General features: G+C 38.8%; 5 protein-coding genes and 2 pseudogenes across 10 annotated transcripts; 5 read left to right on the forward strand and 2 right to left on the reverse strand.

Moving 5' to 3' along the window:
* Positions 1–39,940: 39,940 nt before the first annotated feature.
* On the forward strand, positions 39,941–42,017 carry LOC104228319 (uncharacterized; annotated as a pseudogene).
* Positions 42,018–43,081: 1,064 nt separating this feature from the next.
* On the forward strand, positions 43,082–49,199 carry LOC104228350 (U-box domain-containing protein 35-like). Its single transcript, XM_070146127.1, has 10 exons — positions 43,082–43,496; positions 45,229–45,389; positions 45,420–45,541; positions 45,630–45,847; positions 45,912–45,999; positions 46,128–46,455; positions 46,831–46,932; positions 47,074–47,502; positions 47,887–48,642; positions 48,864–49,199. Exons 1-10 carry the CDS (start codon positions 43,307–43,309, stop codon positions 48,936–48,938), a joined length of 2,469 nt encoding a protein of 822 aa, XP_070002228.1. The 5' UTR covers positions 43,082–43,306; the 3' UTR covers positions 48,939–49,199.
* LOC104228324 (pentatricopeptide repeat-containing protein At3g42630) lies at positions 44,812–53,017 on the reverse strand. 6 transcript variants are annotated; one of them, XM_070174364.1, is made up of 6 exons: positions 52,872–53,017; positions 51,200–52,417; positions 46,106–46,488; positions 45,612–45,879; positions 45,298–45,513; positions 44,812–45,205 (listed from the first exon to the last, which is right to left on the reverse strand). In XM_070174364.1, exons 1-2 carry the CDS (start codon positions 52,956–52,958, stop codon positions 51,260–51,262), a joined length of 1,245 nt encoding a protein of 414 aa, XP_070030465.1. In that variant the 5' UTR covers positions 52,959–53,017; the 3' UTR covers positions 44,812–45,205; positions 45,298–45,513; positions 45,612–45,879; positions 46,106–46,488; positions 51,200–51,259. The 6 variants fall into 6 exon arrangements, with proteins under 6 accessions (XP_070030465.1, XP_070030464.1, XP_009779075.1 ...); XM_070174363.1 differs by having other exon boundaries at positions 45,966–46,488; XM_009780773.2 differs by adding an exon at positions 50,619–50,688 and having other exon boundaries at positions 45,612–46,488.
* Positions 53,018–56,408: 3,391 nt separating this feature from the next.
* Positions 56,409–58,251, forward strand: LOC104228366 (cytochrome P450 CYP73A100-like). The gene is made up of 2 exons (XM_009780821.2): positions 56,409–57,316; positions 57,412–58,251. Exons 1-2 carry the CDS (start codon positions 56,442–56,444, stop codon positions 58,148–58,150), a joined length of 1,614 nt encoding a protein of 537 aa, XP_009779123.1. The 5' UTR covers positions 56,409–56,441; the 3' UTR covers positions 58,151–58,251.
* Positions 58,252–58,336: 85 nt separating this feature from the next.
* On the reverse strand, positions 58,337–66,521 carry LOC104228357 (DExH-box ATP-dependent RNA helicase DExH10-like). Its single transcript, XM_009780814.2, has 16 exons — positions 65,442–66,521; positions 64,638–64,952; positions 64,427–64,531; positions 64,249–64,317; positions 63,893–64,060; positions 63,742–63,813; positions 63,546–63,662; positions 63,209–63,433; positions 62,963–63,121; positions 62,044–62,133; positions 61,813–61,905; positions 60,901–61,054; positions 60,264–60,412; positions 60,094–60,189; positions 58,944–59,036; positions 58,337–58,704 (listed from the first exon to the last, which is right to left on the reverse strand). Exons 1-16 carry the CDS (start codon positions 66,423–66,425, stop codon positions 58,594–58,596), a joined length of 3,000 nt encoding a protein of 999 aa, XP_009779116.1. The 5' UTR covers positions 66,426–66,521; the 3' UTR covers positions 58,337–58,593.
* A 1,329-nt stretch (positions 66,522–67,850) lies between these two features.
* LOC138868570 (L10-interacting MYB domain-containing protein-like) lies at positions 67,851–68,807 on the forward strand. Its single transcript, XM_070146128.1, has 2 exons — positions 67,851–68,174; positions 68,265–68,807. The coding sequence occupies exons 1-2, from the start codon at positions 67,851–67,853 to the stop codon at positions 68,805–68,807; spliced, it is 867 nt and encodes a 288-aa protein (XP_070002229.1).
* A 342-nt stretch (positions 68,808–69,149) lies between these two features.
* On the forward strand, positions 69,150–70,469 carry LOC104228372 (uncharacterized; annotated as a pseudogene).
* Positions 70,470–144,179: the final 73,710 nt, after the last annotated feature.

Consider the following 144,179-nt stretch of genomic DNA (forward strand, 5'->3'; position numbering starts at 1 on the left):
ACCTTATATGTGGTTTTTTGATTGTCTGGTCATCCCCTGCTATGTATGTTCATGCCGTCATATTTTATTGCTGGTTGTCCATGATCTAGGTCTACCATTTATATTGATCTCTTTAGCCTTAAAAGATAATAATGAAGGTTAGATGAAATGTACGTTGGTGCTCGGCAAGTGTGGTCGGGTGCTAGTCATGGCCCTTCAGTTTGGGTCGTGACAAACTTGGTATCAGAGCAAGTTTGTCCTAGGGGTTGTCTATGAGCCGTGTCTAGTAGAGTCTTGATTGAATTTTATCGAATTCCGAGATGTGGACCCGGTGGTCGGGTTTTGGTAATTTCATGATTTATGTCGTAAATTGAGTATTTTCGCATGGGCTTCATTCCGTTAGCATATATTGACATCGTGATTCTGATTTTTGATAGATTTGACACGAGTTGAGGCCGATTCGAGGGGCAAAGGCATCGCGGGCTAGAGTTTGGACCAGATTAAAGTGACTAATGATTGTAAATGTTTTCCTGAGGTTATGAAACCCTGGCTTGCACATCCTGGTGTTATATTGAGGTGACGCACATGCTTGATGACGACCGTGGGGTCGTGCACCATTGGTATCGTGACTTAGTCCATCCCGAGTGACTGTTTTACCGCGTATTTGACTGAAAACTATTTGCTATCATCATGTTTTGGGCTGAATGCCATATTTGGGCCTCGTGCCAACTATTTGGACCCTTAGGGAATTTTACTGATATTTCCTCACTGTTTTGACTTTATACTTGTACTCAGTCATGCTATATTCTACTAGTTTCATAACTCATCCATGTCTACTCTGCTTTAATACTTAAAATGATATTTTAAATGATATTTTGGGTTGAGCCTCATGTTTTACTATTGCCTGAGTGGCTTGTGAGAATTTTGACTGAGTAAGGCCGAGGGCCTATGTTGTGAGGAAACACCTGATTATGATTGTGAGGATGAGGGCCTGAGATTTGTACGCCACTGTTGATATGAGGTCGAGAGCCTATGTGATCATGCCACGAGATAGCTTGATATTGCGCTTGGGCCGTAAGGGGCCCCTCTAGGAGTCTACACACCCCCAGTGAGTGCGGGTACCCATTGTGATGTGAGATATAGCCCGAGGGGCTGGTTCTGTTGGTATTGTGCCTGAGGGGCAGTTTTTTATGTGTTTATCTTTCCTAAGTGCCTGTCACTTACTTTCTTAACTATTAAAAGGCATTCCAAAGATGTTTTAACTGAACTAAAAGTGACTTTACCTATTTTTCACTGTTTCATTGCTTTTACTGGCTTTTACTACTTCTTTATAGCTTGTTGAAGTGCCTTTACGTGCTTTCTTATTACTTAGTCTGCATTTATTATTATTACTCACTGAGTTGGAGTACTCACTTTACTCCCTACATCCCGTGTGCAGATTCAGGTGCTTCAGGTCCTGCTGATGAGGGTTGAGAGCTTCCAGCAGATTCCGGAGTTCACGAGGTAGCTGCTCGACGTTCGCAGCCTCATGTTTCTCCCCCTATCTAATTTCTTTTCTCTTATTAGTGTTCTGTAATAATTTGAGTAGACTCTTCAGACTTATAGTATATTGATAGATGCTCATGATTGGTGATACCCCGATATCGGGCTGTGTTGGTTTTATTTCCGCAAATTGTACTGTTTAATGCTTATTTTGCAATTTTATCATGTTAAAGACATAATACATATTATTTTAATTGCTTAAATATGAAGTGGAATTGTTTCGGCTGGCCTTGTCTTCATGAGAGGCGCCATGTGTTAGCTTGCACCGTCGCTCGTTCTTCATTATTGGAGCTTATTCGAGATCGGCAGTATGATGATCCTCATTTGTGTGTCCTTAGAGACATGGTGCAGCATGGAGGATCCAAGCAGGTTACCTTAGGAGATGATGGAGTTTTGAAGCTACAGGGTCGAGTTTGTGTGCCTAATGTGTATAGGCTCCGAGAGTTGATTTTAGAGGAGGCCCATAGTTCCCGATACTCTATTCACCCGGGCGCCGCTAAGATGTATCAAGACTTGGGACAACATTATTGGTGGAGGAGAATGAAGAAGGACATTGTTGCATATGTGGCTCGGTGTTTGAATTTTCAGCAGGTTAAGTACGGGCATCAAAGGCCTGGTGGTTTGTTCCAGAAGATTGAGATTCCTGAGTGGAAGTGGGAGCGTATCACTACGGACTTCGTTGTTGGACTCCCACGGACTCAGAGGAAGTTCGATGCAGTATGGGTTATTGTTGATAGGCTGACCAAGTCAGCACATTTCATTCCGGTAGCAGTCTCTTATTCTTCCGAGATGTTAGCTGAGATTTACATTTGGGAGATTGTTTGTCTTCATGGTGTGCCCGTGTCTATCATTTTGGACCGAGGTATGCAGTTTACCTCACATTTCTGGAGAGCAGTTCAGCAGGAGTTGGGTACACGAGTTGAGTTAAGCACAGCATTCCATCCTCAGACGGATAGGCAGTCCGAGCGGACTATTCAGATTTTGGAGGATATGCTACGAGCTTATGTCATTGACTTTGGAGGCCCGTGGGATCGGTTTTTGCCGCTAGAAGAATTTTCCTACAACAACAGCTACCAGTCGAGTATCCAGATGGCTCCTTATGAGGCTTTATGTGGTAGGCGGTGTCGGTCGCCGGTTGGATGGTTTGAGCCGGGAGAGGCTCGATTGTTGGGTATGGATCTAGTACAGGATGCCTTAGACAAGGTCAGGATCATTCAGAATAGGCTTCGTACAGCTCAGTCCAGGCAAAAGATTTATGCCGACCGTAAGGTTCGTGATTTGGCATTCATGGTCGGTGAACGGGTGTTGCTTCGGGTGTCGCCTATGAAGGGCATGATGAGATTTGGGAAGAGGGGCAAGCTTAGCCCTAGATTCATTGGCCCGTTTGAGATTCTTAATCGAGTGGGAGAGGTGGCTTATAGACTTGTGTTGTTGTTGAGCTTATCAGCCGTGCATCCAGTATTTTATATGTCCATGCTTCGGAAGTATCACGGTGATCCATCCCACGTGTTAGATTTCAGCACTGTCCAGTTGGAAAAGGACTTGTCCTATGAGGAGGAGCCGGTAGCTATTCTAGGCCGGCAGGTTCGCCAATTGAGATCGAAGAGTTTCCCTTCTGTTCGTGTTTAGTGGAGAGGTCAACTTGTTGAGGCATCAACCTGGGAGTCCGAGTCCAATATGCGGAGCCGTTATCCCCATATTTTCCCCGACTCAGGTACTTCCTTGTTATGTCTGCTCCAGGACGACCGGTTGTTTTAGAGGTGGAGAATGTGACGACCCTTTGGGTCATCACTTGTTTTAGAGACAAATCCTGTGTTCCGAGGCCTTAAAACCTCCTTTTTACCCCGCCTCGATTTGAATGCATGGTCCGTACCTATATCCGAAAAACTTTTATGTGAAAATACGAGAAATATAAATTTCTAGAGTTAAAATTTGATTATGGTTGACTTTGGTTAATATTTTGAGCAAACGGACCCGTATCTGTATTTCGACGATCCCGGAAGTTCCGCAGTAAAATATGGGACTTGGACGTATGCCCGGAAATGAATTCCGAGGCCTCAAGCCTTAGAACTCAATTTTTGAAAGAAATTGTTTTCCTGAGTTATTCATGAAATAAAGAAAAGAATTAATGTTTAAAACCATTGGTATCGAGCCTATATTTTGGTTCCGAAGCCCGGTACAAACTTGTTAAAGTATCTAAATGATAACTTTTAAATTTGGTGAAAATAGAGTTTATTTGACGTGATTTGGACCTCCGGTCGAAGAGTAATGAACTTTAAAGTGTTCTTGATGAAAATGATAAGTTTTGAGGTTTAATGCATAGTTTTACATGTTATTTTCATGATTTGGTTGCACGAGGAAGTCCATATGATGTTCTTAGGTTGGTCTGCATGTTTGGTTCGGAGCCCCGACGGCTCGGGTGAGTTTTGGATAGGCCACGGAGTGGAATTTAACTTAGGATGTTGCAGGTTTTTAGCTGGTATGTTGCAGGTCTGCAGGCAAATGCGAAGCCTAGCTCGCAAATGCAATTAGACCATCGGAAATGTGAGAGAAGGCCTGGGCAGGCCTGATCACAAATGCGATCACTTCTTCGCAAATGCGAAGAGGCCCAGAAATTCCCCTCGTCTCAAATGCGACAATCCAATCGCAAAAGCATCTTCGCAATTGTGATCATTAGTCGCAAATGCGACAATAGGAGACATCTGAAGGGTTCGCAATTGCGAACCCTGGTCGCAATTGCGAACCCTGGTCGCAATTGCGACATCTGTGACCTGCAAATTCATAACTTAGCCGAAAATCTTTCATTTTTCAAACCCTTTCAAAACCAAAATACTCTTGGGCGATTTTTCAAAGAGAAGTACTCTTCCAAATCGATTGTAAGTCATTTCAAACTTGTTTTATTAATTTTTAACATCGTTTCTCATGATTTCAACTCTAAATCAAAGGTTTTCATGGGGTAAATTGGGTGTTTTGGGTAGGACCTAGGTTTTTAAAATTTTGGGGATTTGGACCTCGATTTGAGGTCTGATTTCAAAACAAATTATATATTTGCGTTCGTGGGGGAATGGTTAATCGGTTTTTGGTTCAAACCTCGAGTTTTGACCATGTGGGCCCGGGGTGATTTTTGACTTTTTGGGAAAAAATTCAGAAAAGCCTATTTTCATGCATTGGAATTGATTCATTTAGCATTTATTGATATAGTTAAGTAACTTGTGGCTAGATACGAGTGAATTGGTGGTGTAATCAAGAGGTAAAGCGATAGTTGAGACTTGAATTGTGTTCGTGGCATCAAGGTAAGTGTTTGGTCTAACCTTAGCTTGAGAGATTAGGAGTTGTGTCCTATTTGCTATGTGTTATTTATTGAGTACGACGTATATGCATAGTGACGAGAATCTATACGTTGGTGTCAAGCATGCTCGTGAGTCTTATATTATGATTATTATGACTTTGTTTGTATTGTTCATGCCTTTTGTGATGGTTTCTATTGTTGAGTAAAGTTTGTGGAAGTAATAGTGGTATTTGAGTATTGAAGAGCGCTGGCTCAAGTTGTATAATGAATTGTGGAAGTATAATTGGCAATTGAATCTTATAGAGCATTGGATCAAGTTGTGAAGTGAGTTGTGAAGTAAGTGTGAAAAAGAGAAGACTATTATTAATATTATTATATTGTCTCCTTTGCCGGGATGTTGTTGCTTTCAATGCTATCTCCCTTGCCGGGATGTTGATGATTTTGATATTGTTCCCCTGCCGGGATTTGATTGTTGTACAATTGTTCCCTTGCCGGAATTTTATTGTGATTTCACTTGTTTCCTTGCCCTATTGTTTGTGATTGTTGTTTGGGTGAGGAAGAGTGCTAAAGCACGAAGGGTGATGTCGTGCATTGTTTTGGTGAGAGAGTGTTAAAGCACGAAGGGTGATGCAGTGCCGCACGATGTACAATTCTGTGCCGATTATATTGATTTTATGGTGAGGACGAGAGTAAAAGCACGAAGGGTGATGTCGTGCAGTTTATATTGATTCTTATGGTGAGGACGAGAGTAAAAGCACGAAGGGTGATGTCATGCACTTGTTTGATTTCTGATTCTTGTTGATAATTGAGACATGGTGTTCCTCATATTTACTTGTTATCTTTCTATTTTTAATTGATGCTTCCCCGCAGCATATTTCCCCCTCTCATTCCTAACTGTACATTCCTGCTTTTACTTCCTGCCGTATATGATTTAACTGCATAAGTTTATTTGGTAGTCTGGTCCTAGCCTCATCACTACTTCGTCGAGGTTAGGCTAGGCACTTACCAGCGCATGGGGTCGGTTGTACTGATACTACACTCTGCACTGTGTGCAGATCCCGGCGCAACAGCTTTTGGACCTTAGCTTGAGGTGGCTGCCTTCAGTCCATACGGAGATCCAAGGTAGTCCTGCAGGCGTCCGCAGGCCCTGGCGTCTCCCTCTATCCTTTCTTCATGTTTCCTTTATGTAATTCAGAAACAGTGTTGCATTTAGTTTTCAGACCTTGTTTGTAGTATTCCTATACCGTCTGTGAAGTTATGATACCAGTTATGGGTAGTCTTTGTTTAAGAAATTGTATTAGAATTATTTAAATAGTTTTATTTGTTTCTTCTGCTTGTTTAAATTCCGTTGTTTATAAACTGTTGATTCACAACTGCTAAAGGATTAAAAATGGGAAAAAGATAACGGAAAAGGGCCAAATACCCCCCTGGATTTTACGATAAGGTCTATATATAACCCTCGTTAAAAGTTTTGCCCATCCCCAACCTTGCCGTTACACTTTTGGCTCAAATACCCCCTTAATTTTAAACGGTTTCCACAGTAGATAAGTTATCTAATCAAAATATTACATGTGGAAATTAATATACACACAAACATTTTATTCTAATGCCCATCCCTACCCATTAACCCTACCTGTTACCCGACCCGTAAACATAACCCGTCTCTTAATTAACCCTACTCATTTCATCCGCTTGGGTAAAAACAATTAACAGCTTTTACATAACCCGTTAACCCTACCTGTTACCCGACCCGTAAACATAACCCGTCTCTTAATTATATATATAAACATACATATATAATGCTTTTAAACAAAAAAAAATTAACTCGACTAAATCACATGTTAAAACAATTTTAATCCTAAAACCTAGACCTAACAGTAAAATGTAACAAAAAAGAAGCTAAAGAAACTTACCTTGACAAGAAGATCATCTTTAATATGGGGGTATGGAGTTTCAGCAGCACCCACCTTCGATTGGATTCGCATTAGCAGAAAGATGGTGGAATTTTGGGCGGAGTCGACGATAATGGGGGTATGGAGTTTGGTAATTGTTTTTACCCAAGCGGACGAAATGATTAGGGTTAATTAAGAGACGGGTTATGTTTACGGGTCGGGTAACATGTAGGGTTAATGGGTAGGGATGGGCATTAAAATAAAATGTTTGTGTGTATATTAATTTCCACATGTAATATTTTGAGTGGATAACTTATCCACTGTGGCAACCGTTTAAAATTAAGGGTGTATTTCAGCCAAAAGTCTAACGGCAAGGTTGGGGATGGGCCAAACTTTTAACGAGAGTTATATATAGATCTTATCGTAAAGTCCAGGGGGGTATTTGGCCCTTTTCCGAAAAGATAATTTGTTCAAACGGTTGGCTTTCCTAGCTTTCACTAGTAGGCGCCATCACGATTCCCGAGGGCAGGAAATCCGGGTCGTGACAAAATTATAATTGAAATCTAACTAAACTAAATTCAACACTAATTAAACTAATTAGTTAATAAAATTAATTAACAAAACTAATTAAAACAAGACCGAAACCCTAATCCTCAATAAAATACAATGTTCAAAGAATTAAAACACTAATTAAAATAATAAACTACAATATTGAAATAATTGAAACAAAAACTAGAAATAACAAAGATTCAAGGTTATAATTCAAACCTAGGTTTTTTTAGGTGGAGAAGGAGAGAGAGGGGGGGCAGTACACTGGTGGGCGGCGGCAGTCCGGCGGTTGTCAGCGACGGCAGTGGTGGCACGGGGTGGGGGAATGGGATTTGTGTGAGGGAAATAGAAAAGGGGAGGGGAAGGTGTTGAGAGAGATTTGGAAAAACTTTGGGGAAGAAAATAAGAGAAATGGGGAGAGAACCCGTTTTTGACTCTGTTATTAGAAAAAGCGACCAACGTTGGTCGCTATTTTTGGTCGGTAATTAAGTTTTGACCGTTTGACCAAAATAGCGACCAACGTTGGTCGCTATTTCTAAAAAGAATTAAATAATTTTTTTTTTGTTTTTAAATATTATAAGCTATAAAAACTTATTATTAGCAATAAATATTTATTTTATTTAACTAAAATTATTATAAATAATTATAAACTATAAGCATAATCTTTAAACAAATTATATTAACTAGGTAATTACTTTTAATATATTATAATAGCATCTATGTAAAGGAATTTTTTAAGTTATATTTAAGTATATGAGTAATTTCATACACGCGTATAAACTATATTGTAATTGATGATCAATCTTATACGTTACTACGTACGAATAATTAATGAATTGATAAACCAATATAATATTATTCTATTAATTGATATAATAGTATTCATTATTTGTATAATAACAGAGTTAATGAATTACATTCATTCATCACTAGGTTATAAGTCGATGAATCAATTATAACAGATTAATTGATATAAAGCGAGACGTTTTGTTTTTAATATTCAACGATGCATCTGAGTAGGTTATAAGTTGATGAATCAATTTACAAGTGTATCAATCCCTAAAAGAACCCAGCCTTGTGTTCCTAGTGCTTCATGTTCTTATATATATACATATACGGCTATCAAAGAGTGTGTGTGTGTGTGTGTACATATATACACACACACACACAGAGACGCTTCACTGTAATACTATAACGTATATATAACTTGTTATAGTATATGTTAGTGTGTGTATATATATACCACACACTTCGTGCTACTTTAACTACATATATAGCATGTTATAGTATATGCTACTCTATTCATTATTTCTATTATAACAGAGTTAATGAATTACATTCATTCATCACTAGATTATAAGTCGATGAATAAATTATAACAGATTAATTGATATAAGTCGATACGTTTTGTTTTTACAATTCAACGATGCATCTGAGTAGGTTATAAGTCGATGAATCAATTTACACACAGATATATTTGATGAAAAATTATATATACTAATTAGCATCTTGACAAGTCTATCAATCCCTAAAAGAACCCGAGGTCGGATCAGGGCAGCACCTGTAGATCCACCAACGGCCCGCACAGCAGCTAGGTCAGCACTTGTAGATCCACCAGCAGCCCGCACAGCAGCTAGGGAAGCACCTGTAGATCCACTAGCCGCCCTAGTTCAGGATCAGGTCCTAGTTGTGGACGCTCCAGCAGCACCAACTCAGGCACCAGTTGTGCCCATTGTGATTCCGGGTCTTCAGGAGGCCTTGGCTCAAATTTTATCGGTATGCACTGGCCTAGTTCAGGCGGTCTCAGTTACTACAGAAGCAACCACTTCTCAGACCAGGTGAGGCACTCAGACTCCCGCCGCTCGGACACCTGAGCAGCTCGTGCAGGGACTTCAGACACCGGGGGCTCATCCAGCACAGCCGATTGCAGCTGCGCAGGACTATGTGGTTTCTGTCATGCCAGAGGACGAGCAGCATAGGTTGGAGAGGTTTGGTAGATGATCACACCCAACACTAGTCCTAAAAAGGATAAGCGGTCGCTTCAAATATAATCCGGTCTAAAAGTCCGGAGTCGAATCCCACAGAGAACTAAGGCTTAGCTATATCTGTTTAATATCACTAAAAAGACATGTTTGAACAATTTTCTAAATTATAAAGATTGAGATTTATATTTCCAACTAATTAACTAGCAAATACTAGAAAACGGTAAAATTATCAACTAACGAGACAAAGGGTTGGAGACTAAATTAAAGAGGTCTAGAGTTATGATTTCCCCAATTGTCGGAATCCTTCTAGCTATATTCCCTACAATTTCGCCAATGTATTATCTACTGATCGTGAGCACTTTAGGTGCTGTAATTCTCTCTCGAGCAACTACAACAATTTACTAGACATATTCTCTCGAACTATGCTAGTTGTCTTTATCTAACCGCTCATTATGACCACATCAAGGCTTTGTTATTTCTAAACCTACCTTTAAACCCGTTGTATTGATTTCTCACATACGTTAGGAGTGATGTTGTTCAACAATCACCTAAATATGTATCCTTTCTCAAGCAACACATAATAAATAGACACAGTCAATCGATGGACATTCAATCATTAACAATAAACACGTAGTTGAACAAGTAGAGAAATCCAACAGCTCAATTATAAAAACATAACAAGAATTGATCCTACAAAAGGTTCTATCAAAACCCTAGATAAAAATTTAGCTATTCATAATAGTATGTAAAACTACAATACTAAAAATCATAACCAACAATGAAAAATAGGAATAGGAAGGAAAAACTCGTTGAAGAATTCCCCGCCTTGCTCCTATTGTGTTCTTGACTCTTTAGATCGAATCCTTGGTCTCCTTAGCCTCCTTATGTCTAATTGTTATGTCAAAAGTGTGTCCCACCCTTAAAAATACCGTTTTTCCATGTATATATACCAAGTAGGGTCGGGCCCAAACAATTATACCTTCTCCTACACGAAAAAGGACAATATTTCACGTCTGGACTGTCGCGGCCGCGGTCAACTGCGGTATATGGCAGGTATACTGCCTCAGCCCGCCTCAGCTCCGTGGTTGCGGTTTCTACCTCGCTTTTCACCCTGTTCCGTTTGGAATTTGAAAAAACATAAAACATGAAAGTTGTATCCCTTTGAGTTAGCTTTCCAACAATATATTTTGAACACCAAATTGAGTTCTGATCAAAAAGTTATGTGTATTTAACTAGACAGTACGCAATATGCTTGCTCGAGTCTTCGTTTTGTTGCTTTATCATCCATTGATCCCCGAATACGATCTCGATTAATTCCTTGGGCTTTTACTCAGACTTCAAAGCTCTAAATCACTTGAATTCATTCCATAACATCTATATAGCTCGGAATCACTCCTACAAGGCATAAAACACATCATTAGTGCAAAACACTAGCGATTAAAGCGCAAACTCAACTAAAGTGAAGTAAATTAGAGTGTAATAATCGACTAAAATACGCAATTATAGCCTATCATCAACACCCCACACTTAAACCATTGCTCGTCCTCGAGCAATTAAACTACACTTTATATAGACACGACCTTTTTAAACAATTTTCCTAACTCATCACACCAAGAATATTTAAAATAGACTAAGCACAAAAGCGTAACATCTTCACCTCAAGATTTGACTCACAAGTACCACGCATTATTCGCAACTCACCTACTTACTCTAACATAGAGGTCACTGACATTGCCTTTCCTTCATGAATCAAGTGCCCTCACACAACAAAAGAGAGTAGTTCCACACAATAAAATTTAAGAACACTTAGGAACTCAAGATAGAAAGAATTCACTCACTCTCAGAAATAATATTCATATTCCACAAAAGATGCACCATAAGTTTGCCCGTAACATATTACTCCACTAATAAAGTTCATTCAATCTATGATCAATTAGGACTTTATTTGGTTTTTATGTAGGCTACGGGACGGGTAGGATACATTTATATATAAGAGTGACTACACCTCCCTAAGCACTTTAATACATATACTTTAACATTAAAACACAATACTTATGTCAAACCAAAACTCCACATTCACATCAATGTATATTACCCCATTCTTTTTTAAGCACACTTACATCAAGAGCCACCACTTATCAAGGAATTTTTTTTCCACAACAATCCAACTACTTTTTTTTAAATTCAAGTGGCTCTTACTTTTTCAAAACAGTGCACATTTCTCCTTATTTAATTTGTTCCACTCAAAAGCCAAACCAACCACCCCACACTTTAACCTTTACAAAGTTCATTAACAATTCAAGTGCTCATGAGAGGTTACAATGGTTCAAATAGATGGTTAATTCGAACAAATGGGTAAGGCTTGTAATGTGGTTGCCAAAGAAACAAGATTACAGGCTCAAAGGGGTTAACTACGATACATAACAATTAGGCGGATAAAATATACATATCTGGCTCAACAAAGAAACGCCTATATTACTTCCAAGACTGAACAAAACTACTATTTCGCTTTGCAAACACACGAGGCAAGTTCTAGGCATCAAATGCAATGCACAGAATGACACAAAACCTTGCACACACATGGCACATAACTCACTCAGGATTGGATTCATAGACACTCTAGTCAAAGTAGTTAAGCAAAGTTAAGATCATACAATTTAAGGTACTTATACAAAAGTCAAAAACTGAGCCTAAGCGTCACAACCAAAGTACTCACTATTCTCAAGGCATAACAAAGTCAAGAGATATTGCTTCAATTCAAAACACAACACAATGGCTCCTACTCCAAAAAAAATAACTACACCCGGTTCAAACAAAACCCTTGGAAAAGAACCGTAGTTTAAAGAAAAACCAAGGGGTAATTGATACACTACCTAACAAAAGAAAATCTTTTTGTTTTTTTTTTCTTTAGACTTAAATCCCTCAAGAAAATTGTCTAATAGATCCATCATCGGGAAAAGTCCAATCTTTTCTATTTAAAAAAAATTATTCAATTAAACTAACACAACTAAAATAGCATAGAAAGTCACCCAGACAATCTCCTCACCCCACACTTAAAATTGTGCATTGTCCCCAATGCACACCATAACTAATAAAAGGATAAAAGAGACTCTCTGGTAGGCCAAAGGCCGAAGCACTAACAGCTCATGGGGTACTCAGACTTCTCCCAAGGTTAGTCCTTCGTACGGGTACCTCACACTTAGTTCCAACCATTTGGTTTGTTGTTGCATCTTTCCAATACTTTTTCTTTCCATGCTCCTAGAAAATAAAAAATTGCCACTACAAAAATAATTCAATTAAAAAATAAAAAAAAAATCAATAAAGTTGGGTTGCCTCCCAACAAACGCTTGATTTAACGTCGCGGTACGACTCGAATCACTTTTTGCCTCCACCTTGAGCTTATAAATTGAACCCCCAATTTGGTATCAAGTTTTGGGCTATGATATAGGGGTGGAGGAACAAATCTAATTGGCCCAAGCAACCATTGTACTATTCTACATTTCTTGGCTTTTAGATGAGGTATGTTGTCCTGTCTTTCTGGCAAGAAAAATTCCAGACTGTAGGCACCCTGTTCCTCATTCCTTGACTCCTCAATTAGCTCGGATGACTCTATTTCCATATCATCATCCAAGCCCAATGTGGAAAAATGTTTGGAGTGAGGACCAATGCGCTTAAACACATGAACTTCAGGACTTTCAGCATCCTCAACATCAATGATACTAGAGTCAACAAAATTTGTATCCTCAATATCCTTGGCTGACTCTAGCACCACTTCTTCAACATTGACATCCTCAAATTGTAGTTGGCTAGGTTGTTGATGTTCTACTTTGGCCTCCCCAATTAACACCTCAAATTCATGTTCTTCTTGGCTACTATCCCCAATATTGGCTTGTTGAGCATTAACAGCTCCAACCACTTGACTCAATTGAGCCTCCAAGTTGTGAATAGTTGCCTATTGCCTCTCTATCTGCAGTTGTTTCTCATTATATTGTTCCAGAAGGCACTTTAACATATCATTGATCTCCTTTAGGTCTGCATCCTCAGGCTCTTTGTTCCTGTTAACTTCACAAGAAAAAGTAGAACCATCATAATAAGGGGTTGGGGGAAGATAAGAAATATAAGCACAACCATAAAAGTGACCATTTTTACCACCACACACATCACACACATTCCATAAATAAGATTGAGTTGGTGCACATAACTCTCTCTTAGGAACGTTTTGAAAATTTTGCCATGGGTGGTTTCCTTCACAATATGTATGGAGATTAATAGTAGAATTATCTACACCTAAATTCCCATAATTCCAAGATGTCATGTTTCTCAAATCAAGAGCTATAAAAAAATACAAAAAAACAAAACAAAAGAAAACAAAATAAAAGTTCAAACTCGAAACCTAGCAATATATACAGTTACAACTATACCGTTAGTTCTCCGGCAATGACGCCAAAATTTGATCACGCCCAAATCTAGTCCTAAAAAGGATAAGCGGTCGCTGCAAATATAATTCGGTCTAAAAGTTCGGAGTCGAATCCCACAGAGAACTAAGGCTTAGCTATATATGTTTAATATCACTAAAAAGACATGTTTGAACAATTTTCTAAATTATAAAGATTGAGATATATATTTCTAACTAATTAACTAGCAAATACTAGAAAACGGTAAAATTATCAACTAACGAGACAAAGGGTTGGACACTAAATTAAAGAGGTCTAGAGTTATAATTTCCCCAATTGTCGGAATCCTTCTAGCTATATTCCCTACAATTTTGCCAATGTATTATCTACTGATCGTGAGTACTTTAAGTGCCGTAATTCTCTCTCGAGCAACTACAACAATTTACTAGACATATTCTCTCGAACTACGTTAGTTGGCTTTATCTAACCGCTCATTATGACCACGTCAAGGCTTTGTTATTTCTAAACCTACCTTTAAACCCGCTGTATTGATTTCTCACATACGTTAGGAGTGATGTTGTTCAACAATCACTTAAATATGTATCCTTTCTCAAGCAACACATAATAAATAGGCACAGTCAATCGATGGTCATTCAATCAATAACAATAAACACGTAGTTGAACAAGTAGAGAAATCCAACAGCTCAATTATATAAAAACATAACAAGAATTTATCCTACAAAAGGTTCTATCAAAACCCTAGATAACAATTTAGCTATTCATAATAGTATGTAAAACTACAATACTAAAAATCATAACCAACAATGAAAAATAGGAATATGAAGGAAAAACTCGTTGAAGAATTCTCCGTCTTGCTCCTATTGTGTTCTTGACTCCTTAGGTCGAATCCCCAATCTCCTTAGCCTCCTTAGGTCTAATTTTTATGTCAAAAGTGTGTCCCACCCTTAAGAATACCATTTTTTCATGTATATATACCAAGTAGGGTCGGACCCAAACAATTATACCTTCTCCTACGCGAAAAAGGACAATATTTCATGTCTGGACTTCCGGGCCGCGGTCAACCACGGTATATGGCAGGTATACTGCCTCAGTCCGCCTCAGCTCCGCGGTCGTGGTTTCGACCGCATTTGACCGCACTTTTCACCCTGTTCCGTTTGGAATTTGAAAAACCGTAAAACATGAAAGTTGTAACTCTTTGAGTAGCTTTCCAACCATATATTGTGGATCCCAAATGGAGTTCTGAGAAAAACGTTATGTGCAATTTACTAGACAGTATGCAATATGCCTACTCGAGTCTTCGTTTTGTTGCTTTATCATCTGTTGATCCCCGAATACGATCCCATCTTAGTTCCTTGGTCTTTTACTCATATTTCAAAGCTCCAAATCACTTGAATTCATTCCATAACATCTATATAGCTCGGAATCACTACTACAAGACATTAAACACACTATTAGTGCAAAACACTAGCGATTAAAGCGCAAAACTCAATAAAAGTGCAGTAAATTAGAGTGTAATAATCGACTAAAATATGCAATTATAGTCTATCATCAGTAGACTTCAGCCTCCGACTTTCAGTAGTGCAGAGGGCGAGGATGCTCAGGGTTTCTTGGATAAGTGTCATAGGATGCTTCGTACAGCGGGTATTGTGGAGACCAGTGGGGTCGTTGTCCCTACTTATCAGTTTTCTGGAGCTGCCTTTACTTGGTGGGAGGCTTTTGATAGACGTAGGCCAATTGGTGCAGCACCCCTTAACTAGCAGCAGTTCTCCTTTCTCTTTCTGGAGAAGTATGTGCCCTAGTCTCGTAAAGAGGAGCTGCGCAGGCAGTTTGAGTGGTTGCATCAAGGAAAGATGACTGTGACGCAGTATGAGATGAGGTTCTCTAAGTTAGCTCGCCATGCGATTTGGTTGGTTCCGACAGATAGAGAGAGGATTAGGAGGTTTGTTAATGGTCTCACTTATCAGCTTCATATTCTAATGACCAGAAAGAGGGTGACTAGTGCTACTTTTGAGGAGGTTGTGGACATTACTCGTGGGATTGAGTCAGTTTGTCGCCAGGAACGAGAGGAGAGGGAGGCCAAGAGGCCTCGAGGATATAGTAGTTATAGTGGTTCTCCTTCGAGAGGTCAGTTTCAGCACGGCAGAGGCCGTCCATTCAGGCATGCTCAGCTAGCTCGCCCAGGTTATTGTGGGGCGTCATCAGGTCATGGTTCTCACAGTTCTCATCAGGGCCAATCATCACTTAGTGCCCTTCCAGCTTAGAGTTCGCCCCATGCTCCACCAGGTTAGGGCTCTTCAATGCCAGGTGCATCTACTAGTCATTCCGGTACTAGGGGTTCCCTTCAGTCCCCGTCTCCAGCACTCGAGAGTTGCTATGAGTGTGGAGAGATGGGTCATATGTGGAGGCAGTGTCCATGTCGTTTTGTAGGTTCATCTTAGCAAAGGAGTCAGCCATCGGCTTCAGCGCCAGTTACTTCACCATCACCCACCCAGACAGCTAGGGTGGAGGTCAGTCAGCTAGAGGTCGCCCTAGAGGGGGAGGTCGATCAGGTGGCAGTCAGGCCCGTTTCTATGCACTTCTAGCTAGACCTGATGCTATTGCTTCTAATGTTGTTATTATAGGTATTGTTTCAGTCTGCCACAGAGATGCCTCTGTATTATTTGATCCCGGTTCCACCTTTTCTTATGTGTCATCATACTTTGCTCATTATTTGGATATGCCCCGTGAGTCTCTTGTTTCACCTGTTCATGTATCTACTCCAGCAGGCGATACTGTTGTTGTAGACCATGTATACCAGTCATATGTGGTGACTATTAGGGGTTTGGAGACCCGAGTGGATCTTTTATCATTATGTATAGTGAATTTCGATGTCATTTTGGGCATGGATTGGCTATATCCGTGTTGTGCTATTCTGGACTGTCATGCTAAGACAGTGATATTGGCTATACCAGGTGTGCCACGGATTGAGTGGAGAGGTTTGACTGATTATGTTCCCAGTAGGGTAATCTCACTTTTGAAGGACCAGCGTATGGTTAGGAAGGGTTGTCTTTCGTATCTAGCCTTTGTGAGGGATGTCGGTGTAAATACTCCTAGTATTGATTCTGTTCCCGATGTGTTTCCTGCAGACCTGCCGAGCATGCCACCGGACAAGGATATTGATTTTGGTATTGACCTTGTGCCGGGCACTCAGCCCTTCTGTATTCCGCCGTATCGTATGGCACCAGCGGAGTTGAAGGAGTTAAAGGAGCAGCTTCAGGAACTCCTTGAGAAGGGGTTTATTCGGCCTAGTGTGTCACCTTGGGGTGCGTCGGTTCTATTTGTGAAGAAGAAGGATGGCACTATGAGGATGGGCATTGATTATAGGCAATTGAACAAAGTAATAGTCAAGAACAAGTATCCTTTGCCTCGCATTGATGATTTATTCGACCAGCTTCAGGGAGCGAGAGTGTTCTCCAAGATTGATCTCCATTCAGGTTATCACCAGTTGAAGATCAGGGACTCGGATATTCTTAAGACGGCTTTCAAGACCCAATATGGTCATTATGAGTTCTTGGTAATGTATTTTGGGCTGACCAATTCCCCAGCAGTGTTCATGCATTTGATGAACAGTGTGTTCCAGCCTTATCTCAACTCGTTTGTCATAGTCTTCATTGATGATATTCTGGTGTATTTGCATAGTCAGGGGGAGCATGCGGAGCATTTGAAAGTTGAGTTGCAGAGAATGAGGGAGGAGAAGCTTTATGAAAATTTCTCCAAGCGTGAGTTTTGGCTCAGTTCAGTGACTTTCTTGGGGCACGGGGTGTCCAGCGAGGGTATTTAGGCTGATCCGAAGAAGATAGAGGCGGTTCAGAGTTGGCCCAGGCCGTCCTCAGCCACAGAGATTCGCAGCTTTCTTGGTTTGGCGGGTTATTACCGCCAGTTTGTTTAGGGTTTCTCAGCTATCGCATCGCCCTTGACCAAGTTGACTTAGAAGGGTGCTTCATTTGTATGGTCGGATGAGTGTGAGGAGAGCTTTCAGAAGCTCAAGACAGCCTTGACCACAGCTCTAGTATTAGTTTTGCCATCAGCTTCAGGTTCATATACCGTGTATTGTGATGCTTCGAGAGTTGGTATTGGGTATGTATTGATGTATGAGGGTAGAGTTATTGCTTATGCTTCTCGTCAGTTAAAGCCTATGAGAAGAACTACCCCGTTCATGATTTGGAGTTGGCTGCCATTGTGCATGTGTTGAAGATTTGGAGGCATTATTTGTATGGTGTGTCTTGTGAGGTGTTTATTGATCATTGTAGCCTCCAGCACTTGTTCAATCAGAAGGATCTCAATTTGAGGCAACAGAGATGTTTAGAGTTGCTAAAGGATTATGATATCACTATATTGTACCATCCGGGAAAGGATGCTTTGAGGTAAAAGACGGTGAGTATGGGGAGTTTGGCATATATTCCAGTTGGGGAGAGACCTGTTGCAGTTGATATTCATACCTTGTCCAATCGGTTCGTGAGGTTAGATATTTCAGAGCCCAGTCGGGTATTGGCTTGTGTGATTTCTCGGTCTTCCTTATATGATCGCATCAGAGAGCACCAGTATGATGATCCACATTTGCTTGTCCTTAAGGACAGGGTTCAGCACGATGATGCTAGAGATGTGACTATTGGTGATGATGGGGTGTTGAGGATGTAGGGCCGAATTTGTGTGCCCAATGTGGATGGTCTTCGGGAGTTGATTCTGGAGGAGGCTCATAGCTCGCGGTATTCTATTCATCCGAGTACCGCGAAGATGTATCAAGATTTGAGACAGCATTATTGGTGGAGGAGAATGAAGAAAGACATTGTGGGATTTTTGGCTCGGTGTCTCAATTGTTAATAGGTGAAATATGAGCATCAGAGACTGGGTGGCTTCCTTCAGTAGATAGATATTCCAGAGTAGAAGTGGGAGCAGATCACTATGGACTTTGTAGTTGGACTTCCACGGACTTTGAAGAAGTTCGATGCTATTTGGGTGATTGTGGATCGGCTGACCAAGTTCGCTCTTCAGAGCGGTTGGCAGAGATCTATATCCGGGATATTGTTCATTTGCATGGTGTCCCAGTTTCCATCATTTCAGATAGGGGCACTCAGTTTACTTTGTAGTTTTAGAGTTTTGTGCAACGAGAGTTGGGTACTCAGGTTGAGTTGAGCACAACTTTTCATCCTCAGACTGACGGGCAGTACGAGTGCACTATTCAGATATTGGAGGACATGTTGCGTGCTTGTGTCATTGATTTCGGAGGGTCATGGGATCAGTTTCTACCGCTTGCAGAGTTTGCTTATAACAACAGCTATCGGTCGAGTATTCAGATGGCTCCATATGAGGCTTTGTATGGGAGGCGGTGTAGATCTCCAGTTGGTTGGTTTGAGCCGGGTGAGGCTAGGCTATTGGGGACAGACTTGGTCCAGGATACTTTAGAAAAGGTGAAGCTAATTCAGGAGAGGTTTCGTACAACGCAGTCGAGACAAAAGAGTTATGCGGACAGAAAGGTCGAGATGAGTCCTACATGGTGAGTGAAAAGGTTCTGTATTAGGTTTCGCCTATGAAGGGTGTTATGAGATTTGGGAAGAAGGGTAAATTGAGTCATCGGTTCATTGGGCCTTTTGAGGTGCTTTGGGGATTGGGGAAGTGGCTTATGAGCTTGCTTTGCCACCCAGCTTGTCGAGTGTGCATCCGGTATTTCATGTTTCTATGCTCCGGAAGTATATCGGGGATCCGTCTCATGTTCTGGATTTCAGCACGGTTCAGTTGGATGGTGATTTGACTTATGATGTGGAGCCAGTAGCTATTTTGGGTCGCTAGGTTCGAAAGTTGAGATCAAAGGATATAGCTTCAGTGAAAGTACAGTGAAGAGGTCGGCCCATGGAGGAGGCTACCTGGGATACCAAGCGGGAGATGCAGAGCAGATATCCTCACATGTTTGTAGGCTTCAAATATGTTTCTTGACTCATTCGACGACGAACGTTTATTTAAGAGGGGGAGGATATGATGACCCGGCAATTTGTCTCATGAGTTACCGCTTCTTTTCCTCCCAATTCTACTTCTTATTGCTTGGTTTATCGGTTTTATATGTGATCGGGTTGGTTGGCTCGAGCTCGGAAAGGTTTTGGTAAGGTTTGAGACACTTAGTCTCTTTTGAGAAAGTTTAAGTTGGAAAAGTCAATCGAATGTTGACTTATGTGTTAGAGGGCTCGGATGTGAGTTCCGAGGGTTTGGATAGCTTCGAGAGGTTATTTAAGACTTGGGAGCATGATCGGAATGTGTTTTAGAGGTCCGGAGTAGATTTAGGCTTGAATTGGCAAAATTTGAATTTTGACATTTTCCGGTTGATAGGTGAGATTTGGATGTAGGGGTCGGAATGGAATTTCAAGAGTTGCAGTAGTTCCGTTGAGTCATTTGGGATGAGTATGCAAAATTTCAGGTCATTCGGACGCGGTTTGGTATACTTTTTGACCAAAAGCGGAATTCGGAAGATTTTGAAAACTTAGGCTTGAATCCGATGTGTTTGGTTGATTCGATGTTTTTTGAAGTGTTTTGAAGATGGGTAAAAGTGTGAATGGTGGTATGTGACTTGTTTGTGCTTTTGGTTGAGATCTCGGGGGCCTCGGGGTGATTTCAGATGGTTGGCGGAAAGTTTGGGAGTTGGTTTTGGCAGCTGATGATGTGCCATTTGTTGTCATAACCGCACCTGCGGCTAGGGGACCGCAGGTGCGGTATCGCAGAAGCGTGTTTGGAGCCGCAGATGCAACCAAAGGCTGTGTAGAGTGGAACCGCAGATGCGGTATGTGGACCACACCTGCATGACCGCAGGTGCAGGAAGTCGCTTAAGTGAAAAACGCAGAAACAGTTCGTGGACCGCAAAAGCGGTTAAAGGGCCGCAGGTGCGGAATCCCTGGGCCAGAAGGTATAAAATGTTTCCTTCGCGAATTTTTGGCTAAGTTCTCCATTTTTGAAGACAGGAAACGAGCTAGGGCAGTGAATTCAAGGGTAAATCGATGAGAATCAGTTGGGTAAGTTCCCTAAGCTTCATTACTTGAGTTTATGATCATTTTTCCATTGGTTAATCATGGTATTAGTGGATATTAAGGGTTAAAATTGGAAAAACTAGGGCTTGGTATTAGAGACCTAGACTTGAGGATTTGAGGGGCCATTTGTGGTCGGATTTTGGTACTTTTGATATGTATGAACTCGTGGGGATATAAGGAATCTATTGATGTGAATTTTATCGAATTCCGAAACGTGGGCCCGGGGTCGAGTTTTGGTAATTTCGAGATTTGTTAGTTGTAAATTGATTATTTTCGTGTGGGTTTCGTTCTTTAGCGTATTTAGATGTAATGATTCTGATTTTGGATAGATTTGACGCAAGTTGAGGCCGATTCGAGGGGCAAAGGCGTCGTGGGCTAGAGTTTGGACCGGATTGAGGTGAGTAATGATTTTAAATGTTGTCTTAAGGGTATGAAACCCCGGATTTGCACATCGTGGTGCTATATCGAGGTGACGCACACGCTAGATGATGAGCGTAGGGTCGGGCACCATTGGGGATTGTGACTTAGTCCATCCCGAATGATTGTTTTACTGCATATTTGATTGAAAACTGTTTGATATCATCATATTTTTGGGTTGAATGCCATATTTGGACCTCGTGCCAACTATTTGAACCCTTAGGGGATTTTTTATTGATATTTCCTCACTATCTTGACTTTATACTTGTACTCAGTCATGTTATATTCTACTGTTTTCATAACTCAGCCATGTCTACTCTATTTTAACACTTAAAATGATATATTAAATGATATTTTAGGCTGAGCATCATGTTTTACTGTTGCCCAAGTGGCTTATGAGATTCTGACTGAGTAAGGCCGAGGGCCTATGTTGTGAGAAAACACTGATTATGATTGTGGGGCCGAGAGCTTGAGATTTGTACGCCACGATGTGGCTTGTTGATATGAGACCGAAAGCCTATGTGATTATGCCACGAGATGGATTGATATTGCGCTTGGGTCATAAGGGACCTCTTCAGGAGTCTGCACACCCCAGTGAGTGCGGGTACCCATTGTGATATGAGATAGAGCCCGAGAGGCTGGTATTATTCCATGTGTTACCCGAGGGGCTGATTCTATTGGTATTATGCCCGAGGGCCGGTACTCTATGTGTTTACCTTTTCTAGTTGTCTGTCTTTTACTTGCTTAACTGTTTAAAAAGGCAAATTTTAAGGATTAAACTGAACTTAAGTGACTTTACATATTTTCACTATTTTATTGTTTTTACTGGCTTTTACTGCTTCTTTATAGCATGCTGATGTGACTTTATATGATTTCTTATTGCTCAGTCTGCATTTATTATTATTACTCACTGAGTTGGAGTACTCACTTTACTCTCTGCACCCCGTGTGCAGATTCAGGCGCTTCAGGTCCTGCTTGCGAGGGTTGAGAGCTTCCAGCAGATTCCAGAGTTCATGAGGTAACTGCTCGGCGTTCGCAGCCCAGTGCTTCTCCCCTTATCTCATTTATTTTCCCTTGCAAGTGTTCTATAATAATTTGTGTAGTCTCTTTCAGATTTGTAGTTTCTATGATAGATGCTCATGACTGGTGACACCCCGATGTCTGACTGTGTTGGTTTTGTTTTCGCAAATTGTATTGTTTCACTGCTTAACTAACAATTTAATCGTGTTAAATACTTAAATTATGTATTTTTAATTGTTAAACAGAATTGGGTGTTGTGTCGGCTGGCCTTGTCTTCATGAGAAGCGCCATCACGACCGGGTTCGGGTTTAGGGTCGTGACATTTAAGGCTAGGAAGAACTAGGTGATTGGTTTTTGACTTGGAGGACCTTCAGCATATCTTGAAGAATGCCATCATTCTTATCTTTTTCTCTTGTCAGCTCAGTTCTGAGACCATCTCTCTCAATCTCCACCTCAACCAACCTCTTCTTCAGCTTTTCAATCCCAGCATCCTTAGCCCCACTTTCTTGCACCAAGGCTTTGACCTTGTTATTCACTAGTACCTTTTGGATGAACCAAGTTCTTTACGAGTGGCATTGACATCATAATGTCAATCAAGCAGAGTATTATCCCCAAAATGATCCTTGCTTGTACTAACCTCCCACTTCTTCATAGGTACTTTGAAATGTGCAAGCACAGTTGTGAGAATAAAGCCATAGGGAATGGTATGAGTCTTGAAGCCATTTATAACCCTATCAGTAGGTCCACGAGGGTTTCCTGTTCAGATGGAACAGGTTCATCTATATTTTTCCCAAATTGAACCAACCTCTCAGCAGCTTCGCCAGACCCACTTCCCCCTGTTTTTCTCACATTCTCTTCTATTTCAGTAAATTCCTCTCCCCAAACAACCATTGCACCAGTTTCTTTTGTTAGACCAACAGGAGTGGGTGAAGAATCAACCACTCTTTTATCATTTCCCCTCACAGCACTCCTAGCACCCTTACTTTATTTTTCTTTTTCTTTTCCCTTTTTATTTTTACCACCAACTTTTCTAGATTCCGTAGTCTCAACACCTGCTATAGATCCTATCAGTACAACTATATTCTCCAATTTTGCAACAACTTCAAAAATTGTCTCAGGAGCAACTTTAGAATCAAAAGATACATGTTCAATTATGGAAGAACTACTTTCTTCCCCTTTAGTAGCAGACTTAAATGAATCTTCAGATTTTTGGGATTCTTCTTCCCTACCTGCTTTCAATTGCTTATTTATTTTCTTGATCTGCTCTCCTTCAGCGACAATCTTACGAGCCATCATCTTTACTCTGCTTTTCTTAGAGATTTGTGTGGTTGAATGAGTGGTAGAAGGTGTGGAAGTGGTTTCCTGTGGTGGTGATGAAGGATTTTCAGAGGTGTTCGACATATCTGGGCTAGGGTATGGAAGAGAAGAGAATTAGATTGTGTTTGGAAGATGAAAGAAGAATGAGAGTTTTTGACGGCTTCAGAGAGATAACGTAAGGAATACACTAAAGCTGATCTATATATAGAAGAATAATTAATGGGGTATTGATAGCTTTTCAGACTCTTAGAATTCTAATCAAACTGAATTTCAGTTTTGAAGAGACGTTGGAGTGTATCCCTAGAATCTAGGTACTTCCATTCGGTTGGGACTCTTTTGAACGGAACTGGTTCACTTGTAATGGATAAGTCCAAAAGGAGTTTGGAATTAGATAGAACTTTAATCATGATCCAAATATAATTATTTTAAATTATGCAGAGTGTAGAAAACATACCTATTTATCTTGATGAACTAGGTTCTTCGCTGAAAATTCTCTTGTATAAGTCTAAATTTTCCAAAACAGAGAAAATATCATTAGAGATTAATGAGTCATGTTAGCACATAGCACAAGAGTATACTGTTGAAAGTATGAGACTAAGCAAGATTTAATTTAATTATATACAAAATTTACAGACTTTCTAACCAATAATTGTTTTTTATTTTTTTCGTTTAACTTTGAACTGGTCCTTTTAGGTGATCTTAATCATCCCTAATTCCAACATGTTCCTCTCAAAGTGATCTCTACTTAAGGTTTTTTTTCTGAAGACCCATTTTGTGCCAATTACTGATATGTCCTTGGGTCTTGGTACTAGATGCCAAACTCGACTCCTTTTGAATTGGTTGAAATCATCTTGCATTGCATTTACCCAGTCTGCATCCTGCAAAGCCTTAGTAGCATTTTTAGGTTAAATAAGAGATAAGACAGCATCAAAAGCACAAAGATTCTTTAATAAAGATCTGGTTTTGATTCCAGAGGAATGATTATATTCTCAATGGGATGAGAACTTTGATACTTGAAAGTTTTCACAACCAACTAGTTTCCCCTTGATGTCTTTTCAATGCTTTGTTACTGTGGAACAGGTTCATGGACAGGTTCCATAGAGGTTTGAGATTCAGTTCCTCTTTGTTCAGTTCCCCCTGTCAGGTTGCCCTGAGTAGAAGAACATGTTCTATCACTTGTTCCTTCTACTGGTGCAGCTTTAGTCTGGGCTATGATTTCATTTAAATTTCTTACCAGCCCAATTTCTTCATCTTCATGTTCCTGTCCCTCAGAAAGAATGTTAGTTTCATCAAAAATCACATGTACACTTTCTTCTACACACATAGTTCTTCTGTTATAGATCTTATAAGCTTTACTATGTGAAGAATATCCCAATAATATTCCCTCATCACTTTTAGGATCAAACTTTCTTAGGGAATCTTTTTATCATTGCGAACAAAGTACTTGCATCTAAATGCCCTAAGATGAGATATATTTGGCTTTCTCCCTTTAAGTGACTCATAGGGAATCTTCTTAACAAGAGGTCTAGTCATGCAACTATTTATGATGTAGCATGCAATGTTCATAGCTTCTGTCGAGAAGCTATGAGGCAATTTACTAGTAAGTAGCATAGTCCCAGTCATTTCCTCTATTGTCCTATACTTTCTTTCAACTACTCCATTTTATTGTGGAGTCCTAGGAGCAGAAAAATTATGATCTATGCCATGCTCATCACAAAATTCAGCAAACTTAGCATTTTCAAATTCAGTTCCATGATCAGACCTAATTGATGCAAGTTGATTACCTAGTTGTTTCTGAGTATTTCTAACAAAAGAAGTAAACATGTCAAATACTTCATCTTTAGATGTTAAGAATAATATCCAAGTAAACCTAGAGTAATCATCAACAAGCACCATCACATATCTTTTACCACATCTACTTAATGTTCTTATTGGACCACAAAGATCCATATGGACTAGTTCCATCGTTCTGGTGGTGCTTACCACTTTCTTGCATTTAAAAGAGGATCTTACATGCTTCCCCCTTGCACAAGCCTCACAAACTTTGTCTTCCTTGAACTTGATGTTAGGCAGCCCTATCACCAGGTCCTTAGAGACTAATTTGTTGAGTTGACTCAGACTTGCATATCCAAGTCTCTTATGCCAAAGGAGGGGATCATTGTCCAACACACTTAAGCAAGTGAGTTCACTTTCTGAAAGTGTCGACAAATCTATAATGCATATATTGTTTACTCTTTTTTCCTGCAAAACAATCTTGTCAGTGGTAAGATTAATCACAAAATATTTGGTAGAGGTGAATGCTACCAAGTTACCTCTATCACATAATTGTGATACACTGATTAGACTGTACTTTAGGCCATCTATCAAGTAGACATTCTCAATAGAGTGAGAATCAATCTTACCTACCTTTCCAACCCCAACGATCTCACCTTTCTTCCCATTTCCAAAGGAGACATTACCTCATTTGAAGTCCTCAAGTGAAAGGAACTGGTTCTTGCTTCCTGTCATATGCTTTGAGCAGCCACTATCCATGTATCATATTTGGCTTCTCCCTTTCACTTGGACTCGCAAAAGGAAATCAAGGGTTAGTCTTAGGAACCCAAACTAGTTTGGGTCCCTTTCTATAGGCAAAAGGGTGAATCAAATTCTTTTTAGCCCAACTTGGCAGCCTATTTTTCCCTTGAACAAATTCTTTATTCTTTTGACTAGCCTTTTCTTTTGCAATACATTCACTTTTATAGTGACCAGTTCTACCACAGTGTGTGCAAATTATATTCTCAGGAAGTGTTAGGTACTTGCTTTTGAGATCCCACTTAGGTGCAGGGGTCCCGTAGCCAAGTCCTCTCTTATTGCTACTATGGTGTTCATGTAGCCATGAAAGTGCATCAGAGGACCTATTCCATTTACAGGTTCTGTTAGCTCGTGCTTAACCTTGTTTAGATCCTTCTTAAGGACTCTTATCTGCTCATCTCTTTTGTACAACTTGTCTTTCATTTTTCCTAGTTTTTCTTTTAATGTGAGTTGTGTGTGATCAGCTTTCTTTTTACCTGTTCCTAATTTTAGTTTTAGATTTTCAGATCTTAGCTCTAGGACAGTGGTGTCAAGTTCATGAACTTGGTTCTTTAACTCAGGATTTTTACTATCACTTTCACTAGCCCTAAGTTCCAGATTTTTGCACTTAGCTTTCAAAATCACGCACTCCTTAAACAACTGTTCTTTTTCATTGTTTAGATCCTCATATTCATCAATGAAATCCAGGAGTAACTCAGATAGCCTTTCTATAGACAAAAATTTAATCTTGTCTTTGAGATGAATTATACTTACCTCAAATTCCTCATTGGATTCTCCAATTGCCATAAGTGTTGGTTCATCTCCATCTTCATCCTCTGAGTCCTCATCTGAGCTTTCTCCCCAAGCAGCAACCATAGCCTTTGTTGATCCTTTGTTCTTCTTAGGTTAAACCTGTTCCTTCGTTCAGCTCTTTCTTTCTTCCATTCAATGTCCCATTGAGGGCAGTTTTTGATGTAGTGATTAGTCTTCCCACACTTGTAACACCCCTCATTGATTTGTTTTTCAGGAACCCTTGGTTTGTTGTAGCTTCCACTTCTTGAAGGACCCTTTCCTCTCATTAGGTACTTCTTGAAGTCCTTTGTGATCATGGTCATTTCATCCTCCTCTACATCAGCACCTTCCTCTAGATCAGCACCTTCAGTGATTCTGAGTGTCAGCCTCCTTTCCTTCTTAGATGCATCCATCTTCATGGTTTGCCTTCTAAGTTCATAGGCAGTGAGATTTCCAATTAGCTCGTCCAACTTAAGAGTGGCAATGTTCTTTGATTCCTGAATTGCAATGATTTTTCTTTCCCAAGTGACTGGTAGAACCCTTGACAAAATTTTCTCAATTTTGTCTTCTTCAAGAATAATCCTTCTAAGAGACTTAAGTTCATTTGTTAGTGTAGTGAACCTTGTATACATCTCTTGGATGGTTTCGCCTTCCTTTATGGTGAAATTCTCATATTGAGAATACAGTAGTGTTCCTCTGGACCTCTTCACTTGAGGTGTTCCTTCGTGGGCCACTTGTAAAGTGTCCCAAATTTCCTTAGCACTTGCACAACTTTGAATTCTACTGCACTCGTCTGGACCAAGTCCACACACAAGCCATTTCTTGGCCTTAGCATTCTTTTCCCATTTCTTCAAGTCCTCAACATTGCAGTCAGCTCTTGTTTTTGGCACATCTACTCCTTCAGAATTCTTCTTTATAGTAGCCAGGGGACCATCAGTGACAATGTCCTATAGCTCATAGTCTTCTCCGATGATGTGATCTCTCATTATGTTTTTCCACCAAGAGTAGTACTGGCCATTAAAGAGTGGAGGCCTATCAGTGGATTGCCCTTCCCAGTTTCCAGGTGGTGCACTCATCTTGATTTGTTCCTAAGGTGTTAGCCTCTTCAAGGATAACCTGCTCTGATACCAATTAATATTTTATACTTCACTACCATACAAGAGGGGGGGTGATTTGTATGGTGACCAATTTTTCGTTTAAACTGATTATGGAAGGAATTGGTTCTTCTATGTATTCCTTATACTACTGTTGTGGAATAATAAAATGCAAAAATTAAAGAACACAAGGATTTTTACGTGGAAAATACCTGGCTCAAAAAGTGAAAAAAATCACGATCTACTTCCCAGTAGGATTTTTCCAAACTCTCCGCTAAATCACTGAGCCAAAAACTGTATTTACAAAACACTTTTGTAAACCTAGGATTAACTCTAAACCCATTGTGGCAAACAGCCTCTAACTGATGCGACAACTTCAAGTTAACTCTAACTTGAATACTCTGAATACCTATTACAATTGCCTCTAAATAAAGCTGAAAGGTACAATATGAAAACACCAACTACAATTGAATTAGAATAAAATACAGACACTTGGAATTGGTTCTTCTATCTGATTCATGTAGCTTCAGGTTTGCACACTTGAATCACACACGAATTGCTTGCAAAATGCCTTGCTATTTTGCTCTCAATTCACGTTTAACTTCTGCTTTTTGTACGTTTGTGCAACACTTGTAAAGTAAGAACATCCTGCAATTTATATAGTTAGTAGATGAAGAGAATAACTAGAGTTCTAATGCTACTCTTCCTTGGTGGAAGAGTTCTAGTTGATCTCAACTCTAAACTCCTTCCTTATCTTGGATAATGTTCTTTTTTAGTAAGGAGTCGTTCTCCTTATCAACTATGCAACCTTTTCGATCAGGAGAAATTAAATATACCAAGTTAAGCTTATCTCCTTTACGTGCATCCCACATGCTCGAATCTGCCTGTTTGTATGCACACGCAGGATGGACCTGGAGGGATGGATCTGGTTCATGCCTGAGCTTCATTTATCAATCTTCAAAACTAACCTTTACTTGGGCCAACGGTAAGGAATTTCACTAAGGATATTTAAACTTTGATAAAGTCAATAAATCTTTTTAATAAATTGATAAAACGAAAAAATTTAAATCAATATGTACATATTTAGATAAATTATAAAAATACTTATACTAGATAGAACTAACAATTGTATAGATCAAAACTAACATAAATAAGTCAAAAAAAAACACTCTACTAATGAAAGCATAATTCAAATATATTTTTAGGCACTTTACTAGAAGAAAAATCACACGATACAAAATCATAACCCAAAGATATTTATAAGCAAATAAATAAAAGTTAAATATATTTTATATAGAGGTGGGAAAAAGATAAGAAATTTATAATGTTGTTATTTAGAGTTGGAACAAAAATATTCTATAGTTATTAGTGGTTTGGGTTGCCTTCCAAGTTTCAATTACCTTAATTTAATTATGGTTAGTTATTATATTTGGTTTGTGCTAGATTTTTCTTTTCAGTTTATTAAAAGTAAAAGTCAAAATTGTCTACTTTAGAGCTAATTTGAAGCCAAATCAGTACTACTCCGAAGAGGAGAAACAGAAGTAGAAGATAAGTATCCCAAATGTGTTTATATATTATTTTCAGCAACGAATTTGGGAAGAAGAGTATTCTGCCCGTTGATTTCAGCGTATTGTGAAGAGTAGACTGACAGTGTACCAACTCTATTTTCTAGGGACAGCACTTGCTTCCCCTAAATAAATATGCGGGAATATCATCTCTTTTTCTCCGCGGAATATGTGGGCAGTGATAGTACTTGAAAAAAAAGTTAGTACTTAATAAAATAAAGAAACGAATCGCATTTCCGAAAATCACGTTTGATCCAGTGATAGTACTTTCTTGAGTCCAAAACTTTTTTGATGTTATTTTGGACAAAAAACATTTTTCTATTGCTTAAAAAAGAAATTACATAAATGAGTAAAATGCAGTATTATACTGCGAATTACTTTAACGGAAATTAGTCCGTTAAAGTAAAACGCAGTACCATACTGTGTTTTACTTTAAAAAAAAATTGTAATTCGCAGTACCATATTGCGTTTTATTTTAATTTTTTTTTTTGTAATTCGCAGTATAATACTGCGTTTTACTTAAACGTATTATTATGCTGCGTTTTACTCTGGTTTTTGGCCCACCAATAATGAACTGACATAACAATAATTCAATACATAAAACGTAGTATTGTACTGCGTTTTACATTCGGACTTGCCTTATTTAAAGGCGTTTCAATTTTATGAAAATTCATTCAATCTTCAAACTTACGTTCATACTTCTCTCTTCTTCTTATCAATCATTTTTTTACAATGTCTGAAGTGGCAAAAATAAGGGTTTCACTATATTGGGGGGTGAGGTTGTGTTGGAGAATAACTCTGTGAGGTATAGCTCACCTCCACAATGTCATGTTAAATTGCCGCTTACTATGGAGTACGATAAATTGGTATTGTTGTTACGTAAAAAATGAATGAGAGGTGGCGTTCGGTTAACCTTAAAATAACCGGTAGATTTCTGTATTCAATGACACCGCAGGGGTTTGCTTATTATTCTGAGTTTAACATCGAGGATGATGAAACTCTTAGAGATTTTTTGCGGATTCCGGATGAATACAGGGAATTTATTGTAATAAAATTATTGGAAATGTACGTCAAGGTGGAAGACGTTCCCAATAATGAGGGCGTGCATAGTAGGGATAACCCCCAATCATCGGGTGGTTATTCTGGAGCAGTTTTTGCCGGACAGATTGCTGATGAAAGAGCTTGCCTTGATTTAAACTTGTCACCACCAGCGAATGAGCAGCCGCAAAATAATTTTCGACTTTATATAATCAACAAGACGACTAGTAAACTTCAATTCCGTGGGTGCTTTAGCGATGTTTATTTTATGTTTTTATTGGATTTGTATTAACACTCATATTTTTCATAGGGGGTACCGTCCGGATACGAATTTTACAAGTTATGACCCCGCCCCTAGTTGGAATATGTGTAGTTCTGGAGTATTGGACCACGGTGGTCCATCCGGGGGTCATCAAAAACAAGCAAATATCCATCATGAAACGTCAAGACAGTACGACTTGTAAGTAAAGTGATATAGCTATATCTAAAGTATTTATCTAGTTGGGTATATTATTATTTTGTTATTTTTATGCAGTGAAAACGGGATTCTTGAAGCTCCTAACCTCACACATTTGCCCATAGACGACGTATTTACTCGTGATTTGGCAGATGCGCAGAGTCAGGAAGATGATAGTAATAATGACAACAATGCGGATGAGTCTGGGGATGACACACCCTTCCATGATGAGGGTGATGATGAGGAGGAAGTGAATGTTGAACCTGAGCTGACAAGGGAGCATGTTCCTCCACCTCCCGCTAGACCAAGAGTGTATGAGTCCCACGTGCCATTTCATGAGCGGAATATCCCCTACCTTGATAATTTGCCAAGCATGCCGAACGTGGATGCCCTCACAAGGGATGATGATGAATTTCGGTCAGCGATGTGGGATGAGTCTAGACCAGTGGTTCTGACAAAAGGAATGTATTTCCCTAATAAAACTCGCTTAATTAGGGCTGTAAAAATCTATAGTATAAGAGAGTGCTGTGAGATGACGGTAATTGAGTCAACTACGGAGAAATACAAGGTTGTATGTCGTAGAGACTTTATGGGTTGTCACTGGATATTGCGTGCCATCAAGAAGAAATCAGGTTTGTGGAAAGTGGGTAAATTTATTAGCGAGCACAGATGTGAAATGGACACATACAATGAGAATCACTTCAACTTGGATGTGGACTTGATTTCTCTTGTCTTGATTCCATATTTGGAAGTGTCCATTAGGTTCAAGATTAAAGAGTGTATTACAGTCGTCCACCAGGAGTATGGTTGTACTATAACCAAAAGAAAGGCATATCTCGGTCGCAAACGTGTCTTTGAACTTATTTATGGCGACTGGGAAAGTCTTTTTCAAATCTGCCCAGGTACATGGCCGCACTGCAACACTTTAACCCCGGGACTGTTGTTGAATGGAGGCATGAGCGGAGTCCGGACAGACCCGAATATATTTTCAACTATGTGTACTGGTCATTTAAACCAGCAATTGATGGTTTTGTGCATTGTCGTCCTGTTATTTCCATAGACGGTACTCATGTCTATGGAAAGTATGATATTAAGCTTTTGATTGCAGTTGTAGTAGATGCCAACGGGCAAATATTTCCACTAGCTTTTGCCATATGTGTCAATGAAAGTGAAGAGACATGGACGCTTTTTTTGAACCACTTGAAGCAGCACGTTGTCAAACAACGTTCAGGTATTTGTCTAATATCATATCGGCATGGTGGTATTTTAAGTTCTGTACGTCACTTGCCTGAATGGCAAGAACCATATGCATACCACCGTTATTGTGTGCGTCACCTGAAGGCCAATTTCCAGAATAAATATCCTGACAAGGCATTGCATGACTTAATGTGGATGGCTGCAACTGAGCACCAGCAGTGCAAATTCACGAGGCGCATGGAAGCGATCCGGCAATTAGAACCACGAGCCTATACTTGGTTGATGGGGCATGAGCTTCACATGTGGACATTGCATGCTGATGGCGGAAGATGATGGGGATCCCTCACTACAAACGTGTCGGAGTCATTCAACGGCTTGTTGAAGTCTGCCCGTGGACTTCTTGTCACTGCCATGGTCCGCATGACATTCAAATAGAGTGCGGAGAGGTTTGTTGAAAGGCATGCAGCTGCATCAGCATTGATGGACAGGGGTGTTCAATTTATGCCAATACCCATGAGAAGATTTGAAAGGTCCAGGAGGTGAGCACAGTGGCATTCATTTATTCAGTATGATCATGAACGGGGTGTTTTTGAAGTTAAGACCGCTATCCGTGGACACCGTGGGAATAATCTACAGACGGTGAATGAAAATAGAAGGTTATGCTCATGTGGGAAATGGACCATCTACCACATGCTGTGCGCACATGCGTTGAAGTGCTTTCAACAAGTTGGATATGGGGCACCAAACTATATTGATAGGCAATACAGTGTTGCTGCATACGTAGACACGTATAGTGGGAAGTTGCAACCATTAGGTGCTGAGCATTATTGGCCGCGGGAATCTTTTAAGATGGTATGTAACAAGGACTATTTGCGCAAGCTGCAAGTGCAAAAGAGAACGCGTATACGGAACCAAATGGATGTTGGTGACACCGTTTATGCGCGTAAATGTGGCATATGCTCGCAAACAGGACACGACCGTCGTAAATGTCCTTCAGGTGGTGTGCGTGGCGGTGGTAATCCGGCTCCTGGTGCAAGTTCGTCGAATGTACCCAACTATCAAGGATACCCCTAGTCTTTTATTTTGGTATTGTTTTTTGTAATATGTGTTTGTACTTATGTATGTTGCAATATATATCAAATAAAATTATGTTCCACAATTTGGAATGAGTGAAGAAAAAGTTGTTTAATTGTAGGAAAATGTAAATAAAACATTACTACAGCAAAAACACAAACATAACATGCCAACATAATAAAAATACATGAAATATGAAAAATACACTAAACACATACATGTCAATGTTTAGTCCTGGTTGCCATTTATTCTCCGCTCCAACCACTTAAATCGTTCTTCCATTCGTTCTTTTTCTTCTTCTACCTATTTTAGTTTCGCCTTCACCTCCGCAAGTTCCTGTTTATATTTTTCTTTTCGTTCCTTTTGTGTTTCACAATTCCATTGTGCTTTCCATTTTTCTTCTCCCACCCCCTTCAGTTTCGCCCTCATTTCTACAATAATTCTATCACTTTCTCTTTGTGTTTCCCGTTGGCATAAACACATATTATGAAGAAACTGCAGTTGTTCTCTGTAGCATTCCTGATAATATGGTTCATCAACCCATTCCTCAAAATCACAAATAGGTTCGCCGGGAACCTTGTATAACTGGTTCATACAGCACCAGTAGCGGCGTCCAACTTCACCACCGTCCCAACAATTTTGCATCGAGCATTCTTTTCCACAGTTGCACTTTGGTGGACGAAGAGGTTGAGCCATTTAATGAAATATTTGCTTTTAGTAAAAAAAACCTTACTTTTAATGAAATATTTGCTTTTACTAATTTTTGAGCACACAAAATAACTACAATGATGCCGTTATTTATAGGCGAGACAAAATACATAAAGCGTGGTATAGTACTGCGTTTTATGGAGTTGTCTTGTCGTTCTGAAAAAGATGAAAACCATGTGAAAAAAAGCTGGTTTATTGCAGAAAAATATAATACATAAAGCGTGGTATAGTACTGTGTTTTATGGAGTTGTCTTGTCGTTCTGAAAAAGATGAAAACCATGTCAAAAAAGCTGATTTATTGCAGAAAAATTTAATACATAAAGCGTGGTATAGTACTGCGTTTTATGGAGTTGTCTTGTCGTTCTGAAAAAAGATGAAAACCATGTCAAAAAAGCTGGTTTATTGTAAAAAAATTTAATACATAAAGCGTGGTATAGTACTACGTTTTATGGAGTTGTCTTGTCGTTCTGAAAAAGATGAAAACCATGTGAAAAAAGCTGGTTTATTGCAGAAAAATTTAATACATAAAGCGTGGTATAGTACTGCGTTTTATGGAGTTGTCTTGTCGTTCTGAAAAAGATGAAACCATGTCAAAAAAGCTGATTTTTAGTTATCCTTTTTGCAGTAATGGTTTTAGTTCTACTGTTTGTTTTTGTGTTACGTTTGCAATGTTTGTGTTACTTGTGTACTGTTTAAGTAAAACTGATGTTCAAACGCAATTAAAATAAAAATATTGTTAAAAGATAATTGTTATCATTATTTACATAATGCACTATTTACACAAACTAAAAACCTAAGTAAGAGTGAGTCCTGCAGCCTGTGTGCTTCAGTGCTGCTGCTGGCCTGAGTCGCATCCCCTGTCGCTCGAGTACACTATCTGGATCATCATCATCAAACCTCCTCTTTATGTGAGGATGTGCAGCAGCATCGACACCACAGCTAGCAGGATCGGAAGAATAGGCCGTCGGGCCGTCAACAACCTACAAAATAAGTACTAAACTTAGCAGGTGACAAAGTATATTTGTATTGTACGTGTTAAGTCAAAACATATATTCCCACCGTGGTCTCGTCGACCTCCTGAATATATGCATCTGTGGTGTCCTCATCAAAGCATGTAGTGGCCTCAAAGATGGGCTGGGACGAAGCCTTCATAAAAACCTTAAAAATTAATTAATGGCAGCTCATTAAGGAAAAGAAAACAAATTGAAATTTTAAAGTAATACAAACATACCTGCGCCTGTGGTAGATCCGCATCAACCGTCGGGGATGAGGCATAACTCAACCGGCGCCCGCCATCTACGTCCCGGGTGGGCCGATCCTCAACTGCGGTAGATGGGCATGCAAAGTACTGGTATACATCCCCATCGAATGTACCCGTGATCGACAATGCTCCTGACAGGGTGACCTGCGATGCTGGCAGAGATAGCTGAAGGCTGTACAAAGGCATGCTGCTAGAAGGCTCATCTTCCCGAGGTATATAACCCGGCTAATCATCTCCAAGCACCAAAACTCCAAAGTCCTCATCATGTCCCTCAATAGGTGGGTCGATAGGTGCCTCAACGCCCTCTTGATGGGGACCACCTCCTCACCGTCCCCCGCGACCCCGTGGGGTACCCCTACCTCGTGGGGCACCCCTCCCTCGTGACCTACCCCTGCCTCGTGGGACACCCCTACCCCAATGGTAGTCCTCTGGCACCGCATACTGAGCCTCGTGGTCCAACCTCGCGGCATCTCTCGCCTGAAACAGGGTCCGACGAGCCAACTGTGCCACCCGCCGGCCATAGTCAACGACTGCAGGGATGTCGGTATGCTGCTGTATCTCCTGTCCCAACTGGTAGAGGTGATGATGGCCAATAACCTGTGAAATATTTAAAACATTAATTAAATAACGCTATATCACAATTATACGATATTAATAAGCCAAAAAGCATACCAGTGCCTCGTGTCTCCCGGCGTATGGTCTGTAGCGCTCGCCAAGTACTTGAATGGGGTTCCCGATAATCAGTCAGGTGTGACGGCGGTACCATGACGCATACATATGAATAGTGGCCTCCTAGGTAAATGTAGGTGCTGGCGGAATACGGTCAACTCGGTGCTCCTCCCAAATAAGGACCTGCAGCTCTAGCCATTCCATATATATATCGTCCATCCTGGCACGGTCATCCCGCTGATAGTGTATAGCCACCCATCCAGGATCCCTAGGTATAGGCTGGGGACGGTTAAATTGGCGAAGCACACGCTCTGTGGCATGATACTCAACCATATCGAAGAAGATCATCGGGACGGAGGTGCTCCAAAGCATTCGATCGACTGAGCAATAAAAGGGCAGTTGAGCTACCAACTCGTCGCTGTATGGCGTCCAGATGAACTGCCAAATAATAACATAAAAGTGAGTATGCGCAACACAACTCAATTTAAAACAAGTAAGTGTAGGTACATATCTACCTGTCCATCCACCAGTATATCTAGCACATCCCTGATAAGGGGGAGATTATGATGAGCATCGGTCCCTCGGTAGTTCCCAATCCGGAGAATCCACCTAGAAGCTAGAGGGAGAAACGGATAAGCCTCACCAGGCGCAAGTGCTGGTAGAGGTGGCTGCAACGGCATGATCCGCTGCCAAGCCCAAACCTAAGATAAAAGGTTGATGTAAAATTTATGAGTCATTTCGACCATATAGAATTCGGAGAAATGAACAGAGTATTCGAAAATATTGTCACCTGTAGGAGGGGCAGAAAACCACATATGTCCACCGCTAGGCCCATGCTCGCCCGGCACATGCTCTTATACAGGTATGCGAGAACAGCAGCACCCCAACTGTACTGGGGTAAACCATCCAACTCCTGAAGATGATGGAGAAAGCGCATACTCACTTTACTCCCCGAAGTGTTCGGGAACAAGACACACCCGAAAAGCAGGAGCAGCGCCAACCGCGTGTACCTCTCAATATGGAGATCCCCCGTCTCGCCGGTAATGTCTGGGTGCAAAAATGCCATATGATCTCTGATGGCTGACAAAGCAACGCGACTGCCCCCAGCGTCACCCTGAGGTCTATAACCAGTAAAATGCATCATCATATCCAAAAATTGTGCACGCGTCATGGATCTAATGTACTGGGGCAGTGCTACGGCCCGTCCATCTACGCGCAGCCCGTACAAAACCTGAACATCCTCCAGCGTGATGGTGGCCTCTCCAGTGGGCAAGTGAAAAGTGTGCATCTTCGGTCGCCACCGCTCTACCAAGGCCGTGATGAGAGACCAATCAAGTTGCATCCGTCCAAGCTCAAAAATCGTATAGAAGCACGTAGCCTGTAGGCGCGCGACTACGCGGGCATGGAAAGGATGCTCCCCGATGAACTCCCACAAATCGTCAGGTCTCCTGGGGCGGAGAGGCTGCATCAATAGTTGTCCCTCCCATACAAAGGAGGACCTACGGTTGCCCTGCAACACTAGTAGTTGATCTTCGGCAGGTCCGGGATGTGCAGGCGGAGGAAAGTCCATGTCGTCTACTATAATTTCAATATTTTTAGAATTGTGTGTGTTAGCTTAATAAATTAAATAATTAATTATGTTTAAAATTGGACTGATTAATTATGTATGGGTTCCAGGCTCGATATTTGAGGCCCGGTAGCATCGAGTTATCCTTAATTATTATGCGTGTTAATTTCAACATTTTTAGAATTGTGTGTGTTAGCTTAATAAATTAAATAATTAATTATGTTTAAAATTGGACTGATTAATTATGTATGGGTTCCAGTCTCGATATTTGAGGCCCGGTAGCACCGAGTTATCCTTAATTATTATGCGTGTTAATTTCAACATTTTTAGAATTGTGTGTGTTAGCTTAATAAATTAAATAATTAATTATGTTTAAAATTGGACTGAATAATTATGTATGGGTTCCAGGCTCGATATTTGAGGCCCGGTAGCACTGAGTTATCCTTAATTATTATGCGTGTTAATTTCAACATTTTTAGAATTGTGTGTGTTAGCTTAATAAATTAAATAATTAAATATGTTTAAAATTGGACTGAATAATTATGTATGGGTTCCAGGCTCGATATTTGAGGCCCGGTAGCACCGAGTTATCCTTAAATATTATGCGTGTTAATTTCAACATTTTTAGAATGGTGTGTATTAGCTTAATAAATTAAGTAATTAATTATGTTTAAAATTGGACTGAATAATTATGTATGGGTTTCAGGCTTGATATTTGAGGCCCGGTAGCACCGAGTTATCCTTAATTATTATGCGTGTTAATTTCAACATTTTTAGAATTGTGTGTGTTAGCTTAATAAATTAAATAATTAATTATGTTTAAAATTGGACTGAATAATTATGTATGGGTTCCAGGCTCGATATTTGAGGCCCGGTAGCACCGAGTTATCCTTAATTATTATGCGTGTTAATTTCAACATTTTTAGAATTGTGTGTGTTAGCTTAATAAATTAAATAATTACTACATACTTAAACTACATAGACTCTACGCTAAAAGGCTCTACATTTTACTACGTAAAAGGCTCTATATTTTACAACACTAAAAGACTCTATATTTTACTATGCTAAAAGGTTATTTATTTTACTACGTTAAAAGGTTAATATTACATATAAAAACAACTAACATAAAATACAAATATGAACAACAAACAAAATAAATAATATTAATTTTTTAACAATACAAATAATTTATCAAATTTTAACAATTTTTTGTACCAAAGCTAATAAATCAATCCGGGTATAAATAAGATACAAATTTAAACACAAACATAACACAAATTAACATGGAAACACATTAAACAATACAAATATGCATGTACTATACGAGTTTCGACATAAACAAAATCGAAATACCTTGATTTAAGTTTTTTGAATTTGATTGAAATCGAATTTTTGCACCCGAAAGAAGGAATCCAAAGTTTGTCTTGTATGTGGGACCTACACTCCTTGCTCTTTAGGTGACGGGTGGGCCGAAATTTTATTTTTTTTTAAGTTTGTCGCGGGGTGGGGGAGGGGGGACCAGCAGAATCGGAATTTTTAAAAGAGGGGGCGTCGGTTCAGTGGTCCAAGGAAGAAGAAGGGGGTTTATTTTATTAAAGTTGTTCGCAGTATTATACTGTGTTTTAAGTAAAACGCAGTATAATACTGCGAACAACTTTAATAAAATAGTTGGGCCCAGATTTTCGTATAAAACGCAATGTTATACTGCGAATTACAAAAAAAAAATTAAAGTAAAACGCAGTATGGTACTGCGTTTTACTTTAACGGACTAATTTCCGTTAAAGTAGTTCGCAGTATAGTACTGCGTTTTACTCATTTATGTAACTTTTTTTTAAGCAGTAGAAAAGTATTTTTTGTCCAAAAAAAAATATCAAAAAAGTTTTGGACCCGTACTTTCTTCTTGCTTCTTTTAATAATGATATACTACATCGTTCGACGAATATGAATTTATTCCTATCGCATTTGTTTAATTTATTCAAGTAGTTTTTGCCTTGTAGTTGATAAGAAGGATAAATAAAACTAAATTGCAAATATGCTAAACAAAATAATATTCTCGATATCCATTTTATATAGCACACTTTTTTTTCTCTCAAAACTAATGACACATTTTCATATTTAAAAACACTTTTAACTTTAAATTTTTCATTTACCTCTCAATAAGATGGTGTATAGCCATACGAATGTTTGATTAAGACTTGTTTTAAATTACAAGCTCTAAATAAAACTTCTCCTTAATTTGTCGGATCAAATATTGTCATATAAAATAAATACGTAGAGAGTAAAAACTAAAAAGAAAAAGACAAACTAACAAAAAGTGAGTAGAGAAATTTTTGTGCCTTTTTTTTTTTTTTTATCTTTTGTCTTTCAATTTTCTTAGCAAAACCACCTAACCCAAATTCTAAGAGCATAATGCATATAGTATTTTATCAAAGAGAAGAAACATTACACATTGAGGAATGCACACCTCCCTATATATATGGAGAAATCTGCGGAGGTCAAAATCCATTAATCAATATGGTCAACTTAAATAGAGTATTTCTAGATATCTGCGAGTATTAATTTAGTACACATTTTGAACTAACTCATAATCATGTGCAACTCCGTGTTAGATCTAAAACAAAGATATATAAACTTAATAAAAAAATAATTCTCATTTCGGAAATCATGCTTGATCTATAGAAGGTACTTTAATTTCTTCTTGCTTTCTACTATACACCAAGATTATATATCCTTTAGTACTCCATCTTCTTCTTCTTGATATTAAACTGTCAATGGGAAACCATCAAACCACTTTTTCGAGCAGTTTCCGATCTTCTAGCTGCATTCTTGTTTTTCTCTCTGCCGTATCATCCATTCCTCCCCTCTACTGGTCTTATTTCATTGGCTATGGCTATTGTCATCATGTCCAGAAGACAGTACATAACCATGTCCAAATGAACCAACAAAACGTACCAATTAATCTCCTTAACTACCCAAATGCTTGGAACAATCTTGTCTACTCATCAAAACCACCTCAAAGACTCCTTAAAGTTGCTCTCTTTGTCAAGAAATGGCCAGAAAAAAATCAGGCAGGAGGAATGGAACGACATGCACTAACACTCTATCTCGCCTTAGCCAAACGTGGCCACGAGATTCATATCTTCACAATATCGTCTTCATCTTCCACCAGCTCATCATCATCCTTTAATATGAGCAATCTCCATTTTCACTTCTCGAGACCTATGGCTTCTGGATCTATGGACCAAATTGTTGCTTGGAAGCAATTTCTAAGAGAGAGCGCAACTGCATCAAGGCCGTTTGATGTGATTCATACGGAGAGTGTATGGCTCAGGCTTACTAGACCAAATAACTTGAAAAATCTTGCAGTTAGCTGGCATGGAATTGCTTATGAGACCATACATTCTGATATCATACAGGAACTCGTACGAAATCCTGAAGATTCACAATCATCCGCATTTGTTGGTAAAATGATGAAGGTTGTTGAAGAGGTAAAGTTTTTTCAATATTATGCTCACCATGTTGCCACAAGTGATCATGTAGGAGATGTACTTAAGAGGATCTATATGATCCCAGAAGAACGCGTGCTTATCATTCTAAATGGTGTCAACGAAGAGATATTCAAGCCTGACATTTCAATGGGCAATGATTTTAGGTTAAAACTTGGTATCAGAGCAGATAAATCGAGGTCGTCCATAATCCTAGGGTTAGCTGGGAGGTTGGTTAAAGATAAAGGACACCCTTTAATGTTTGAAGCCTTGAAACAAATTTTCAAGGAGAACTCAACGTTCAGAGACAGTGTCATTGTTCTAATTGCTGGAAATGGTCCATGGGGTGATCGAAACAAAGAGCTGGGATCAAATTTGATGGTTTTGGGACCATTAGAAAGAGAACGACTGGCAGGCTTCTATAATGCAATAGATGTATTTGTCCACCCGACTTTAAGAGCTCAAGGTTTGGATCAGGTCCCGTTGGAAGCAAACCTAGTTGGTAAGCCCGTGATGGCGACAAAACTGGCAAGCTTTACTGGTTCTATCATTGTTAGCAAAGAGATGGGGTATACATTTGCACCAACAGTTGGGGAACTAAAGAAAGCGTTGTATGAGGTTTGGGAGGACGGAAAAGAAATTCTGCAGCAGAAAGGGAGAGTTGCTAGGGAGAGGTTTGAAGTTATTTACTGCTACAAAAATGGCTGCCGCTTATGAAAGGCTATTTCTTTGTATCGCAAGTAGTGATGATGGAAAACAAGCAGCGAACCATGACCAAGACTATTGTATCTACCAACCGACCTCGTGATCGATCGGATACATCAAACCATACTAATTTATTAAAGCTAGGTCATATATAAATTAAGGTGAGAATGCGTATGAAGTATGATTTAGTGCTAAGAGTGATATATAATTGAAGACATGTGTCATGTATTCATTGAATTGATGCATTTTGATTAACTAGGCAAGTTAAAAGGAAACTGAATTGCTTGTATTGAACTTCCGCAGCATTATCTATACCCAGAGCAAGATTTTTTATCGTCCGGCAAAAACACATTGGTACAATTCTTTTCCTGTCAGATGAAACCCATAATACATATATTTGTACAGAATATTCCAACTAAAGTTGCAATACAAAAAGGTAAGTCTCCCTTTTCTCAATGAGTAAACCAATTTTCCTCCATGCTAAATGCACTCTACCATATTCACGGCAATAATACTTCGGTAATCAGAAACTCCTTTTTTCTTTTTCTTTTTTTTCTTGGTTAAATTTTTAAAAAAGGAAAGAAAAATTCAACAGTAAATTAAAATACTATCTTCCTTTGGAGTAGTAATTTATAATAATTGTTTCACAGCACAATCTTTAAATCCTTATCTTCCCCGTACAAACACCGCCCTTACCTGCCCTCCTAAGCTAGCCTTGGTTTTTCCAAATTAATTTATTATCCTTTTGTCACATATTATGCAGACACAATATTTAGGAGAGTTTAAAATTTTACACTTCGAGAGTCTATAATAAATACTTTACTCTTTCCAAGTAATCGGCACATGTTAGCATTAATATTGAAGAAACTCAAATTGCAAATGGATGGTCATGCCAATTGGCTTGAAGATTTTACCAAGACTATTAGCAAACTGCAAAGGTGTGATGATATAATTTTTATGTGTGATCTCATGAGTCAGTGGATAGTAATAAAATTAGTATATAAATAAATAAATACGTAAATAAATAAAAGAGATATAGGAATGATTTGTAATTTAACCTTAAATTCTTTAGTGAACTATATGACATATAATAGTAACACTTCTGGTCTTGTAAATTCTCACGTATTTTATGTTCTATGCTATTGAACCTTTTAACTTGGAAAACAAAATCCCATCTATAAACTTATCGACGAATACCGCAAACTAATTCTCATTCTTTTTCTTTAGAAGAAAAAAAAAACCCATTCCCTCTCAATAGATTTTTTACCACGTTTTCTCAAGTCAATCTTTAAAGATAACCCCAGAACTCAGAATCTAAAATAAATATATATAGTTAACAACAGATGAAACAAATTTCTGGTCGAGCTTGATAAATGGGTAAATCTGCTAGAGCCTCCAAAAGAAATAGATATATACATTTAGATGTTTATGTGTGTATATATTGCATTTATATAAAAAGTAAATAGAGAGAGAGAGACAAAGATTTCAACAACAAATTTTAAAAGATATTGATTCTCTCAAAGAAGAGAAAAGGAGGAGAAAGAAAAAAACTAAACAAAGGAAAATCATAAAGGAACGTGGGACCTCAAAAGGGGCCCCCCTATATATATCTTGAAGAAAGGAAAGGGAAAAAAAGAGAGAAACAACAAGAATTGATTTTTTTGAATTAATTAGTTGAAGAGATTATATTATGATGATGAGCCAAAAGAGCAGTAGTGGAGAGAAAAAGGGGGAAGAAAAGGCAACAGTTGTAGCAATAGACAAAGATAAAGGAAGCCAACATGCGTTAAAATGGGCAGTTGATAATCTTCTTGGCAAAGGCAAAACTGTTACTCTTCTCCATGTTAGACTCAGACCTTCTAATTCCCTTCCTAATGCAGGTTTCTTTTTTATTTTCTTCTGCCTCTTTTTTACCTTTATGAAAATCTTATTTATTTTCAGGAGATAATGTTGTTTTTCTAAAGCTTTTCTCCTTAATTTTGTGGGGTTGAGGAGAAGATTAATTGCGTTCTTTTTGGTTGATGCATAATTGATGCTATCCAAAAGTATGCACAGAATATTTGTTAGTTTAATAAGGTTAATTCCATTTCCTGTGCTAGCTATAGTTTGAAGGGGATGTAGGGTTCTTCTATGTTTGCACGTACTCACATGCAAACCATGCACAGCTAATTGCATATTGTTTCTCTTCAAATGTCGAGCAATTTTAATCATATTGTTAATTTTGTGCTTTTGTTCTCCTCCTTTCTGAGTTTAATCATATTCACATTGTTCTTGAAAGCCAAATAGTTAATGAGGTTATAATTCTAGCTCCAATTTGGCATTTATTTATCGGGGCAATCCATTCAGATCTTTTCTCGTCCATTTTAAATTTTTCATGAATTCTCTCTTCTGTTAAATGGTACTCCCTCTATCTTAATTTATGTAGTGTAATTGACGGGCAAATAACAAAAGAATGAAAAACCTTTGGAACTAGTCATTCTAAATATAGCAAGCAGTGCCGACTTAACCCCCAAAAGCATAAGCTTTAGGCCCCAACAAATTGATCCTATCATTAATCACATAGTTGAATATTTTATGGTTGAGGTAATTATGATGAAAAAATAGATAATTAAATTAGTAGTTACTTGCTTCTTCTCCAATTACTTGAATCAATTTTGTTTCAACTCTTTCTACAATATTTTTATCCTATAAGAGCCTCTATAGATACGCTTAGCTAATTAAAATTAAACATGAAATGTATATAAAAATTTTATTTAATAAAATTTTTGATTGGTTAAATGAATTGGTTACATTGTCTAATGAAAAAGAAATATCCTAAGAAATTGATTATAAAAATATTGACAACTTTTTATCTTAAAAATCTAAAAGAATAAACTTCAAACAAAAATGCATACAAAATGTTTTATTAAATAAGCTTAATCCTCTTATTAAAACTTAGCTTTAGGCCACCGACTCCATTGAGCCGCCCCTGATGCTAAGAGATGTATGTGACAAAAGCACAACATTAAAAGTAAAATAAGAAGTTTAAAGTTAAAGTGTTTTCAAATACATATAAAGTATCATTCATTTATAGAACGAACTAACAAGGAAATATTGTTATATATAAAGGAACGGGAATGGAAGGAGTATCCTATTTCTGTTTTTGGATGAAATCTTTCATTATATCCTTGTCTACAGAACAACCCAATGAGTGAGTTGCCATGAAATGTAACCCAGATTCAATTCTTCCCAAATATTGGAACAGCAACTTCAAAATGGAAGTACATTTCTCCATAGAAAATGCCATGAAGTATTTTTAGTTGATAAGAGGTCTCTGTCTTGGCTTAAAAAATGACGGATCCGAGATTTAAACTTGATAGTTTCAATTTTTAAAGTTCTAAGCACAGAACTTATTGAACTCATAATCTAATATTTGTTAAAACTTCACTGATTTTTTACATATATATCTATGTTGTATATCGAAATACTGGGTTTAGTTGAACCTTGCTCAAAACCTACATCCGCCACAGGCTTCAACCGTGCATTCCATTCTATCCACTACCTCCAAAGAAAAGAAAATATGGATACGTTCAAAGCATTTTTTATGTACCTGGAACAACGTTTATTTTTCAGATGTTAATGACGGAACTCCCAGAGTATATAGGAGTGATCCTGATAGTCAAGCAAAGGAATTGTTCTTACCCTTTCGTTGCTTCTGCAACCGCAAGAATGTAAGTGTCTGCTATTTCTTACTCATTCTTCATCGCATTCTTGCAAACGTACTTCCATTTTCTGAATCAGTGTTTCTCCCTTTGTCGTAGATCCACGTCAATGAAGTTGTAATTGAAGGCATAGACATAGCAAACTCCATAAGTGACTATGTAGCAGCCAATATCACAGAGAATCTGGTGATGGGAGCTGCATCAAGGAATGGTTTCGTTAGCAGGTACTTTTTATTGTTCCCAATAAGCTGTAGTATTCACAAATATTGCACTATTCCATATCTGGCTACTTACAACACTTAGACTCAGAAGATTCAAGACGATGGACGTTCCAAGCTCTGTCTCCAAAACTGCACCTGGCTTTTGTACAGTTTATGTGATCGCCAAAGGCAAAGTTCTATCAATACGTAATGCATCTGCTCCTGTCCCCAATCCACCCCCTTCCCTGCTGCAGAATCAGACCAGCTCCTCTCTTGGTGCTAAGCTTGGCTTCATTGAGGCACGTTATGCACCAAGCAACGACTCAAGAGGTCTGCTTTCCCCTAGTGTATTGCATTAATTTCTGTCAATAAAACAATAATATTGTTAAAAGAGGTTTAACCTGTCCTATTTCAACAGGAAGTATGGCTGATAGGTCACCGTACGCACCACGAAGTTCAACTGAAGATTCAGATTTCATCAAGTAAGTTTTTCAGACAATCAAGAAAGGGACAATACTTTATGCAGTATATAAGAGGAACTGCAAAATTTACTACTCGAAAGGGTTGATTAGCATAGAACAACTCAACTTTTATGTCTCTCTTTCAACAGGTCCCCATTCAACAGAGGTAAACCTGTAAACAGATCATATGGAGACCTCTCAGTGGCAGAATCTGACATATCATTTGTGAGCTCTAATCGTCCAAGCTCAGATCGTACATTTCCAATCTCCTCTGATAGTTACGATTTGGGTCTTCCCCCTCGGCTTTCAAACAGCTCAGACACAGATAATAGATTTTCTGCTCCTCGACTTTCAAACAGCTCAGAAACAGATAGCAGATTAAGCTTTGGATCATCATTCTCAGCAACCAGGTTATCTGAAGTTAATGCCTTTTCATCAAATTCTTTCGACAGTGCCAATGGATCAACCAACAACCTGGTATGTCCCAAGTTACAGTAATATCTGCAAAATCTGTGAAGACACACTAGATACAATTATCACACAAGCAATCTAAGTTTAACAAAATAACGCCAAGAAAAATATAGGAAAATAAATATGGTGCAACAAACTTTAAAAATTTTAACCAAGCACAAAATCAGTTTTATAACTTTAACTCATCTTGGTCAAAAGTCTTTTGCTGGAAGTTATCCTCCTCATGCTACTAGAAAATGCATTTCATCACTTTCTTTTCTTATGGTGGTTTTGTTATTTAAGCTTTCCTATGTTTCACTAAAGCTGTGAGAGCGAAAGGTTTCTTTTACAACTATAACCACCAAATACAGAAGATTCATGATAAACATTTCTCTAATGTAGGAAGACATTGAAGCAGAGATGAGAAGACTCAAGCAGGAGCTCAAGCAGACCATGGACATGTACAGCACAGCATGCAAGGAAGCACTTTCAGCAAAGCATAAGGTATTAATTTGAGGTGGTGAAAAATTCTGATGTCACACCAAAATGGTACTTTGTATCAAAGTATAGTACATTAGTGTACCAGAATATGTTGGAAAGTACCTCTCTTGCATACTGGAATCTAGCCTAAGTTTATTCATGCAGGCATTGGAACTTCACCGCTGGAAAGTAGAAGAAGAACAAAGATTAGAAGAGGCACGATTAGCCGAGGAAGCAGCACTGGCTATTGCAGAGAAAGAAAAAGCTAAGTGCAAGGCAGCCCTTGAAGCTGCAGAAGAGGCACAGAGGATAGCCGAACGGGAGGCACAGAGAAGAATCACTGCAGAAAGGAGGGCACTAAAAGAAGCTGAAGAGAAGAAGAAGGTATTAGATGCCCTTGCACAAAGTGATTGCCGCTACCGTAAGTATACAATAGAGGAGATTGAAGCAGCAACGGAAAACTTTGCAGCATCTCGTAAAATTGGGGAAGGTGGATACGGGCCGGTATATAAGTGTTACTTGGATCACACGCAGGTTGCAATTAAGGTTCTTCGTCCTGACGCAGCTCAAGGAAGGTCACAGTTTCAGCAAGAGGTATGTGAATAGAAGAATCCTTCCTTTGGTAAAAGAAAGTAACTGTGTGAACACAATTAGGGAACATATGTGAGCTGTTTATCTTGCAGAAAATAGGATATAAATGTCGTGCTGTAGAATTCTAGCATCATGGTTCACGACCACTAAGCATCTTATTAAATGTGTGTCTTTCTTCGACCAAACTACTCAGAGCTCAACAAACAAAATGTGAGAATTAGGAACTACAGAGTCTCTCTACTTGCATATAATACAATATTGACCACGCCACACCACCACCACCACCCTCCCCCCAAGAAAAGCAATACCAACAAAATCCAATCAGTCATACTGTAGTCCCAAAAAGGTTAGATTTTCTCATGCTCCTTTTCATTTGCTCTGATGCAGGTTGAAGTTCTAAGCTGCATAAGGCATCCAAATATGGTTCTTCTACTTGGAGCCTGCCCTGAATTTGGCTGCCTAGTTTATGAGTACATGGCCAATGGGAGCTTAGATGATCGCCTCTTCCGAAGAGGAAACACTCCAGTTCTTCCTTGGCAACTAAGATTCCGTATAGCTGCAGAGGTAGGTACTAGCCTCCTTTTTCTTCACCAGACCAAGCCAGAACCTCTAGTGCACCGGGATCTGAAACCTGGCAACATTTTGCTTGACCGCAATTATGTAAGCAAGATCAGTGATGTTGGTTTAGCTAGGCTTGTACCCCCTTCTGTAGCTGACTCCGTGACACAGTATCGAATGACATCAACAGCGGGAACATTTTGTTACATAGACCCTGAATATCAACAAACTGGGATGTTGGGAACAAAATCTGATATATACTCATTTGGAATAATGCTTCTGCAAATAATTACAGCCAGACCTCCAATGGGTTTGACCCACCATGTTGAGAGGGCAATTGAGAAAGGCACTTTTGCTGAGATGCTTGATCCGGTAGTTCCTGACTGGCCTGTTGAAGAGGCTTTGACGTTTGCCAAGTTAGCACTCAAGTGTGCCGAACTCAGGCGTAAAGATCGACCAGACCTTGGCACTGTTGTGTTGCCTGAACTTAACAGGTTACGTTTACTCGCTGAAGAAGCAATGCCACAAATGCCTTTTGGAAGCAGCCCAAAAACTCCATCTAGTGAAAGTCGATCTAGCTCTCAAGTAAGTGAACTAGAAGGCTAAGAGTAATAAGAACATCTTTTTTAATATAAGAACATCTTTTTTGATAAAGTTATCAAATCTTTTAACAAATTAAAAACAGTTTCAACTTCAAGAAAATAGCATGAAAATGCTACAGGCGGAAGAATGTTAGCGATGTTGATTGGCATACCCACCCTGAAGAAGAAACCTTCAAACACATAACAAGTCATGATTTTTTGCAGGTAATTTCAGGATATGATAGCAGTAAAAGCCGCTCAACCAATCCCTTTTCATCAGATGCAACATCAAGTGGATAACAAGAATATTCAAAATTCAAAGAGGCTGGAAGAAGCAAGATATTGGCAAGATGATGTTGACACCAAAGATGCCACAAGTGATTTCTTTAATTTAGTTCATCTTCTAGGATATAGCTAAAGACGGCTGGTTTCATCCAGCTTCCAGTTGTTATTTATTTCTGCAAAAAGAAAATGATGCTTTAACTAAACTATGTTCATAAATATTGACAGACTTCTGACACCATGTTTCCGTTAGCTTTAGTTAAAGTTCTTTTCCGTTAAGATCCAATATAAGAAAGGTCATGTGGTATGAGAAGCACTATAAAAATTAAGGAATAGGGATTTCCTGTCCTCATTAGCTCGGACCAAGTAAATTTGGCAGGTTAACAAGTTGGTGACAATTGATAAAATCCAAGAATTCCTCCATTACCATAAAGAATGTCTGACATCTCACTTTGCTTCGCAAACCTTATCATATTGAAATTCCACCTATAACTCATGGTACATACCCTTCTGACAACTCAGATATTTTCTTCTCTAAACTCTATTTTGACCACTCATTCATTGGCCCATAGACTCCCACAAAGCCTCTCGAATATGCTGCCTATACTTATAAAGACTACTGTAGTGGAGAAATTCCTCTTTTTCCTATCCCCCTATTCCAGCTTCCCCCCGTCCCATAACACCAAAATTTAGCCAGCTCTCAGTTGGAATCATTTCTTTTCTCACGTATCTCCTTCTCCACATGCACCTGATATCTTATGCGGGTAACTTCTCCCGTTTTATTTCTTGTATACATTACTGCCCTGTTGCCTATCCCCTCAATTCCACCTAGGTGATGGCCCCACTGCTCAGGTCATTTACCCCTCTCACATTGCATGAAATTATCTTAAAGTTCATAAGACTCTCTACACTCTCCTCAAGTATCTCTTGCCTCCTCCCACTCTAAATATTTCCTAAGTGAATCATAATTGATAGAGCATTCCAAATTCATTAACTCCCTCATCTTTTATGGTTTCAACCTCAAAATGTCTTCCACTGCTAGCTTCACACCATCTTTGTTGCATCTCATAAGAGAGTTATATTGTCCTCTCCTCGAAACTTCCGAAGGACACCCAAGAATTCTTCGGAAATCCAAGATTTGTTTATCCACCAACTCTGATATTTTACTCTCCTCCACCCCCCCCCCCAAACACGCACACACACACACATACACAACCCGCCCTTCCCAAAAATTCTTTTTACCCTCTTTTCAAATACTAGATTGATATCAGTTTAAATTGAGCACGATATAGATAGTGAAGAATAATATTGCTGACCCCAACTAGATTAGTATTGACGCATAATTGTTGTTGGTATATCAAGGTATAATATCTTTCTTTTGCAGAGAGAATTACTCTTTTTCTCCAAGGATAATGAATGCACTTAAAGACACTTCATTGAAAGAAGTATTCTTTACTTCCATATTGTTGATGCATACCGCATCTTTTGTAAAATTCCAGGACAGAAATGGACATGACCGTTCTTAAAATAAGACTTAAGACATCATATCTCCTTTTGATAATGCTTAAAGCACCATATCTCCTTCTTCCATGTATTCACTTTTTAGGTGTTACTAATACTCAGGTGTAAGTCCACCTAATACACTAAGGCAGATTTTGTGTCCATATATATATGTCACAGAACTGCCCTTCCACATACCTGCTGGAGTTTGTCTTCTTTCAGGTTACTAATCTTTAGTGTCCATTTGATTTTCTGTTAGCTTCGGTATCTGCTGCACCACGGGCAAAACGCAACAGCAAGAACAAAGAGTTTAAGCAAACATTAGAACAGAGAACAGTAACCAAGCAACTAAACTGTGCCACTCAGGTGAACTAACTGAAATGAGCTGGACAAGAATGTGGCAAAGAAAAAGCACAAATGACGATCTAAAGAAAAAGAGAAAAAAGAAAAAGAAAGAATTGTAAACAGCAGCTTTCAGTTATATCCTTTCTGATAAAATCAGTGAACGGGGAGCTGCAGCCAGTGGCCGATAAAACACTTGTACCAGAGTATCTGAAGAACTAGAGAGAGAGAGAGAGAGAGAGAGACAGATATATAGAATAAAATATTCCAATCTTGTTAGGATCAAATCATGTTTAATAAACTGTATCTGTTTCACATATTATGGCATACTTCGCAACATGTCTGAGGTGGATATTAATGTCTCACATATCAGAAGTTACTTATTCACATTCGTGAAGTTAAATTAGCATTCGGTAAGCAAGGATGAGCATGCTTACTTGTTCAAATAACTGTGCACAATGTAATTGCGCAGAACTTCCAGATCATGCTATTCATCATCAGTAGTTCCAAAATATTTGATTACGGCGAACGCATTTCTTGAGATAGATTGTGATAAGCTCCTCATATGTCCAATTCTTTTTCTTACTGAACTCCAAACGTGCCTCTGAGCTCAAGTGGAAATCCCCTTTCCCCATGGCCTCAAACACAAGGGGTTCTGTTGCTATTGTAACACAATCATATGTATTCAATTTCTGTAAAGCAAAATCCAAATTTCGTCCCAGACTCCTATCCAAGTATGCATCAACAACAGAACCGTAAGTCACAAGATCGGGAACTACCTTCTCATGCTTCATATGTTCAAGTGTTACATGCAGATCCCAAAACAATGACATTTTTGAAAACGCCAAAGCTCTAATATTGAAAGTAGTAAGATCAGGAAAAAATCCACTTTCTACCATTCTCACAAATTCTCTCTGCAAACTTTTCATTTTGAAGTTGGCAGCATAAGAAAGAAGTAACAGGTTCCATAGGAGATTTCCCACATTTCTCCGACAAAGGCCCACATCTCTTACAAACTGACCTAAACTATAAAACTTCTCTTTCTTGAGATAAGCCAAGGAGATCGACCTGATCGCTTCTTCCTCTATAAGAATACTTGACATCTTAAGACGGCCATATGCAACTTCCATTTCACTCAGCGTACCAAAATTGCTGTAGTATATAACATAAGCATTTCCGGTAGCAGAATCAACAGGGAATCCCATGGAAACCATCTGTTTCAACATAATTTCCATCAATTCAAGCTGTCCTTTCATTCCAAAACGAGAGATAACCCGAGCATAAATATCAGGAAGCAGGTCGGAATTTTTCAACTTAATTTGATGCAATATTCTAACAGCGACATCTATATATCCATTGCAGCCACAGATATCAATCAGTTTTACAATTACACGAACATCTGGCAGAAATGAACTGATTAAAATTTCATCCCAAACAGCTAATGCTTTGACAAATAAACCATTACTGGCATAGCATAGCATCAGTGCTGACAAGGTAGAGTTATCAGGTATAAAACCTTCAGATTTCATATCAAGGAAAAGCCTTTCAGCCGGAAAAGGCAATTTTTTCCTAGTTAAGCCCAGTATCTGTGAAGCACAATCTGCAAAAGTACCATGTTGATTAATATTTCCTCCCTGTTTCTTGCGCCACGGTCTCTGCAATCAGCACAGCATACAACTTCCGTGTAAGGGCAACATTATGAAACTATTGATCATATCTAAGGGGTTATTAGAGTCAGGGACGGATGCAACATAGACTCAGTATTTCTTACACGAACATAGAATTTGTGGAAAAAAAACATTACAATTTTAACAAATAAGTCCTAGACGTGTGGCTATAAATATCTCTAAAATTGTTTCTAAGTTTAAAGTTAAATTGTTTCTAAATATAAAAAACACAAAAAAAGTAAAGTATGTCACGTAAATTGGGATAACATAAAGGTTCAAAATTAGATCATGAATACGCTGATTCGGATGGGTAAACTACAAAATTAAAACTTTCCTTGTTTACTTAAACCAAAGGTGTCTAGACTATTTTGCTTCTATAAAGTGAAGGGTATCTCATTTTCTAGAATTTTCTAGCCAAGATGGATAGTAGTGAAAATTGTACCTTTTCTGCAGAAGACTGATACCAAAAGGTACTTGGTTTTGGAGTTGCCGATGCGAAGGCTGTGGACACAACTAACCCAACTGCCATAGCTGACTATCAAGGGCGGCTCTAGGGCAAGGCAACCCAAATAATTAAGGCCCCCAAAATAAAAAGTTCTATTATATTATTATATAATATATATATACTCCATAATTTTATATTTATATAATTATTAATAAAAGATTTCAAATTTTAATAATTTTTAATATTTGGTAGACGTAAGATTGAGTGAGTTAATTGGAAAAAAAATTCCCACTAAATTAAATAATATATTTACCTTCTCATCAATTTTATTTTTCTTTCTTTATGTATAGTTTTTTTCATGGTTATTACGATTTTACGTTCTAAGTTCAACTCCAATTCTCTAAATTAACTATAACTATTTCTTTTGGTCACATTTGATTGAACCACATACCAGAAAGCAAGTTCTTTTGTGTCTCACTTTTTTAACTAAGAAATCCCCGAGGCAAATGTCGCAAGGTTCAAAATATGATGAATAATGGGCTCACCATTTACCATTTTCACTTAAGGGGAAAATTCAATACCATATGACGCGTGCCTAACTCATACATCATGAGTTGTGCACCCACCACTATATCAAAGTCATGTAGGTTTTTTTTGTATCTCAGTATTATATGAATTTTATAAAAGACGTTTCGCGGTCTTTTTAATATATTTTGGTTTAGGCCACCAGTTTTGTTGAGCCGCTCCTCATTGACAATCAACAATTATTTACAGATTACTGCCCCACTATAAACGTACTGTTCAACCAGCTTCATTCACATTTGGTAACTGAATGACAAACTCGCTGCCTTTAATGCTCTTGTCATTGTTGTCTTATTTTAAGTGAGACTCTATAAATTTTATTGAGAATGTCAGGGGCGGATATGTGGCTCTAGTATGAGACTAGTAAAGCCTTGATTTACGTCCCCAGAATTTTTAATAATGAATTTTATAACTTTATTTCAAATTAGACAATATTAATGTTTGTAGAAAAAATAATAAAGTACAAAAAAATTGTAAAAAGGTAAGAAAGGTGTCTACTCTTAAACAGCAAAAGTATTTTTAAAACTTTGAATTAAACTACTTAAATCTTCATATTAGTAAATATATTTTCTACAACAATATCAAAGGTAACATATTGCAAATACATGTCTAATATCTCATTTATTTAAATTTTCCTTTTCTAATATAAATAATTATATTACTATGTGAAGTTAAAGACTGTCATTTTAAGAACATATGCTATAAACAGCAAGTATGAAAAAAATGGCAAGATTAATCTTTTTTGTATATATGTGTGTATACGTACTAATAAAAAATGTATAAGGCCTCTTATTAAAGTTTGGCTTTAGGCCACCAATTTTACGGAGCCGCCCTTGCTGAGTCCTTACTAGCTCTGCCGCACAGTGCTCATGCCCGCTAAACTAAAATCGGGGTTGCATTTCCCGGAGTGCACGAATAGCCGCTTTTTAGGGTCATATTTTTAAAGAATAGCCAATATGTACAAGGCATTTAAAGTTTAGCTGTATAATTTGAAGTTTCCACCAAGTTTTGGTACAACAATTCAAACGAACTCCAAAGTATCAATATGGTCGTTACGTATTGTATGTGTGGTATTGTTATTTTAAATATAATATTTATTTAAATTTTATTGTACTATATCATTAAATCAGTCGTTATGTAATGATGAAAAGTGTAACGGCGGATTTGATATGATAGCGTCGTAACTTTATTTTTTTCTCTCATCTTACCCTTTCTTATTATAAAATAATGATATTTTATCTTTTACCCTACTTTTTTATATAATAATTCTACTTCATATCTTATTCTTTATATTGTTAGTGCATGACATCATGAAACGACGGCAAATGGCACAATTTATTCAAACGTTTTATTCATCAAACAATACAATACAATACGATATGATACATTATGAAACGACATGTAACAACCATCCAAACAAGCTGAAAAAAGAAAGTGGTAATAAGGCAACTATCTTGAAATTTGAATGCAAGAGGTGCGGCGTCTACTTTGTGAACCCAAAGAATTGAACTATTAAAAAATAAGAAGAATTAAACAGATAGCCACTCATCCAACCGATTAAATAAAAAATACTTTACAAATTTATAATATATGTTTAATTCATGTATAATATGTATTTAACCATATAAAATTAGGGTATAATTTATGTATACCGTCTAAAAAAGTAAACAGTAAATTTGGTCGATTATTTGTGTAAAGATCCCTAAAATTAAAGTTTGAGATTCTCATAAGAGACCTATCATATGTTAAATATATATGAATCTCCCCACTTCCCATATAGTCACTTTTCTTATTTTTTGGAGATAGCAAATTTGAAATGCCACGGAATGTACTTAAATATAAGTATCAATTTTGTTGTGTTTTACTTAAGTGTATTTTGGTCTAAAATGTCACATTAAAAAGTAACTATTTTTCAATGACATCTCAAAAGACGACTAAATATTAGAAAGTTGCTCAGTAAATGGTCATTCCACGCCATTTTTACATTTAATCGGTCCATCTTTGATAGTACCAAAAAGAGGAAATGATCTCATACTATCACTTATAATTTGAATAGAAGAAAATAACTCTATAAAGATCTAATGTAATTTATGTATTGATTTATCTTTTAATAATTTTTCATATAAAATACGATATAACTAATTAACATAACGTTTAATTGAACCACAAAATCAAATCATATCTCCAGCACAAGGAGAATTTGCACGAATCTATACTCCCCATACCAAAAGGTTCATATAATAGATAAGAGCAAAAAAGAAGATATAATTACCCAATATTACTTTTTCTGAATAATTGGATATACAAAAAGTTGTATTACAAAGAGTCAATATCAATCTCACATATTTTTGTGAATATATAGTATAAATGAACCGAATTAGGCAAGTAGATACGTTGTGATACTTAGAGGTTTTAAAATTCAACTGATAACCAAAAGGAGTGGTTTTTAATAATCATGGAACTTAACCAAAGAAAAGAAAGGTTAATTCTTTTATTACGATTTAAGTAGTATACATTGACAATAAAAATAGATTTTGTGCTATCAACTAATTTTAACTTATGATTGCATGTTAGTCATCATTTTAACATGTTATTTATTAACGTTTAAAATGACTTAATTATATAAATATTGTTTCACCATCAGTTAGACTCTTCTTGTTATATTGGTGGCAACCGTCTTGAAATGTGGAAACCCTTAAAATGAAATTAATTAAAGACAAATTGGATTCTTTCACTTTTTATTGCATAGATTACATAGGAAGAATGTTTAAATATAGGTAAATTTGCTTCACCAACCATATGTTTGACCTAATTGATAAACTTACATTCTCCTACCTAGATTTTCGACGTGCCCATGGATTGGTACCCAAAACCATTGGACACCAACTTTCCTACCCCCCACCCCATCCATGTTATTACTCATATATACGTCCCTTCTCATTCCAATCCCTTGTGTCCATTTTTCTTAATATTCACCTCTAGCTAATGAAAAACATGGCCAAACTTCTCAACAAGACCATCTTTTGCATTCTCTTTACACTTGCATTTCTTTCATTTGCCAAGTTACTGTCCTCCTACCTATCTATGCCTTTCCCTCTTAAGTACATGTCACTTATTGTCCCTTTACTTCCCCTTATAATCAACTTCCTCTATGTTAAGCCCCAAAACAACCTCCCACCTGGTCCAACAGCAGTCCCAATATTTGGTAATTGGCTTCAAGTTGGCAATGACTTGAACCATCAACTCCTTGCCACCATGTCACAAACCTACGGTCCTATATTTTTACTCAAACTTGGTTCAAAAAACCTAGCTGTGGTATCAAACCCAGAGCTAGCTAACCAAGTTCTACACACACAAGGGGTCGAGTTTGGGTCCCGTCCACGTAACGTTGTCTTCGACATATTTACTGGTAATGGACAAGACATGGTGTTCACCATTTATGGTGACCATTGGCAAAAAATGAGGCGTATTATGACGCTTCCATTTTTCACTAACAAAGTGGTGCACCAATATAGTGATATGTGGGAGAATGAGATGGACTTAGTTGTTAATGACTTGAAGAAGAATGAAAAAGTGAAATATGAGGGAATTGTGATTAGGAAACGATTGCAGCTGATGCTGTATAACATCATGTATCGAATGATGTTTGATGCCAAATTTGAGTCCCAAAATGATCCTTTGTTCATTGAGGCAACAAAGTTTAATTCAGAGAGAAGCAGATTAGCTCAGAGCTTTGACTACAATTATGGTGATTTTATCCCTTTACTTAGACCATTCTTGAGAGGGTACCTTAACAAGTGTAAAGACTTACAAACAAGGAGACTTGCATTCTTCAACAATTATTTTGTAGAGAAAAGAAGGTAATCCATTTTTCCCTAATAATTATGCTTTATTTTAATTATTGCAGTAGTGACTATTCATGTTTAACATTTTCTTCAAATATTTTTGAGAACAGGAAAATAATGGATGAAAATGGAGAAAAGCATAAGATAAGCTGTGCTATTGATCACATTATAGATGCCGAAATGAAAGGAGAAATAAATGAGCAAAATGTACTCTATATTGTGGAGAATATCAATGTTGCAGCAATTGAAACAACTCTATGGTCCATGGAATGGGCCATAGCTGAACTTGTAAATCATCCCATTGTTCAACAGAAGATTAGGGATGAAATCTCAACAGTCCTCAAAGGCAGATCAGTCACAGAATCAAACCTCCATGAGCTGCCTTACTTGCTAGCAACAGTAAATGAAACATTAAGACTCCACACACCAATACCTTTACTTGTACCCCATATGAACCTTGAAGAAGCAAAGTTAGGTGGTTACACTATTCCTAAAGAAACTAAGGTGGTTGTGAATGCGTGGTGGCTGGCTAACAACCCTGCTTGGTGGAAAAACCCAAATGAATTCCGGCCCGAGAGGTTTCTTGAGGAGGATAGTAGCACAGAGGCAGCTGTTGCTGGTGGCAAGGTAGATTTCAGGTACTTACCATTCGGTATGGGGAGGCGGAGCTGCCCCGGAATCATCCTTGCACTGCCAATTCTGGGGCTTGTCATAGCCAAACTGGTGTCAAATTTTGAAATGCAGGGTCCACCAGGTGTGGAAAAGGTTGATACAAGTGAAAGAGGAGGGCAGTTTAGCTTGCACATTGCAAAACATTCCACGGTTGTCTTCAAGCCTATTGCTGCATAATATGCTTAAGCTATCCTTGTTTTAATTATATTTGTCTTACCAGAAAGCAAAACTACTAAGTTACTCGATAAAGATTTCAATGAATATTACAGTTTTTGTTACCTCTTTGCATCCCGAATATCATTTAGTTAGTTCAAAACAATGGAAGTCTTCACATTCTGTGCCTATCCTACAGCAGCTAAGACATTTGCAGGTGAAATATTTTACCTTCCAGCATCAAATTTTTCATATATGTGTAGTTGTGTATTACAAAAATGAGACAGCAAATTCATACCACTTAACTACAAAAAGCTATGACTAGGAAAACCCACTTCCGCTACACATATTATCACTCATAGTTCCTCAAACAGTAGAACGCAATTTGCTAGCTAATCCCCATATTGATGGACGAAATGTACACAAGCACTTACTCTGATGCTAATGAAGCTCCCACGTACACGCTCCTAGAGGTACAGCGAATTTGCAAACATTATTCCTCGTCGGAGGCTTTCACTGGCTGCACCAAACTTGTTCTCCAAAGCCACATCTCCCACAGCATGTGCAGCAGCTTTCAACTGTAAATCCAAGAGACAAAAATTCCATTATTTCATTCCAAATATATATGGGGGGAACTCATATCTAGATGTATTATATAATGTTGACATGCTCATGTCAACGTGTTGATGAAAAAAGATAATCAACTTATTTAGTGGAAGTACTCCTAGATGCACCAAACTAGCTGGTCAAATCCGTGATTTTTAATGCCGGGTACATTTTTCCACATAAACACAATACATAAGTATCCTTGAATTACCTGGTTCAAAAATTCATCAAGCCTTCGTGCCAGCCGAATGATGCTTCCTTCAAAGATATCGGTCATTTGTATAACCTCCGCGAAAGATGCTCCCTAAGAGAAACCATAAATACAAATAAGAGAAAAAATTGAAAGCCTCCGAGTTTTTTCTCTGACTTTTATTGGAGGCAAGGAAAGACCCTGGATCAACTCAATGTGGAAGGAAAAACCCTTTTAATCTTCGTTTCAGTTCATTGTATTTCAGGTGATTTAGGCAATCATTCATTTTTACTCAAAGAAGAATCTTGCAAAACTAAAATGATTTCTTGAAGACTGAGCTTGAAATGAACTGAAAAATACTCTTCCATACAACAACAACAACAGCAATGACCCAGTAAAATCTCACAAGTGGGGTCTGGAAAGGGTATCATGTACGCAGACCTTACCCCTACACCGAAGGAGTAGAGAGGTTGTTTCCGAAAGACCCTCGGCTCAAGATAGACGGAAAACACGAGAAGCTAGTTTGATAACAATCAAGTGTCCCCCAACTGGTATTAGTCATAAAAAAGGTAGGCAAAAGCAATCAGCAGTTCCAACTAGAAAATTATGGTTCCAGAATAAAAATAATTGCCCTATAGCAGATTAATATTCCTGAAAATGTCTCTTGTAGGTAAATCATGATCCTGGAGCTTAACCAAAATGATGAACATGAGAACACACAGAGTTAGGTGAACACTGAAGGCAGAGGACTTCCAGTAGGTTTGCAAGTACTCCTTCCATCCTAATTTATGTGATGGTGTTGACCGGATACGGAGAAAGAAAGAAAGACTTTTAAAACTTGTGGTCGAAACATCCTATAGATAATTTTGAGATATAAATCATTCATTAAGGGTAAAATGGAAGTTTAAACTAAATTGTTTCTAAACATAGAAAGGTGTTATTTGGCTGAAGCATGGAAGATGATGCCCATTAGATGGTAGTTTCTTTGGCTTGAAGCATGGAAGGAAACCTAGTTTCAATCATAAGCGCCTTTAGAGTTGACTTGCAGAAAAAAAAACAAGAATACAAATCTATGATAGTAAAGTAGGACATAAAGATGAACTTCTAGTATCGATCTCTAATTCAAGCATGGAATTGAGAAGCAACACATGGCAATTGAAGCTTTACTCACCTTTGACCAACAATAGATGACATCCATCAAGAATGGTCGTACCGATGCCGCAACATATTCTTCAACGTTTATCTCCAACTTGCATTCACGTTGAATCTGCAAACGTAGAGAGTTTTTAGTTGTGCTTCTGACATACAAAGATTGAAGATCAAAACCCTTATTAGACTGACCTCTGCTATTCTTCTTGCATTATCTTGTAGTTGCTGCAATGGTCCAGCAAGCTCAGCTCTTAAATTTATTTGTTCATTTGATTTGTCTCCTGGGATAAAGCAGCTTGCTAGGGCCGCAGTTTGATGATGATCAAGATTGTTGAACATACCTAGCAAAACCAAGATTATTCAGAATATCATATACCGACGATTTGTATCTAATTTTAGCACCATTGTAGGAGTACTATGTATCCAAAGCGTGGAAGTGTCAAACAGAAGATAAGCAGCTTATAAAGGGCCAGATGCCCAAGGAAAGCTAAAGCACCCAGAGTGATTACTGAATCCAGCTACCAAATGTATTCAAGGATAACCTATATACATACAAGAGACTACTGGACAATTAAAAAGAAAAAAAGGATTAGTTCTTTTTAATTTTAGTTCCAGTGCAGCTATCGTGGTTGCATATAGATCTTTAGATCGCAAAAAGACTAACCCAGGCGCCCATGCCTCGGTTTAATTTGAACTCACTCGCTTTTTTAGCTTAAGAGTGAAAACTGTATCGTCTTTATGCTTTTCCAAACCATACACATTGATCCTACCCTAAATCAAGTCCAAAGTAGTTAAATTGCATGCTCTTATGGAACAGTAGTCACATTACCATTACACATCAGTTCAGTAACAAGGAGTTCATCCCCAGTGTCTATCAAGCAGGCTGCTCGTCCCTTCAACTGCACAACACCATCAGCATCTATGTGACCCAGCTTCTTCAGGACTTGGGAACGGTTTCTAAGTTCATCCCGAAATTTTTGAAGCTGAAAAATCATCAATTTCGTATTAAATAAATAAATTAACAAAATCCAGTGAAGTGCTAAAAGGTAATAGCAAACTCCAAGGATCACTGTAAGTGAGGTTTTATGTATAAATACCATCTTTAAACTAAAAAGAGTATCATAATCGTATAGAAGAAAACTTGAGAAGAGTAAGAGCAAAAAAGTGCTACAAGATATAAAATGTTCAGAAGATAACTTCTAAACCTTTTAGATGTAAAGAGAAAGCCAATCTTGAAAAGAAAAGTTAGATCAGAAAGTGACTCTAACAAATTAATATAAGAAAAAAGAAACAAATAAAAGTTAAAGAAAAATGACCCGAATAGAGTGGGATAGATATAGAGGACTACAACACAACAACAACAACAAAAAACCCAGTGAAAAGGTCTGGGGAGGATAGTGTGTGCGCAGACCTTACCCCTATCCTATGAAGATACAGAGGGTGTTTCCAAAAGACCCTCGGCTCAAAAACAGTAAAAATGAAGCAATAGAGAAACAATAGATAAGACAATGGAAGCAAATAATACAACGAGTAATAACAGAGATCCAGAGATATGAAACTACAAGAATAGTGTCAATCCTACCGATAATAATGACACACCGTATAAAAACAAGGGGCTAGGAATAGAAAAATACATGACTAGTACTACTACAAGGGGATAGATATAGAGGCTTGAAGCAAAAACTAACTAGTCTGGGATGGAGTAGCTGATTGAATGATTCATGACACATCAGAAATTTACCTGTGAATCACGCATTTTTGACTTGAGTTGTTGAATTTCATGGTTCACTTCTGCCTTTCTCTGGAAACTCTTAAGTTGATGTTCGTCTTGTGACTGCTCCGTGTGTGCAACATCATGTGTAGAAGTAGCGACAATAACTAAACCATCATCAAAAGGATAAAAGCAAATATTTCTATTTTTCATGCATCCTCAAGACTAAACAGATTATTCAAAATAAACTTCTTCTCGTACCTTGTGCAGTGGGTGAGCAAACAATTTTTTCTCTAGTTCTTCAATCTGGTTCACTATATCAACAAATTCGGGATCTTCAAAACCCATGTCCTACAATGGTAGAAATCAGGAAAAGCAGCAACAAAATTATCTTGATCAGTATACTACATTTTTTGTAATGTTCATTTCACAACCAGCAAATCTTCGTTATACTTGACCCAAACAGAAGAAAATATTATAGCTGGACATGACACTAAACTCATGTGAGATTACAAGAATAACAAATTCAGAATCCTGACCAGCATAAGATGAATGCCGGAGAAAGTACGAATGGTTATTCTCAACAAGCTATAGAAGGACAGTAGAATGGTACTTGGCAACAAATGGAGCTATAATACAGAATGGATGACGATAACGTGATAATGATAGCATAATCAGCTGACCAAAGATACATCACCTTTCCTGCTCTTTCTTCCTCTATTTTTTCTGTTTTTTAACTGAGAGAAATGTGTATCATCTATTTTTTTTTTAAAAAGTCCGTAAGGAGGTAGCCTAGACTACAATCATATAGGGTATACATCAACCACGACGCGCATATAGCTCCCTTTATTTGTTAAGGAACAAGTAAAATACTGCTGGATTACACATGGCTCCAGTTTCCTACAAGTGACACTAATTTCTGATTTGCGACCAAAAGTCCTGGTTGCTAACATGACCGACAATATCCCATGACAGAATTTTCAGGCAACCGGATAAAATATCAGAACAATGAACCAAAAAGACCATCATCCATTAAGATTCCAATCTTCTCTCAGCATTAGGTGTTAAATTTTGGCTTTTACCAACATATGCTTCATAATAAAAATGGCCTAGTTCCATTTCCATATAAAAAATGGCAAATTTCCAATCCAATGGGAACCAGCACTAATATAATTCCTACCTTTACAGGGTTAAGCTTTGGGAGGCCTTGAGGAAAACGTTTCTGAAGCTCCTGTACAGCAAGCAGGATGCTTTGCCTTGCTTCCAATGGCCGAAGATCCCCAGGAACAGATATTCTAAGTTTACTGAGCGAAGAAATCAGGGGTAATTGAACAGGAACCTAAAATTTGGCAACATACTCAGGAATAAAGTCATATTCTAATTAAGTTGTAAGCAATGAATGATTATTACAAAATTATGTACTCACCACATGCATTTCTCCCTTCTCCCCTGGACGAGGAGGACATGGTTTGGGTTGAGAACCATTTTCACCAGAACCAAGAGAGCAATGAAGTAGGGTATCAACAATATATCCAGTGCCACGTGAAGCAGAGAGTGCAGCAGGCAAAGAACCTGACGGTGCCGGAGGCTTCCTCACCACATTGACTACAACACCCCAACCCCAATCTTTTCCACCTTCCCATACCTTCACCTGCAATCACCAAAGCAATCTACACGCTAAGATGAACCGTCTAGACTAATCAGAGCTCAATCTACTCACAGAAAATGCAGCAGAAAATAGAGATGCTTCTCTCGCCACTTACCAGCCTACCAGGAAGAAGAAAATGGAGAACCCTTTCAGGTCGTGTTATTTCAGCCATAAGTTTTCTTTCACGTTCTGCTATCTCAAGTTTTAGTTTATGATATTCTGCAACCTCAGCCTACAAGTAGACAGAAGCAAGTTCAGGATATACGGCATAAGAATATATATGTAAAATACCAAGATAACAACTTTATTACCTCCCCGGATGCATCAAGCATCGCAGCTTCTTCTTCCAGCTTAGAGACCTTCTTCCCAATGTCAGGTAACGCCTAACAAAAAGACAACCTCACTGTCAGTCATTACATATAACGTAGTCAAAGAGAAAATGGACTTAGACAAAGAGAAAACCTTTTCATACTGAAACTGGTGAAATGAGTTTTTGATAACATGCTCAGCAGTAAATTGGCCTTGGGCATGACTCATTAAATTCAAAATTGTGTAGTAACTCAGCCTAAATGTGCTGACTAATGGAGCTGGCTTACCCAATACCATGTCCTTGAGGCTATTCATCTCCATCTGAAATCATCAAACACTACGTAAGCCCTCGATCTAAACAGCTAAGAAGAATAGAAAAGATGCCTTAGATATACTTAACTACATAGTTTGCATATGCTTAAGTGGCAAACAAAAAACACACAATTCAAGAAGGCAATAACAGTTATAAACAAGATACTCTTCAAGTGAGAATATTACTACCAACTTACCTGCTCTTCAATCATGATAATACAAATACCACGGTCATCTTTGCCACGACGTCCTGCTCTTCCACTCATCTACATGAAAGAGAGGAGAATATGAAGAATCAAGAACCGAAATGCAAATGATATTTAAGTCATGTTATATGGGCTTTTATGTCATGTTATATGGGCAATTCTGACTCACCTGAATATACTCACCAGATCCAATGTAACGATGACTATCACCATCCCATTTCTTTACATTGGTAAAAACAACAGTTTTTGCAGGCATGTTTAGCCCCATGGCAAACTATCAAAACATTAGAAGGAAAAACAACAAAGAAGAAAAAATCATTAGGGGTGTTTAACTGCACAAGATAAAAAGACCCACAAAATATTAAAAGAAAAGTCATTACTGTCTCTGTTGCAAAAAGAGCCTTTATAAGTCCTTCTTGGAAGAGAAGTTCCACAAGTTCCTTGATAACAGGAAGCAGGCCAGAATGGTGAACAGCAATTCCACGCTGAAGTAGGGGCAACATCAATTCAATAGCTGGTAAGTTTCTATCTTCCTCGCTCAAGCAATCCATTGCATTACGGAAAACCTCATACACTACTTCCTTCTCCTCTTCGGTATTAAAATCAAGCTTGGGCATAGACATTGCATGTTGTTCACATTCTCTTCTACTAAAACTGAACACAATGACTGGCTGAAACTTCTTTTCCATGGTCATCTAACAGATAAAGAATCAATTGCTTCAGTGATATGAGGCATCAACATTGTTATAGTAAATCATTAAAGCAACTATAAAGGAAAATGCATTAGGACACAGTGCCATAAGCACAAAAGAGTAACAAGGTCCATGGGGCTTGAAGGGAAAAGCGAGAAGTGGAGCGCACTAAAGAAAATTTAAAAATATCATATGTATGAATATAGTACTATGATAATCAAATTGCAATTAAAATAACTAATTTCAACATCTAACATACAATAATACCGATATTAATCTAACTCCTTGAAATTAACATAAAAAGGACTTGGACCATTTTGCACGTCATCATTAGAAGCAAAAATTCCTGTGAAGAGCATAGCTTCACTCATGAAGCAAGCTTAATTTTGTAATAACACTGTTATGGGGAAAAAAATAATTTATAGAACAAAGAAAGAATTAAAAGAAAAAATAAGAGAATATAATATCATCTAAAGACCAGACTACACACACCTTGACAATTTTGCAGATATCCGATACACCAGAAGAAGAGCCACCTCTAGCAATTCTACCTCTAACCTTAGCAGCATTTGCAGTGCTCTTATTTTCCCCCGATTTCTGTATTGCAAGACTATCCTGCATCTTAACAAAATTGTCCTCCCTAAACTGCTCATTCTCATCAACCACAAGATACAATCCAGAACCACCCACAGGGAACATATAATGCTGCAAAGGGGTAGGCCGAAAATCTGTATACACCACATGACAAGGCTGCTTATGAATATTACAAATCCATTCAGCAAACTGAGTAGCATTCGACATTGTAGCCGAAAGAAACACCATCTTAATAGCCGGTGGCAAGAATATAATACTCTCTTCCCAAACTACCCCTCTCTCGCGATCTTTCATGTAATGTATCTCATCAAATATAACCCAAGCTACTTCCTTTAATACCTCAGAACCTCTATAAAGCATACCCCTTAAAATCTCCGTCGTCATCACCAAACAACTTGCATTTGGCGAAATTGTGACGTCACCAGTCATCAAACCAACATCACTAAACTCATGGCTTAATTCCCTATACTTCTGATTGCTCAATGCTTTCAAAGGTGAAGTATAAATAACTCTCTGCTTATCCCTAAATGCCATTGCGATTGCGTACTCGGCGACTGCTGTTTTCCCGGCGGAGGTATGTGCGGATACAAGAACTGATTCTTTGCGTTCCAAGCAGGCGACGGATACTTCCTGAAATGGGTCGAGCTTGAAGGGGTAGGTTTTTGCCATTTCGCCGTTATAAGAAGGGTTTGAGAGGGCTCCATGGATTGTTTCGTCGTTGGTTGAAGTGTAATTAGTTGGAACTGCTACCTCGTGGACACAGGTTCGAGCTAAAGTGACTCTCTTTGAGGAGGATGAATTTAGCTTCTGGACTGAGTTCACGTCGGAGTTCTCCTCCTCCGGTTGCTTTCTTTTCCCTGCAGTCGGAGAAGAAGACTCCATCTCAGCTTGTTTTAGGGTTTAGGCTTAAACCCCTCTCTGAAGTATACAATCAATTCTGGCAGCCCGCTCTCCCTGAAAGAAAATAGGTGATGTTTATTTGGGAGAGAATGACAATAATGGGTCCTTAGTGTTATAAATATACTTGGGCCTTGTTTGCACTTAACGGAGATATGAATCTGAATCATTCAGATCTATCTCATTAAGTGCATTTGTTTTTTAAATCTTAACCCTAATTATTCAGATTCAGCCCATTAATTTATTTGTTTTCTCTCTCTTAAAAGCTCTTAATAGGTCTGAAAGGATCTTATTCGGGCAGATCCATAACAGAGTCCTACTAGTGTTCAGACTCTTTGAAAAAAACGATACTACGTTATTTCCGCAAAGATTCGCTCAACGATAAGCCTTTATTTTAGCAAAGTTTCACGCTTTCTTCATCATCTGTGCATATAAGTATCACGCCTCCACTCTTCATCTATCATCTTCTACTCAAGCTTGTTTTCTCTTGAACAGGTAAGATTTTAAAATCTTTAGAAAGTATTTTGTTATTATATTGTGAAATTTGCAATATATTTGCCTATTATTTTGTGAAGCGAGTTTCAAGATTTCAATTCGTATTCTCTAATAGTTAATTCTAAAGTGAAAAATTAAGCAAAAAGTTGTTCAAACTCTGGCATTAAACTTTGATGAAAATTGGAACTTAGAGATGTGTTAATTCCTATTGATTTCTTATGCTTCAAAAAATTGTGAAGCTTCGGTCGAGTAGAAAGTGTTAGAAGAATATTAATGAGTGTAAAGAATTAATCTGAGCCTCCAAAATTATCTGTTCAAAATCACAAAATAAAAATTAAAAAGAGTATAAAGAGTTGTGTCTTCCTTGAGCATCTATGGAAGTCCAACTGCCAAACTTCATTGAAGCATATTTCTATGAATATATTCAGATTTCTCCACATATTTTGACCAACAGATAAAGAACTTTTAGCATGTTCTGTGTTTCTTTTAGATAGATTTTTTTTTTCCAAAGATCTCCACTAGCCATGTACTACCTTAGCTTTCTTGGAAAAGAACAAAATGTAGTTAAGAATTTATAGCATGCTACTTCTCGGAGGACCTCCGTTCTGGAACTGTTAGCTGTTTGCCTTATGTTTATTCTTTGTTCAATTGAATATTCAAGTCTCTTTCCTTCTTTTAATAAATGTCTATTCCTCCCTCATATCTTTCTCTGCCCCCTTCACAATAAATTGAAATTCATGTTCACTTGTATGAAGAGTAAAAGATGCTTACGCACTTGTGTCTGCTTCTATAGATTTTTTCTGCTAAATATAAATCTCTTTTTCTATTTTTGATTTTTTATATTGGTTGTCTCGGTCTGCTACTTCTATTTTCATCAGTCATATCCTATAATCAGTATTATTTTATATTTCAGCTATGGAACAATCTAGTGAAAACTCAAGAGCGAGTTGGAAAAATATGGACGTAGTAAAAACGTTTTTAGAAAGTTGTATTCAAGAGATATCCTTAAACGGGAGACTTGGAAGTAGTTTGAAGGCAGATTCATGGAACAAGGTTAAACTAGTTTTGGAGACTACTCATGGCTTTAGCGTCACACAAAAGCAGATGAAGAATCATTATGACTATCTAAAAGAAAAGTATCAAGCTTGGTTGTCAATAACTAAAAAGACTGGCAATATTTATGACCCAGTAACCAATACCATTCTAATGTATAATAGTGAGTGGGATGAATACATAAAGGTTAGTTCATTATCTAGTAATTTAGCCTTTTATTTTCTTTTTTCCGTAAGAAAAGGATTTGACATGCATATTAAAATTTCTTTATTATAGGCTCATCCAAAAGCAAAGGCATTGAAGATTTCACCTCTACCCTTCCCTGATCTTTGTACTAAACTTTTTGAGGGTTCTACAACAACAGGAATTCATGGTTGGAGTCCAAGTTGTACATATCCTCGTCCTGTTGTCTCTTCTGTATCTACTACTATAGATATAGATACACTTGATAGCGTCGAAGATCTAGTTGGTAACAAAAATGATGGAGCTCCTACTAATTATCCATCTCAGTCTTCAGTTCCAAGTGAAAGGAAACCTTTGGGAAAGAAAAAGAAGTCTTCATCGTCTCAATTGGAAATTGATGAGAAGATGAGTAATGCATTAGATATATTGATTAAAAATAATAACGGACCTGACATTGGGGAATGTATGGAAAAATTAGATGCACTTGGATGGGAAGAACCATTATACAGTGCAACTATTAGCATACTTTGTGAAGGTGACAGCTACAGGAAAGCGTGGATGAAAATTCCAGAGGACGACAAGTTAAAGAGTTGGATTAAGGACATGGGAAAAAAATTGGGAATTCTTTTATTTTGATAATTAGCTAGATTATTCAGTAGACGTTAATAATATGGAACCTTCTTTGCTTTTTCCAACTAGTATCTATTATGCTTATTCAATTTTTTAATAATATGGAACCTTTACTGTTTTATTCAACTAGTATCTATTATGCTTGTTTAATTTTTTAATATTATATTATGCTTAGAACATTTTGTTTCTGTGATATACCTTTTTAAAATGTCTCGTTTGACGTATGTTTGATGTCTATGGTATTGTTTTACTGATTAATTTATTGTGTTTATGTAACTTTTTTGTTTACATACAATGTTATGCTTACTATCGTGTATTATATATTCTCTTTGTTAAAACAGTTTAGACATGGACACTGGAGATCAAATATTATGGTTGATGTGCTTGTATTGGTGTAGAAATTATTTTAGACTCAAGAATATCCAAAGAAATAAAGATTTAGCATCGTCTTTATCTGGTGATAAATACACATCAGAATTATTTTCCGGCTCTAGTCGACAATGCTTAGAATTGATGTGCATGTCTCGTGATGCGTATGTTCAACTATGTCAGCATTTTAGACATAAAGGATGGCTCGTAGATAGCAAACATATTTCTGTCGAAGAAAAGATTGCAATATTTTTGACTATTATAGGTCATAATGAGCGTTTTGTGGTTATCAAGAGAAGATTTCAACATTCTTCGCAAACGGTTCACAAATATTTTCACGAGGTTCTTGAAGCAATGATGAAATTTGCCAAAGAGGAGATATCGTCGACAACATCCGATTCAAATTTGCATATTCCTAGTTCTCATAAAAAGCTACGAAAAGTTTTTAAGGTATTATGTATTTTAAAATTATTATATATTTTCGTTAAAATTTTTTTATAACTTTTAACTTAAAAATAATTTTTTATTTATTTGCAGGGAGCAATAGGTGCACTCGACGGGACATTAGTACATGCAGTTATTCCAGTTAATCAACAAATTGTTTACAGAGGAAGAGGAAAGGGCAAATGTTATCAGAATGTTTTAGCTATATGTGATTTTAACATGGTCTTCACTTATGTTTATGCTGGATGAGAAGGGGTAGCACATGATGCACGTGTTCTAACAGAGATCGCATCTAATCCAAATAATGGCTTTCCATTTCCTCCTCCTAGTAAGTGATACAACTTATTAAGTTATTGTGAAATAATAAGTTAGATGTTTATTATGTCCATTTAACCTTCTATTTTGATGACAGACAAATATTATTTATGTGATGCGGCATATCCCAACACTCGAGGGTTTTTAGCGCCATATCGTAATATTCGATATTGGTTAGGAGATTATCATCGTAGACGGGCCATAAATAAAGAGGAAAAGTTTAACCACGCTCATGCCCAACTCAGAAATGTTATTGAACGTGCTTATAGAGTTTTAAAAGCAAGGTTCCCAATATTGGACAAGATGGCTCCATATTCTATTGATGTCCAAAGAGATATTGTTATTGCATGTTTTGCAGTTCATAATTTTATCAGGAAAGAGCATCTAAATGATGACTTGTTTAATCAATATGATTTACCTCAAGTAATATTTGAGGAAGAAGGAGAACTCGAACAAGAATTGGATGAAACAAGTGGACCTAGTTGGACAGCTGAAGATTCGCAATTTATGAACAATATGCGTGAAGAACTTGCACTTTAGCTAATGCAAGGAAGAGGAAATACTTGATAGTTTTGTATTATCGTTATTAGAAATATATTTTTAATGTTTGAACATTAGAACTTGAAAAATGTTTAATTAACTATTTTATTTGAGTTTTATATATGGTATGTTCAAATATAGATAAATTGTACAAATTCAGATACTAAAAACAAACAGTCTTAATCATTTAGTGTTCAGACCTAATGACAACATATTAATCATTCAGTTGTGTATTCAGATTCAGACGTCTGAATCTTAATACACATCTTCATATTCAGATGTGTATTCAGATTCAGACGTCTTAATCTTAATAAAAACAAATGAGGCCTTAGTCTACCCCGCGTGTACCTATCTTAATAAATAAAAATTTATTTTTAATTTATCTTTAAATTATAAAATAACAATATAAATTTCTGAAAATGATGAATATTGATCATGCATAATTATCTCTTTAAAAACAAAAACTACCCAACATAAATACTCAATCATCATTCAATAATTCGACTGAAAATTTATTTCTAATGACGAAAATTAGAATTAGAAGTGTGTATTTGATTTTGAAGAGTCACTATTCAAGTGAGATTAATATTTAAACATATTTAAACGATTTGAGCATAAAACCCTAATAATAAATTAAGATAAATACAGATAGAGGAGAGATAAACAAGTAATATTACGCGGATTAAACATACCTTTTCAGAAAATTGATTCTTTAATCAGCAACATCGACTAAGAGAAGGCTTTGTTGAAGAACCCTAACATTTGGTCTCGTGCTTTTGTTCTTGAATGAGAGTACCGATCTGTTTTGGGTGTTCTTTAAGTGATTTGCGGGTGGGTCGGATAAAATGAATCGGGTCGTGGGTTAATTAAAAAATAGGGGTGGGTTCAATCGTCCAATCAAAGAATGCCAAGTGGATATTTTAATTTAATTGGCGGAGTAGACGGTGGAGGGACATTTTAGTTTCTGGTCCCAAACGGTAAGGACTTTTTTAATTAAATAGTATAACGGGGGTCAGATATGACTTATTTTAGATAGTAGAGGGCCATTTCTGGCCCTTTTCCGTATTTTTTTTTCAAATGACAAAAAATCGATTAGGTAAAAAATATTCATGTATGACATGGTCCTAGAAGAAGAAAAAAAGCAATAAAAATACATCATAAATCTCACAGAATTAACAATCACTATATACTATAAATAAATTCTAAATTAAATGCAAGCAATAATTGTAGTAAAAAACCCCACTTATATTCATCCTGTTATAAATATATTATATTATGGATGTTAATTTAGTACTCCGTTGTAAATAATCTTCCTGAAGAAGCTTATCCATATGGGACTCCACCGTAAATATGTTTATCCATTTAGTACTCTATTGGAAATAAGCTTCCTGAAGAAGCTTATCACTTCGGTACCCGGTTATGGATAAACATTACCTAGGTAGAAGATTATCCATACCGGGTATAATAAGCTTATCCATTCAGTACTCCGTTATGGATAAACATTGCTCTTAGTAGAAGATTATCCATATCTGGTATAGTAGCAGCTTACACAACAGCTTGCAGTAGCAGCTTACACAGCAACTTGCAGTAGCAGCTTACACTGCAGCTTGCGTAGCAGCTTACACAACACTCCGTTATGGATAAACATTGCTCTCAGTAGAAGATTATCCATATCTGGTATAGTAGCAGCTTACACAACAGCTTCCTTTCTTCTATAAATAGAAGAGATTTCAGTTCATTATGTACATCAGTTTGAATTCGAATAATATAACAGTTTCTCTCTATACTTGTCTTTACTTTACAGTCTTTATTTTATAACACGTTATCAGCACGAGACTCTGACATCTCGAGCAAATACTTTGAAAGTATTAGAGGTAAGAACTTTCTTTTCCTAAATAATGTCAAATCTTTCTAAACTTGAATTTGTAGCCCTGGATATATCAGACAAAAGCTACATGTCTTGGGTGCTTGATGCTGAAATTCATCTTGATGCGATGGGTCTGGCAGACACCATCAAGGATAAAAATCAGGCATCAAACCAAGACCGTGCCAAAGCAATGATATTCCTACGCCATCACCTTGATGAGGGCCTGAAAATGGAATATCTCACTATTAAAGATCCAGTCATACTGTGGAATAATTTGAAAGATAGATATGACCACCTGAAGATGGTCGTTCTTCCACAGGCACGTTATGATTGGACTCATCTAAGGCTACAAGATTTTAAATCTATCAGTGAGTATAATTCTGCTATGTTCAGAATTATTTCCCAATTGAAATTATGTGGTGATAATATTACTGATCATGATATGTTGGAGAAAACTTTCACCACTTTTCATGCCTCGAATATGCTCCTGCAGCAGCAATATCGAGAGATGGGATTTAAAAAGTATTCTGAACTTATCTCACATCTTCTTATAGCAGAGCAACATAATGGGCTATTAATGAAAAATCATGAAAGCCGACCTATTGGTTCTTGTCCATTCCCTGAAGTGAATGAGACGAACTTCCACCAAGCTAAACGTGGAAGAGGTCGTGGCCCCAGTCGTGGTCATGGCCGTGGTCGGGGAAGAAACCCCAATCATGGTAATAATAATGCACCAAAGAAGCCTCCTCACCACCAGCAGTGGAAAAGGAAGGAACAAAAGCATGAAGCGGTGCAAGCGCCAAATGCAGAAAATGCATGCTATAGATGTGGAGGAAAAGGGCACTGGTCACGTACCTGTCGTACGCCAAAGCACCTGGTTGAGCTTTATCAAGCCTCCCTGAAGAAGACAGAGAAAAATGCTGAAGCAAATTTTATTTCTGAAGATAATTTAGACTTCATGCATTTGGATGTAGCTGATTACTTTGCACTCCCAGAAGGAGAAACAAGTCATGTAATCGGTAGTGAATCTGTAGAAATGTAAATATTTTAAGTTTTGTTGTTTGTAATAGATAGTATGGTTATGTAATTGTTGTACATAAATAAAAGTTATGCTTTGATAATGATGTTTACTATAATATATTTTATTTATGTTATTTTGAAGAATATGGATAACCCTCAAATTATGTTTGGATCAAAGACAAATCATGAAGATATTTGTGTTATTGATAGTGGAACAACTCATGCCATATTCAACGATCAGAAATACTTTTCTTATTTGCATAAGGAAAAAGCAAATGTTTCAACAATTTCTGGTAATATAAGTTTGATTGAAGGCTCCGGAAGAGCCATAATATTTCTGTCTAAGGGAACAAAACTTATTATAGACAATGCATTGTTCTCCTCCAAGTCCCGAAGAAACTTGTTGAGTTTTATAGATATCCGCCGAAATGGGTATCATGTTGAGACAATAGATGAAATGAACAGGGAATATCTTTGTATTACAAAGAATATTTCTGGCCAGAAATGCATTGTAGAAAAGTTACCAACTTTATCTTCTGGCTTATACTATTCAAAAATTAGTACAATTGAAGCACACTCTATCGTAAACCAGAAGTTTACGGATTCAAATACTTTTGTGCTTTGGCATGGCCGTTTGGGCCATCCCGGATCAATAATGATGAGACGAATTACTGAAAATTCGAGTGGGCATCCATTAAAGAACTTGAAGATTCTTACAAATGACGAATTTTCTTGTGATGCTTGTTATCAAGGAAAAATGATCACTAGACCATCACCAATGAAGGTTGGTATTGAATCCCCTGCCTTTTTAGAGCGTATACATGGGGATATATGTGGACCTATTCACCCACCAAGTGGGTTGTTTAGATATTTTATGGTCCTAATAGATGCATCTTCAAGATGGTCTCATGTGTGCCTACTATCATCTCGCAACCTGGCGTTTGCAAAGCTATTAGCCCAAATAATTCGATTAAGGGCACAATTCCCAGATTATCCTATAAAGGCTATTCGCCTTGATAATGCTGGAGAATTCTCATCTCAAGCTTTTGATGATTATTGTCTATCCGTTGGGATAAAAGTTGAACATCCTGTAGCTTATGTTCATACTCAAAATGGCCTTGCAGAGTCATTTATTAAACGCCTGCAATTGATAGCAAGACCACTACTTATAAAAACAAAATTGCCCACTACTGCTTAGGGCCATGCTATCTTGCATGCAGCATCGCTTATCCGTCTCAGACCGACACATTATAATAAATATTCTCCGTCACAATTAGTTTTTGGTCATGAACCAAATATTGCCATCTACGAATTTTCGGATGTGCTGTATATGTGTCAGTAGCACCACCACAACGTAGTAAGATGAGACAACAAAGAAGGATAGGAATATATGTTGGGTTTGAATCACCCTCTATTATTCGCTATCTTGAACCATTAACAGGAGATTTATTTACTGCTCAATTTGCAGATTGTCGGTTTGATGAAACAAATTTTCCACAATTAGGGGGAGAGAAAAATGAAATCAAAAGATAAATTGTGTGGAAAATTTCATCATTATCTCACTTTGATCTCCGTACCCCTATATGTAATCAGGAGGTCCAGAAGATCATCCATTTATAGAATATAGCAAATCAAATGCCAGACTCATTTACTGATTTGAAAAGGATAACTAAGTCACATATCCCAACAGAGAATGTGCCTATCCGAATTGATGTCCCAGTAGGACCATCTACTAGCATGAGAGATAGTGAACCTAAAGCACGCCTGAAGCGTGGTAGGCCTTTGGGTTCTAAGGATCGAAATCCTCGAAAAAGAAAATCGACAAATGATCAAAACGATACTATGAAGGGATCTCCTGAAGAGACCCAAAATCTGATTAGTTCTGAGATTCCTGAAGAAATCAATGAACCCGAAGCTCATGTGAGTGAGGAACTTTTAATAAGTTCGATCAGTGATGGGATTAATTTAAATCGATCTGAAATAGTGGTGGATAATATTTTTGCATATAATGTTGCACTTAATATTATGCAAGATAGTGAGGATCTTGAACCTCGATCTGTCGAAGAATGTCGACAAAGATCTGATTGGCCAAAATGGCAAGAGGCAATTCAATCGGAATTGAAGTCACTTGCTAAAAGAGAGGTCTTTGGACCAGTAGTCCAAACACCTGCTGGTATAAAACCAGTTGGTCATAAATGGGTTTTTGTGCGAAAAAGGAATGATAAAAATGAAGTTGAAAGATACAAAGCTCGCCTTGTTGCACAAGGATTCTCACAACGACCTGGAGTCGATTTTGATGAAACATATTCACCTGTTATGGATGCCATAACATTTCGATATCTCATCAGTTTAGCACTACATGAAAAGCTTGAAATACATCTAATGGATGTAGTTACAGCTTATCTGTACGGTTCACTTGATAATGAAATTTATATGAAAATCCCTGAAGGATTTAAAATGCCTGAAGCAAAATCTCAGGAAATGTATTCAATCAGATTACAAAGATCTTTGTACGGTTTAAAGCAATCTGGGCGCATGTGGTATAATCGCCTTAGTGAATATTTGCTGAAAGAAGGTTACATAAATGATGTTATTTGTCCATGTATTTTTATAAAGAAAATGGCATCAGAATTTGTTATACTTGCTGTTTATGTTGATGACATAAATCTTGTTGGAACTCCAGAAGAGCTCCAAAAGGCAATTGAATATCTTAAGAAAGAATTTGAGATGAAAGATCTTGGAAAGACAAAACTTTGTCTTGGTCTGCAAATTGAACATTTAGCAGACGGGATCTTTATCCATCAATCTGCCTATACAGAAAGGGTCTTAAAACGCTTTTACATGGACAAAGCGCACCCATTGAGTACACCAATGGTTGTTCGATCACTTGAAGTGAATAAGGATTTGTTCCGACCTCCAGAAGAGGACGAGGAACTCCTTGGTCCCGAAGTACCCTATCTCAGTGCAATTGGTGCACTAATGTATCTTGCTAATGCTACAAGGCCTGACATAGCATTTTCTGTTAATTTACTAGCAAGATATAGTTCTTCTCCTACACGGAGACATTGGAACGGGATTAAGCATATATTGCGATATTTAAAGGGAACTCTTGATATGGGTTTGTTTTATGCTAACAAAGATAGTGCAGACCTTGTTGGTTATGCAGATGCAGGTTATTTATCTGATCCCCATAAAGCTCGATCTCAAACCGGCTACGTATTTACATATGGAGGTACTATCATATCATGGCGCTCCACAAAGCAATCTATTGTTGCTACTTCTTCAAATCACGCTGAGATAATAGCTATTCATGAAGCAAGTAGGGAATGCGTATGGTTGAGATCAATAATTCATTTTATTCGAGAAAAATGTGGTTTGGAATGTGAGAAAAGACCCACAATTTTATACGAAGACAATGCTGCATGCATAGCCCAATTGAAGGGAGGATTTATAAAAGGAGATAGAACGAAGCACATTTCACCAAAATTATTCTACACACACGATCTTCAGAAAAGTGGTGACATTGATGTGCAACAAATCCGTTCAAGTGATAATCCAGCAGATTTATTCACTAAATCTTTGCCAACTTCAACTTTTGAGAAGATGGTATACAAGATTGGAATGCGGAGACTCAAATATTTGAAACAAGGTTTTCATCAGGGGGAGTAAAATACGCGATGCACTCTTTTTCCCTTACTAAGGTTTTTTCCCATGGGGTTTTCCTTATAAGGTTTTTAATGAGGCACCTAGCAATGCGTAGTACTAAATATGTGTACTCCTTTTCCTTCACTAGGATTTTTTCCGACGTGGTTTTTCCTAGTGAGGTTTTAATGAGACACATGATCTTTTAATGAACATCCAAGAGGGAGTGTTATAAATATATTATATTATGGATATTCATTTAGTACTCCGTTGTAAATAATCTTCCTGAAGAAGCTTATCCATATGAGACTCCACCGTAAATATGTTTATCCATTTAGTACTCTATTGGAAATAAGCTTCCTGAAGAAGCTTATCACTTCGGTACCCGGTTATGGATAAACATTACCCTAGGTAGAAGATTATCCATACCGAGTATAATAAGCTTATCCATTTAGTACTCCGTTATGGATAAACATTGCTCTCAGTAGAAGATTATCCATATCTGGTATAGTAGCAGCTTACACAGCAACTTGCAGTAGCAGCTTACACTGCAGCTTGCGTAGCAGCTTACACAACAACTTGTAATAGCAGCTTACACAGCAGCTTGTAGTAGCAGCTTACACAACAGCTTCTTTTCTTCTATAAATAGAAGAGATTTCAGTTCATTATGTACATCAGTTTGAATTCAAATAATATATCAGTTTCTCTCTATACTTGTCTTTACTTTACAGTCTTATTTTATAACACATCCAAATTTAACCTTATTTAGAAAAATTAAAATATCTTATAAATTATCTTATTGGAATAATTGATAATTATTTTATATAAATCAAAACGTATAAAATTTTATAAAAAAATTTTGAGCACCTCCGTTATTATTCAAAACCCTATACTTTCTCGTTATTTCATATTTTTTATTCTCTCATTTATTCAGTTTGTTTATCATTTATATATAGTTTAAATGTAAGATTATATAAGGTAAAGTTTATTTATTTAAAGTTCTAAATATAAGAACTTTCAATCCAGTTCAAATAAAGAAAGATTTAATATGCAAAATTTTACTTGATTTTCAACTCCTAAATATTATGTAATTAACTAACTAACTGTTCTAAAATATTACAAAATAATATGTGTGTTGTGCATGTACCCATGCCATAACAATGAGTAATATTTTTTGCAAATGACGTAAATATTATTAAAAAATATATCTTCCTTATAACATAAAAATTAAAGGAAAGTGTAAGTTTTAAAAAAATGACAATATTGATTTTGTTTAGCTAACTCTATAACAAAAAAAATATTGCTCCACATAAATCCTCATATGCCTTATTGTAATTTCGATCCATGAGTTTTGTATTTGATTGAGAAACCCAAACAGAGTAAGAACAATGTAAAATACCTGTAGTATTAATATTTTTCACTTTCAGTTCCTCTATAACCTTTATACTTCTTTTTAGGAAATAAAGTAAAAAGGTAATTAATTGCATATAATAAGAATACAGTTAAAAGAATGGAATAATAAAGAGAGGATCTTTGCTATTAGAAAGTATTATGAATATGTTTAGTTTTACCTATTATCTATTACTAGTATTAGTACCCCGCGCGGATGCGCGGACACTAATCATGTTAAATATTTAAGTTATTTTGATTGTATATAAATAATCTTAAAATTTACACTTTCTCAGTAAATATAGATAATCATTGGATATTAACTACATGAAAAAATTTAACAATTTCTTCTATTTTTCTTTTTTGATATCATTCTTGCCGGTGTCATTGGATCCTAAAAATAGTCAAGAAGCAAAATAATAACTCATATTTATGGCAAAATAATCAAATGTTGAGACAATGAATGACATTTTGGATAAGACTTAACTCTTTTACTACTACTTGAACTCTTATTTGGTATGTTGATATCTCTTAAAAATATTTCTTTCTTTAAATTTCAGTTTTTAAAACATTATTTTTCAATAATAATTATTTTTATAATAATGTAATGTAACGACCCGACCGGTCGTTTTGAACTTTTGCACTTTGATCACCAGTCTTCGGGCATGACTTGCCCCGTGTATATATTATGCCTTATGTAGATCGTTGGTTTTGGTTTTCAGGGTAATCGGAATCAATTTGGAAGAACAGTTCTTAGTTTGAAGCCTTAAATTTGAAAGGTTTGACCAAAATTTGACTTATGTGTATTTGATCTCGGATGTGAATTTTTATGATTTGGTTAGCTCCGTTAGGTGATTTGGGACTTAGAAGCGTGGTCGGAATGCATTTTGGAAGTCCGTGAAAGGTTTAGGTTTGGATTGGCGAAATTGAGATTTCGGCGATTTCCGGTTGATAGGTGAGATTTTGATATAAAGGTAGGAATGAAATTCCGAGAGTTGCAGTAGCTTCGTTATGTCATTTATGACTTGTGTGCAAAATTTGGGGTCAATCGGACCTGATTTGATATGTTTCGGCGTTGTTTGTGGAATTTGAAATTTCTAAGTTCTTAAGCTTGAATCCGAAGTTGATTTGGTGTTTTGATGTTGTTTTGAGTGATTCGAAAGCTCGACTAGGTGTTAATGATGTTATGTGAGGTGTTGGTATGTTTGGGTTGAGGTCTGATGGCTCCAGGTGTGTTTCGGGTGAGCTTTGAGCGAGAACGGACATTTCGGAACTTAGAAATAGATGGGGGCAGAATTTTTAGCGCTGGGCGCGCTGGCTTAGTGCTGGGCGCGTAAAAGTGACCGCGGCCGTGGTCATGAAGATCCGTAGGTCGTCGGTCTAACTTCAAAAGCTCATATCTTTTGATCTACAAGGAATTTTGAGATGATTCAAAAACGAAAGTTGTATCCCTTCGTGTCTAGTTTCCAGAAAGGCATAGATATTGCAATTTGGACATCTGTAGAAAAAGTTATGGCCAAAATACTAAATCCTATCACTACAGAGGAAAGCTGTGCGACCGCAGTCATTTTTGTGCGGACCGCACTGACTTGCGCGGACCGCGGTCGTTTTGGTGCGGCCCGCAGAGGCTGGAACCTGGGTACCCTATAAATACGTGGTTTTGGGTTTTATTTAATATTTTGACCTAGAGAGCTCGGACTTTGGCGATTTTTCGAAGGTTTTTCAAGAAATTCATCGGGGTAAGTGATTTTAACTCAGATTTGGCTAGAATACATGAATCTATCACTGAATTCATTATTTAATTCATGATTTGAGATGGAATTTGGGAAGAAAATTGTGAAACCTTTCAAAAATGTAAAATGATGATTTGAAGGACCAAATGATATCGGAATTGGATAATTTTGGTATGGTTAGACTCGTGAGGGTATGAGAATTCTGAAAATGTAAATTTTACCCGATTCCGAGATGTGGGCCCGGGGCTCAGGTTTTGCTAATTTCAGGATTTTTGATATTTTTCGAATGTTTTCGCTTGGGCTATGTTCTCTTAGCATATTGTGACCTATTCGTTCGGATTTTGGATGGATTCGACGCGCGTGGAGGCCAATTTGAGAGGCAAGGGCATAGCGAGCTAGAGTTTTGGCTAATTTGAGGTGAGTAATGATTTTAAATAATGTCCTGAGGGTTTGAAACCCCAGATTTGCACAACGTAGTGCTATACTAAGTTGAGATACACGCTATGTGACGAGCGTGAGGTTCAATGCTATGGGGATTGTGACTTGGTCCATCCCGAATGATATTTTACTACATTTTTGATTGAGACATATACTTTATTATTGTGAATTGGGCTTGTTGCCATGCTTGGGGCCTTGTGCCGACCTGTAGAACCCTTAAGAGATTTTTGACTGGTTTTCCTCACTTATTTTGTTAAAGAATTTATATCCTCAGTCATGTTTCCAATTGTTTAAGAATGATATGAACTAGATTTTTGAAATGTTAATCATAAACAGAAAGAGATATGAAGGCTGAGATCCCGACCGTACATTATGCCCGAGAGACTGTGATTTTTAAATGACTGAGAGGGGTCGAGGACCCAATAGTGAGAATATTTTATATGATATGGATCGGGCTGCGCGCCACAGCATATATATATATTATACATATTATGGATCGGGCTGCACGCCGCAGCAATTACTTATATGGATCGGGTTGCACGCCGCAACAATTATATAGCACTTGGGCTGAAGGAGCCCCTCCGGAGTCTGCACACCCCTAGTGAGTGCAGTCGACTATTATTATTATGGATCGGGCTGTACGCCACAGCGATATACGGATCGGGCTGTACGACGCAGCGGTATATATATTTATTGATTCGGTTATCGTGAGAAGTATATGAATTGAGAACTGAGGATAAGAACGAATAAATGAACTGAAATGCTTGAGGAGCTGATTTATACTGATTATATCTGTTTTACCTGGTTTAAAGAATTTCACATGACTTCCTCATTCAGTGCTGCTTAAATGATTTTACTGTTTTGATAAAGAACTGCTTAGTGCCTTTACGTGATTTCATACTGTCAGCCATTATTTATTGTTATTACTCCCTGCACCATGTGTGCAGTTACAGGTATTCCTGAGGCATAGAGCGAGCTTTCTTGCTGTTCTGTTTTCATGGGAGTTATCGAGGTAGCTGCATGGCGTTCGCAGACCCGATTTCTCCTTCTATCTCCACTTGTTTTTCCGCATTTTAGACATATTTCTGTATTAGATTGTTGAAACCTTGTATTAGAGGCTCAGACTTGTGACACCGGATTAGTGGGCTGTTTTACAGAGATTTTTCATAATTATGGTTTCCGCACATTTTATCTGTTAAAATTCATACTTATATTTATATCAAATTGGTATTAAATCCCGAAAATTGGTATTGAATTATAAAGAAAGAGATTGTGAGATGTTAATTGGTCGGGCTTGTCTAGCATTGTGTTGGGCGCCATCACGGCCGGGGTTTGGGGTCGTGACAAGTTGGTATCAGAGCCTAGGTTACTTGGTCTCGCGAGTCATGAGCCGGTTTAGCAGAGTCTCGTGGATCGGTACGGAGACGTCTGTATTTATCCTCGAGAGGCTGCAGAACCTTTAGGAAAATTTCACATTTTTTAATTCTAATCGTGCGTCCTTGATTCAGCTTGAAAATAACTCTTGAATTCCTTCCACGTGTTCGTATGCGCGCATGAGCGCTCAGTATCAAATGTGCATCGATGGCTTGTGATTCCCTTATCGAGGGGCGAGATGTGATCTCTGTGAGTTGATGTTGGGCCAGTCTGGAGGACTTGAGGCCGGATCTTTGCCTATAGCTTGAGCACCGAGGTGCTGATTGTGTGAGCAAGTATTTTTGAACGTATATGTTTGGTATTGTCCCTACTAGTGGAGTGACGACTGGATAACTATGTTATGGGTATGTTGGTACTGCGAGACGTATCCATATGATTTGGAGGCGACGGGAAAGGTCTGCTAGAGGATTGAAGAACTATTAGGTGCTTGAATTCCATCTTGATTCGAGGTATAGCCTCGAGTTACGGGCGCGTGAAGAATCTTTTCATGTCTCCTAGTTGGAGTGAAGTAAATTTCATGTTGCGGTATGAGTTCAGACTTGGGAAAATTAAGTGACTGTGTAATGTGTATGATGGTGGAAGATATACAAAAAAAAAGTTATATTGAGGCGAAGCATGCGGGTTGTCTCCTGCGGTGTTCTGAGATTGTGTAATCCTTATGCTGTCTGTTAGAAAATCTCATTCACAAATGAAACATATGTGCTGAAATTTAAATTTGGGTCACTTGATAGAGTGGGCTTAACTGTTACGAGAGTGAATGTGAGATTTGCATAAAGTTAAAGTACCTGATGGTCGGTGTTTCAAGAGCTTATGAAGGACTGAGTCTAATCTCACTATGGTATTATGGAAGAAACAAAGTATACGCGTTATAAGTTATGGTGCGTGTTTTGATCTATGAGTTTGAGCCAAGTGGGGGAGTCCGTTATTGAATAGTTGATTGCACAGTTATGTGCTCTAATAGTTCCAGTTTGAGGCGTAGTTGTGAATCAGTTGTGGCTCGAGTAAAGGAAATTTCAATAAAGGTTATGTTATGCCTTATGGGTGTACGAGAATCGGGGAATGACTTGAGTTGTGGTTGGTAAGGAATGCTCGGTACATAGGGCAGGAAGTTGCTTGGTTATATCGAAATGAGGTCACATTCTGCAGTGTCAGAGTGCAAATGAAGCACAGGTTGTTCGGTTCGTTTAATCAATCTAACTACGGTTTAAGTAGAGTGGATGTCTCTAGAGGCCCCTACCATTGATTTAGTCCCGGTGGTGAGGGACTTTTCGGATATGTTTCTTGTGGTCGGGCATGTCGTCGGTCAAGGTTGTTGATTTCGGTATTGATTTGATGCCAGGCACTACATCGTATGGCACCAGCAGAGTTAAGGGAGTTGAAGAGCAACTCCAGGATTTTTGTGATAAGGAGCTCGTTGCAGGTCAATGTGGATGCATGTCTTAATTTGAATCGGTTTGCTTGGCTCTGAATTGTACTGTTGAGGGGTGTATTGATTCGATTGTTATTGAGCTTATTAGTAATCTGGGGAGATCCATGAGTTACCTTTCTGTGTTGCGAGATGTTATGATTTGTTGGTTATAGGTACATGTGGTGCGGTTCTATTGGGGTCTCGTAGTGGAAGTCGAGCGGGAAGAGTAATTGGGTGTTGCTCGGTGAATGTCGTATCGGTTATGTCCTTTCGGGTTTGCTTGGTGTATGTTATTTACTTCACCGTGAGTATGATGAATTGCTTTGGTTCCAGATATCAAATTGTGCGTGGTTGTCGATTTTGAGCTAGTGACTTAAGGTGGTTCATGTGGGGAAGTATTGGATAGGATCGCACATCGTAGCGAAGTTATGTGGAGGTATGACCTTGCGGGTTAGACTCGTGTGTTTTGTTCCTATGATGTGAGACGGGTTCTCAGCCTTGTGTTGTGGTGGTACCGGTGAGCTTGAGGTACAGCTCTTTCATTTGAGTCATTTTCATGATTTGAGTATGTTCGGACTGTTGCGTATTGATGCGTGTATTGTGCAAGTTGTGTCTTAGGCCTGTATGGATGTGTCATGTCACCAGAGTAATGTGTTGGATTAGAGGAGATCGTTGGGGATCATTAATAAATACGAACGGATGTGATTTCAGCATGTTGGAAGGATAGTAGCGAGCTTCGGTTCGGAAATTTGCTGTGGTATTTCTCAAAGGAACAATGTCCTCTTGAATGGTTAATCTGGGAAATGGTTATGGCTTACCGCGTGTTTTAGATCATTGGCAGTATATGAAGGTGTTGGGGTGAGACTCTAGTTGATAAGAATTTTTCTATCTGTGTTCCGGTGTTGTGTGCAGCTATTATAATTAGAAGTTATCACTATAAGTGTTTGAGTTATGTACAATATCAAGTGATTGCACCTGAGATTGTAAGTATGGGTGATTACTGCTTGTTCGGGCTAATTATGAAAATAGATGTGAAATTCTGATCGTATCGATAACCTTAGAAGTGGAAATGTGGTTTTATGGTTTATGGGATTTGGACTGTAAAACGTTTTAGTTACAATGTGTTATCAGACCTATATGAGATAGGGTGACGTGGGATCACCCCAGGCATATGCATGGTAAAGTTATTCAGCTATTGGTTGGCTTCTAGAACAACTCTAGGCACGTTCCAGGACGAACATGTGTTTAATTGGGGGAGGATGTAATGATCCGACCGGTCGTTTTGAACTTTTGCACTTTGATCACCAGTCTTCGGGCATGACTTGCCCCGTGTATACATTATGCCTTATGTAAATCGTTGGTTTTGATTTTCAGGGTAATCAGAATCAATTTGGAAGAACAATTCTCAGTTTGAAGCCTTAAATTTGAAAGGTTTGACCAAAATTTGACTTATGTGTATTTGATCTCGGATGGGAATTTTTATGATTTGGTTAGCTCCGTTAGGTGATTTGGGACTTAGGAGCATGGTCGGAATGCATTTTGGAAGTCCGTGGAAGGTTTAGGCTTGGATTGGCGAAATTGAGATTTCGGCGATTTCCGGTTGATAGGTGAGATTTTGATATAAAGGTCGGAATGAAATTCCGAGAGTTGTAGTAGCTTCGTTATGTCATTTATGACTTGTGTGAAAAATTTGGGGTCAATCTGACCTGATTTGATATGTTTCGGCGTTGTTTGTGGAATTTAAAATTTCTAAGTTCTTAAGCTTGAATCCGAAGTTGATTTGGTGTTTTGATGTTGTTTTGAGTAATTCGAAAGCTCGACTAGGTGTTAATGATGTTATGGGAGGTGTTGGTATGTTTGGGTTGAGGTCTGATGGCTCCGGGTGTGTTTTGGGTGATCTTTGAGCGAGTACGGACATTTCGGAACTTAGAAAATAGATGGGGGCAGAATATTTAGCGCTGGGCGCGGTAGAATTAGCACTGGGCGCACTGGCTTAGTGTTGGGCGCGTAAAAGTGACCGCGGCCGCGGTCATGAAGATCCGCAGGTCGTCGGTCCAACTTCGAAAGCTCATATCTTTTGATCTACAAGGAATGTCGAGATGATTCAAAAACAAAAGTTGTAGCCCTTCGTGTCTAGTTTCCAGAAAGGTATAGATATTGCAATTTGGACATCTGTAGAAAAAGTTATGGCTAAAATACTAAAGCCTATCACTGCAGAGGAAATATGTGCGGCCACGGTCATTTTTGTGCGGACCGCACTGACTTGCGCGGACCGCAGTCGTTTTGGTGCGGCCCGCAGAGGCTGGAACCTGGGGTACCCTATAAATACGAGGTTTTGGCCTAGAGAGCTCGGACTTTGGCAATTTTTCGAAGGTTTTTCAAGAAATTCATCGGGGTGAGTGATTTTAACTCAGATTTGGCTAGAATACATGAATCTATCACTGAATTCATCATTTAATTCGTGATTTGGGATGGAATTTGGGAAGAAAATTGTGAAACCTTTCAAAAATGTAAAATGATGATTTGAAGGACCAAATGATATTGAAATTGGATAATTTTGGTATGGTTAGGCTAAGGGTGTTAAACGGGCTGGGTTGGACCGGTTCCGGCCCGACCCAGACCGGTATAACCCGGAACTGGCCCGTACCGATAATAGGGGGGCTGGGTAGGGGGTTTGGGGGGTTTGCGCGGTTCATCTGGCCCAAACGGGTAACCGGAACCAGTTGAACCCGGTAGAGTGAACAGTAACTCTTACCGGGTTAACCGGCCCGGACCGGTTCAAAGGGCTAGTTTTTTTTTTTAAAAAAATTTTCTGACTTGTGGGCCCCACAGACCGTTGGCAACGGTCAGAGCATGTTTTGGTCCGTTGGCCAACGGAAAATTGCATAAATAGCCTTTTTTTTAAAAATTTTTAACCCTTTTTCAATTTACAAAACTAACCTTCTCTAAAACTATAAATACCCCCCCTCCCTTCTTCATTTCTTCACTCATTACTCATTTCTCAATCTCAATTTCTCTCATTCTCTCATTCTCCAATTTGCAAGAATTCAAGTCTTCAATCTAATTTTATTTGGCTCCCTTTTCTTGAATTTAATTTATCGTGTTTTGTCATTCGGAATTTGAAGTTTGAACTTTGAACAATTGAAGTTCAAAATTGAAATACTTGCTTGACATTTGTTCGTGGTAACCTCGGGATTGCCTAATCAAGTGCTCAATTTATTGGCGAATTCGGTGCACTCCCTCCAACTCTTTCTCTTATTTACTATTTTAATTGCATATTTAATTTTAGCTTATACTTTAATTTTTACAATATGTTTAATGTTGCTAAAAGAGCGTGTAAAAGAGTTACTGGTAGGGGAAATAAAAAAAGAGATAGTCCTTCAGCATCTGGTAATAATAGTAATAACCCATTATCATTTACACATGTTTCCGAATCATCGCCTAATGATAATTTAGATATAGATTATGAACAATTACAAAAAGATTTTGGAATAGAAGATAATGAAATAGGAATGGAAGATGAGATACTAGCTACACCTACTAGTGTTGGAGTTGGTAGTATTGGGGTTGGTACAAGGGGTGGTGGTCATGGCACTAGAAGTAGACCACCTGTGTCTCCGACTACTAATCGTAGAAAAAGAAGTAAGGTTTGGAATTTGTTTGAAATAACAGAAGGTACTGATAGAGTTAAATGCAAACTTTGTAAAGGTGATTTTAAACATTTGACTGGAGGAAATTTAGGGGGACTGGAACGCTTAGTAGACATGAGAACTGAGCATCCCATAGAATGGGGCACTGATGGTGATGGAAATCAAACAACTCTTAACCCTATTACTGGAGGTCTAGTGAAATATGATAAAATGAAGGATCGTGAGGAGTTAGCAAAAATGATTGCTTTGGGTTGTCTACCTTTTTCTTTTGCTTCTTCATCAAATCTTATTATGAAGGATCATATCTTGTTTTTGCGACAATTACTCCAAAAGAAACGAAAATAATAGCAATTGATCTTGCTGTACAATTTTTGGATTTTTACGTGGCATTTTGTTAATTATCTATGATTTTGCCCATTTTTATTTTTATTGAAACAAAACACAAAAAATGTGTGTCATGTGTAGTTTGAACCGTAATCCGGTCATTAAATGGAAAATAATAAAATATGCATTTTTTGTCCTGATTGTTGCCTTGGTTGATTTTACCTACTTTAAATATTTTAATATGCGTGTAATAATTACATTAAGTGTTAATTAATGGTGTTTAATTTTATTTAATTAGGTTTTGTGTTTAAGAAAAATTAGAAATAAAAAGAAAGGGTGCAATTTGTTTTAAATAAATTTGTGCTGATTCCCCATTTCAAAATCTGAGGCCCAAACGAGCAGCCCAAGCCACCAGTCCAAACAACCCATCTCCAGGCCACAAAAACGACGTAGTTTGACACCAAAACTACGTCGTTTCAATGCCAATCCATCTCGACCATCAAACCAAACTGATCCAACGGTCCAGATCTCTCACCCATAATCCCATTACCCGACCCGTTACCCGAACCAGCCCTGACCCTTACTAAGCCAAACGACACCGTTTCATTTAAGCCTTCATATCCAAGCCGTTGATCTCGATTGATCCAACGACTGAGATCAATCCACCCATCCCAAATTTAAACTTTCCTATCATACCCTGCCCCCTATCCAAGACCCCCTGCCTTCGTCCTCATCCCCTTCCCAGACCCCAAACCCCGGAACCCTAGCCTCCCCCTTTCCCCTCACCATTAATCCCGGCGGCATGGACGCCGGTGACCCCCACCTTAACACCATAGGACCGCCTCACCACCCTGAACATAGATCTGTTGTCGTTTGGTCTCGAATCCCCTCCCACCTTCTCGAATCTTTATTTGAAGATTCGAGTCGGACCTCGACTTACACCGATCTACCCCAGCTTCACACCAGGCAGTCCCCGGACCTCCCTCGTGACCAAACCATGCTTGGTTTGGTCCGAATCTAACCATGGAAACCCAAAATCCAAATCTGCCATCTAGGAACCTTAGAAACCCCGGGCCTGGTCTGTGTCCATTTGAGCCAAGTGATTAGGGTCTAATGGACCTTAATCGAAGTGTTTCTCATTGGAGAACACTTCGATTAAAGTCCATTCAACCCTAAGAAAGATCAATTCGAATCCGAGCTAGGGTTTGCTGATTTTTCAAGATTTCAGGTATTTTTGTGTTCTTTTTTATCAGTTCATGAGTTTTGCTGTAGTTAGACGTTTGTTTATTGCCCCAAAATGTTTAAGTTGATTTTATCTTTTGAATTGTTTGTCGACTGTGTCCTGTCCGCCTTGCCTGAACCTCTGTGTTTGATCGAGTCTTTCTTCTATTCACTGATAATGTGTATATGTGTATGAGCTGTGCAATCAATCGAACTTTAAATTTGACTGATTAATTAATTCCCCAGTACAATTTTTGTTTAGTCAGTACAATTCGAATCATGTGTTTGATACTGTTAGATGTCTGATCATGGTTTTCGATTGTACATGTTATAATTAGTATAGTCGATTCGATACGTATCGTCGAATAGTTTCAAGCTGTTGGAATGATAACAATTTGATCTGTTCTTGCTGAACATTGTTTGAATCAAAATTAAGGATCGAGTATAGCTACTTATAGTTGTTAATTTGAATCAGAAATCTAAGGATTTGGTTTGTAGTTGCAATCTGAATTGGTGGCATGTGCACTTGTGCACAACATGTGCATAAAGGCCCTTTTAGAGTTTAAAATAACTTGACAGCATATGCTGTCAGGTTATATTCCTACTGCCCATGTCTGCTTTTAGTTTAATAAGCTGATTAAAAGGGCTGTCAGGAATCTCATGGGAGGTTTTCATATTTTAATGTTGAGTGGAAAAACAGCAAGAAAGGAAGGGGTTTCTGATATGTTTAACAAACTAAAAGGGGCTAAAGTTAGGCTATAAAAGGAGAGAACTCAGACTGAAAGAAAGGGGGAGGAAAAGAAAAAGAATCAGACTGTATTTTGAGGGATTTTAGAAAGCATAGATACATAGAGAGATAAGAGAAGTAAGGGATACACATTGGACCAAATTTTGAAGAGAAGGGAGATATAGAGAGAAACCACAGAATAGGCACATACAGTCTGACTTTTTTAGAGAGCATAGATACAGAAAAGAGGGAGCAAGAACTAAAAACATACAGAACAATCAGAAACTGTTTCTTCCTATTGTTGTTTGGGCTTAATTTGTTTTCAACCTGTTCAACCAATTCTGATTCTTTGAAGTTCCTATTGAATTTACTAGTTGTGGTTTGCATTGGTTTATTTCCTGGATTTGGTCTGTCTGGAGCTCGGTTTCTACTACACTGTTTGCTGCTGTTATTCTGGCTACTTTTCCTCGGCCATAACTGCATCTTACACTGGAACTTGTTCTGCTGTCATTTATCTGTTATTGCTGTTGTTCGTTTACACTGCTGCTCAACTGACTCTCCTGTTTTCTTCATTGTAAGCATCTTCCAGGTACACATTTCGAACCCCCACATTGGTATAACTGAGTGTAACAATGGAAAGCATGAATTGAAAGACCTGGAGAAGTTATAATCATCTGTTTGTTTTACTTACAGCCCTTTAAATGTTGTTAAGTTATGTAAGCTTTAGTCTGTAGTTCAATAGAGAATGTATTAGTAAGTTTGTACTTAATCGACGCTTGTATTGATCTAAAACTTCGATAGGTGATTCGTTTAGCGGTATACAGGAGGTGAATACATAATTCGTGTAATGTGTAACCATTTAATGTAATCATTAATTCGAACTTTCCTTTAGTTGTATTGAGCATGTTAGGGCGAATTGTTTTTTTTAATATTGTCGAAGACAACACTGTTTTAAATCTGGGAGTGTCGATTTCGGTAGGCAGTTTCCTTTTAGGATGAGTTTCCGAATATTATTAGTAGCACCATCTAACGAGTAACCTTGGTAATCCTGTTTAAATAAGTTTAAAGCTAACTCGAGGAGTATTTGGGGTTTAAGTGTAGCGTTTCATCAATCTCGCATATAATTCTTCTATCAAATTAAAAACATGTTCCATGAGGTATAATATTTCTTCACTTAGTAAATAATTAATGAGATAATTAATAAGAATCCGGATTTGGCCAAAGTATATAATTGAATTAGCATGTATCTTTTTCTTCTACTTTTTTAGAGACAAACACATTAGAAATGTAGTCGCTTTAGAACATTGTTTCTAAAATAATGAGACGAGCCTCGTCAGATTAAAAAATGCAAATTGCGGGGCCCTCAATAATTAACCATAATAGATATTTAGAATTTGGGATGGGCAGTCTAGTGAATTTCCCTGCTTTCTCCAAAGACAATAACGCATTAGACTCTTTAGGCGCGGCTTAATTAAATTACATTCCTAAACACGGGTGCACATTGATGTGACCCAAATCCAAATCTCAACGGAGTCAAAATGTGTCGACGACCACGGGCGCATTGATTGTGACGTGGTTTGAGATGCATTTTCACGACGTCGCAATTCTATAAAAATAAATGACAATAAAAGCGGTTTAAACTTAATAAAAGCACGTAAGTCATAACATGTATTTAAATCAGATATTTAGCTATTATAACAATTTAAGCGACCGTGCTAGAACCACGGGATTCGAGGGTGCCTAACACCTTCCCTCGGGTCAACAGAATTCCTTACTTAGAATTTCTGGTTCGCAGACTTCATTTGGAAAAGTCGAAAATTTCCTCGATTTGGGATTCAAGATAAACCGGTGACTTGGGACACCAAAAGCCAAACCTTTCCCAAGTGGCGACTCTGAATTAAATAAATAATCCCATTTCGAATATTGTCACTTAAATTGGAAAAACTCCCTCGCGCATTTAACCCTTCGGGGCGGGCGCGCAAAAAGGAGGTGTGACAGCTCTGGCGACTCTGCTGGGGAAACTAGACCCAGAACCACTGGTTCAGGGTTAAGAATTCGAGCTTAGAATAATTGTTATTATTTGGCTTTATTTATTATCTGATTTTATTACATGTTTTAACTCAAGGTGCTAAATGATGCTTTTACCGCTTTGATATTATTTGAACTGTATATAAACTGTGCCGAAACCCTTCTCTTCTTACCTCCGGGGAGAAGCTCGCTGGTCGAGACTCCCTATTCTGTTAGTGTCAATACCTGAAATAAGAAAGAGGCCGGACAAGTTACAAAGCCGGACGATCTCGCGGGTCCCCGGTACGTAGCCCCCTCCTCGACTCGAGTTGTCCGCTCGGGTACACAGTCTAGAACATATACCCAGGTTATAAACCTAGTATAACGAAACTTCATGCCGGATCCCTAGTAGGATTGTTTATTTGCATCATGTTGCATTTGACATAGGGGACTCAACACAGGGGTTGGGTCCGTCTAAGACAGGAAACCTAAAATGAAAAGACCATCCTGCTGCATCCCGTTTTGTTTTGCGCATTTATTTGCTTCGGATCTGCGTGCTGACCGGTTCCTAAAAAAAAAGGAAAACTTAAAAAAAAAGAGGAAAAATAGCAGTGTAGGGAGATAAGTACTTATTTTGAAAAATAAAACCAATGTCCAAGTAATGTCAAAACCTCACCGGTATTTTCTAAGAAAAAATAAAATTTGTCTTTTAGTTTGATTTATTAAAAACCCAAAAAAAAAATTTATTCAAAAGGGGTTTAATTGATTTTCTCTATTCACGATGTACCGAACTACGCCGGTTTGATTCTCACCGGATGTGAGATACGTAGGCAACCCCCATCGGGTTCAACCCCGCTTTTGCTAAGATAGCCAAAACCAAAAAAAAATGATGTGTCAAAATAAGTCAGGTGGTGCTGTTTTATCATAAAAAGCCGAATGTTCCCAAAGGGACGCCGGAAGGCATTGCATAAACAGCCACCTTTTGGGTCATGTTTAGGATTTTTGTCCAATTGACCCACACAGCCTTAAAATCTTCACCCCCGAAGTGCTGAAAGGCCGTGTTCGAAAACTTGATCCTCCTTGTAAAATATTTTGAGTCAAGTTATTTTGTTAAAATCACCTTAATAAATGTGCAGGATGAGCACGATGCAAAATGAACATTTTTCAATAATGACCAAAATCCCTGTCAAGTTACGGCTATGGTGGAATGATTTAGGTGCTGAGGGGCAAGACGAGGTCAAGAAATATCTGAAAGGTCTCACGGGTTTACTGGAAATCCTGCCTCGAGGGGATATCATAAGAGCTTTGGTCACCTACTGGGACCCGGCGCACAATGTTTTCCACTTCTCCGATTTTGAACTCACCCCGACTCTGGAAGAAATGGCTGGGTACATCGGAAATGTTGAACTTCCATTAAAGCAAAAATACCTGGTTGCCCCAAGGGTCATCACGGTGCATCGGTTCTTAGATTCACTAAAGATACCCAGGACGGTCCACAACCCGGATCTGGCTACCGGTTTTTGTACTCCATGCTTCATATATGACAAGTACGGTCATGAAGGAGGATTCAACAATCCGATCAACAAACTGTGTAGCAAAGGTATTCGTCAGAAGTGGGACAAGCACAGACGGGTAGCTTTCATGATGATGTTTTTGGGCCTTCTGATATTTCCGAGGAAAGACGGGAATATTGATCTGAAAATATCTGGGGTAGTCAGCACTTTGCTCACTCAAAACAATAGCGCTCTCGCGCCTATGATAGTATCTGATATCTTTCGAGCTCTCACAGCCTGCAAAGCCGGGGGGAATTTCTTCGAAGGTTGTAACTTGCTGCTACAAATGTGGATGACTGAACATCTTTGCCATCGTTCCGAGCTCTTGAGCCATGGTTCCTCGGAGAAAACTTGCATAGAAGAATTTTACATGAGAACCAAAGAGATTAGTCTGCCTAAAGGAGTTATGGCATGGACCTCATTCCTTCAAGCTCTTACTGCCTGTCAAATACGCTGGACACTGGGATGGTTGCCTGTTGACGAAGTCATATATATGCCAGCAACTAGAACTCATTTCTTACTAATGGGGCTTAAGAGCATTCAACCTTACGCGCCCTGTCGAGTTTTGAGATAGCTCGGAAGATGCCAGACAGTACCACATGAGGAAGATCTTAGCGCTCAAACAATTGAGATAAGTCCTGACGGACAGTTTCCAGAAGCGAAAATTCGCCAAATCTGGAGTGAGTGTCAATATTTGAAATCAGATACTTGCGTGCGGGATCGAGCCAAAGGTGAGACGGCGCCATGTTACCTTGCATGGTATAGAAGGGAACTTGAGCATGAAAGGCCGGCTAAGAGACCCCACATCCTGAATTTTGCCGAATCGTCGCAAATACAGTGGGATTGGTTAGCAAAAGAAAGAGGCTATTGCGCCGAAATCAGCAGGTTAAAGCAACAAGTGGAAAGCCTGAAATATGAGCACAACGTGCAAGTTGCTACCGATCTGGGAGAGCAGAACAGGTTGATTCAGGAAAGCGAAATGCTCAGAGCCCAGATCAAACAGATAAGGATGGATGCGGATAAATAGCCAAGGCGTCGATCAGACGAGCAGTTGATAAAAAAGCTAAAAAGTGAAGTCAGGGAATGGCAAGAGGGTTTAGAGGAATCTAAAAACGTCATAGCAGAGCTCAGGGCACAGTGGGATACAAGAGCAGATAAGCATCGCCGATACTTGAATCAATTGAAAGGCGACCACGAGAAAACTGTTGCTAAAATGAAGAGAGAGATGGCTACACTTGAAATCAAAGCAGCTAATCAGGCCAAGGATTTCCAAATTGAGAGCAGATACTGTTACAACATGTTAAGCCAGATGAAACTAGAAGTGCGGCGACTAAAGAATCAGCATATACAGGATTCTCAGATATTCAAGACGTGCAGTGATCAGATAAGACGCCTACTCATAGAGAAGAAACAGACCAGAGATAGGATCAGGGCCATTGCCCACGCCATCATCAGACGGTGTTTACGGTGTGAGAACATGACCAGCATTACCGTTCTCTCAGCAGTGATGGGTTATGTCAAGCAGACCATGCACGAGTTGGAGCAACTTGAAAGGGATCTCACACCTAGGACCGCGGCGAGGCCGAATGATGCCCCGCGGCCACCAATGTTCAAAACCATAATGTACTCATAAGTCAAGCATCTTCTGCCTGTTTTTTCCCATCAGTTTGTTTTAGTCTATTTGAGTCTAGGTTTATTTTCAAAGTTTCCTCTTTCTTTTGCAAAATGTAGTTTGTAATAGACCGTTTCAACAATAAAAAGGTTGCTTCTTTTACGCTCATTTGTGTTTTTGAACTACGTAATGATCTAATTCACGTGGCATCGTGATACGTAGGCAATCCTCATCGGATCCGGTCGCGATTTAACCAAAGAGAAAAATTGAAAAAAAAGGGAAAATAATAAAAAGCCTAAAAGAATGCCGGAATGACACATGCTTTCGTCGCAAACATGTAGGAATCCATTTAACTGTATAGGTGCATCATGCCCCAACGTGAGATTGCCTATCTGTTATTTGATTCGAATTAACCGTTCGTTTGTCATTGAGTTCCTTCCAGGTTTTTGTAAAAGGTGGTTGGTTTGGTGAAAGTCTGGCCTCGCACTCATACTTCACGAGGTCGAAAGGGAGTGTTCAATTACCTATTGTTAAGACAGGAGGCAGTGCTCACACTTACTTCACAAGGTCAAAAGGAAGTATAGAAATGTCTTCGGAGATTCCGTTGCCAACAATCCCTGTTTCCGAGGAAAGTTCTATCTCGGCCGTCCTCACGCCCGAATCCGCAACTGCGGAGGAAAATAGAATCTTGCGGCTTCACATGCTGGAAATGCTTAATGACTGGAATAATGGAAAAGAGCCACCAAGCATCGTCCCTGGATTCCCTGAGTTATTCTCCAAGACAAGCGGGACTTCTAATGTCCCCATAAGTTATCCTGCTACCCCATTCGGATACCCAGCCATTTCAGCCTTCTCTGCTGGATCGCCCTCTGAATCTCATCCTCGAGTGTCAACGACGGATGTAAACACAAATATCTTTATTGCACCACCTTGCCCGATCACGGCACAACCTGCTGCATACAAGCCGACTTTTGATTCGTCCTCGTTTACATTCCAAGCCCCATCTTTCTCGATGGAACCAACTAGGTTCGCTACCAGCACTAATCCTCCACAGCCTCAGTGCGAGCTTGCACCTGGGCAGGATCAGAACCCCAGAATTACGGAACAAAATGAGATGGTCAAAAGAATGATAAGCCTTGAACAGAGTTTGAAGAACATGCAAGGTTTGAGCGGACAGAAAAGCATCTCTTACGCCGACCTATGCATGTTCCCTCACGTGCACATACCAGTGGGTTTCAAGACCCCAAAGTTTGAGAAGTACGACGGGCACGGTGACCCCATTGCTCACCTCAAGAAATATTGCAACCAATTAAGGGGAGCCGGTGGAAAAGAGGAATTGCTAATGGCATATTTCGGGGAAAGTCTGGTAGGAATAGCCTCGGAATGGTACATGGACCAGGACATGTCCCGATGGCATGTCTGGGATGATCTCGCTAGAGATTTTGTGAGACAATTCCAGTATAACATCGACATCGCACCAGACCGAAATTCTCTGTCGAACTTGAAAAAGAAACCTTCAGAAAGCTTCAGAGAGTATGCTATTAAGTGGCGCGAGCAGGCGTCGAGGGTGAAGCCTCCCATGGATGAAGTGGAAATGGTCACTACCTTTCTCCAGGCTCAAGAGTCTGACTATTTCCAAAACATGATGTCAGCCATGGGAAAGCCGTTTGCAGAAGCAATTAAGATTGGAGAGATGGTGGAGAATGGTCTGAAAACAGGTAGGATTTTGAGTCAAGCAGCCATAAGGGCGACCTCCCAAGCCGTCCAAAGCGGGTCCGGAGGAATGGCAAGAGGGAAGAAAAAGGAAGAAACAGCCATGGCAGCCTCAGAAGCAATGGAATATCGTAATCCCATGCCCCATTTTCCGGAAAGAACCTCACAACACTACTACCCCCACTCAAATGCGGCATATCCTCCTCAGCCCTACATGGTCATGAACGCCCAACCTTATGTCCATCCGCCGCACCAAGCCAACAGAGGCCAAGCTCCACCTCCCAGAAATCAGCCTCCTTACCGCAACCACTATAACCCACAACCTCCACAAAATAACTTCCGTCCTCAAGAGCCACCTAGGAGGAGGACTTTCACGCCTATCGGTGAACCATACTCTACTTTGTTCCTGAAGCTAGTTCAGTTGGGTTTCCTGCAGCCAGTCCCTCAGACAAGGCACAACCCGGCGTCACCTTCTTACAAAGCCGGTGTCAGATGCGCCTATCATTCAGGGGCCGAGGAGCACGATACAAATGACTGTTGGTCATTGAGAAGAGTGGTCGAGAATTTAATAGAGCAAGGGAAAATAGTGTTAAGGGACGAGGAGGTCCCAAATGTGACTAACAATCCATTACCTGCTCACAATAATGGGCCGCTGATCGGAATGATTTGCGAATACAAAGAATTTGACCCTGCTTTGAAAGCTATAATCGCCATTGTTGACGCGGGGAAAAAGCCTGAAACAGCCCAGGAATCAGAAAAAGGGGAAAAGGCCGGTACTGTAAAATGCGAATCCGAAAAGAAGGTAGAGAAGAAGGCGGTGCCTGTGAAGAATGGAGTTCTTTACATCCCACGAGGACGAGCAGAAAAGACGCAGAGCTTTGAAGTCAAAAGGGAAAAGCCTATGTACGTACCAAAGGGGGCCTGTGTGGTCCGGGGGACGATTCAACCACCTCGGCTGAATGAGCCAGTGGTTATCGGATGCGTGCCACAAAAGCCGATGACAAACCCGTCCACAGTACCGTGGAACTACCAAAAGACATTGGTAACGTACAAAGGTAAAGAAGTCACGGAAGAACTTCCGGAAAATACTTTCATTGGAAGGTATTCAAACACACAAGAGCTGAACAACGCCACACGGAGACGTTTCCCACCAAAGAAGCCTGTAAGCATTGAAGAAACAGAATTTTTCTTCCGACAAATGAAAATGCCAGACTACGAAGTAGTAGATCAACTGCGCAAGTGCCCTGAGCAAGTGTCCATGCTATCTCTGCTAATGAGGTCAATCGAGCATCAAAAGATCTTACTCAAGACCTTGAATGAAGTATACGTACTAATAGAAACCTTAGTTGAACAATTGGAACGGATGACGGAGAGGTTCTTTGCCATCAACCAAGTCTCTTTCAGCAAGAACGATCTACCCCCAGAGGGAGCGGCACACAACAAAGCCCTGCATCTAACAGTTAAATGCGAAGGCTACTATGTCAAGCGGGTAATGTTAGATGGGGGTTCAGGTGTTGACATTTGTCCGCTCTCCACGCTACAGAGAATGGAAATTGGGACCGGAAGAATCCTCCCCAATAATGTTTGCGTGAGGGCTTTTGACGACATCAAAAGAGACACCCTTGGGGAAATAGATTTGATTTTGACCATAGGGCCAGTAGAGTTTGAGGTAACTTTCCAAGTGCTTGACATGGATACGTCCTACAATTTCCTCCTTGGCAGACCTTGGATCCATGCGGCAGGAGCTGTGCCTTCCACTCTTCATCAGATGGTGAAATTTGAGTACGAAGACCGAGAGATTGTGGTCCATGGAGAAGACGAGCATGCTATTTATCGGGACCCATCCATCCCATATCTTGAACCAAGAGAAGGGAGTGAACACACGGTCTATCAAGCTTTCGAGATTGTGTTAGCAGAGCAGCATGAAGAGGGAAAACCTTGCCCCCAACCTTTCTTGTCTAACGCCTCGGTTATGGTGGCTAAAGAGATGATCCGGCACGGATTCAGGCCAGGAAAAGGGCTCGGACGAACATTGCAGGGAATAACGGAACCCATCACCCTGCCTTCCGCCAAAAAACTTTTTGGGATAGGTTTTCAACCCACTCTAGAAAATGAAGAATGGGCAAAGAAAAGGAAGAATAAGGGGTGGAAATTGCCTCGGCCGCTGCCGGATTTATATGAAACTTTCGTCGGACCAAGATACACTGAAGAAGAAGACGACGAGGTTTTCACGGCTGAGGAAATCGAGGAGATATGTGGGGCAATGAGAGAAATGCTCTACGAGGCTCATATGGTTTATCCAGGAGAAGGCACCAGCACCGCCGAAATACTATATATGGGGCAAAATGCCAAACTCCGAAACTGGGAGGCCACGCCATTCCCGACTAGGCGGAAGTCCGGGTAGACCTGTCCTGCCACCTTTCCTGCATCACAAGTTATCTCCAGGATATAACTTGGATGTTTTCTTCTTTTATTTGTTATTCTGAATTTCTGAGTTTGTAAACATTGTTGTCTTCCAGATTTCAAGAAGAAAATGAAAAGAAAAAAAATCATCATTGTTTTCCCATTTTTTTTCCTTTGTTCTGATTTTGTTATTTTTCCTTTATCTTTTCTTTCAGTTATAATAATGCGGCTTTAAATATGACATGCTTGCGGACTTCACGCCCAGATCACAACGAGCTATTTAATTGTGAAATAATGAACCCAGAACCAGAATATGATGAAGAAGAGGCTTTTAGGGAAATAAACCGAGAGTTGGAACATTTTGAGAATAAACCTAAGCCAAATCTGAATGACACCGAACCGGTTAATTTAGGAACTCCTGAAGAAATCCGGGAGACCAAAATAAGCATTCACACGGACAAGAAAACGCGAGAGGCGATAATTCAACTTCTTTTTGAATTTAAAGACGTGTTTGCTTGGTCATATGATGACATGCCGGGTCTAGGTGTTGATCTAGTGGTTCATAAATTGCCGATTCATCCTGATTGTCCTCCAGTTCAACAAAAGCAACGAAAGTTCAAAACTGAGGTCAGTGACAAGATTAAAGAGGAGATCACCAAACAACTGAAAACGGGAGTGATTCGGGTAGTCCAATATACAACATGGTTGGCAAATGTGGTTCCAGTACCGAAAAAGGACGGGAAAACTCGGGTATGTGTAGATTACCGAGATTTGAATAGAGCAAGTCCCAAAGATAATTTCCCACTGCCCAACATCCACATCCTCGTTGATAATTGCGCCAAACACGAGATACAGTCTTTCGTAGATTGTTACGCTGGATATCATCAGGTATTGATGGATGAAGAAGACGCTGAGAAAACTGCCTTCACCACGCCTTGGGGCACCTAATGTTATCGGGTCATGCCATTTAGTCTGAAGAATGCTGGGGCTACTTACATGAGGGCCATGACTGCCATTTTTCATGACATGATGCATCAAGAAATAGAGGTGTATGTGGACAATGTGATAGTCAAGTCCAGGACGCAGGATAATCACATCCAAGACTTGAGAAAGTTCTTTGAGAGACTGAGGAAGTATGACTTGAAGCTGAACCCAGCCAAATGTGCTTTCGGAGTTCCGTCAGGCAAGCTTTTGGGCTTCATAGTGAGCAGGAGAGGTATCAAATTAGATCCAACAAAGATAAAATCTATCAGGGATCTGCCTTCCCAAAGAACGAAGAAAGACATGATGAGTTTTTTGGGCAGATTAAACTATATCAGTCGATTTATTGCCCAGCTGACAAGCACGTGTGAGCCCATATTTAAGCTGTTGAGGAAAGATGCGGCGATCAAATGGACGGCTGAATGTCAGGAAGCTTTTGACAAAGTCAAGGAATATCTTTCAAACCCCCCAGTTTTGGTCCCGCCAGAGCCAGGGAGACCACTGTTCTTGTATCTGACGGTCTTGGAAAACTCTTTCGGTTGCGTCCTCGGGCAAGATGACATAACCGGAAAGAAGGAGCAAGCAATCTACTACTTGAGCAAGAAGTTCACTGGCTACGAGGCCAAGTATACTCTGTTGGAAAGAACGTGTTGCGCTTTAACGTGGGTGGCTCAGAAACTGAGACATTATCTCCAAGCTCACACTACTTTCCTCATAAGCAGGTTGGATCCTTTGAAGTATATATTTCAGAAACCGATGCCTACTGGAAAACTGGCCAAGTGGCAAATCTTGCTTACTGAATTCGACATAGTCTATGTCACTCGCACGACAATGAAAGCCCAGGCGCTAGCAGATCATTTGGCCGAAAATCCAGTCGATGAGGAATACCAGCCATTGAGTACCTACTTTCTAGATGAAGAAATAAACACTGTAGAAGTGGTCTCGGAGAACGCTCATGTTTGGAAGATGTTCTTTGATGGAGCTGTAAACGCCAAAGGTGTAGGGATTGGGGCAATTTTGATCTCGCCCTCTGGTCAGCATTATCCGGCCACAGCTAGACTGCGTTTCTTTTGCACAAACAATACAGCTGAGTATGAAGCCTGCATCATGGGCATACATATGGCAATCGATCAGGATGTCGAAGACTTACTGATTATGGGAGATTCTGACCTGATTATCCGGCAAGCCCAAGGTGAATGGGAAACTCGGGATGTCAAGCTTATCCCTTACCGACAGCACGTGGAGGACCTCGGCAAGCGTTTTAAATCAATAGAGTTCAGGTATATCCCGAGGTGTCACAATGAATTAGCGGATGCACTTGCTACTCTGGCTTCAATGCTACCCTACCCAGGCAACGCCCATGTCGATCCCTTGGAAATCCAAATCAGGGAAAGACACGGTTACTGCAACGTAATCGAGGCAGGATCAAATACGTAGCCTTGGTACCATGACATCAAGAGGTTCCTGAAGACGCAAGAATACCCCGAGCACGCTACTGGAGATCAAAAGAGAACCATTAGACGGCATGCAAGCGGTTTCTTTCTGAGCGGTGAATTGTTGTACAAGAGGACCCCGGACCTCAACCTACTAAGATGTGTTGACGCCGAGGAGGCAAGAAAGATCATGCACGAAGTACAAGCAGGAGTGTTCGGACCCCACATGAACGAGTACGTCTTGGCAAAGAAAATCCTTCGAGCAGGTTATTACTGGATAACCATGGAAAAAGATTGCTTTAGCTTTGTTCGGAAGTGTCACCAGTGCCAGGTGCACGGTGATTTGATTCATGCACCTCCTACGGAATTGCATCCCATGTCTGCACCTTGGCCATTTGTTGCATGGGGCATGGACGTCATTGGACCAATCGAGCCAAAGGCTTCAAATGGACACAGATTTATACTGGTTGCCATCGACTACTTCACAAAATGGGTAGAGGCTGTCACTCTCAAGTCGGTCACTAAAAAAGCTGTAGTGGATTTTGTACACTCAAATCTTATCTGTCGTTTCGGTATTCCTGCGACTATCATTACAGATAACGCAGCAAACTTGAACAGTCACTTGATGGGAGATGTATGCGAGCAATTCAAAATAACGCATAGGAATTCTACTCCTTATCGGCCAAAGGCCAATGGCGCTGTAGAAGCGGCAAACAAAAACATCAAGAAGATTTTGAGGAAAACGATCCAGAGTTCCCGACAGTGGCATGAGCAGTTACCATTTGCATTATTGGGGTATCGCACTACGGTACGCATGTCAGTAGGAGCAACTCCTTATCTTTTGGTTTATGGGACCGAGGCTGTGATACCAGCGGAAATAGAAATCCCTTCGCTTCGAACCATTGTTGAAGTAGAAATCGAGGACAGCGAATGGGTTAAGACTCGATTGGAGCAGTTGACTTTGATTGATGAGAAACGAATGGCCGCGGTTTGTCACGGACAGTTGTACCAACGAAGAATGGCCCGTGCTTACAACAAGAAAGTCAGACCTAGGAATTTCGAAGTAGGTCAACTGGTACTGAGGCGCATTCTGCCACATCACCAGGAAGCAAAAGGGAAATTTGCTCCAAACTGGAAAGGCCCATACATCATCAAGAAGATATTGCTAAGATGAGCATTGTACCTAGGTGACATTGAAGGAAATGATCCCGAAACAGCAGTGAATGCGGACGCAGTCAAAAGATACTATGTCTGAGTGACGCCCCAGCGATCCTGACACATTTGAAATGCTGAAGGTTTTATTCCCACTATCAACTCTCTCTACAAGCCTTTGAGCCGGTTACAAAAAAAAAAAAAGAAAAAACAAACAAAAACAAACAAAACAAAACATTGATCGAGGCCTGAACTACGTCTGACTTGATTCCGAAAGGATACGTAGGCAGCCTCTCCCTGAGGTTCAGTCACACCAACAATAAAATCCCATTTACCCTGAAATTGAAACCGGGGCACGTCAAACGGTTTAAAAGTCGTAGTATCATCTACCTCTCTTTACCAAGCACAACCCTTCAGATCAATTACCAAAGGTAGCGGGAAGCCAAGAAGCGTCACGAATGGAGACCAGCACACTCTGAATTGAGAGAAATAAAATGAGAGAGTCTCGACGGTGAAAACCTACGGGCACCGCGAGGCGACGGGAGTAGAGAAACCAAAATGAGAGAGCTTGTTTAGTAAAAACTCGCAAAGAGTGCTATCAAGCGATGACAGGAAGAGAAATGAGAGAGGTCAACTAGCGAAAACCCGCAAAGGGCGCTGTTGGCCGAAAGGATGACTCCACCTCAAGAGATTTTGGCATGTCCCACCGTTTTGAAAACGCAGATCCATTTTGGTTCAGGGGGAAATGCAAGTTCATTGAAGGTCAGGCGTCCAGTCCAAAGAGCATGTCATGTCCATTTAAAGTCAGCATTGTTTTCCTCAGATAAGTCTTTTTCGTCCCGAAAGGGACACTTCTTTTCTGAAGTTTGCTTTCTCCTTTCTTTGTTTTTCTTCAAATCCCTTTCATTTTTAACCCTAAGTCTCCAGATATACCGGAAAGGACAGGTGGCAGGTTTGGTTTCATGGAATTCCGTTTCGCAAAGGAAATGCCCCGTTTCGTTGGTACGTTTGTCCAAACCCGATGGATCATGATGTTTGACTGCATTTAAAAAAAAAAATCCCCAGCAAGTCTGCCTTGTACAAATCCCCCACAGAACTTCCCTTTGTACAAATCCCCACAGAGCCTCCCTTTGTAAAAACTCCCCAGCGAGCTTTCCCAACAAATCCTGGCAAGTCCGCTTTGCAACAAATCCTCGACAAGTCTGCCTTGTACAAATCCCCACAAAGTACCCCCAATAAAATCCCCGTTGAGAATCCCCAAGCAAACGGGACACAAAAAAAAAAGAGCCTTACGAGGCAAATCATCACAGAATCTGGAAATACAAGCCTGAGCAGTCTAAAAGGCTTTTGCCATTTGAATCCAATCAATGGCAGGACTTCGCAACAGAAATAAGGACGCAACAAAGCAACTGGAACAATCAAGGTCACCGAACCAACCGCCATTTCCGAACTAAAAATTGTTCTTTGTTTGAAAAGTTGAAACAGGTATAATCCAAGACAACCGTGCAAGAAGCAGGTGTCACCCAAAGAAGAAGGTACGTGGGTACAAGAAACAGTTTTAGCAATAAGGAATCCACTCGAAAGGTAAGTTTCGACGAGATTCCCTTTTATCTTCTACTAAAACAAGAAAATTCAAAAAAAAAAGAGGTCAGTTAGTATCCTCGAACTTTGTCCCCAGCCAGTCAGCATTAGGGTTTTAAACCCTAAACTGAACTCTTTTCCTTTAGTCAGCATTAGGGTTTTAAACCCTAAACTGAACTCTTTTCCCTTAGTCAGCATTAGGGTTTTAAACCCTAAACTGAACTCTTTCCTTTAGTCAGCATTAGGGTTTTAAACCCTAAACTGAACTCTTTTCCTTTAGTTAGCATTAGGGTTTTAAACCCTAAACTGAACTTTTTTCATTCAGTCAGCATTAGGGTTTTAAAACCCTAAACTGAACTCTTTTCCTTTAGTCAGCATTAAGGTTTTAAACCCTAAACTGAACTTTTTTCATTCAGTCAGCATTAGGGTTTTAAAACCCTAAACTGAACTCTTTTCCTTCAGTCAGCATTAGGGTTTTAAACCCTAAACTGAACTTTTTCCATTCAGTCAGCATTAGGGTTTTAAACCCTAAACTGAACTATTTTCCTTTAGTCAGCATTATGGTTTTAAACCTTAAACTAAACTTTCCCTTTAGTCAGCATCAGGGTTTTAAAACCCTAAACTGAACTCTTTTCCTTTAGTCAGCATTAGGGTTTTAAACCCTAAACTGAACTTTCCCTTTAGTCAGCATCAGGGTTTTAAAACCCTAAACTGAACTCTTTTCCTTTAGTCAGCATCAGGGTTTTAAAACCCTAAACTGAACTCTTTTCCTTTAGTCAGCATTAGGGTTTTAAACCCTAAACTGAACTTTCCCTTTAGTCAGCATCAGGGTTTTAAAACCCTAAACTGAACTCTTTTCCTTTAGTCAGCATTAGGGGTTTAAACCCTAAACTGAACTTTCCCTTTAGTCAGCATCAGGGTTTTAAAACCCTAAACTGAACTCTTTTCCTTTAGTCAGCATTAGGGTTTTAAACCCTAAACTGAACTTTCCCTTTAGTCAGCATCAGGGTTTTAAAACCCTAAACTGAACTTTTCCCTTTAGTCAGCGTTAGGGTTTTAAACCCTAAACTGAACTTTTCCCTTTAGTCAGCATTAGGGTTTTAAACCCTAAATTGAACTTTTCCTTTTAGTCAGCGTTAGGGTTTTAAACCCTAAACTGAACTTTTCCTTTTAGTCAGCATTAGGGTTTTAAACCTTAAACTGAACTTTTCCCTTTAGTCAACATTAGGGTTTTAAACCCTGAACTGAACTTTCCCATTCAGTCAGCATTAGGGTTTTAAACCCTAAACTGAACTTTTTCCTTTAGTTAGCATTAGGGTTTTAAACCTTAAACTGAACTTTTTCATGTAGTCAGCATTAGGGTTTTAAACCCTAAATTGAAATTCTGTCCATTCAGTCAGCATTAGGGCCCCAACCCTAAACTGAACTTTTCCCCAGTTGGTCAGCATTAGAGTTTCAACTCTAAACTGAGCTTCTCCCCAGCTAGTCGGCATTAGGGCTCCAACCCTGAACTGAACTATTTCCATCCCGCCAGCCTTAGGGCTCCAACCCTAAACTGAGCATTCATATCTTGTGGCCGTATCGTTGATCCAATCCCGGGATTGGCATTTTGGAAACTGAAATTTTCCAATTCCTTCATCAATTCTATGAACCTCCTGGCAAATAACTCACGAAATTTTCCTAGTGAAACTGGGGCAGAAAATTTCGTTCGTTTGTTTTTCCCCGCAGGTCTAACCTCGAGGCGCATGGATCGAGACGACCCACGAGATGAGTCTCAACCCAGAATAAAAAGGGGGAAGAAGAAGAAGATGTCTCGAGATACCGGAGAAAATGGAAGGCGGATCGCTCCCAAACTTGATCAAGGTCCCGAACTCTGCCAATCACGTCTCACTTAGTATCCCAGAGATAAACAAGCACCTACAACTCGCAAGCATCAAGATTCGGATCGAAGTCTCCAAGCAAAATCAGCTAAGACCCAAGATCAAGTTGCAAAAGAATCATAGATAGGAATCTTGTAACTAGCAGTTGACATGCATATAAGTATTTAGTTCAGTTTCAATTTTTCTTTGGTTGTAATAAGGCGGTCAGTAAAACAACAGTGACAGCAGTAACATCAAGCATTGCAATCCCATGGTAGTCCCAGCTGCCAAAATTTCTCTAACTACATTGACCTGATTCCTGTTTAGCCCAGGATATGTAGGAAATCTTCGAAGCAAAGATTCGGTCAAATCTTTCAAAAAAAAATGCTTCACACGGAGTAGTCCAATAGGCAAAAGTCGCTCATATCCGCTCACTTTATCTTTGCACGAAAACTCTTCGTGTTTCCGAACAAAGAGGGGCAGCTGTGAGCATGTGATTTTTGTTTTCGCGACAATCACTCCAAAAGAAACGAAAATAATAGCAATTGATCTTGCTGTACAATTTTTGGATTTTTACGTGGCATTTTGTTAATTATCTATGATTTTGCCCATTTTTATTTTTATTGAAACAAAACACAAAAAATGTGTGTCATGTGTAGTTTGAACCGTAATCCGGTCATTAAATGGAAAATCATAAAATATGCAATTTTTTGTCTTGATTGTTGCCTTGGTTGATTTTACCTACTTTAAATATTTTAATATACGTGTAATAATTACATTAAGTGTTAATTAATGGTGTTTAATTTTATTTAATTAGGTTTTGTGTTTAAGAAAAATTAGAAATAAAAAGAAAGGGTGCAATTTGTTTTAAATAAATTTGGGCTGATTCCCCATTTCAAAATCTGAGGCCCAAACGAGCAGCCCAAGCCACCAGTCCAAACAGCCCATCTCCAGGCCACAAAAACGACGTAGTTTGACACCAAAACTACGTCGTTTCAATGCCAATCCATCTCGACCATCAAACCAAACTGATCTAACGGTCCAGATCTCTCACCCATAATCCCATTACCCGACCCGTTACCCGAACCAACCCTGACCCTTACTAAGCCAAACTATATCGTTTCATTTAAGCCTTCAGATCCAAGCCGTTGATCTCGATTGATCCAACGGCTGAGATCAATCCACCCATCCTATATATAAACTTTCCTATCATACCCTGCCCCCTATCCAAGACCCCCTGCCTTCGTCCTCATCCCCTTCCCAGACCCCAAACCCCGGAACCCTAGACGCCCCCTTTCCCCTCACCATTAATCCCGGCAGCATGGACGCCGGTGACCCCCACCTTAACACCATAGGACCGCCTCACCACCCTGAACATAGATCTGTTGTCCTTTGGTCTCGAATCCCCTCCCACCTTCTCGAATCTTCATTTGAAGATTCGAGTCGGACCTCGACTTACACCGATCTACCCCCGGACCTCCCTCGTGACCAAACCATGCTTGGTTTGGTCCGAATCTAACCATGGAAACCCAAAATCCAAATCTGCCATCTAGGAACCTTAGAAAACTCGGGCCTGGTCTGTGTCCGTTTGAGCCAAGTGATTAGGGTGTAATGGACCTTAATCGAAGTGTTTCTCATTGGAGAACACTTCGATTAAAGTCCATTCAACCCTAAGAAAGATCAATTCGAATCCGAGCTAGGGTTTGCTGATTTTTCAAGATTTCAGGTATTTTTGTGTTCTTTTTTATCAGTTCATGAGTTTTGCTGTAGTTAGACGTTTGTTTATTGCCCCAAAATGTTTAAGTTGATTTTATCTTTTGAATTGTTTGTCGACTGTGTCCTGTCCGCCTTGCCTGAACCTCTGTGTTTGATCGAGTCTTTCTTTTATTCACTGATAATATGTATATGTGTATGAGCTGTGCAATCAATCGAACTTTAAATTTGACTGATTAATTGATTCCCCAGTACAATTTTTGTTTAGTCAGTACAATTCGAATCATGTGTTTGATACTGTTAGATGTCTGATCATGGTTTTCGATTGTACATGTTATAATTAGTATAGTCGATTCGATACGTATCGTCGAATAGTTTCAAGCTGTTGGAATGATAACAATTTGATCTGTTCTTGCTGAACATTGTTTGAATCAAAATTAAGGATCGAGTATAGCTACTTATAGTTGTTAATTTGAATCAGAAATCTAAGGATTTGGTTTGTAGTTGCAATCTGAATTGGTGGCATGTGCACTTGTGCACAACATGTGCATAAAGGCCCTTTTAGAGTTTAAAATAACTTGACAGCATATGCTGTCAGGTTATATTCCTACTGCCCATGTCTGCTTTTAGTTTAATAAGCTGATTAAAAGGGCTGTTCAGGAATCTCATGGGAGGTTTTCATATTTTAATGTTGAGTGGAAAAACAGCAAGAAAGGAAGGGGTTTCTGATATGTTTAACAAACTAAAAGGGGCTGAAGTTAGGCTATAAAGGGAGAGAACTCAGACTGAAAGAAACGGGGAGGAAAAGAAAAAGAATCAGACTGAATTTTGAGGGATTTTAGAAAGCATAGATACATAGAGAGATAAGAGAAGTAAAGGATACACATTGGACCAAATTTTGAAGAGAAGGGAGATATAGAGAGAAACCACAGAATAGGCACATACAGTCTTATTTTTTTAGAGAGCATAGATACAGAAAAGAGGGAGCAAGAAATAAAAACATACAGAACAATCAGAAACTGTTTCTTCCTATTGTTGTTTGGGCTTCATTTGTTTTCAACCTTTTCAACCAATTCTGATTCTTTGAAGTTCCTATTGAATTTACTGGTTGTGGTTTGCATTGGTTTATTTCCTGGATTTGGTCTGCCTGGAGCTCGGTTTCTACTACACTGTTTGCTGCTGTTATTCTGGCTACTTTTTCTCGGCCATAACTGCATCTTACACTGGAACTTGTTCTGCTGTCATTTATCTGTTATTGCTGTTGTTCGTTTACACTGCTGCTCAACTGACTCTCCTGTTTTCTTCATTGTAAGCATCTTCCAGGTACACATTTCGAACCCCCACATTGGTATAACTGATTGTAACAATGGAAAGCATGAATTGAAAGACCTGGAGAAGTTATAATCATCTGTTTGTTTTACTTACAGCCCTTTAAATGTTGTTAAGTTATGTAAGCTTTAGTCTGTAGTTCAATAGAGAATGTATTAGTAAGTTTGTACTTAATCGACGCTTGTATTGATCTAAAACTTCGATAGGTGATTCGTTTAGCGGTATACAGGAGGTGAATACATAATTCGTGTAATGTGTAACCATTTAATGTAATCATTAATTCGAACTTTCCTTTAGTTGTATTGAGCATGTTAGGGCGAATTGTTTTTTTTAATATTGTCGAAGACAACACTGTTTTAAATCTGGGAGTGTCGATTTCGGTAGGCAGTTTCCTTTTAGGATGAGTTTCCGAATATTATTAGTAGCACCATCTAACGAGTAACCTTGGTAATCCTGTTTAAATAAGTTTAAAGCTAACTCGAGGAGTATTTGGGGTTTAAGTGTAGCGTTTCATCAATCTCGCATATAATTCTTCTATCAAATTAAAAGCATGTTCCATGAGGTATAATATTTCTTCACTTAGTAAATAATTAATGAGATAATTAATAAGAATCCAGATTTGGCCAAAGTATATAATTGAATTAGCATGTATCTTTTTCTTCTACTTTTTTAGAGACAAACACATTAGAAATGTAGTTGCTTTAGAACATCCTTTCTAAAATAATGAGACGAGCCTCGTCAGATTAAAAAATGCAAATTGTGGGGCCCTCAATAATTAACCATAATAGATATTTAGAATTTGGGATGGGCGGTCTAGTGAATTTCCCTGCTTTCTCCAAAGACAATAACGCGTTAGACTCTTTAGGCGCGACTTAATTAAATTACATTCCTAAACACGGGTGCACATTGATGTGACCCAAATCCAAATCTCAACGGAGTCAAAATGTGTCGACGACCACGGGTGCATTGATTGTGACGTGGTTCGAGATGCATTTTCACGACGTCGCAATTCTATAAAAATAAATGACAATAAAAGCGGTTTAAACTTAATAAAAGCACGTAAGTCATAACATGTATTTAAATCAGATATTTAGCCATTATAACAATTTAAGCGACCGTGCTAGAACCACGGGATTCGAGGGTGCCTAACACCTTCCCTCGGGTCAACAGAATTCCTTACTTAGAATTTCTGGTTCGCAGACTTCATTTGGAAAAGTCAAAAATTTCCTCGATTTGGGATTCAAGATAAACTGGTGACTTGGGACACCAAAAGCCAAACCTTTCCCAAGTGGCGACTCTGAATTAAATAAATAATCTCATTTCGAATATTGTCACTTAAATTGGAAAAACTCCCTCGTGCATTTAACCATTCGGGGCGGGCGCGCAAAAAGGAGGTGTGACACATATAGCTGAAATTTCTTTTCTACTCTTTGAATTTAAGAAGAAAGAAAAATATAGGGATGTTGAAAAAATGCAAGCAAAATTCAAAAAATATTTCTTTCCAATTCCTCCGATTTACTTAATTGGTGCTGTTTTAAATCCTTCTATTAAGATGTCTGATTGTCACCAATTAATGAATGCTTTATATACTTATATGGAGATTGGACCAACTGAAACCCCAGATTTATATACTTGTATGAACAAGCTAAATGAATATTTACAACAATTATATAATTATTATGCAAATGTAATTGATGATGCTGCTCTTAATGTAGGCAATGTTAATCCAACTATGCATTGTACCACTTCTGCTACTGTGGATGATGAAGAAGACCTTGATAGTTTTAATAGTTTTTCTACATTTTCTAACACTCAAACCAGTAGCAGGAACATTGATGAACTTCAATTCTACTTGCAGATGCAAAAAGAACCTCGCACAAAGGAATTTTCACCGTTGGGATGGTGGCATGAGAATGGAAAGCAATTTCCTGTTCTTTTCGCTATGGCTCGGGACGTGCTGAATGTACCAATTTCTACTGTTGCATCGGAGAGTGCATTTAGCCAAGCAAGACAACAACTTGGAGACACCTGCCACTCATTGGGAAGCATTGCTTTGGAAGTTTTAGTATGTTTTAGAGATTGGATTAGATCGGAACGAAGAAATCAAGGACGTAAAGATGTTGATAGCCCAGAAGACGAGGAACTTGGAGATATATTAACACATGGAAACCCATCCGAATTTAACACTCCAGAAGAAGGTCAATCGGTTCATATTGATTATGATGAACTTACTAAGGCAATGCAAAACCTTTGAATTTACTATTTTACTTGTTGAAAAAAATATAAACCTTTCAATTTGTAAGTTAGAAACTTTGAAATTTGAATTAAGAAATAAAAGTAGCACTTGCAATAAGTGCATTTTTTTCCCATCTTCCTTGTATTCTTTATGTTAGTACTTTGTAATGCACTTATTGCACTTATTACAATATTTATACAAAATTCCAAAAAAAAATTACACTAAACCTGGCCCGGCCTGACCCTCTCAACCCGTAACCCGTATAATTTAGTTTTTACCCAGTTGAACCCGAACCCGTTAAACCCGTTAAGAACTAACCCAGAACCGGCCCGGACCGTAACCTGTACGGGTCCAAAAAAGGGAGGCCCGGACCGGCCCGGTTAGCCCATTAGACACCCATAGGTTAGACTCGTGAGGGTATAAAGATTTTGAAAATGTAAATTTTACCCGATTCCGAGATGTGGGCCCGGGGCTCGGGTTTTGCTAATTTCGGGATTTTTGATATTTTTCGAATGTTTTCGCTTGGGCTATGTTCCCTTAGCATATTGTGACCTATTCGTTCGGATTTTGGATAGATTCGACGCGCGTGGAGGTCAATTTGAGAGGCAAGAGCATAGTGAGCTTGAGTTTTGGCCAATTTGAGGTGAGTAATGATTTTAAATGATGTCCTGAGGGTTTGAAACCCCGGATTTGCACAATGTAGTGCTATACTAAGTTGAGATACACGCTGTGTGACGAGCGTGAGGTTCAATGATATGGGGATTGTGACTTGGTCCATCCCGAATTATATTTTACTACATTTTTTATTGAGACATATACTTTATTATTGTGAATTGGGCTTGTTGCCATGCTTGGGGCCTTGTGCCGACCTGTAGAACCCTTAGGGGATTTTTGACTGGTTTTTCTCACTTATTTTGGTAAAGAATTTATATCCTCAGTCATGTTTCCAATTGTTTAAGAATGATATGAACCAGATTTTTGAAATGTTAATCATAAATAGAAAGAGATATGAAGGCTGAGATCCCGACCGTACATTATGCCCGGGAGGCTGTGATTTTTAAATGACTAAGAGGGGTCGAGGACCCAATAGTGAGGATATTTTATATGATATGGATCGGGTTGCGCGCCACAACAGATATATATATATATATTATACATATTATGGATCGGGCTGCACGCCGCAACAATTACTTATATGGATCGGGCTGCACGCCGCAATAATTATATAGTGCTTGGGCTGAAGGATCTCCTCTGGAGTCTGCACACCCCCAGTAAGCGCAATGGACTATTATTATTATGGATCGGGCTGTACGCCACAACGATATACGGATCGGGCTGCACGCCGCACGATATATATATATTTATTGATTCGGTTATCGTGAGAAATATATGAATTGAGAACTGAGGATAAGAACGAATAAATGAACTGAAATGCTTGAGGAGCTGATTTATACTGATTATATCTGTTTTACCTGGTTTAAAGAATTTCACATGACTTCCTCATTCAGTGCTGCTTAAATGATTTTACTGTTTTGATAAAGAATTACTTAGTGCCTTTACGTGATTTCATCCTGTCAGCCATTATTTATTGTTATTACTCACTGGGTCGGAGTACTCACATTACTCCCTGCACCATGCGTGCAGGTACAGGTATTCCTGAGGCATAGAGCGAGCTTTCCTACCGTTCTGTTTTCATGGGAGTTATCGAGGTAGCTGCATGCTGTTCACAGACCCGATTTCTCCTTCTATCTCCACTTATTATTCTGCATTTTAGACATATTTCTGTATTAGATTGTTGTAACCTTGTATTAGAGGCTCAGACTTGTGACACCGGATCAGTGGGCTGTTTTACAGAGATTTTCCGTGATTATGGTTTTCGCACATTTTATCTGTTAAAATTCATACTTCTATTTATATCAAATTGGTATTAAATCCCGAAAATTGGTATTGAATTATAAAAAAAGAGATTGTGAGATGTTAATTGATCGGGCTAGCCTAGCATTCTGTTGGGCGCCATCACGATCGAGGTTTGGGGTCGTGACAAGTTGGTATTAGAGCCTAGGTTACTTGGTCTCGCGAGTCATGAGCCGGTTTAGTAGAGTCTCGCAGATCGGTACAGAGACGTCTGTATTTATCCTCGAGAGGATGCAGAACCTTTAGGAAAACTTCACATTTTTTTAATTCTAATCGCGCGTCCTTGATTCAGCTTGAAAATAACTCTTGAATTCCTTCCACGTGTTCGTATGCGCGCATGAGCGCTCAGTATCAAATGTGCATCGATGGCTTATGATTCCCTTATCGAGGGGCGAGATGTGATCTCTGTGAGTTGATGTTGGGCCAGTCTGGAGTACTTGAGGCCGGATCTTTGCCTATAACTTGAGCACCGAGGTGCTGATTGTGTGAGCTAGTATTTTTGAACGTATATGTTTGGTATTGTCCCTACTAGTGGAAGTGACGGCTGGATAACTATGTGATGAGTGTGTTGGTACTGCGAGACGTATCCATGTGATTTGGAGGCGACGGGAAGGGTCTGCTAGAGGATTGAAAAACTATTAGGTGCTTAAATTCCATCTTGATTCGAGGTATAGCCCCGAGTTATGGGCGTGTGAAGAATCTTTTCATGTCTCCTAGTTGGAGTGAAGTAAATTTCATGTTGCGGTATGAGTTCATACTTGGGAAAATTAAGTGACTGTGTAATGTGTATGACGGTGGAAGATATACAAAAAAAAAGTTATATTGAGGCGAAGCAGGCGGGTTGTCTCATGCGGTGTTCTGAGATTGTATGATCCTTATGCTGTCTGTTAGAAGATCTCATTCACAAGTGAAACATATGTGCTAAAATTTAAATTTGGGTCACTTGATAGAGTGGGTTTAACTGTTACGAGAGTGAAAGCGAGATTTGCATAGAGTTAAAGTACCCGATGGTCGGTGTTTCAAGAGCTTATGAAGGACTGAGTCTAATCTCACTATGGTATTATGGAAGCAACAAAGTATACGCGTTATAAGTTATGGTGCGTGTTTTGATCTATGGCTTTGAGCCAAGTGGGGGAGTCCGCTATTGAATAGTTGATTGCACGGTTATGTGCTCTAATGGTTCCAGTTTGAGGCATAGTTGTGAATCAGTTATGGCTCGAGTAAAGGAAATTTCAATAAAGGTTATTTATGCCTTATGGGTGTACGATAATCGGGGAATGACTTGAGTTATGGTTGGTAAGGAATGCTCGGTACATAGGGCAGGAAGTTGCTTGGTTATATCGAAATGAGGTCACATTCTGCAGTGTCAGAGCGCAAATAAAGCACAGGTTGTTCGGCTAGTTTAATCAATCTAACTATGGTTTAAGTAGAGTGGATGTCTCTAGAGAATGGTCCTATTGTGTTCAAAATTTTGCATGTAACAATTGGATATTTTCAAGTTGTATGTGTGGTTAGGAACTGAGTTTTCCTTGGAAGACGTCAAGACTTATGGTGTTTTCTATATTAATTGTGGGATTCTATGTATTAATATTAGGAGGTAACGGATTTAGATCTGCAGGAAGTCCTTCAGAGCAAAACATTTCGAATGTAGTGCTTTTGGGAATATTTAAGAGAGAATATCAAGATGAAAATGAATCAGAAGGAAATTTAGATAGATGGGGTAGCTTGATAGTAAGCTGGATCAGTATGGCAAGGATATGACTAGTTCCTTGAGTGTGTACGGGGTAATGAGTTCCTACAGGTATTTCGCGGCAATGCTCTTAGGTTTTGATGGCTTGCGTAGCTTGGTCGAGTTAGAAGATTTAGTCCTGGCAGGTCTGGTTTGTGCAAGGGGAACTCAGAGAGTCCTTGATGGTTTCTACCTTGGTTGGAGATGTATATTTTCTATGGGCATGAGGAGCATTGGAGGTATAGTGGTTCTTTGCTAGATGGGATCAATGGAAAGTTCTTGGCTAGTGGAATGCATAGTGGCTTGCGGTTCGGAAGGGATATGAAGTTCTCATGGGTATCCTAGAATGGTATGGGTTATGCAGTATGTTATAAATGATTGGGAAGTGTGTACGTGAGGTTGCAGTTCAGTTTTGAACGGAAAGTCATATAATATTTAGGCAACACAGGCAGTTTCAGATAATTAGAGGAACGAGTTTTAGATAATTAGAGGAACGAGCTTCAGATAATTAGAGGAAGGGTCTTCAGATGATTAAGGAAATGGTATTGCTAATTTGGGGTGATTTGACAAGGGCATATGTTTCAGAAAGGGCAATGTGATTAAGTTGGTGATACATCGGTAGTATTGCGACATTTTTATGGTTAGAACGACTGTTGATACTCGTGTTTGCTTGGTGGCACAAAGGAATTCTAGATTATCTCTCGTGAAATGATTGAGTATTCGAGGTGTAGTATGCATTCAGACGGTGGAATTGGAACTAGATATGTGGATTCATGGGCCATATGGAGTTGGAGACGGGAAGTTCTCATATTCAGGCTATGTGGAGGTTATGAGTCGTGTGTATCAGGACTGTTTAGTGACTATCGAGATTTATAGACCCGGGCGGATCTTTTGTTTCTTGGTATGTTAGATTTTGGATGTGATATTGGGTTCAGACTGGTTGTCTCCATATTGTGTCATTCTGGACTATTGCACTAAGGTGACATTGTTGGCTATGCTGGAAATGCCACGGATTGAGTGGCGAGGTCCGTAGGATTATGCCCTAGTGGAGTGGTTTTATATTTCGAAGGCCCAGCGGACGACTGGGAAGGATTGTCTTCCTTATTTGGGCTTTCGTGACGGATGTTAGTGTAGAGGCCCCTACCATTGATTTAGTCCCGGTGATGAGGGACTTTTCAGATATGTTTCTTGTGGCCGAGCATGTCGTCGGTCAAGGTTGTTGATTTCGGTATTGATTTGATGCCAGGCACTACATCGTATGGCACCGGCAGAGTTAAAGGATTTGAAGAGCAACTCCAGGATTTTTGTGATAAGGAGCTCGTTGCAGGTCAATGTGGATGCGTGTCTTAATTTGAGTCGGCTTGGTTGGCTCTGAATTGTACTGTTGAGGGGTGTATTGATCCGATTGTTGTTGAGCTTATTAGTAATTTGGGGAGATCCATGAGTTACCTTTCTGTGTTGCGAGATGTAATGATTTGTTGGTTATATGTACATGTGGTGCGGTTCTATTGGGGTCTTGTAGTGGAAGTCGAGCGAGAAGAGTAATTGGGTGTTGCTCGGTGAATGGCGTATCGGTTATGTCCTTTCGGGTTTGCATGGTGTATGTTATTTACTTCACCGTGAGTATGATGAATTGCTTTGGTTCCAGATATCAAATTGTGTGTGGTTGTTGATTTCGAGCTAGTGACTTAAGGTGGTTCATGTGGGGCAGTATTGGATAGGATCACACATCGTAGCGAAGTTATGTGGACGTATAACCTTTCGGGTTAGACTCGTGTGTTTTGTTCCTATGATGTGAGACGGGTTCTCAGCCTTGTGTTGTGGTGGTACCGGTGAGTTTGAGGTACAACTCTTTCATTTGAGTCATTTTCATGATTTGAGTATGTTCGGACTGTTGCGTATTGATGCGTGTATTGTGCAAGTTGTGGCTTAGGCCTGTATGGATGTGTCATGTCACCAGAGTAACGTGTTGGATTAGAGGAGATCGTTGGGGATCATTAATAAATACGAATAGATGTGATTTCAGCATGTTGGAAGGATAGTATCGAGCTTCGGTTCGGAAATTTGCTGTGGTATTTGCTAAAGGAAGAGTGTCCTCTTGAATGGTTAATCTGGGAAATGGTTATGGCTTACCGCATGTTTTAGATCATTGGCAATATATGAAGGTGTTAGGGTGAGACTCTAGTTGATAAGAATTTTTCTATCGGTGTTCCGGTGTTGTGTGTAGCTGCTATAATTAGAAGTTATCGCTATGAGTGTTTGAGTTATGTGCCATATCAAGTGATTGCACCTGAGATTGCAAGTATGGGTGATTACAGCTTGTTCGGGCTAATTATGAAAATAGATGTGAGATTCTGATCGTATCGATAACCTTAGAAGTGGAAATATGGTTTTATGGTTTATGGGATTTGGACTGTAAAATTTTTTAGTTACAATGTGTTATCAGACCTATATGAGATAGGGTGACGTGGGATCACCCCAGGTATATGCATGGTAAAGTTATTCAGCTATTGATTGGCTTCTAGAACAACTTTGGGCACGTTCGAGGACGAACGTGTGTTTAAGTGGGGGAGGATGTAACGACCCGACCGGTCGTTTTGAACTTTTGCACTTTGTTCACCAGTCTTCGGGCATGACTTGCCCCGTGTATACATTATGCCTTATGTAAATCGTTGGTTTTGGTTTTCAGGATAATCAGAATCAAATTGGAAGAACAGTTCTCAGTTTGAAGCCTTAAATTTAGAAGGTTTGACCAAAATTTGACTTATGTGTATTTGATCTCAGATGGGAATTTTTATGATTTGGTTAGCTCTGTTAGATGATTTGGGACTTAGGAGCATGGTTAGAATGCATTTTGGAAGTCCGTGGAAGGTTTAGGCATGGATTGGCGAAATTGAGATTTCGGCGATTTCTGGTTGATAGGTGAGATTTGATATAAAGGTCGGAATGAAATTCCGAGAGTTGCAGTAGCTTCGTTATGTCATTTATGACTTGTGTGAAAATTTTGGGGTCAATCGGACCTGATTTGATATGTTTCGGCGTTGTTTGTGGAATTTGAAATTTCTAAGTTCTTAAGCTTGAATCTGAAGTTGATTTGGTGTTTTGATGTTGTTTTGAGTGATTCTAAAGCTCGACTAGGTGTTAATGATGTTATGGGAGGTGTTGGTATGTTTGGGTTGAGGTCTGATGGCTCCGGGTGTGTTTCGGGTGAGCTTTGAGCGAGTACAGACATTTCGGAACTTAGAAAATAGATGGGGACAAAATTTTTAGCGCTGGCCACGGTAGAATTAGCGCTAGGCGCGCTGGCTTAGTGCTGAGTGCGTAAAAGTGACCGCGACCGCGGTCATGAAGATCCGCAGGCCGTCGGTCCAACTTCGAAAGCTCATATCTTTTGATCTACCAGGAGTGGTGATATGATTCAAAAACGAAAGTTGTACCCTTCGTGTCTAGTTTCCAGAAAGGTATAGATATTGCAATTTGGATATCTGTAGAAAAAGTTATGGCCAAAATACTAAAGCCTGTCACTGCAGAGGAAATCTGTGCGGCCGCGGTCATTTTTGTGAGGACCGCACTGACTTGCGCGGACCGCGGTCGTTTTGGTGCGGCCCGAGGAGGCTGGAACCTGGGGTACCCTATAAATACGAGGTTATGAGTTTTATTTAATATTTTGACCTAGAGAGCTCGGACTTTTGCGATTTTTCGAAGGTTTTTCAAGAAATTCATCCGGGTAAGTGATTTTAACTCAGATTTGGCTAGAATACATGAATCTATTACTGAATTCATCATTTAATTCGTGATTTGGGATGGAATTTGCGAAGAAAATTGTGAAACCTTTCAAAAATGTAAAATGATGATTTGAAGGACCAAATGATATCGGAATTGGATAAGTTTGGTATGGTTAGACTCGTGAGGGTATGAGGATTATGAAAATGTAAATTTTACCCGATTCCGAGACGTGGGCCCGGGGCTCGGGTTTTGCTAATTTCGGGATTTTTGATATTTTCAAATGTTTTCGCTTGGGCTATGTTCCCTTAGCATATTGTGACCTATTCGTTCGGATTTTGGATAGATTCGACGTGCGTGGAGGCCAATTTGAGAGATAAGGGCATAGCGAGATAGAGTTTTGGCCAATTTGAGGTGAGTAATGATTTTAAATGATGTCCTGAGGGTTTGAAACCCCAGATTTGCACAATGTAGTGCTATACTAAGTTGAGATTTACGCTGTGTGACGAGCGTGAGGTTCAATGCTATGGGGATTGTGACTTGGTCCATCCCGAATGATATTTTACTACATTTTTGATTGAGACATATACTTTATTATTGTGAATTGGGATTGTTGCCATGCTTGGGGCCTTGTGCCGACCTGTAGAACCCTTAGGGGATTTTTGACTGGTTTTCCTCACTTATTTTGTTAAAGAATTTATATCCTCAGTCATGTTTCCAATTGTTTAAGAATGATATGAACCAGATTTTTGAAATGTTAATCATAAATAGAAAGAGATATGAAGGCTGAGATCCCGACCGTGCATTATGCCCGAGAGGCTATGATTTTTAAATGACTGAGAGGGGTCGATGACCCAATAGTGAGGATATTTTATATGATATGGATCGGGCTGCGCGCCACAACAGATATATATATATTATACATATTATGGATCGGGTTGCACGGCACAACAATTACTTATATGGATCGGGCTGCACGCCGCAGCAATTATATAACGCTTGAGCTGAAGGAGCCCCTCTGGAGTCTGCACACCCGTAGTGAGCGCAGTCGACTATTATTATTATGGATCGGGCTGTACGCCACAATGATATACGGATCGGGCTACACTCCGCATCAGTGTATATATTTATTGATTCGGTTATCGTGAGAAGTATATGAACTGAGAACTGAGGATAAGAACGAATAAATGAACTGAAATGCTTGAGGAGCTGATTTATACTGATTATATTTGTTTTACCCGGTTTAAAGAATTTCACATGACTTCCTCATTCAGTGCTGCTTAAATGATTTTACTGTTTTGATAAAGAACCGCTTAGTGCCTTTACGTGATTTCATACTGTCAGCCATTATTTATTGTTATTACTCACTAGGTCGGAGTACTCACATTACTCCCTGCACCATGTGTGCAGGTACAGGTATTCCTGAGGCATAGAGCGAGCTTTCTTGCTGTTCTCTTTTTATGGGAGTTATCGAGGTAGCTACATGGCGTTCACAGACCCGATTTCTCCTTCTATCTCCACTTATTATTCCGCATTTTAGACATATTTCTATATTAGATTGTTGAAACGTTGTATTAGAGGCTCAGACTTGTGACACTGGATCAGTGGACTGTTTTACAGAGATTTTTCGTGATTATGGTTTCCGCACATTTCATCTGTTAAAATTCATACTTCTATTTATATCAAATTGGTATTAAATCCCGAAAATTAGTATTGAATTATAAAGAAAGAGATTGTGAGATGTTAATTGGTCGGGCTTGCCTAGCATTGTGTTGGGCGCCATCACGGCCGAGGTTTGGGGTCGTGACATGTAATTGAAAATATTATTTTTAATTCAAAACTCATTTCAGTTGGCTATCTAAAAACATAAAAAAAATTCTTTAGCTAGTGAATTTGTTTTAATCTATTTTGATATTTGACATTAACAATGTTAAATATCTGAGTTATTTGAATTATATGTAAATAACCTTAACATTTAAACCTTCTAAAATTATAGATAATCGTCAGATATTAATTAAGAAACACTACATGAAAAAATACTAATATTTTCTCAATTCTCATAGTGATAATTTTATTTTTACACTATTCTCATTTGTGTCATTGGAACTTAAAAATAACCACAAAGTGAAATAATAACTCATATTTATGGAAAAGCACAAAGGTTGACATGATATAAACGATTCTTTGATTACGACGTGACTCTTATACTACGACTTGAACTCTTAGTTTGAATGATTTTATCTTTCAAAAAATATTTCTATTTTGAAATTTTAATTTCTAAAACTTTATATATATTATAATAATAATTATCTTTATAATGATGCAAGTGAAGATATTATTCTTAATTTAAAACTCACTTTAATCGGCTATCTAAAAATTTAAATGATTCTTTGGTCGGATTTATTTCAGTATGACTCCACTTTAGTTTATCGATATCTCTAGCCCCAACATTTGAATTTTTAATATCCTATATATACAAAAATTTTGTTCTTTGAATTATTAAATGTTAAATTAGTTGATTATTATTATAAAATATTGAAAAAATTGTCTTAAAATTGTCGAGTAATTTATCTTTCGACACCATACTTGGCTTAACCTCAATGAAAACTACTCAAATTGCATTCCAATTCAAATTCAAATATCATATGAGTTTGTTAGTAATAGTGATTTTTTAAAAACGACACATAATGTAAATTAAAAAAAAATCAAAGATATCCTTATCTTATAATTTATGTATTTGAGTTGAAAAAAATATATTTGAAATCGATGAGATTAACTTTCAAATTTTTTATACTCAACAAAGATGAAACATAAAATGAAATTTGTTGTCATCTTTTATTTCTCGTTTTTAGATTTTTCTAATATTTTTTTCAATATTTATTTTTTTTATCTTATTTTTTATGTCATTATTTCTGTTGTTACAAAAAATTAATTTATTTCACTATAAAAGGATGAGTTTTAATAAAAATTATCTACATATGAACTTTAATTATATTTTTAGTCTTTGGTTGAAGCTATTTCATATTTTTCTTTTGGCTTTATCTAATCAGCTAAATAGGTGCTCAACCGACCACTTAAATTACAAAAATTGAATGATGTGTTATTTATATATAATCCATATATAGTATGTGTATAATCATGTGTTTTCGGTATATCATCTATTTATATTAGTTATAAGAAGTAAACAATAAATATGGCTGGATATTATGTAAATATTTTATAAGATCTCGATTTTTCGAGTTTATCCATGATATAACTTCTATTATAATAATTTTAAAACTCCCTACTAATGTTCAAAAATATCTTGTCTTTTTATTATCTTTGAATTAAAAAAAGCAAAAAAAATCGAAATAATTTATTTACATTTAAAAAAATATATCACGTTATACCAATTTTTTCTTTATATATACTCTTTGTTACACTTAAAAGTCGTCATAGAAACTATCAATTAGAAACCAATTTATCTCTTGTTAAGTTTGAAAAAAAAAACTTTCACATAATCTAATGATTCAAAACTAATATTCTTCAACGAAAAAAATATTATGCCCTTGCAATATTGGCTTGACTACAACTAAATGAAAGGCTTCAGCTTATACCCTTCAATTCCTTGAATGCGCTAAATTAAAATTAATGATAGCAATTGTATAGCCAAAGTTTTGTTATTTGTTTGATGTCCATTTATGCAAATTGACTCTTCAAACAAATATTCTTCAATAAGAAAAAAGAAACAACTTTGATGTTTCTTTCTCCACCATGTATGTTTACTTTATTTAGGGGTGTTCAAACCGAATCGGAAAACCGCACCAAACCGAAAAATTAAACCTAACCGATTAAAAAACCCGATTAGGTTTGGTTTTACTTGGTTTGGTATTGAGTAAAAAAATCCGAACCAAACCGACGTATAAATATATAAATTTTATTTATATTTTTAAGACTTTATAGTGAATTTTCTTTAGAAAATGTAGAAATATTTTGGATCCTCTCATGTATTAACCTTGAAAGCGTAAATTAACGAAAAATTATTGTTAGACGACTAAGAAAATAACTATCATGTGTTACTAAAAAAAATTCTCCCATAAGAATATTTTAATAGATCATATGTTTGTCAACTTTTTTCCATATTTACTAAACATATATTCACTTATCAAAGCTTTATCTATAATTTTAACAAAGTAAGATTGAAATAATATTCATGTAACAAAAAAATCCGAAAAACCCGACAAAACCGAACCAATCCAAACCGATATAGTTGGTTTGGTTTGGTTTTAATAAAAACCGAACCAACCCGGTCCATGTAGACCCCTAACTTTATTATATATGTAAGTAACTTTTATTTATTTTTGTAAACTCTTTTTTGTTATTTAGATAAACATAGACGTGTACCCTATATATTATATTTATTTTAAAAGAATTTCGTTTTATTCAAATCTTGCTACAGTGTTTCAAAGAACTATACTTATAAGATTTTAAATGTGAAAGAGTTTTATAGTTATATGGAGTAGTTTTTTTTTTTGCTAGAGACAAAGTAGTATTTAAATAATTATAAAAAATAACAAAAGTTCTTAACATGATTTCATATGATCATTAACCGAATTAAGTATGATAACATGATAAAAAAAGATAAATTTTATTTTTAATTTAAATTCGTAATTTTAGAACTTTATCTATAAATTCAAAATTATCTTTTAATATACATACATATATATATATACATACATATATACATATATATATATATATATACATACATACATATATATATATATATATATATATATATATATATATATATATATATATATATATATATATATATATATAGATATAGATATAGATATAGATATAGATATAGATATAGATATTTGTATTTAACTAAAATAGTCAAATATAGAATAAAGTTACCATAAATTATTGATATTTATTAGCTTGCCACTTGGTTTAACCATAATGTTAATTATATGTGGTAACTTTCTTGCTTTAATATATATATAGATATAGATAATAGTATTATTATTTTGCATGTATAATTAGTAAGTAAAAATATAACATGTAAATAAAGAAGGTAAAAAAAAAAGATTCTAAGTTTTGTTTGACAAGCAGCAAAGTTGCGAAACCTTACTCATACCAAAAGTAGTTAAGACTTTCCTTTTAATGTATTTTTTTAATCTGCGTATAGGAGAAATTTAGAATTTAAAATAATTTGAGTCCTTCTTGAAATATATGTATATTCTTTTCATTTAACGTATGTTTTAGGAATTGAAAACAGTTTATTTCCTTATTCTTTTCATTTAACTTATGTTTTAGGAATTGAAAACAGTTTATTTCCTTCTCTAAAACATACTTTTCTCATTTATTTATGGTAGGAATTTAAGGAATCAATGTATTTTTTACTTTTCTAAATAAAAGTCCTAAATATTAGGAAAATAATTAAAATAAGTATTCCAAAATATTAGGAAATTAAATTAAATAATTAATCATATATATATATATATATATATAGAAAGATAATTAAATAACTATTTTGTCCAGTATAAATTCTATTTTAAAGGGGTAAAAAAGGCGAACGACATTTCGCTAAGGGCCTTCATGCTTTTAATATAATATAGATTATATTATGGATGTTCATTTAGTATTCCGTTGTAAATAAGCTTCCTGAAGAAACTTATCCATATGGGACTCCAACGTAAATGTGTTTATCTATTTAGTACTCTATTGGAAATAAGCTTTTTGAAGAAGCTTATCACTTCGGTACCCAGTTATGGATAAATATTACACCCGGTAGAAGATTATCCATACCGGGGATAATAAGTTTATCCTTTCGATACTCCGTTATGGATAAATATTATCCCCGATAGAAGATTATCCATATCAGGTACAATGAGCTTATCCTTTCAGTACTCCGTTATGGATAAACATTATCCCAATTAGAAGATTATCTATACCTTGTACAATGAGCTTATCCTTTCAGTATTCCGTTATGGATAAACATTACTCTCAGCAAAAGATTATCCATATTTGGTATAGTAGCAGTTTACACAACAACTTCCTTTCTTCTATAAAAAGAAGAGATTTCAGTTCATTATGTACATCAGTTTGAATTCGAATAATATATCAGTGTGATGACCCAAAATATCATCTTTAAATTAAATAACCATCTCGGTATTTTTAAGACCTTGAAATGCGGTATCAATAATTCCTCGACTTGTGTGCGTAGTCCGTATAATTTTCCGGAAGGTTTTTATGTGAAAAATGGACTAAATTGGGAACTAGAGCTTTAAAACTCAACTGAGTTGACTTCGGTCAACATTTTGAGCAAACGAACCCGGATAAAAGTTTTGACCATTCCGGTAGTTCCGTATCATGACTTGGGACTTGGTCATATGCCTGAAAACGAATCTGGAGGTCCCTAAACCAAATTATCGCCATTTAACGGAATCTAGAAATCTAAGGCTAAAGATTTCTTAAGTTTGACCGGAGAGTTGACTTTTTGATATCGGGATCGGAATCCAATTCTGAAAATTTTTATAGCTTCATTATGTCATTTATGACTTGTGTGCAAAATTTGAAGTCAATCGGACTTGATTTGACAGGTTTTTGCATCGAATATAGAAGTTGGACGTTCTTAGTTTCATTAGGCTTGAATTGGAATGTGATTCACGGTTTTAGCATTATTTGATGCGATTTGAGGTTTTGACTAAGTCCGCATCATGTTTTAGGACTTGTTGGTGTATTTTGTTGAAGTCCCGAGGGCCTCGGGTGGATTTCGGAAGGTCAACGGGTAGAAAAAGCTGCTGAAATTCTCTTTGGGAAGCTGCTGTTTTTTACAGCATCGTGAACAGTACCCTATGAACAGTACCGTGAACATTACCCCCGTGAGCAGTACCGTGTACAATACCCTGTGAACAGTACCTCGTGAACAGTACCCGAACCCGTGAATAGTGCCCCCGACATTTTCTAGGCTTAATTTGTCCCATTTTCCATTTTTGTCAAATTGGAGCTCGGGAAGAGGCGATTTTCGGGAGATTTTCAGAGAAAACAACGGGGTAAGTGTTCTTAACTTAATTTTGGTTAGATTACCCGACTCTATTACTAGTTTTGATACTAAATCTGTGAATTTAGTTGGAAGAGTTTGAAAACTCTCTCGGATAGATTTGAGGATTTGAGGGTCAAAAGGTTATCGAAATTTAGTAATTTTGGTATTGTTAGACTCGTAGTTGGATGAGGTTTCATATTCCGTAATTTTTGTCGGGTTCCGAGACGTGGGCCCCACGGGCAAATTTTTAGTGCAATTTCGGATTTTAATGGAAAATGTAGAATTTCATATGGAATTAATTCATATAATTTTTATTGACTGAATCGAATTGTTTATGACTAGATTTGAGAATTTCGGGTACGAATTCGCGAGACAAAGACTTGTTGGAATTTTGAATTGGTTGCAAAGCGATGTAAGTGTTTGGTCTAACCTTAGCTTGAGGGATTAGGAATTGTGTCTTATTTGTTACATGTTAATTGTGGAGTACGACGTATAGGCATGGTGACGAGTATCTATACGTTGGTGTCAAGCATGCCCGTGAGTCTTATACTTTGATTAACCTGACTCCGTTTCGTAGTGTATATGCTCTATGTGATAATTTCTATTGAGGAATATGACTTGTGGAAGTATTATTGTTTTGATGTTGTTTCCCTTGCCGGGATATTATTGTTTTGATGTTGTTCCCTTGTCGGGATGTTATTGTTTTGATGTTGTTTCCCTTGCCGGGATTTGGTTGTTGTACTATTGTTCCCTTGCCGAGATTGAATTGTTGAACATTATAGAGCATTGACTCAAGTTGAGAATTGAATTGTTGAACATTATAGAGCATTGGCTCAAATTGTGATATTTTTGATTTTGCCTTGCCCAAATTGCTTTGTGATTGTTGCTTGGGTGAGGAAGAGCGATAAAGCACGAAGGGTGATGCCGTGCACATTTATATTATTCATATGGTGAGGAAAGAGTGTTAAAGCACGAAGGGTGATGCCGTGTCGCACGATGTACAATTCAGTGCCGATTATATTGATTTTATGGTGAGGATGAGAGTAAAAGCACGAAGGGTGATGCCGTGCAGATTATATTGATTTTTATGGTGAGGACGAGAGTAAAAGCACGAAGGGTGATGCCGTGAACTTGTCCTTTATTTTCCTGATTCTTGTTGATAATTGAATTATGGATTTCCTTATATTCCTTTATTGGTTTCTTGTTAATACCTGATATTATTGACTTCCTTGCATGGATTGCTTTGTGAATGTTGCTTGGGTGAGGAAGAGTGTAAAGCATGAAGGGTGATGCCGTGTATGGTGAGGAAGAGTGTAAAGCACGAAGGGTGATGCCGTGTATGGTGAGGACGAGAGTAAAAACACGAAGGGTGATGCCGTGCACTTTCTATTTATTGTGTTTTTTTTTTGTTATTAACATTTCAAGTGTATTAACTGTTTAGAGTCCTTTACTGTGTTGTGATACCTTGTGTTGTAAGCTATATTGTTTTCAATATCTCGCCGCATTTATATAAAGCTTTCAATACTTAAATTTTCAACAATTGTACTTTAATTAAAAAGGGTATTTTCTTTATTCAAACAATTTCTAAAAATAACTTCATCTTTTCTTGTTTATTTTCTAGTTGGGTTGGAAGTTGTACTCTACTTTATATTAAGTAAATGAGGCTCTTTGAACATTTTTAATTGTATTAGGTTATTGACCCTATGAATTGAGTAACATGAGAATATTGTTGCGAAATGTGAGACGGAGACATGTGGGCACAAGGTGCCGAGAAAAATATGATTATTTTTATTAATGACAGATTATGATATAGGCACGAGGTACCATGGAAAATATTATGGTTTTATTTAATAGCACGTGAGTTGTCCGTGCGGTTGTGATATAAATATGGGCACGAAATGTCGTGAAAAATATGAAAGTGGGTTGAGACCTATATTAATTATGATTATGAAATGAGGTGTCACAAGATGACCTTTACTCGAAAGAATTATATTCGAAAGATGCTTATTTGAAAGAGATTTATTTGAAGGAAATATATTCAAAAGATATTTATTGAAAAATATATTATCTTAAAGATTATTACTTGAAGGATTTATAGGTGAAAGATTTATATTTGAAGGACTTGATTAGATGATTGCACTTGTATTTATTAATTATTGAGAAACATTTATGGTATTCTTGTTACCTGCTTTTTATATCATTGGTTGATCATTGTTGCCATCATCGGTACCTGCTTCGTATTATTTTTGTACGCTATATTGCACAGGTTTATTTGGTAGTCTGGTCCTAGCCTCGTCACTACTTCGCCGAGGTTAGGCTAGGCACTTACCAACACATGGGGTCGGTTGTGCTGATACTACACTTCTGTACATTTTTGTGTACAGATCCAGGTATTTGATCGATAGTAGCTATTCGTTGCGATGGAGACTTAAGGTAAACCTGCTGCAACGTTCGTAGTCCTCAGAGTTACCTTCAATTGTATTATTTCCATTTGTTCCCTATGTTTCGGAATAGTGATGTAATTATGTTGTATGACTACTCCTAGAAAGGCTTATGACTTGTACTACCGGTTTTGGGAATTGTAAATTGTTTAGAGAAATTTCATTTGAAGTTAATAAATATCAATGTTATTTCAGTAAATTTTAGGCTTACCTAGTTTAGAGACTAGGTGCCATCACGACTCCTTCGGAGGGATTTTTGGGTCGTGACAATCAGTTTCTCTCTATTCTTGTTGTGAGCACGTGATTTTTACCCTATGAGAACTACTCCCAAAAATTCAAAGTAAAATGGTTTGATGTTGTTTGTGATTTATTTGTATTGTTATCTGTACATGTTTATTTCTACTTTAATTAAGAAAAATACAAAAAATATGTGTTGCAAGTGCATTTAGGAGTTAATTATGCATTTTTGGAATTAATTAAACCAGGTCCTACTTTAAAGAATGAAAATCACAAAAAAATATGAATTCCGGTAGTTTTGCCATTTTTATTGTTTAATTGTGCGATTTTATTTTTCGATCTCGTGTGTTAATTATTGTTAAGGGTTAATTAATATCTTTTTAAAATAATTTTGGTTTTACAAGTCAATTTAGGAATTTTTTGGTTTTAGGAATTAAAAAGAAAATAGAAGAGAAAGAAGAAAACAAGAGAAATTTTAGACTGGGCCAATTTTGAATTAAATAGACCAGGCCCAAACCAAAATAACACCTTGCAGCCCAGTCTAAATACCCTCTGACCCGGTCCAACCCAGCCAGCTTTGGGGGCGGGTGGAACGACGCCGTTTAGGCGTGGAAAATCTGGGTCGTTGATCTCACTCAATCCAACGGTCCAGATCACCCCTCTCATAACCCGGCTTAACCCGACCCTGACCCGCCCCATGAACCCGGTCCAACCCTCCACCCCTACTAAACCAAACGACCCCGTTTCTCCCTAAGAGACTGATCACAGCCGTTGGATTTCGGCTTAGATTAATTCTTTAATCTCATCATACCAAAACCCCCCCAAAACCCTCAAACCCGTTTCACTCACCCAAACCCTCATCCCCTTCGTCTCTCCCAATTCTCTCACCGGACAGACCCAGAACCCTAGCAGCCGCCCCTCCATGCCACTGCCCATAACCTGACGACAACCACTCCGATGACCGCCAAAATAACACCCCTGAACCTCCTAACCACCCTCAACCTGAATCCCCACTCCGTTTGCTTCGAATCAACCTCCATCTTTTCGAATCTTCAATCGAAGATTCGAGCAGAACTCGAACCTACCCCAACCAAGCCCAAATTCATACACTGGCACCCATGACCTCCCTCGTGCCCGAACCACCTTTGGTTTGAGTCGAATTTGGCTAGAAACACTCAAACCCCAAATCGAACCCCCAAGAACCCTAGAAAGTCAGAGGTTGAAATTTGTCCCAACTGTAGGATGGTTTGGGGTCTAATCGACTTTAGTCGAAGTGTTCTCAGTTGAGAACACTCGATTAAGGTCCGTTTAACCTCAAACAGTTCGAGTTTGAGTTCGAATCAGGGTCGTCCAGGTCCCGAGTTCTTGAGGTATCTTCCCTTTCCTATTTGTTTAGTTTGTGTTTGTTTATTCTATTTATTTGTTTAGTTTAGTTTTATTGGTTTTTCAATTTCTGTTGTCGACTAATTCTGCCCATCTTCAATGACCCTTTATTTGGTCAACCTTTTTCTGTTCATGTTTAATGAATGTGATAAAACTATATAATCGATTGAATAAGTGTCGTCGATTAGTTAAGTTTTATTATGAATCCTTGTTTCTATCAATACGATTCGAATCACCTGTGTGCCTGTTCGATTCTTATTGGCTATTGATGGTATGTGTTGTAATTCGTGTAGTCGATTGAATAAGTGTCATCAATTAGTTTTACATGCTTCAATTATGATGAAATAACCTGATGACAATGTGATTCGTACTGCTTCAATTCTGATTAAATCATTGTTTGAATTTGATTGTGAATTGGTTATAGTTGTAGTACTTTAGTGATCAGTTAAAAATCAGTTGTTAGGTTTGTAACTTAGAAAACAGATCAATTGAAGTTTAAGGCATGGCAGTAATACACAGGGGTTAAAGGGGTATTTTGGGGTTTAAAAGTTCTGAAAATGGCTTAAGATAAGAGGGCTGACAGTAGGGTACTAAAGTACCATTAAACTAATGCAATTATTTAGTGCTAATGGGAAACATAATAACATAGGGATTAATGGAATATTATAAGTTGCCCATGCTTTTGGTTCAAGACACATGATAATGGGTTGTAAGAGAATATCATGGGCAAAAAGATGGTGGTGGTATTAGTTTAATTGTTTTGGAAGGGGGAGGAAGGGTCTGTTTTTTGGCAGATAAATAGATCAAGATTTAGACATGGAGGGGGACCTGACTTTTTTTGAATAGGCAGTAAGAGTTGAGAGTCAAAACAAATACAAAAATCCAAAGATAGGCACACACTGAAGTCAAATTAGAATTCCAGTTGATGAGTTGCATGTTTCTAGCTTGATTTCTGATTGTGAGAGTCTCAGAGGTTCCTTGGTTGGTCTTCTAGTGATTTTGGGTTTATTCAGGCTGGTTTTGAGTCATTTTAGGTAATTCTATTGGGTTTTAAACATTGCTGGGTTTCTGGTTTCTCGCTTGGGTCTGCTGCATATGTCACTAGCTATTGGTACCTGCTGTTTGGTATTCGCAGTGTTTATTCGTTGTTCTATTGTGTTGTATTGATACTGCTGTTGATCTTATTCTTCTTCTTCTTGCATTGTCAATACTAGGTACACTTCTAGATATTGATGTAGTATCTCGTATCAGATATGAAATAGAAATGAAGTAAGTTTTCCTGCTGCGGAATTATAGTGAAAACTTCTGTTGCATATATGAATAATTTGCATATGATGCGTGTATTTGTCCGCTGTAGTTCAGTATTCTGAGCCCCAATGGACTGATGGACTGTTTGTTTTAACTTGTGGATTGTGTTGGATTGTTATAATAGATTCTGGAATTTAGATTTAGTTAAACTAATTAGATGTGTATTCATGGAAGCATGAGAGTTCTATAACTAACAATCTGACTTAACTGATATTGATTAATGGAATCTCAGTTTCCTTTCATATGTATATTCCACTAAATTATTTTCTAGGATATAGTTGATTTTGAAATCAGCATGATGGCCACTTTAAGTTTTATGGCCTGGGATTCATTGTTATAGTATAGGTGTTGGTAATTCTGGATTAGTAATTCATGGCCGTAGTTAATCGAATGGAACATGCCTTATTAATAAGACTGCTTTGAATCTGCTCGTGGATATTAGTAAAATCAAATAATCGAGTCGTCTAGTCAAAACTTGATCCCTCATTAGGAATCACCATTAATTAAACAGGTGAAGTAAGCCAAATTTTAATATGAGATTCAAATGATCAATTGTTCCTTAAATTGAGTAGATAAACGTGATTCTCCCTTCTCATAAATTGTTGAGCGCACGTTAAATAATTTGAAGCTGTTCCAGTGATTCTGCATTCAACTAGAATTGAAGCTGAGGTCAGTGGTCCACTTTGGACATTTTGGGCTTCGGTACTGTCACAAACGGCCCAGGTCTAGCTTTGACTGCATGTTCATTTGGACCTGGGCCCAGACCTATAGTTGGTTGGCTCTTAGTACACACTTAGATAAGGGTTTATTTATACGGACTGCATTCGGAACCTAAAGCGAATAAAATTTGATTGCGTATGAGTTCAATAGACCCAGGTCTTCTAATTCTTACATAATGCAAAACTAATTAGGATCTTCTTCTTTGTTTTAGAGGCAAATAAAATAGAAAATTATAGATTGCTTTAGGATTGGGCCTTTAAATAAAAATGATGAGACGAGCCTCGCCGAGTAAAAGCGCAAGTTGCGGGACCCTCAATGAATGGTTAAAATAAATTACTTAGACTCGGGGATGGGCCGTTTAGCAAAATTTCATGGCCCTACCCAAAATAATGATACGCTAGTCATTTTAGGCGCGTATTTAATAATTTACTTTCTTAAACTCGGGTGCGCATTTATGTGACCCAAATCCAAATCTCAACGGAGTCGAAATGTGTCGATAACCACGCGTACATTGATGTGACGTGTTTCGAGATGCGTTTTCACGACGTTGCAATTCTCATTAAAATAATAATGATAATAATAAAAGCTGTTAAAAGTTAAAAATTGCGCATAGGTTCATAATTGTATAAAATCAGATAATTAAGTCGAATATGACAGTTGAGCGACCGTGGTAGAACCACGGAACTCGGGAATGCCTAACACCTTCTCCCAGGTTAACAAAATTCCTTACTCGGATTTCTGGTTCGCGGACTATAATACAGAGTCAATCTTTTCCTCGATTCGGGATACAACCGGTGACTTGGGACACCATAAATCTCCCAAGTGGCGACTCTGAATCTTTAAATAAAATCCTGTTTCTATTGTCCTTTATTTGGAAAAACTCCCTTTTGCACCCCTTTGCAGGGTGCAGGTGAAAAATGAGGTGTGACAACTCTGGCGACTCTGCTGGGGAACGAACCCAGATTCTCTGGTTCAGGGTTCAGAATTCGAGCTTAGATAAATTGTTATATTTGGCTTCGTTTATTATCGGATTTTTACATGTTCGGGCCTAATGTGCTAAATGCGCTTTTACCGCTTTGATATTGTTTGAACTGTATATAAACTGTGCCGAAACCCTTCTCTTCTTACCTCCGGGGATGTGCTTGCTGGTTGAGACTCCCTATTCTGTTAGTGTCATACCCTGAAATAAGAAAAAGGCCGGACAAGTTACAAAGCCGGACGATCCCGCGGGTCCCCGGTACGTAGCCCCCTCCTCGACTCGAGTTGTCTGCTCGGGTACACAGTCTAGAACAAATACCCAGGTTACAAACCTAGAATAACTCAACTTCATGCCGGATCCCTAGTAGGAACGTTTGTTTGCATCATGTGCATTTGACTTTGGAGGCTCAACACAGGGGTTGGGTCTTTCTAGGACGGGTGTACCAAAACGACAAAAGACCATCCTGATACATCCAACTTGCTACTTGTGCATTTGTTTGCTTCGGACTTGCATACTGACCGGCTTTGAATACTTTGAGGAAAGAGAGATAGAGGTAGTTAATCGCCTGTTTTGAAAAATCAATGTTCAAATAGTGTCGAAACTCTATCAAATTTTGAGAAAAAAGAAAAAAAAAAGAAAAAAAGGGTTTTGTTTATGAGAAATGGTTTTTTTCCATTGAGAAGAGTCTTGTTTTATCTATCCGAACTATGCCGGTTTTATTCTCACAGGGTGCGGGATACGTAGGCAACCCTTATCGGGTCCAACCTCCCCTTTTACAAAAATAGCCAAAAAAATGTCAAAATTTTAATTGTCAACATAAATAAATCAGGTGATGCCGTTTTGGCAAGAATAGCCGAATGTTCCCGAAAGGGACGCCGGAAGGCTGACTTTGCATAAACGGCCACTTTTAGTCGTTTTTGGATTTTTGACCGGCTGACTCATCCAGCTTTAAAATCTTCGTTCCCGAAGTGCTGAAAAGCCGTGTGCGGAACCGGATCTTCCTTTCAGTCAGTTTGTTGAGTTAAATAAATTTTATTTCTTAATCACCTAAATAAATGTGTAGGATGAGCACGATGCAAAATGAACCTTTTTCAATAATGACCAAAATCCCTTTCAAGTTGCGGTTGTGGTGGGATGATTAGGTGGTGAAGGGCAAGATGAGGTCAAGAAATATCTGAAAGGTCTTACGGGTTTATTGGAAATCCAGCCTCGGGGGGATATCATAAGAGCTTTGGTCACCTGCTGGGATCTGGCACACAATGTCTTCCACTTCTCCGATTTTGAACTTACCCCGACTTTGGAGGAAATAGCCGGGTACATCGAAAATGCTGAAGTTCCGTTGAGGCAAAAATACATGATTGCTCCAAGAGCTGTCACTGTGCATCGGTTCTTAGATTCATTAAAGATACCTAGGATGGTCTAAACCCAGATTTGGCCGCGGGTTTTTGTAATTCGCGCTTCATATACGACAGATACGGTCATGTCGGAGGATTCAACAACCCGGATAACAAGTTATGCAGCAAGAGTAACCGTCGGAAGTGGGACGAGCATAGACGAGTGGCTTTTATGATAACCTTTTTGGGCCTTTTGGTATTCCCAAGGAAAGACGGAAACATTGATCTGAAAATAGCCGGGGTCGTCAGTACTTTGCTCATTCAAGACAAAAGCACTCTTGCGCCTATGATAGTATCTGATATCTTCAGAGCTCTCACAGCCTGCAAAGCCCGAGGGAACTTTTTCGAGGGGTGTAACTTGTTGCTACAAATATGGATGACTGAGCATCTCTGCCACCGTTCCCAGCTCTTGAGTTATGGTTCCTCGAAGAAAACTTGCATATAAGAGTTCTACAGAAGAATCAAGGGGGCCAGTCTACCCGAGGGAGTTACAACATGGACATTATTCTTTCGGACCCTCACCGCCAGCCAAATACAGTGGATACTAGGATGGTTTCCCGTGGACGAGGTCATCCATATGCCGGCAGCTAGGGCCCACTTTCTATTGATGGGGCTCAAGAGCATTCAGCCTTACGCGCCATATCGGGTTTTGAGACAACTCGGGAGATGCCAAATAGTGCCTCAGGAGGAAGATCTTAGTGCTCAAGTAATTGAGATTAGCCCTGACAGACAATTCCCTGAAGCAAGAGTTCGTCAGATCTAGAGTGAATGCCAATATTTAAAAGCAGATACTTGCGTGCAGGATCAGGCCAAAGGCGAAGTGGCGCCAGGATACCTTGCTTGGTACATGAGAGAACTTGAGCACGAAAGGCCGGCTAAAAGGCCCCATCTCCAGGAGTTCGTCCAGGCGTCGGAAGAACAGTGAGGTTGGTTGGCTAAAGAAGAGAGCTACAGGGCAGAAATAGGCAAGCTGAGGCAACAGATTGGAGACCTGGAATTTGAAAATAGCCTACAAGTTGATGCTGACCGGGGAGAAAAGAGCAAATTGACCCAAGAAAACGAAGCGCTGAAAGCCCAAATCCGACAAATGAGGAGAGATGCTGACAAACAACAAAGGAGTCGGTCGGATGAGCGGCTAATAAAAGGGTTGAAAAAGGAAATCGGTGAGTGCGGGTATGATTTGAAGCAATCTGAGGATACCATAGCACAACTCCGGGCACAATGGGCAAAGAAAATGAAAGAGCGCACACAGGGCTTACAGCAAGCAAGTAAAGATCATGAAAAGACTGTGGTCGGTCTAAAAAGGAAGGTGACCACCCTAGAGAGCAAGGCGGCTAAACAAGCCAAGGCTTTTGAAACCGAGAGTAAACACTGTTGTAATCTGATGGCCTCAATGGAAGATAAAATACAGCAGTTACGGAAACAACATCTGCATGATTCTCGGGTTTTGAAGGCTAGAGGGGATCAGATAGAACACCTACTCCTAGAGAAAGACCGAACCAGGAACAAGATTCTGACTATTGCTCGTGCTATCACCAGGAAATGTCGGGAGTGTGAAAACATGACCCGTACTACCTTCTTCTCGGCGGTGATGATATTTGTGAAGTAAATCATGTATGAATTGGAACAGCTGGAAGGGAACCTTACACCTAAACCCGCGACGAGGCCGAATGACGCCCCGCGGGCACCCAAGTTTAAAACTTTAATGTGTTCATAGTTTGAATCTGCATTTTTAGAGTCTGTTGTCTGTTAGAGTCTGTCTTTATTTCGCATCAGAGTATGTCAGTAGTTATTGAGTTCGTACTTGGTTTGGTTTCGAGTATGTTATTTTTCTTTCCAAAAAACGTCTGGTTTGTAATAGAATGTTTATTAATGAAAAATCGAAAATTTCCAAAATTATCTTTTCCTTTTCGCACTTATGTGGCAGAACTACGCCCGGTCTGATTCATGCGGGGACATGATACGTAGGCAATCCACATAAGATTCGACCACCTCTAAAACAAAAAAAAAGAAAAGGCAAAGTGAATAAAAGAAAGGAAAAGAGGGACATAAAAAGAGAGATAAAGAAAGTTTCAGAGGCACAAACAAAGTAAGCCGGAATGACGCATGCAGTCAAAGCAAAGACATGTTATAAATGGTTAAACTACCTAGGAACATTGTATCCCCCAACGTGAAATTGCAATATGTGTTAAACTCTAATGCTAACAAGTTTGTTGTTTATACCAGAGAGGGATTTCGAACTAGTTAGTGTGTTAGAACGTTCTGGAAGATTACCATTACCAAACAAGATCCAAAGGGCCCGTACTAAAAAGCATGACTAGTTCAGATCAAAGTGTCGAGGATGAAAGGACGGAGAGTCAAATGTTAAAGGAGGAAATGGATAAGATGAGACAGGAGATAAAAGAAATGCAGCTGGCCTTAGCTAGAGTACAAAAAGTGCCTAACCCTCCCGTTATTCCCACTCTCCCACCAGGACACACACCAGAATACCTTCCCCCCGGTCCTTCGACAAGATTCCCCAGTCAGCAATACTATCAGGGAAGAAATGCCTATGATCCCCAAGCTTCACAACCCAATCAGAACCCCCCTCCACCAAACGTTCCCGTTTTCATGGCACCCCCACCAGCCATGCTGTAAAGATCATCCAACGAGCCGTTGTTTCAAGCTCACGATAAACAATATTACCCCCTGAACCAACCTTCAAAGCACTCGAGCCTCATACTTATAATACTCACTTCGAGCTCCCGGTAGAGACTGAAGAGCCGGCTAAGAGCCCAGAGCAAGACGAAGTGCTTCGAAAGTTTAAAAGCCTGGAGCAGTCCTTCAGGAATATCCATGGGTTAGGCAACCAAGTCAGTGTGGCCTACAAAGATCTGTGCCCATTCCCCGATGTTCAATTACCGGCAGGTTTTAAGATGCCAAAGTTCGATCTATATGAGGGACATGGTGATTCCATGGAACATCTACGAGGTTTCTGTAGTAAGATGAGAGGGGCAGGTGGAAAGGATGAGCTTCTGATAGCTTATTTTGGTCAAAGTTTAAGCGGGTCTGCACTGGAATGGTACATGAGGCAGGATTCTAGCAGGTGGTATACCTGGGACGATCTAGCACAAGCATTTGCAGGTCACTTCCAGTATAACCTTCAGATCATCCCTGACCGTCTCACATTGCTGAAACTTGAGAAGAAGCCGGGGGAAAGCTTCCGAGAATTTGGGTTTCGCTGGAGAGAACAGGCAGCAAGGGTTGATCCTCCGATGAGAGAGGGGGAAATGGTGGACTACTTTCTACAAACTCTGGAGCCAACTTACTTTGGTCACCTGGTGACGTCAGTTGGCAAATCTTTCAACGAAGTAGTGAAAATGGGCGGTATGATTGAAGAGGGACTTAAGTCCAACAAAATCCTGAGCTATTTGGCGATTAAAGCAACCACTCAAGCCATCCAGAGCGGCACGGGAGGTGCGCTTGGAAAGAAGAAAAGGGAAGATGTCGCAACAGTCGAGGCAAGTACTTGGTCCAGATCCATAGGTCCCCCCCTCACTACCAACCTAAACCCCAGCACTCAAATTACCCACACATTCCATATGGCCCTCCACAGCCCTACTACCCACCACAAGAGCCACATTTCTTTGTCCATCACGCCCAAACTTACACCTAGCCTCCGACTCGCCTGCAATGACATGCGCTGGCTCCCCAAAATACATATCCACCTCCACAAAACACATACCCACCACCAAGGGCCTACAGGAATCCGTCGGGACCAGGTTTTCGTGGAAATCATACTTTCAGGAATGAAAGGGTGCAGAGGCCGAGAACATTCACTCCGCTGGGAGAAACCTTTACTACTCTGTTCCACAAACTGAGGCAGTTAGGCCTATTGAGTCCTGTGGAGCCCAAATTGCCAAATCCCCTTCCCAAAAATCTGGATCACTCGGTAAGCTGTGAATATTGTTCGGGGGCTCCCGAGCATGATACTGAGAAGTGTTGGAAGTTGAAGACTGCCATACAAGATCTTATTGATACAAATAGGATCGAGGTCCAGGAGCCAGAGACACCCAACATCAATTAGAACCCGCTGCCGGCACACCACGGAACCCACATGATCGAACTAGTGCACGAAGGAGGGAAGCTCAAGAAGCCCTCACAAACGGTAATAATGATCCGTGCCAGTCCGAAAGAAAAGTTGATCAGTGGAGAAGCAGTAGTACAACTAGAAAGGGTAGAAGGCAAACCAGTGGTGGTGATGGGGAAGAGCTCGTCTGATGTTGCCAAGAACCTAGAGCAGGTCAAAGTAACGGTGCAAGGGATATCAAGCACGCCAGTGTTGGTTGTGAAGGGGGCCCATGTAGAACCAGTTGTTATCATGCCAGTAGTGCAGTTGCCGAAAACAAGTGAGAAAGCTGTGCCATGGAGTTACAGTCAAGTGACAGTGATGCATAAGGGAAAGGAGGTTGTGGAAGAAGTATGCGAGGCCCAGGGGTTAACTCGTTCGGGAAGGTGTTTTGCTCCCGCAGAATTGAGAAGGGCCAATCCTATAACAATAAAGAAGCCAGTGACGGAGGGAGAAGCAAAGGAGTTTTTGAAGAAGATGAAGGCACAAGACTACTCCATTGTAGAGCAGTTGAGGAAGACCCCGACCTAGATTTTGTTGCTATCCTTGTTGATCCATTCAGGCGATCATTGTCGGGCATTAATGAAGATTCTAAATGAAGCCCATGTTCCGGACAAGCTCTCAACAAACCATTTGGAGAAAATAATGCACAAAATCTTCGAGGTAAACCGAGTGACATTTTCTGATGATGAATTGCCGACAGAAGGTACAGAACACAACAAAGCCCTCTACTTGACCATGAAATGCGAAGACTCGGTGGTCACCCGGGTATTGATTGATAATGGGTCAAGCGCCAACATCTGTACTTTGAGTACTCTGAACAAGCTGAAGGTTGATCATGACCGGATTCACAGGAACATCATTTGCGTCCGAGGTTTTGATGGTGGCGGTACTGACACGGTGGGTGATATCATACTGGAATTGACAATTGGTCCGGTCGAGTTCACCATGGAATTTCAAGTGATAGACATGGCAGTGTCGTATAATCTTTTGTTGGGGCGACCCTGGATCCACGCAGCCAAAGCAGTGCCTTCTACACTGCATCAGATGGTCAAATTTGAATGGGATAGACAAGAGATTGTGGTACACGGGGATGACGGTACGGGCGCCGTTAGTGATGCTATTGTGCCCTTCATAGAAACCGACGATGAAAAGGGCCCATGGGTTTATCAGGTTTTTGACGCAGTCTCAGTGGACAAAATTCCTGAGGGCGGGGGCCTTCCACTTCCTAGAATCGCAGTTGTGACCTTCATGATAGCCTTGGAAATGCTAAACAGCGGGTTTGTACCAGGAAAAGGTTTGGAGGTTGATCTGCAAGGTATAGTCCAGCCAGTTTCTTTGCCCAAGAACCTGGACACTTTAGGGCTAGGATTCAAGCATACGACAGCAGATGTAAGGCAGGCCCGGAAGTTGAAGAAGAAAGTTTGGGTCCTTCCCAAGCCAGTTCCACGTCTTTCCAGATCCTTTGTCAGAGCGGGTATCAGAAAGTTGTCGGTCCCGAAAGTTCTCGGACCACTAATTGGGCCAAATGGAGATTTGAATGAGGGTTTTGAAAGGCTGTTCGCCGATGTCAACATGATAGAAGCCGGAGAAGGGTCCAGTAGGGCAGATATACAGTTTGTGGGGCCTAGGGCCAATATCAACAATTGGGCAGTTACTCCTCTTCCTACCCGGATGAAGTCGTGGTAGTGGGCTCTGATTTTTTCTTTTTTGTTTTTGGATTATTCCAGGGTTGTAATCCAGTTTTGTTTTGTATTCGGCAAAGTGTGAAACTCTGTTATCCCGTATTTTAATAAAGTGAAAGCTTTTCTTTTCTTATTTTGTTTTCTCCTTTTTTTTTCTTTCTGAACAGTTCTCTTTATATTGGTTCTAATGACATGGCATGCACAACGGATCTTCAACCCAGTCTAAAAGATCAATCTAATTCCGAACTAGTGGTGCAAGAGGTCGATTATGATAATGAATCGGAATACGATAAGGATGAAGCCTTCGAAGAGATAAACAGAGAGTTAAGCCAGTTTGAAGAGAAATCCGAGCCCAACTTAAATGACACAGAAGCCATCAATTTGGGGGATGCAGATGATATCCGGGAAACTAAAATAAGCATCCACATTGCACCGAATATCAGGGAAGACCTAATCAAAGCACTTATTGAGTTCAAAGATGTTTTTGCATGGTCGTACGATGATATGCCGGGCTTAAGCACCGATTTAGTGGTTCACAAACTGCCCACTGACCCGGCGTGTCCTCCCGTCAAGCAAAAATTGAGGAAGTTCAAAACAGACATGAGTGTGAAGATTAAAGAGGAAATAACCAAGCAGCTGCAAACAAAAGTTATTCGGGTCACTCGATATCCTGATTGGTTGGCTAATGTGGTGCCAGTGCCGCAGAAAGATGGGAAGATCAGAGTGTGTGTCGATTACCGCAATTTGAACAGGGCAAGCCCCAATGACAACTTCCCATTACCCAACATCCATATCTTGATCGATAATTGTGCCGGACGTGAGATCGGGTATTTTGTAGTTTGCTATGTTGGGTATCATCAGATTCTGATGGATGAAGAAGATGCGGAAAAGACGGCGTTCATTACGCCATGGGGGACTTATTGCTACCGGGTAATGCCTTTTGGCTAGAAGAACGTTGGGGCAATGTACATGAGAGCAATGACTACGGCGTTTCATGACATGATACACAAAGAGATTGAGGTATACGTGGACGATGTGATCATAAAATCCAAGCATCAGGAAGACCACGTAGCTGACTTAAGGAAGTTTTTCCAAAGACTTCGAAGGTACGATATTAAGCTCAATCCGGCCAAATGTGCATTTGGTGTTCCATCTGGAAAGCTGTTGGGATTCATCGTCAGTCAGCGAGGCATTGAGTTGGACCCGTCAAAGATCAAATTCATCCAAGATTTGCCACCGCCAAAATAGAAGACAAAAGTAATGAGTCTGTTGGGAAGGTTGAATTATATCAGCAGGTTTATTGCTCAACTCACAGCAACTTGTGAACCCATTTTTTGGCTACTGAAGAAAGATGCTGCGGTAGAATGGATGGTAGAATGTCAGGAGGCATTTGACCAAATCAAAGGATATTTATCAAATCCACCTGTGTTGGTTCCACTTGAGCCAGGGAGACCGTTAATTCTTTATCTAATAGTCCTCGAGAATTCGTTTGGCTGCGTACTGGGGCAACACGACATTATAGGAAGGAAGGAGCAAGCCATCTATTATCTCAGCAAGAAGTTTACAGGCTATGAGGTTAATTACACTCAACTTGAGAAGACATGTTGCGCCCTAACTTGGGTGGCCCAGAAATTGAAGCATTATCTGTCATCATATACTACTTATCTTATTTCCCGCTTGGATCCACTGAAGTATATTTTCCAGAAGCCCATGCCCATAGGGAGGTTAGCGAAATGGCAAATATTACTCACAGAGTTCGACATCGTCTATTTGACGAGGACGGCCATGAAAGCCCAAGCACTGGCCGATCACTTGGCTGAGAATCCTGTTGATGAAGAATACGAGCCATTGAGGACGTATTTTCCTGATGAAGAAGTGATGCATATAGATGAGTTGGAATTATCTGAGGAACCAGGTTGGAAGCTCTTCTTTGATGGAGCCGCAAATGCGAAAGGAGTTGGAATAGGAGCGGTACTTATTTCTGAAACAGGACATCATTATCCTGTTACGACACAGTTATGTTTCTATTGTACCAATAACATGGCTGAATATGAGGCATGCATTTTGGGTTTATGGCTAGCTACAGACATGGATGTCCAGGACGTCTTGGTCTTGGGAAACTCGGACCTCCTGGTGCATCAAATCCAGGGTGAATGGGAAACACGGTACTTAAAGCTTATAACGTATCGACAATGTTTGCACGATCTGAGCAAGCGATTTCGATCAGTGGAGTTCAGACACATCCCAAGAGTTCATAATGAGGTGGCCGATGCTTTGGCCACTTTAGCATCGATGTTGCACCACCCAAACAAAATTCATGTTGACCCATTGCATATTCAAGTTCGTGATCAGCATGCTTATTGCAACATTATAGAGGAAGAAATGGATGGCGAACCATGGTTTTATGATGTCAAGGAATACCTCAGGATGAGGATATACCCGGAGCAGGCCACCGGAGATCAAAAGAGAGCCATTCGGTGATTGGCAAATGGATTTTTCCTCAATGGAGGAGTGTTGTACAAAAGAACCCCAGATTTGGGATTGCTGAGATGTATAGATGCTAGTCAAGCCACGACAGTTATGATAGAGGTACATGCTGGAGTTTGTGGGCCACATACGAGCGGATATGTGTTGGCAAAAAAGATTCTCCGAGCAGGGTACTATTGGCTTACTATAGAGTGTGATTGTATCAATTTCATGCGAAAATGCCATCAGTGTCAGATACACGGAGATTTGATTCATTCTCCGCCGATAGAATTGCATACAATGTCAGCACCATGGCCATTTGTTGCCTGGGGCATAGATGTCATTGAACCTATTGAGCCGGCAGCTACCAACGGTCATAGGTTCATTCTGCTGACTATCGATTATTTCACTAAGTGGGTTGTGGCTAAAACTTTCAAGTCAGTAACCAAGAAGGCAGTGGTAGATTTTGTTCATTCCCATATCATCTGTAGATTTGGGATCCCAAAAGTGATCATCACGGACAATGGTGCTAATCTTAATAGCGGTTTGATGAAAGAGGTATGTCAACAGTTCAAGATTACACACCGTAATTCCACACCATATCGTCCCAAGGCGAATGGAGCGGTCGAGGTGGCCAACAAGAATATAAAGAAAATACTGAGGAAGATGATAGAAGGATCTAGACAATGGCATAAGAAATTACCATTTGCATTATTGGGTTATCGCACTACTGTTCGTACTTCAGTAGGTGCAACTCCTTATTTGTTGGTATACGGAACTGAAGCAGTAATACCGGCGGAGGTTGAAATTCCATCCCTTAGGATTGTCGCGGAAGCTGAGATTGATGATGACGAGTGGGTCAAAACCTGTTTGGAGCAGTTGAACTTGATTGATAAAAAGAGATTGGCAGCTGTGTGTCATGGCCAGTTATATCAAAAGAGAATGGCAAGAGCATACAACAAAAAAGTGCGTCCCCGGAAGTTTGAGGTAGGCCAGCAAGTGCTGAAACGCATCCTCCCACATCAGGCGGAGGCAAAGGGCAAGTTCGCCCCAAATTGGCAAGGGCCATTCATTGTAACCAGAGTGTTGTCCAATGGCGCTTTATGTTTAACAGATATCAAAGGGAGATGCGTCGACATGGCTATCAATTCTGACGCAGTTAAGAGATATTATGTATGATTTCTTTTAATTGTAATTGTTGTTTGTTTGTACTTGGCATTTATCGGAGAATGAAATGACGGATGCAATTCTTTCTTCTATCCAAACACTTTAACCTTTGCTTCCCCTTTTGAGCCTTATTTATTCTTTCATACCACTCTTTTAGAATCAGTAATGAAAATGAAAGAAAAAGAGAAGAGAAAAATAATGATAATAAAGACAAAAGAAAAGTCACAAGAAAAAAAAACAAAGGAATTGGGAACTACGTTTGACCTGATTCCTCAAAGAAGGATACGTAGGCGCCTCACGGCTCGGTCATAGTGTAACAAAAAAATAAAATCCCCAAGCAAGAAAACTGGGGCAGAAGTTGTGTTTGTAATTTTGGGAAGAAAGTTCGATTCCAAGAGTTGTAATGTTTTACCCATCAAAATGATTTTGAACCCTTTTGATACCCCTTTTCTTTTAGCCATACACAAAAACCCATATTGATGTCCAAAAAAGACCTCCCGATCAGTATCCTAGAAGTGCCAAGTCATGCAAACGGAAGTCGAGAATAACACTCTGATCCCTAGCAGAGAAGAGGATCATAAGCTGGAAATGAATTGATAGCCGAAAGAATCCCCGGCAGAGAGAGTCATATCGGTAACACTCCGATCCCCAGCTGGAAAAAATAAAATAAAATGAGAGAGTCTTATCGGTAAAAACCTCCACAGGCATCATAAGGCAACGTAATTTGAGAGAAATAAAACGAGAGATTCTTATCGGTGAAAACCTTCACAGGCACCATAAGGCGACGGGAGTTGAGAGAAATGAGAGAGTCTTATTAGTGAAAACCCCTCGAAGGGCACTATGAGGCAACAAGACCAGGTTGGCGGAAAGGATCCGCATTTGGCAAAGAGTTGAATGCCTGTTTATCCCCAGCAACATGAGGCCATCCGAAAGGTTGATTGATACAAATAGACTGGGTTGATTAATCCAGAATGCGCGACATGATCGTTGGGATCGGT

Source organism: Nicotiana sylvestris, chromosome 5 (assembly GCF_000393655.2).
Source record: "Nicotiana sylvestris chromosome 5, ASM39365v2, whole genome shotgun sequence".
NCBI lineage: Eukaryota > Viridiplantae > Streptophyta > Magnoliopsida > Solanales > Solanaceae > Nicotiana > Nicotiana sylvestris.

Coding starts and splice junctions, on each gene's coding strand:
- LOC104228357 (XM_009780814.2), bottom strand. CDS start 66,425: ATGGAGTCTTCTTCTCCGACTGCAGGGAAAAGAAAGCAACCGGAGGAG. Junction 64,532..64,637: donor CTCTTTTTGCAACAGAGACA/GTAATGACTTTT, acceptor ATGTTTTGATAG/TTTGCCATGGGGCTAAACAT. Junction 64,061..64,248: donor TTATCATGATTGAAGAGCAG/GTAAGTTGGTAG, acceptor TGATGATTTCAG/ATGGAGATGAATAGCCTCAA.
- LOC104228366 (XM_009780821.2), top strand. CDS start 56,442: ATGAAAAACATGGCCAAACTTCTCAACAAGACCATCTTTTGCATTCTC. Junction 57,317..57,411: donor TATTTTGTAGAGAAAAGAAG/GTAATCCATTTT, acceptor TTTTGAGAACAG/GAAAATAATGGATGAAAATG.
- LOC104228324 (XM_070174364.1), bottom strand. CDS start 52,958: ATGGCAGTTGGGTTAGTTGTGTCCACAGCCTTCGCATCGGCAACTCCA. Junction 52,418..52,871: donor ATCAGTCTTCTGCAGAAAAG/GTACAATTTTCA, acceptor TGCTGATTGCAG/AGACCGTGGCGCAAGAAACA.
- LOC104228350 (XM_070146127.1), top strand. CDS start 43,307: ATGATGATGAGCCAAAAGAGCAGTAGTGGAGAGAAAAAGGGGGAAGAA. Junction 43,497..45,228: donor TAATTCCCTTCCTAATGCAG/GTTTCTTTTTTA, acceptor TTTATTTTTCAG/ATGTTAATGACGGAACTCCC. Junction 45,542..45,629: donor AGGAATGGTTTCGTTAGCAG/GTACTTTTTATT, acceptor TAGACTCAGAAG/ATTCAAGACGATGGACGTTC.
- LOC138868570 (XM_070146128.1), top strand. CDS start 67,851: ATGGAACAATCTAGTGAAAACTCAAGAGCGAGTTGGAAAAATATGGAC. Junction 68,175..68,264: donor AGTGGGATGAATACATAAAG/GTTAGTTCATTA, acceptor TCTTTATTATAG/GCTCATCCAAAAGCAAAGGC.